Source organism: Phascolarctos cinereus, unplaced genomic scaffold (genome assembly GCF_003287225.1).
Source record: "Phascolarctos cinereus isolate Bilbo 61053 unplaced genomic scaffold, phaCin_HiC Scaffold_5;HRSCAF=322, whole genome shotgun sequence".
In the NCBI taxonomy this organism is placed as follows: Eukaryota; Metazoa; Chordata; class Mammalia; order Diprotodontia; family Phascolarctidae; genus Phascolarctos; species Phascolarctos cinereus.
Window position 1 is genome coordinate 383079554 of NW_027555958.1, and position 104096 is coordinate 383183649.

Consider the following 104096-nt stretch of genomic DNA (forward strand, 5'->3'; position numbering starts at 1 on the left):
TTGCCCAAGAATACACTACTAGTAAGTCAGATGGAAGACCAGAAAGCAGTTCTTGACTTCTTGTCCAGAGAACTTTCCGTTTTAGTATCTGACCTCTCGTGCCTCTTTTACTTCTAAAGGGAATGGATTATCTTTTCTTTCTTTTTTTTTTTGGCACTTGGGGTTAAGTGACTTGCCCAGGGTCACACAGCTAGTAAGTGTCAAGTGTTTGGTCTGAGGCTGGATTTGAACTCAGGTACTCCTGACTTCAGGGCCTGTGCTCTATCCTCTGCACCACCTAGCTGCCCCCAGGAATGGATTATCTTTTCTACTTTCTTTCTTTGTAACTATAGATAGGGAGTATTATTACTTAAATTTACATAAAAGAAACTGAAATTCAGATAGAATGCCTTCCCTAAGTCCCATGGTAGTCATTGGGTAAGGAATAGAATTTTGGCTTTTGGCTTTCTTACTCAATATGCTTCCTGCTAGGCTCAGTGCTCTGTGTGTATACATGTCTGCTTAGAGGTGATATTTGTTTTAGATTTTGGCTTAAGACAGTTTTTCATATGTGTGTCACTCTTAAAAAAAATAGAATGAGATGATAATGTTAAGATACAACCATTTGCAAGCTACATCTAGAGAACACAGGCAAACATTTAAAATATTTAAGTGCCGTGATAAAGTTGAATGAAGAGTTAAAGAACAATGAAATGTTTTGTTTTTATTTTGTATGATGGATGCTCAAACTGATATTTACAATGTTGAAGTGTCAGCTACTTTATTTTTATAAATGTAGTGTTTTGTAACTTTATAATGATATCATTTTAGGCTGATACCATGTTAAAGATGGGCTTTCAACAGCAAGTCCTTGACATTTTGGAAAACACTCCTCCCGATCGTCAAACTGTTTTGGTTTCTGCCACAATTCCAGCAAGCATAGAACGTCTGGCAAGCCAGCTTCTACATGATCCTGTGAGAATTATCATTGGAGAAAAAAATCTGCCTTGTCCCAATGTCCGCCAGATTATTTTGTGGGTAGAAGAACCTTCCAAAAAGAAAAAGTTATTTGAGATCTTAAATGTGAGTAGAGAAATATGCGTTTACATTTAAAGTCTGGCAGATAATGGGAACATTTTTGTCTCCCAGTTTTTACAGTAATGATTTTAGGTGGAATTGGTATGAAAATTTGACACATTTGATTGAACCTCTACTTTTTTCCTACCTTTTTCTGAAAGTCATAAGAAAATTACATTTTTAGAGTTGAAATTTAAAATTTAAATTCTTTCCCCCTTAATTTTCTAGAATTTGCATGTAGAAAAATCTTTACACTTAAGATCATTGGATCATAGATTTAGAGCTGGGACCTTAGAGAACTTAGAAGGACCTTACAGGCCACTGAGTCAAATCCCTCATTTTACTGGTGAAGAAATTGAGGCTGAGGCTGGTTAAGTTATTTGCCCTCGGTCCCAGGTGCTAGTGAGTGTATAAGGAAGGATTCCAAGTCATGTGTTTCTGACTCTAAGGTCAGCACTCTGTCCTCTGTGCCATGTAATCTGTTTGCATGTATGTGGACACTGGCTAATTTTTTAAAGTTCTAAATAACTAGAGTACTTTATTTATATGTGATACTTATCTCTCTGCAGGAAGTGTTTAAAGTGTGCTCATTGTCCCTAATGGCTTATGATTTGTTTTCAATACATTGATGCTGGGGTATAAAAGTGCAGGGTAGGGAGAGAGAGAGAGAGAGAGAGAGAGAGAGAGAGAGAGAGAGAGAGAGAGAGAGAGAGAGAGAGAGAGAAGATTTTTGCATTTTTTTCTTAATGACTAATGATAAAGTTTGGCTTTTTTTTAATGAATGGGACCCTCAAGAAAGAGGTTTACCCTAATGAAAGGAGTGTCTTCTCTAAAATAACCTCCCAAGTATATTTAACCTCACTCATCTGGAGTTAAAAAGGAGAAAATTTATTTTTAGGATTTAAATTAAAAATGAATATTTTAATATTCTTTTTTAAAAAATGTCTTAATTTTTTTCTCTATTACATATAAAAACCTATTTTTAACATTCATTTTTTATAATTTTTGAGTTCTGGATTCCCTCCCTTCCTTCCTTGCCTTGAGAAGACAAACACTTTGATATAGATTATACATGTACAGTCATGCAAAACATATTTCCTTGGTTAGTCATGTTGTAAAAGAGAACATAGACCAAAAAAAGTCAAGAAAAATGAAGAAATTTTTAAAAAAAGCATGCTTCAATCTGCATTCAGACTTCATCAATTTTTTCTCTGGAGGTAGTTAGCATTTTTCATCATAAGTCCTTTAGAAGTGTCTTATAAAATTTTAATGTTCTATTAACCTTAAGGGAGTAAGGAGTATATGGGTCTTTCCCTAGTTCTGTCTTCTGAGAAGAGGAAAAAAATTGGGTTGTGGACACTTGGGAGAATATTTTAAGCAAGATGGAACAAACCACTTTTTATCTCATATCAGTTTTAATAGCTGTTTAGCCAGTTTGCTAAATGTAGTGTAGAAGCATTATCTGCCATAGGCTGTGTAATATGAATTACCTAAAATAGTTTTTTCAAATGACTTTTTTTTTTCCAGGATGAGAAACTCTTTAAGCCTCCAGTGCTAGTGTTCGTGGACTGTAAACTAGGAGCAGACCTTTTGAGTGATGCAATTCATAAAATCACTGGGTTGCAAAGCATATCTATGCATTCAGATAAGACACAAGTAGAAAGAACAAGGATATTGCAGGTTTGACTCTCCTGTTATGTATGTTACTTCCAAACAAAACCAAACACAGTTTCCCATTTTCACTTATGTGTTACTACCCAGTTCTTACATGTCTTACTGTTACCCTAAGACTTTAAATGAAGTTTATTTTCATCTTTGAAGTAGAAGTCAAATCCTTGTAAGTTTAAATTCCATTCATTCTGAAATTGTCATTATTTGGGCAGAAGTTTCACTAAATTAGTTAATAGTATTAGCAAGATTACTGGAGATTATGGGGATTTTTAAGTTACTTGAAAGAACAGATTTTTAAAAAAATTTAGAATTGTGTGTTTATTCAAATAAATCCCAGTTCCCATAGTTTGCCAACCCCTGGTCTAAGTTGTCAGTATTCTTTTAATCCTGACTGCCACACACAGTGTTACCTGTGGTCCCCATGACTGCTTAGAATCTCTAGTTTTATTTGTACTTAGAGCTAGCATTCAGGTGTAGCACTTTATATTTGGGAATACATGGAAAAGTTGCAAAAAAAAATGACAGTGTCTTAGGTTTACAGCTATAAAACCGCTAGTACATAGATCAGTTGAAATGGATTAAAAAGAACTAGTCGGTTTGTACTGATTTGATCTCTTTCTCTCTCTCTCTCTCTCTTTCTCTCTCTCTCTCTCTCTCTCTCTCTCTCTCTCTCTCTCTTTCTCATTGTAATCTATATTTAATTCAACAAACATTTATTAAATGCATGGCATTGTGCTGGGTACTAAAGTGACTAAGACAAAAATGAAAGAGTCCTCCATCTAGGAATTTAAATTCTACTGGTTCTATCACTTTCTAATCTTTCCACTTTCCACCGTCAACTTCTGTTCCTCACCCCCAAAATGTTGCTTTCCTAGAAAGGAAGATGGGTTTGGATTGGTTAGTTACTGAAATAGACATAGTATTTGAAGGACTATAGGTAAGTCTTACCCATGAAGAGCATATATATTTGAAAGGATAGCTCCTTTCTTTTAGAATAACACTGTGTGGGAATCTCCTGACTTTTTCCCAACTCTTTGTTCAAAGTGTTACCAAAGATAACATTAGCAAATCATTGCAAAGATCCTTGAGTCACATATGTGAAAATCCTTTAATTAAGCTCTTTACTCATCATAGACTTGGTTATACTTTGAGTCAAATTATGCCCCCATGACCATCATGAGATAATACATCCTTATAATATGGAAGCAAATCATTTCATTTTCTCTGATCTTCATGTTCTTATGTTTTAGAAATGAGGGGGCTGGACCAAATTCTAAGTTACCTGTCTTTTGTATGTTATTCTTGCTTTGAATCATAATGAGGTTCATCTCTACCTCCCTCCCCCCCAACAGTGGAAACATGTAAGCCTATTTACTGTGAAGCAAAGAAGTTTACAATATATAGGTATTAGGCTTGGTGCCAAGTGATCAACAGTATGACCCTTGCCCTCAAGAAGTTTGCAGTCAATTTGGGGAGATAAGACATATATACATACAACTTTTCTTGTTGTCCAGTCATTTCAGTCATGCCCTACTGTTTGTGACCCCACTTGGCGTTTTCTTGGCCAAGATACTGGAATGGTTTGCCATTTCTAGTTCATTTTGCAGGTGAGGAAAGTGAGGCAAACAGGGTCACGTGACTTGTCCAGGTTCACACAGCTAGTAATTGTCAAGAGGCAGGATTTCAACTCTAAGCCTAGCACTCTATCTTCTCCATCACTTATCTGCCCACGTGGCACTAAATCAAATAAGTACCTGGAAAGGTTTAGACAAATGCTGGAAGAAATCTGAGGAACTAAGGAAGAAGCATTGTGATAGAGTAGGAAAAGCACTGCATTTATAGTCCAAGGACCCACATTCAAATTCTGACTGATTCTTACTACTTGCATGACATTGAGCAAGGTATTTAATCTCTCTTGTCCTCAGCTTTGTAAAATGAGGGGGTTATCATAGAATCTCAGAGCTGTAAGAACAATCTATACAGGCTAGAAAACCTCTCAGGTCATTTTAAGCTCTTGCTGCAATACTATGAAACAAATTCTGGTGGGGGAATATCATGGAAGGCTTCATGGAGGAGATGATATATGAGCTAATTCTTCAAATATAGGTAGAATTCTAGAGACTGTGTAATTCTTCATATAGAAGCTTCTATTTTAATTACTGCCGCAAAACGTGTATTACTTTTTTGACAGGGATTATTTCAAGGAGATTATGAAGTTGTAGTAAGCACTGGAGTCCTGGGACGAGGACTAGACTTGCTCAATGTCAGATTGGTGGTCAATTTTGATATGCCTTCTAGTATGGATGAATACGTACATCAGGTAAAAAAGGTTTTCTGTGGTATCCCAAACCTCCATTTGGGAATTATTTTTAGGCTCCCTTTTAAAATATGCTGCTCTATTGGTTCTGTGAGCCCATGGATACAAGTCTTCCCTCTAATCTCCAGTAGAGATTACCATTTAAATTAATACATTTGTGCCCAGCAAAGCAGAACCCTTTAGAATCTTTCTGTTTGGTGTAAGTCTTGCCTTTATCCATTTATACTCAACCTTGAGTTCTAACATAAAAAGGACTTTTCCCTTCTCACAAAAGCCTTCTGCTCACTTCCTTGCCCAGTGTGTGCTGAAATTAGAATGAAATTAGTTATGAATAACTCTTTTTGCCTGTTGTCTTCACCTGCTAAGATAGAGGATGGGACACTTAGGGGTCTGGGCTGTGTGCCAAGGCCATCTACTCTGCAGCTATAGATATGTTCAATTTGGCAGCTGCTTATGGCTTTCAGAGCCTATTCCCTGGTACTGGTTTGCTGGGATGAGCCACTGTCAAATATTCTCACCCTGCCATGTGTCTCTGCTGGAGAGAAGGGTTTATCTGGTTTTCAGATGTGCAACTCTGGAAATCACCTGAGAAATGAGAGCTGCACAGGTGTACCGCTCAGACTGAGCAGTAACTTCCAAGTTCGGTTTCCAGAGCTAGGGATAGGAGCCCTGGAGTTTAACATCTGAGTTTGGCCTGGTTATCCCACCAGTTGCTTGGGATCTATTTTTAGGTACCTATGGGAATTGGAAACATAGTTATCAAGACTGTATATTTATATGATAAAATCTTTTTTTTTTTGAGGTGGTCCACGAAAGTGAATTTTCTGGACAACCAAAACTTGCCCACTTTGCCACTGAAACGTTCTTTTAATTTTACCATTTTGAGGGAAATCTTTCTAAAAGGAGTTGCTATTTTCCTGCTGCTTTAATCTGTGTACACTGAACGTATAAGTGTAGATCAGTAGAGATCATTTGATCCAATATGTTCATTCTGTAGATAGGAAACTAAAGTCCAGAAATGTTAATGACTTATACAGGGCTTACCCAAGCAAAAGTGGGACTACAACCCAAATCATTTGACTCTTACCCCAGTGCCTTACGCACTAGATTGTACTGACAAATCTGGATTGACTTTATTAGCATCAATTATTGTGCTGGGTTGTAATGCATCCGTGTTGTTGAGGAATGCACAACTTTTAGCTCATCACTAAAGGGCTCCAACCATTCTACCTAGTTTTATGTATGCTTCTTAATTTTCTTTTTCTCCTTCCTCATTGCCAGCTGCCTTTTCTGGTTGCTCTCAGTATGCCTGACTCTTGTAACCCACTGCTGCTGCCATTCAGATTTTGCTGTGGGCTAGAACATGGGGCCGGTTATTATTGTGTGACAATGAGAGTCTCTTCTACCAAGTTTTTGCAAGTTATTTTGGCTGCTTTGGAGGGGTGCGTTGAGCAGAGTGAAGTGTTTTTTAATTTCCAGATTTGTAGATGTTTTTCCAGAGGGTTATGGATAAGAGTCCTGGAAGTTTGACTTGGATAAGTGAGGGATAGTACCGTGTATCAGTCAGCAACCCAAATTAGTATGAGGCCTGCCTGAAACAAATGGGTTTAATCTTAAAGAAACTAGTTTATAATTAATTTTAAAAAAATGTTTAGGGGAAGGAATATTTTATGTAGGAAGTGTTGGGCTAGAAATTGGGAGTCCTGTGTTCTAGTTGTTATTCTTCCAGTTACTTGCTCTGTGACTTTCCACATGTCACTTCATGTGAGGTGGCTGGGGTAGAAAAGATGCCTAAGGACCTTTTTAGTTCTCTAGCATTATTTTGTGCATTAGTGTAATTCTTTAAAATGTTATCACTTATAAATATTGGGTGTAGTAACATTAGTAAATATGGAATGTGTGGTAAAATACTTCTGTCAGACTGATAAATATTGTGAATCTATCTAAGGATTATACTTTTTTTTTCTTTTTGGGGGGCTAGGCAGTGAGGTTAAGTGACTTGTGCAGGGTCACACAGCTAGTAAATGTCAAGTGTTTGGTCTGAGGCCAGATTTGAACTCAGGTCCTCCTGACTCCAGGGCCAGTGCTCTATCCACTGCGCCATCTAGCTGCCCCAGGATTGTACTTTAAAAAAAAAATAACCCTTGATTTTCATTAGTGTGACCACTCTTTGGACAGATGTAGATTGCAGCTTCCTCATACCTTGGTAGATGGTTCTGTTTGCTACTAGAACCAAAAATAATGTCCTTCAGTAGTCCTTGAAACTAGTTAGACTGATCCTTGGGGGACAGACACATTGTCCATTTCCAGGCTTAAACGTGAAATCTTAATCCATTAAGGACCTGTCAGAGCTTGCTTTTGACTAGTTCAGAGCTTAAAAACCCTGAGGTCCTCTCCATGCCATGATGAAGGATCTGAGCAGTAAGTAAGTAGAGGATGTTGTTTGTCAACCAGTGTGAATATATCATGGACCAAATGTGGAAACATGCCCATTTGTAGATGAGGAGGTTTAGTTATACTGGCAGACAGACATCCTGGCTTCGAGAATGTTGATGAATTGGTTGAGGCAAGTAGCAATTATTTCCCACTTGAGAATAAATAGTTTGGGTTCATTTTGCTTAGCTTAAGTTAGAGAAAATTTGATGTTTGCATTAACATCAACTGTTTTTCAAAGTACAGTGGCACTGTAGTTAATTTCAAATTATTTTAAAAGGCTCTACCCAAACTTAGACAACCAATCTAAACTTTAACAGATTTCTGGAAATGGACTATAAAATGAATCTCTGAATAATTATAATAGAAATCAGTCATGTTTGCCCAGGTCTTTCTCTGGGTAGTCTTTCAAGGTCCACTTTTGGGGAAGGAGGAAGACCAAACTTGTGATTTCATTGGTGTTAGGCACTTTGAATGAGGAAATCAACTCCCTTCCAGCCCTCAGAGAAATTCTTACTGAATCCATAAGTTCAGTTGTTTGTATGGGAATTCATCATGATATTCCATGAGAGTTTATTGTTTTCAGGTGCCATTGATGAAATAGCTTTAGTGTCACATTTCAGATGGGACTAATATTCTAAAACTGGTAGATAATCCCTCATTTAGCTAAAGATTATAGCCTGAGTTCTTTAAAAAGTAATTTCTGTTCTTAAGGTCTGATGATAGGAAAGCTAATATTAGTAAAGATTATTAAAATTATGTGTCTTCCCTTTTCTTTCCACTTGAATAGAGGCTAAGATTTTAAATGATCCTTTGAATTTCATTTACAGGTTGGAAGAGCAGGAAGATTAGGTCACAGTGGAACTGCAATTACTTTCATCAATAACAACACAAAGAAGCTTTTTTTGGATATTGTGAAGAGAGTCAAACCAACAGGATCCATTCTTCCTCCTCAGTTACTAAACTCCCCTTATCTCCATGAACAGAAGAGAAAAGAACAGCAAAGAGTTAACCAGGCACAGAACACCGTAGTAACTGGTGATAATCTTATGGACATTATTAAAAAACATGATAAAAGTCATTCTCAGAAGTAACTAATTGTGCCACTTTGGATAATCTTGTCATTGTGCAATAGCAGTGAAATTCTGAAAATTACTGTCGTTTAGTGTCTGAATAAACAGAGCATATTTGTAAGGTGTAGGGATGATTTTTGTTATTGTTGAATATGTCAGACTTGGACAGCAGAAGTTGTGTGTGGCTTCTTTTCCTTCATATGCTTGCTAAAGATTGCCATTCTGTCTATAATGAGTGAGATAAAGGATCTGTTTTTGTGCTGTGTACAGAATTATTTTCAGATTAAAAATCTTTTTGCATTACAGAAGACCCAGGTTGTTTTCTTTCCCCTTCAGTCCAGTAAACATGCTTTGTCTACTGTTTCTAGGAAGAAATGTTCAGGGATTATTTTGTATTTATGCCACATATTGCATTGCCAACTGACAACTTTACCTATACAACGTAAAAAAGTATTTCAATGCTTCTGTACTTTGTTTTTTAAAATATAATTTGAAAAAATTTTTAAGTATACTTTTATAGCGGGAGGGGGCAAAATGGTAGGTTAGAGGCAGGAACCCAACTGAACTCTCTCAACATTCTTGTTCAGATGACTTTAAAATAATGCCTAACATCAAATTTTGGCATACCAGAGCCAACAAAAGGTCAGGGTGAGAAAGTTTTCCAGGGACAGCTAGGTGGCACAGTGGATAGAGCTCAGGCCCTGGAGTCAGGAGGACCTGAGTTCAAATGTGGCCTCAAACACTTGACATTTACTAGTTGTGTGACCCTGGGCAAGTCACTTAACCCCAACTGCCTCACCAAAAAGAAAAAACAAAAGAAAATACAGTGTTGGTTCCCAGCATGACCCAAAAGCAAGTATAGAGTATTTAGCATGGGATAATGCGAAATCACTTATACTCCTATTCTCTTTCTCCCATCTGGCTTATACTAACTTATATTCATGTTGACAAAGCTGATTGAGTTTTTCCATTAGGGAGATTAGCCCCAGACATACCATGCTGCTACAACTCACTTCAGTAGTGCTGGGGGTGGTCCTGGTATAGGGAAAGCTACAGAATTACTACTTGCACTTTCGCTCCTGAGACCCCACCATTGTGCTTTCCATGACACAAATCAGTCACAATGACACCATTTGTTCTTAAACATGAAATACTAAATGAGAAGGTAAAAGCAAGAATAATTATGACATGTAATGAATAGAAGGCAAAAGAAGAAACAACAAACACTTAATAGTCTACTTATAAACCGAAGTCACATTTTTCCATCTATGCACACAGTGTCAGGAAAGCAGAATGAGGGAATCCAAGCACAAATCTGTAGAACCTTATCAGTGATGTATATAAGTGTGGAAACTCATATCCCCAGGCATACTCATAACTCTAGACTCCAGACCTGACTGCCTGTAGTCTCTTTAGAGAATAGTCTGAAACATATGTTACTTCTTCCTCCTAGGATCTTATCCAGTCTCCTTCCTGATGGACAAAGCTGTTTCTCTGCTACTCTTGGGCCAATGAAACAGTATTAAGCTCTTCTAGCCAACAGCAGCATTGAGTCTTGGGTGTGCATAGCTTTCAAGCTCTGCTCTTTTGTCTAGGCTCTATGGCAACATTATATCCTTTCTGCAAAAAGCAGTTCTCTTTTAATACTAGCATCTGCAAAGCTATTGCCCTCTTCCTTTCTATAGGCTTTGAGGGGTTTTCCCCTTTTGAGCCATAGAGGGACGTAGAGATAAATAGATAAGTCTTTGAGGATTTCCCCTCTTTCTGTAGATGACTCTAGAGAGCAAGGCAGCCCCTTCCCCAGGCAGCTCTCCACTGACAGCAGACGATTCTCTTTTCCTCCAATCAACTCTCAAACAGCAGACCTTTCTGAGTTAAGAAATGAAAAATCAATATTTCGGTCACATACAACACAAATCATCCATATAACAATAGTCCCATAGTCCCAAAATAATTCTTTGATTCAAAGGATCCCAGAAATGAACTCCAAAGTATTGAAAACATATTCAAATGAGCTAATGGACAAAATGCAGTATGGCCATCTTTAACATGTCACTATTTTGGCTTCTGAGCTGCTTTCACTTGGATCCTCTTGGTACTTTTTCATTTGAGGAGCAATTTTTTTCTCAGATCCTTAGAACTGTTTGTGTTTCTCCTCGAGCTGTTTTCCTGTTTCACACAAAATGTGTCACTTCAGCAAATAAAATGCCCACATAAGAAAGAAGCAGTACCTTACACCCATTTTCCACTGTTTCTGATACAGTAAGTCACAGTGGGAGCTAGGAAGCAGTGTGTTACCATGGATTCAAAAAAGGGCCTTTGTGCCCTGATGGAATGAAGAACTAAATTACATTGTATACAGCCAGTATTTAGGAGAGACCTGAAATCCAGAAGAGTAATATAACTACAGTAACACTGCAGTTATCTGGCTATCAGATATAGCTGGCACCTTAACCCACTGGAACACATACAGCCTAGAAGTTAAAAAAAAAACAACAAAAAACCAGCCAAACACTGAAGGTAACCACTCAACAAATATTTCTTAGTGCAACATTTCAACAAATAAAATTGAAATACACAGATTAAAAAAGATACAATGGTAATTGGCCTACTCACTGACCCTGAGGAGTTTTCTCACTGTCTCATGATAAATGTCAAAGCCAAGAGCTGTAAGCACCAAAGCTACTTTTCTTGAGTCAGCAGAAGAACAGAGTTATGGGGGTGGGGTGGAGGGATAAGGAGGGGAAGACAGCAAATGGAAGAAACAAAAGAATAGTTAGCAACATGATAAGAAGGAGTAGCTGGAATGCTTAGAAGCTGACCTTGGCAAGGTGGAGAGAAATGATAGCAGAGAATAGGGACAGCCACAAGGGAAGAAAAAGAAGAGACCATTAGCCAGACAGTAGAATACACTGGGAGCATTCTATGTAGAGACAAGCAGCTCTATGTAGCTCAGTAGCTACTGAAGGAAGGATTCACTCTATTATAATACAATAAAATTTAATTAGGTTATTCAGAATGGACTCCATTCTGAATACAGAACAGTAATGGCTTATGCTATTACATTAAATTAGTACCAAAGAGCATTAGATTTGGAGTCAGACCCTACATTCAAAACTCTACTCTGATACCACTTGTGTGACCTTGGCTAAGTCACCTCACCTCTTCATGATTAAGTTTCCTCATCTGTAAAATGAGATTATTGGATCAGATAATCTCTAAAGTGCCTTCCAACTCTATATCCTATGAGAGTGTTTCAATTATAGCTATAGGTAAAATTATGTATGTTCCTTACTTAAGTCAAAGAATGGTATAATGCATATCCACATAGTATAATGCTCACTCATATATGCAGAAAGATTTCCATCAAAAATTGTTCAAATATATCAACAGTTCAACAAGTCAAATTAAATCAAGTAAACAAATGTTTATTACATACCAACGATGCACCAAGCACTGTGCTAAATGTTAGGAATACAAAGAAATGCAAGAAAAAAAGTCTTCTCTACTCTCAAGAAGATCACAGTATAACTGGGGAGACAACCAGGAGGCAACTATGGAAAAACAAGCTATAGAAAGGATAAATTAGAGATGGTCTCATGGGGGAGGCATTATCATTAAAGGGAATTGGGAAAGGATTCTTGCAAAAGGTAAAATTTTAGCTGAGACTTTGGAAGTCAGACAAGCCAATAGGTGGAGATAAGGAAGGAGAGAATTCCAGGCATGGGGTAAGGTTAGCGAAAATGCAAAATCAAGAAATAGAAGCATCCTACATGAGGAATAGCAATGAGGTTGCAATTTTTTTTAAAAAAAATTAGTTCTTAAGGAGCTGAGTGGTAGAAATTTTGCTTATCCAGGAAACCCATTCTGGAATATTCATTAAGACAGAAATTACAATATATAGTAACCTCTCAGCTGACAGAGTAGGAAAATGGTATATTCTGACTATTAGGTTTTCCATTTAATAATGTTAATCGTGCTTACACTTGTAGTTGCTGAAGTATTTCATGACAAAAAAAAGAGATTTTAAGCAATAATTGTTTAGTAGTTCAGAAGATGGAAATATTTCTACAAATTTAACCTCCTCATTCTCAATCTTCGCACTTTCAAGCAATAAGTTAGCTTTTTTTATTTCAAAAAGGGGGATGGAGGGGAATAACATTTCCCAATGACTTGTTTTTGCAACTTTGAGGTAGTATTTCTATAAATTTATATTTTAAACTCTGGCAACATTCTCTATTAGCAGTAGTTTTGGTATTTGAGTATTATTGTTGTAATAGCTAGAATTAATATCAAGTTTAGAAAGCCTCTGGTCCTCTGGATAGTATGTATGAATTTAAGGAAAATATTCCATCTTCTGAAAAATTTCCAATTGCCAAAAATTGACTTCTTCTTGGACAACATACAACAAATTCATTATATATTTTAAAACAAAAATATCAGGGCTAATAAATGGATTAGATGTATGCCAAATAGTGTGTTTATAAATAATCTGTGGTTTCAATAATATGCAAAATTCTAAACTGCTGGGAAAAAATTTTATTTCTCTTGACACTTTGCAGCAAAGTTGATCTCTTGACACTATCTGTTCTTTCTTCTCTTTCTTATCAATAACAGCTTACGTGCATGCTACTATCTTTCCCATTGTCATATGTAAACTGGAAATTGTATTACATCAGATCAAAATTGGATACTTTTAAAAATTTGTAAAATAGAGTTTCCCTGCATTCCAAGTCCTCTTATTTTGTTTTATTTAGTTGAAACCCAATTTGTACCAGGACTGTATTCAAAGTTTTTTCAGCACACTAGAGCTACACTCAGGGAGATGCGCATTTGTCAGAATGTTTGCCACTGTCTCAGAGCATGTCCTGTGTGATGTCCAAATACAAGAGGGTCCTATAGATGCTAATGTCTTTCAGACATTACTATTTATGGATGAAATTGTGTTGACTACATCAAGCCCCAGATTATTACAGAAATGAATGTTTCTTCCTTTAAATTCCTTATTACTCAAAAGAGATCAGCCTAATAATAAACAAATGATTATTTTAAAGAATTAAAATATTAAAGATTAAAATTCAATTAAAATTAAGAATGCCTATGATCCTAACTATAATGGATTTGGATGGTTAGTCTATGAAGCTGTTGTATCTATACACATATCTGGGCAGGTACTATAGATGGAACATGATTTGGGTCCAGGATTTAGAAGGAAAAAAATCAGGCTGGATCACATTAAAGAAATTATGCAGCGCTTTTAATGTTCCTGAGCTGCTTCCTAGTGCAGAGATTCATCTTTTTTTTTTAACACAAATTTTCTCTCTGTTGGTGTATGGTTATGAAGCCAAAAATATTATAATTTCTGAAGATTCAAAACTGCAGAGAACTTAAAAGGTAATAAAGAGAAAGATGAGAGAGAGGGGAAGGTAAGGTACAAATAGGTTGCAGCATGTTTCCAATGTGAGGCTTGGTCTGGCCTGGTCTGGGAATAGTGTTCTTTGTGAGTTCTTTTCCACTCATTCACTTATCAAGAGAGAAGTAATTCTAAACCTGGAGATCCTCCAGGGTATGAGCTCTGGAGGGATGGTAGCCTAGAGGGTTCAGCAGCAGGCAGATGGCAAGAGGATGCCTACAAGATACCTAATTCAAAATGCCTAGTAGGCATTGGTGACACAGACTTGAACTCAGTAGAGAGATCAGGGCTGAATGCATAGCTCTGGGAGTTACCAGTATAGGCATGTTAATTAAATTCTTGGGGTGGGCATGGAGGAGGCGTGATAAAGAGTATATAGGAAGAGAAGAGAAGAGAATCCAGGACAGGGCCTTAGGCTGTACCCAAAACTAGACAATAAGACCTGGATAATCAATCATCTAGCAAAGGAGACAGAGTGGTCAGAAAAGCAGGAGACCTGAGAGAGAGCAGTGTCACATCAAACCCAGAGAGAAGAAAAAGTATCCAAAAAAGGAAAGGTAGTCAATGCTATCGTCTGCTACAGAAAAGCCAAGAAGGAAAAGGGCTGAGAAAAGGTCATTGGATTTGGCACTTAAAAGATCACTGTTAACTATTAATTACTTATAAGGTAGGAGACCTAGTTACCAGGCCCTTGTGATGAGGGTAATCACCTCACAAGAAAGAGATTAAAAAATTACTTTGTGAGTCTATGATGAACAAAATAGGAACATAATTGTCTTAAAATAGTCTAGTAGCTGCAGGGTGAAATTTAACAAGGGCAATTAAGTTCAATTTTAGCCTTGATTAGTAGCTCTGGAAAATGCAATGTGACATAGAAGAGGTCCTTGAAGGGAGGCCTGCGGGTGTCATGGTGTCCCAGGAGCTCCCTGGGCCTGGCCCCGACACAGAAGAGAGAAGCTAGGGAGGCCGAGGACCCACGGATGTGGTGTGGACTTGACTCTGGAGGAGTAGGGGGTGGCTGAACCCTTCCCAGAAGGAGGTGATATTGAAATACTACAGAAACCTGGTCTCCCTGGAAATATCCTATGAGCTCCCTCTTTCCTGACAATGCCCAGCTCATGGGCCTGGGGATTGTAGAGAGGACCAGTGACCCTCTCATGGTGCATTTTGCTTTCCCAGTTCTGCCTTCGGACTTACCAAGAGGAGGTGGCTCTAAAGAGGAGGTCATGGCTCCTGGGGCCTCCCAGGAATCAGTGACATTCAGAGATGTGATTATGGACTTCAGCCCCGAGCAGTGGAGGCAGCTGGGCCCTTCTGAGAAGATGCTGTACAAGGAGGTGATGCTGGAGAACTACAAGAACCTTGTCTGCTGGTACTTGCAGCTTCCAAACCACATGTGATCTGCCAACTGGAATGAGAAGCACTATCGATACCAGGGAAAGACATTGCCTAAAGAAGCAGCTGTCTGGGTGAGGCAGCTTGGGCCTTGCAGGCCACTAGTGGCTCATTGAATCATTCAGATTGGAAAACTGAGCATGAAAACAAGGAGTCATCCCCCAAATTGGGGATTTCAATGGCAGACTCTTCCCAGGAAAGACTTTCAAGAGATGATCCCTTTGTTGCCACATTGGGAGTAGTACAAGAATGGTATGCCCAGTTAGAGAGGCAACCAAGTAATGAGAAGAAATGTGCTCAACAAGTAAGAATCACACAAAGGAAACCTTCCCATAAGCCAAGAGACAATGAATATAACAAATATGTTGGAATCAGCAATGTGATCTTTGTTCCATCAGAAAGAGGAGGAAAGAGTATTGAGAAGAGTGTTACACACAGAAAGTACTTCAGAATGTATTCAGACCTAAGGATAAGTAGTGGAACATGCTCCAAAAAGATATTTTCTAAGTATGGTGAATATAGGCAATCCTTTAGGTGTAATTCAGCCCATAGAATATGTGCTAGAGAGAAACATGCATATAATGATTGTGGAAAAACTTCTAGGTTGACATCAATACTTATTCAACATCAGAGAATTCATACTGGAAAGAAAACTTATGAATGTCATATATGTGGGAAGGGATTTAGTCAGAGGTCAGGACTTACTGAACATCAGAAAATTCATACTGGTAATGTAATACAGAACATTATTTTGCCATTTAGGTAGTAGGGCCCTTTAAGCCATGGAAAGCAAAAGTTGGTGCTTAATCTTGCCCCAGATCTCTTTCCTCCTAAATCTAAACAATAGTGAAATGTACTCTTGCATAGCTCAGCATAGCCCCGTACCTCCAACGCAAATGGATAAGAAAGCTTGCAATATAATTGCTTTAGATAATTATGTTTATACCAGAGACCAGGACACCTGGTCTGGTTTGTGTGATCTCTGATCCGTAATAATAGGGTGCTTGGGTGCTTGTGCTTGTACTTGTGCCCCAATTTCTCCCTAGTCTCAGAAACACTGTCTCTGACAACCATTCCCCAGCCCAAGGACACTGTGCCTAGCAGTTATTCATTCAAGACCCTTATCTCTCTCCCTGGTACAGCTACACAGAGCTGGGCTGCTCAGGCCCCAGCCCTCAGATCATGTCTCTGGAAGCCTCCCAATTCCTCAGTAAGTTCCTGTGTTGTGAGAAAGCTTTCCCTTGTTGCAGAGCATTCTCTCATCAAGACAGAGGGAGAGGGGTGTCCTTGACCAGCCCAAGAACTCTTCCTCTTGCCAGACTTCAAAGATCCATCCCCCTCCCTGTCCTATATACTCTCTGTACTTTCCCATCCATAGCCCCCAAAGACACCTGCATCTTTGGATTACCTCATCAGTGTTCCTAGCATTTCTTTCCCGTGCTCTTTTCTATATAAACCCTAGCTCGACCCCTGATGGGGGCTGCTTGATTTGGATGTGCATACCCTGGCAGCTACGTGCTAATAAATCCACATCTTAAATTATGTCTGGGTTTCACTCGCTGATTTCTCGGTACAACAGTAAGAAACCTCATGAATGTAATATATGTGGGAAGGGCTCCAGTCTGAGATCAGGACTTACTCAACGTCACCCAGCTCATACTGGAGAAAAATCTTATGAATGTAACGTACGTGGAGAGATCTGACTGAGAACACAACTTACTCAGCATCAGAAAATCCATATTAGAGAAAAACCTTATGAATGTAATGAATGTGGGAAGGGCTTCAGTCAGAGATCAGAACTTACTCAACATCAGATAATTCATACTAGAGAAAGATATTATAAATAAGATACATGTAAAAAAGGCCTTCCACTGTAGGAAGGAACTTATCCTACATCAGACAATTCATAGTGGAGAGGAACATTATAAATGCAATGAATGTGGGAAGGCCTTCTGCTGGAGGAGAGGACTTACTCTGCATCAGAGAAGTCATGGTGGTGAGAAACCTTATGAATGTAATGAATGTGGGAAGGCCTTCCACTGGAGGAGAGGACTTGCTGTTCATCAGAGAATTCATGTTGGTGAAAAACATGACATAGGAGAGAATTTTCAGACCTTGGAGTCAGGAGGACCTGGGTTTAAGTGTTTCCTCTAATATGTGGCTATAGGCAGGTCACTTAATCTCTAATTCCCTCAGTATAGTTACCAATTTACAGCAGTAGTTTACTTACCTAGGACAGGACTAATAAGAGTCCCTAACATCAGTGAAATTACAGCTCTGAACCAGAAAAGACAAAAAAAAAAAAGGTAGACATACTTGCCCTGAACATACCTGCCTCATTTCAGTGCCTTTGCTGTTTGGTTCCCCTCTGAAGGCAAGGACTACATCATATGTTTCTTTTTAACCTGCCCATAGTGCCTAGTACAGTGCTAGGGACACAGTAAAGCGTTCTTGAATGGATGCCAAAGGAGAGACACTGGCATCTAATTATGCGGCCAAGTCTTTAAGGGGAGATGGCCAAAACACCCAATTTCGCCATAAACTTATTCATGTCAGACTGTTGATCAGTGGTATGCTGCCCCTGGTGCTTTTTGGAAATCTTCAGCTTTCATGAAGTTATGTGATCTTCAGTTTCTTTGGCCTATTCTGAAGTACTTGTTTACCAAATCTAGTATACTTTTTCCACCGGAAAGATAATTTTCCCCTGTGATTCGTTGTTATTGTTGTTGTTGAATTTAGTTTCCCATATGGACCATTCCTTGCTGCTCTTCACTTCGGTCCTATCTTCCAGAATCCCTTCTCTCAATTGTGCAAAAGATGTCAGCTTTTCTCTGCCAACGTGAAGTGAAATCCTTGCCTGGGTGATTTCAACTGACAGGACGCTACAGTCAAGGACACTCTAATTTGTACTCTGTATTGATTTTTTTTTACACAGCTTTAGGAAAATTAAGGAGCCTTTTGGCATGTATATGTTTCCTTATTTTTCTTAAATTGAATTACTATTCATTTCTTAGCAGCTGTTCAGGGGAATGTTGGGAAATGATTTGGAAACTTGAAAAGGAATAAATTCTTAGACTTAGAGGTTCTCTCATGGCATGTGTAGGATGGGAATTAACTGCTAGTGGTTAATATTTACATTAGAGTTAATGACAAACTTGTAGAACAGCAGCTTACAATACCGTGCAACAAATTGTTAGAATTAAGCTAACATATGTCAGGCATAAAAACCCCAAAACAAAACAGGAAGTTTCCAGTTGGGATAACTACCAATAATAATTTTTTTAAAAAAAGCTTTCTGTTAAAAAAAAAGCAAATATTACAGAATCCCAGGTTCAGACTTGGACATTCGAGCAAAAAGCCTGTAAAAAAAAAGTTTCCAAGTTCCCAGGCTGCAAAGATTTTATGAGTAAAAGTTGAATTTATTCTAATCTGTAATTACAAGGATAAATTTTGTAGCCTTTTGCCTTCTGATCTTCATTCATCCTTTTTTCATTCATTCAAATATTTAGTTAACACTACCTAGATTTATAGCACTATGCTAAGGGATGTGGGGAATATAAAGTAATATGTACGTACTCTAAGGATCCTGCTGTCAGGGAACTTAGATTTTCAGTGAGAAGATGAGACATTTTGGGGCTGATATTGCTTGTATTCTTTCATTTCTTTTTCCCTCCCTGAGTAATCTTTAATATAGTATACTTAATTTAATTTGATACATATTTTTATTTAATATACACATTTTAAATGTTTTATAGATGCTTTTTTTAAACATCACCATGACTTCCCAACTGTCTCCCCAACAGAACCTCTGTTTGTAACAATGAAGTACAGTTAAGAAAATAAACTGACCATATTTGAGAATGGATACCTCATTTCACAATACATTGACCATATCTGAGAATAGATGCCTCATTCCACAACCTTAATCTCCCACGTCTCTACTGTGAAGAGAGAGGTATGTTTCATTACTAGGTTAAAACTGTGAGGGCTCTATTATACAGTGTATTTGAAGGCTGGGAAGATACCAAAGCCACGGACAAATTTGGACCTTGGTATAGCCCACTTAAACTCTGAGACTCATCTACTGCTCCAACTGACAGGTCATGATTCCAGAGCCAGTCTGGCTGTATCTCCTTGAGAGGAAGTCCTGAAGAATCAGGGGTGCTGTTCTAATGCCATGGGCTTGAATACTTACCTTTGTGCTTCTTCCAAAGACTATCAGCTGTGAATCATTTAGTGAGCCAGCCTTAAGTAGTACATTTTATTTTTATTTTTTAGAAAAAAGTATTTCCTAAGATAATAATATTGAGAATAGTTGGTACAAAACATATCCCCAGAAGCCTATGGTACACTCTCCCTTAAGGACATACATAGTTTGGGAGAAAGTGGGCTCAAGGTTATTGATCAGATAGGGCCAATAGGAGTCCCTATTGGTATCTCACCATTTCTTGGTTGCTAGGAGTCTTTTTCTTCCATTCTTGGGAGTGCTTAGGCATAGTGTAGTCTCTTTACTAGACTTCTTGTAGAATCATGAGTCTAGTCTGTCCTTGGTTCCCAATGATGCAGACACTTTCACCAACTGATCCAGGGGATATCTATCAGATCCAGATGATCCATTTAGGACACAAGTGGGAATATGGGAACTATTGTCCCTGAGGAAAGGTGCTATGACACCAATAGATTAGAGGTCCAACATCCTCTAACCCCTCTGAGACTGGCAAGGTCCTTCTCTAGTCAAAGGGGGAGAAAGGGAAGGAAACCTGATCAAGACCTCTCTTTGTCCATAAGAAATTCATTCTTGGGAGTTCAGCAAGAACTCCAAATGTATTGCAATGTATAAAATTCCATTCCTTTTAATCTCCTTTGCTAATTTATAGACAAATGAATGGTGGCCAAATTTACTTAGCTGATAACTCAATCTATATGATTCTTGTGCAAAGCTTCATGTGTCAAAGGCTTTTTTAGCACTAGTCGTGATTGACTGATCAAGACATGTTCTTAGCTATTTAAAGTATCAAAGCTAAAATGGGGGAGGGTAATTTCAACCCAATCCTTATGTTAATACCAAAAAGTGACCAAGAGAAGTTCAATAACTACTGACCTATATGTCTAGTCTCCCAACTATATAAAATCTTTATGAGGGTCATCTATTTGTGAATTGAGGACATCCTTTTTTTTTTTTTGCTAGGCAATGGGGTTAAGTGACTTACCCAGGGTCACACAGCTAGCAAAATTTTTTTAATGTGTCTGAGGCTGGATTTGAACTCAGGTCCTCCTGAATCCAGGGCCGGTGTTTTATCTGCTGCTCCACCTCACTGCCCCCAATTGAGGATGTCCTTGATGAGGGTCATCTGTACACAAATTAAGGGCATCCTTAACAAGGGTATTAGTAGAGAACCAGCAGACTTTTGAAAGTGATAATCAAATTTGGAATTCAAAATTTTAAAAATGGATGTTAAAAATCGCTTTTACATGTGATTAGGGAAAAATAAAATACTAAAAAAAAGAAACATGGAGTTAACATAAAAAAAGAAAATGATAATCAACAATGGGCCACATCTTGACCATCTCACTGAAAGATGTAGAGCATACAAGATCCTATTGTGCTAATTTTTTATTATAAAAAATTGATTCTGTATCACAAAATACCAGCTCATAGGCTCTTTTAGAACAAGATGTCTCCCATCCACATATGAAGCTCAGTCAGGATTCCTTGAAAGATAATACAACAGAAATAATTTTCTTCAATGACTATGATAATAAATGTGAGGCTAGGCAAAAAACAGGTAATCATATGCTCAACAGAGGTATTCAGGACTATGATGGAAGAAACACAACATCAAGTCCAGGTCAAGGAAGGATTTCCTATGGGTGACGAGGTCTTGCAATTGCTCCTTCGTGCAGATGACATTGTGTGATTGTATTGTTTGTTTCAAGCCCCAAGACATAGCACAGTCTCCTGGAAGAAATCTATAATCACTCAGAGGAGCTTGAACTGTCCATCCACACAAGAAAGACCAAATGGATAAAGAATTTCTATTACCCTGCTATATGCATCAGCCTAAAACAGCTTATAGAGTTTGTTCAGTCATGTACCTGAGACAGATAATACATATGAACAATGAGGTGGGCCCATAGTTGGAAAGGATGAGGAGATCACCCTGGATTGCTTTTGGAAAAATGTAAAGAACTTTCATTGACCCTGAGTTTTCCATGAAAGTAAAGGCACTTCGTTTCAATAATAACATTCTATTGGTGTTGCCGTTTGGCAACAAGATGAGCAACATCACTACCTCCAAAGAACTAACCCCTGTATCATGTTGAGAAAGGTGGAAGAAGACCTTTAGGATGCTCGGTGGACCCTTTGCTGTGGACTTTTGGGAGAACACAGACAAAAGTCAAATAGAATAAGCAAGAATGAATGGATTGCCAGTTTTAGAGGAAATTTCTAAAATGATGAGATCACAGATCCATTTCTTTATTGCTACTAAGAAAAAGGGATGATGTGAATATTTGGTATATGTGGGATTTAGTTTTATTTTCCATGGAAAGGCTGGGAGTGATAGAGAGAGATCAAGATGCCAAAAGGTATCAGTAATATCAATCTTGATGGGCAATTAGACCCTTTGATTGCCTCTAGGTGGCATTTATTGATTTTCCCTCATTCTTTGTTTGGTTAATAAGGATGCTTTTCTCTCTGATGGATAATCTCTATAATCTAGTAGCTGCTCATACCCATTCACATATGGACAGTTAAAACAGAAAAAGTATGGAGAGTGCCTGGCACTATTAATTGCTCTAGCAATAACTATGAAAATTCCTTTGACTATCTCTTCCTCTAGTTCCTTACCACATTAAAGGAAGGTACAGGGGGATCAAAAGTCAAAGGAGCCAGTTCTAGGTATCATGTGATCCCAAATTGTGAGCTAAGTCTTTTTTTCTTTGGCAATCTCCCACTTCCTCTTTCAGCATCCTTCTTCTCCTCTTGTGAGGCTCCCAGCTTCATTCCCAGAGGTTCAGTGTACTCAGTCTACATCTAACTACTTACCTCTCCTCTCAGGCCTTCTTTGCTAGAGAAGTGTTCCAACTCAATACAGGGTCTGGCTCATAGTAGGTGCTTAATAAATTCTTGTTGACTTGACTTCTGGATTTCCCCACCACCAAAACCTGCTGATTTAATGTCTCCCCTTCAAGATCTGACAAAAATAATTCACACTAAGGTATTATTGGTGGATAATGATAATTATTTTGCTCCTCCCAAGAGATATTTACCTTTTAGTAGAGGATTATGTTATTTGCTAAAGATGGAATTTTAGGTATCATTAATAGACAGATATGGGAATTTGGCAGGAGTAGGCTGGTGTTTCCTGGAAGATCCTAAATGATAATATATAAATGGCTACCCACTCATCCCAAGAATAAGCCTGGTCCTACTGACATATCAAAATATAGGCAATGAATCTTGCAATATACATAAACTACTTGATAGAGATATTAATGCAGAGGAGTACAAGAACAACAGACTGTTGTAGCTGGAAGATACTCAAAGATGACTTAGTCCACTGTTTATCAACCAAAATTATATCATGCCTCCATAAAATATCTGAATTTTCAACTATGGGATACTCCACCTTGTGGAAGCTGTTGGCAGGTCAGGCGTCAGGGGTGAGAGGCCAAGAATCAGATATTGAGGTACATGCCCACACGTGCACACCACACACACACACACACACTTTTTCCTCTACTAAGGGAGGGACTGCTTTATTATTGCCTTTCTCTCTCCAGTGTCCAGCCTAGTGCCTAGTCCATAATAGCCTTTAATAAATGTTTGTTGATTGATTAATTTCAACATTTATGTCTGACTTGGGCCCTTTACCTTATAACCTGAGGTTGAACCTACCCATTCTATCCAGGGCCTGGTACAACTACATCACCTTAATTACAACCCCCGAACCTTTTATAAAAAGGGAGAATTGGGCACGGTGTGTACTTGGATAAGAAGGTAAGTTTACAGATGATACAGTAAAGGAGTATCAGTTGTTACATTCCAGGAATGTACCAGATTACTAAAGATTCTAACAGCTTAGGGAAATGGGCAGAAAAGAGGCTAATGAAATTCAGTGCCATGAAACATAAGGTTATGCATCTAAGGACAACCCATAATAAATTTAAATGCAGGCTTAAGAGAATAGAGCTGTAGAAACTAATGAGGAAAGAGACTTAGGGCTAGTTAAGTTAACAATACCATAAAGGGTTTTGCTGTAAACAGGGGAATTCATTATAAAGTAAAGAAGATAATGATTGAACTCTGCAAATTGGCTTCTCATATCTCTTTTGGAGTCTTGCTGGCAACTCTAGGCATCTACTTTGAAAATAAGTCCTGTGTTAAAAAAGGACACAGGCGGAGGGGAGAAGAATAGAGTTATTTAGGGGATAGAATGAGAATGAAAGTTATTTTGGATATTGGATTCTTACATGATCTTCATGAACTAAATACTGAAAGCAATATCTTCCAAACATTGGCTCAAAAAATGCTAATACCTGTTAAGGTACTTTGGAGTCCTATACTACCCCCCCCATCCCTTTCTCTGTATAGTCTTTGGGTGTTGAATCAAATATAGAAGATGAGTGTGGCAGAATGGAGAATAGAAAAGTCAAAAATTTGACTGTTGGCTAACCGTTAATCATGTTGCTAATAAGATTGTCAATTACAAAGTATCGATCTGAAACTTGATGGAGAATACGAAGCAGTCAGGTAGAAGTGAGGTCCAGCAAGTAGAAGTTAATTGTACTAGTTCATAGCCATGCCAAAGATGGAGGGGTAGGATGGTATTCAGCATCCCCAAGGCTAGAAGTCTATAATTTCCAGGAGAGGAGAAACATTAGGGGAAGGCCAAGGCTTCTTGAAGCTACAAGTAGATGGAGACAGCAGTGTGTTAAGTATCATGGCCAAAGAAAGCAGGGGCTGCTCTGTCTTAGGTTGAAATAAGATCCCACACTTCCTAATTGTCTTAACTAATTAAATTAAATTAACTAATAAGATGAAATTTAATTGAAATAAATGCAGTCTTGTGCTTTTAAAAAAATCAACTTTACAAGTACAAGATAGGAAAGGCACAGCTAGATAATAGCTTGTCTGAAATGGGACTGGGGGTTTTAGTGGACTGCAAGCTCAGTCTGAGCCAATAGGGTGATAACAGTAGCTAAAAGAGCTAATGAAGACATTGGTTTTGTTGAGAGAAGCATAGGGTCCAAGACAAGGAAGGTGATAGTCCTGTTCTTCTGTGCCCTAGACAAACTACATGTAGAGAATTGTGTTCAGTTCCAGGTACTGCATCTTAAGGAGGACATTGATAAGCTTTAGAGTGTGAGGAAGAGTACAATCAGGACGGTGAAGGGCCTCAAGAGCACGCACATGAGGATCAGTTGAAGGACTTAGAGATTTTTAAGCTATAGAAGGAAAGACAATGGGAACAAGATGTAATTCTTCCTCCCAGGACCCATGCTTGGAGGTTGGATCCCCTGCTAGGGATGTGAGAAAGCTAGCTCAAATTGCTTGTGAGAGCCAATTGTTAAATTCTCAGTGTATTTGCACCTCAGAAATTGGCAAATGCTTCAAATCAGGGCTTGATTTACCGTTTTGTTGTTGATTGCCTGGATTTCAGAAATTGATGGAAAAAAATTAATATATAATAATGCAATGTTAACCACCACCAAAGTCATTATTATTTTATAATATTTAATACAAGTTAATAATGCAAAATTAAACTTTAAAATATCATAAATACTTTTTTCAGAAAACTGGTTGTTAAATATTTACCAGCACACCTCTGGGTATAACAATTTTGTGTTCTAGGTACTCTCTTCTAAACTATACCTCATGAGCCCCCACCAGCACACTCCCTTTTAGTAGTCAGCCAGTTGACACAATTAGTTCAAAGCAAAGGCATTTACTGAAATAGCACAGTAAGCACTGAAGCCACACAAGATTCCTCCCATAAATCTGGAGCACACTCTTCCACATATATAAGTAGCATCTGTTGGAAGACTGGAAACATATATAGAATGTACTAACAGGGAAGCACATATATAGGGAACATATGTGAACAAGATAACTTATACCTGTAGTCCCCACAGGGCCCAGATGCCTTTTTTTTTTTCATGTGGTGTCTTTACCTTACTCTGGCTGAGCTTCTTAGGTCTGCTCTTTTCCATAGCTCAACTCAACTCCACGGTTAGAATGTCTCAGCCTGCTCTTTCCTATTGCTATATCTCCAACTTGTTGAGTTCCTTCAGTAATTTATCTAATCCACCACCACTGCTGATAGAATTGGGCAAGATAATCCCCTTCCCACTTCCACCACTTTGTTCAGGAAGAAGCTTGAAGTAAAAAGTGAAAAGTAATTCTCTCTCAAGAGCTAGGTTCTTTCTCCATACCTGACTCTCTTCTAGACTGCCAGAGATGATTCCTCAACTGACAAAGCTTCTTCTATCTCTACCAATTATAGAGCTGGTAAGTTCATCATGGCTGATCCTTTAGCCATCCAGTGCCTAGCTACCCTATAATTCCATTGTTTGATGGAGGAATCACTTCATATCTTCTTCACTTACAAGCTAGGAATGAGTGGGCCACTCACAGTTTTATACTCTTTAGAATCTCCAAATAGGCCACTTCCCTATGAGCCATTTAGTTGTCTCAAACTCTTTACAATTTTTGAATACAACTACTCATTGTCTCTGAAACTTGAGGCATTCTACAACCTGGAGTAGTTTGATTTTGGTCCCCTAATCTAACTCCAAAGATATCTGCATCCAAGTGTTTCGAGGGCTATCTTATAGAAAAAGGATTAAACTTGTTCTACTTGACCTTGGAAAGCAGAACTGGGGCAAATTTAGGTTTTGCCTAAGAGACAGATTGGGGTGTTAGAAACACCTGAGTTAAAGTCTTTCTTCCAAAGGAGCTGTATGACCAGAAGCAAGTCACTTAAATTGTTAATGCCTTAGGCATCTCTAAGACTATTTTACAGATTAATTCCTGTTCTGCTTCAATTGAATATTTTCACACAGGAGGGAAGATACCCTTCTAATTAGGCCTATCCAAAAATGGAATCAACTTTTTTAGGCATTAATGACTTCCTTACCCTGGGTGTCTTTATGTACGTTGTATAGAAGATTCTAGTTTAGGCACAGGTTCTAAACTGCCTCTGCAGTTCCTTCTGTAAGTCTCATATGACTGGCTCAATTACATTCTAGGACCAAGTTCCTAATATCTCACTGCTGGATCACTATATTAAATAACAAAACAAAACTATTATGACTCTTTTTTTTAATTTATTTTTTTATTTTTTGGCTAGGCAATGGGGTTAAATGACTTGCCCAGGGTCACACAGCTAGTAAGTGTTATGTGTCTGAGGCTGGATTTGAACTCAGCTCCTGAATCCAAGGCCAGTGCTCTATCCACTGTGCCACCTAGCTGCCCCAAAACTATTACGACTCTTGAAGAATAAAACTAATATTCTTTACATTGCATCCCTTCAAGTTTAATAGCCTGGCAGTTCACCGCTACTTTCCTAGCAATGTCTTTGTTGATCAAACTTTACAAACCTAATCAATGCCAGTCAGCTAGAGATTTTGGCACAATGAACACTTTTACAGGAGAAATTAAAAAAGACAGATGTGAGGAATAACTATGTAGTAATGTCCCACCTGGTTCGGTTCTATCTGTGGCTCGGTCTGATAAATTAAATTAAACTCATGAATTCTACAGAAGCCTTCAATTCATATCTTGTGAAAACAAAATTCAACACAGAAAAAAGAAAGAAGGGTGTCATTTATCTATCTTTTTATACTAGTTGAATGTGAAATGTTGATCTAAACAGAACAATAGCTAGTTTGTTGTATACTAGACTGTTCTTACTCTTAGGATCTGAGTGAAAAATATAGAATTGTTTCTAGTGGTGGTTTTTTCCCCCCTTACTGAGTCAGAGTACAGATTGTGGGCTAAATTGCAAAAAGAGAAAAAAAAAGGCTTATGTAAACTAGTTTGGACATGTGTATGGGTGTGGAATTATTCATGAATCTTATAAGGTTAGAGAAACACTCCTTTTTCCCTCTGGAAAGACTGAGTCTATGGCTGTTTTTTGTAATCTAAGGAGCTTTTTATTTGGCAGCTGCATTTCTACAACCCTAGGCATTATTGAGTAAAGGCAAATAAGAAGATCTAGTCTTTTTTATGAAAACTTGGTCCTTGGAAAATGTATAAACTGTAAAATCAGTATATAGACACCTAAAATATGTCAGCTGAGAAATTTGAAATTAAAATACAGAAAACTTGACTCATTGTCCTGTAAAAATACTGGGATTTATCATAGAGTAGCTACATATAAATATCTGTGTAATAGAGGACTGGCCAATTATGATTCTGTCTTTAGGATATACACAGATTCACCCTTCCTGGAAAGCATACCAAGAATGTGGAATATTCTCTGCCTGATTTCAGTCCAACATATGGAGGTTGGTAAAACTCTTTCTGACTATGACGGACTGAGGGATTGATGCTTATGCTTTTCTGGTTGGCTTTGGAAAAGAAGAACTAATAATGGAGCTGGAATGTAGCCCTTTATGTACGTCATTTGGCACTTTGGAGTAGGATGATTCCTGTGAGCCACTGGGTTGAAAAAGGTCAATAGGCCCTATCTCTTGCCCTGTCACCTCAGAACATGTGGTGTTTGTGTCCTTCGTCTTTTTGCATGTATTCTTTCCTGATCCTACATACAGGGACTGAGTGTGTGAAGGGGGGACAGAGTATCCTCGGTTTGTGGGTTTTTTTTCATATTTCTCTCTGTTACACTTTCTCAGCAAATATGCCCTTGTAACTACTTAATTGATATTGGGGAACACAGTGAGCTCATAAATAATTGTATTAGAAACCTCATCCCCTATAGGGTTAACCCTAGAACTCTAAAGAAAGAAGTAGTCAGCTGCTTTCTGGAGATACAACCTGCCAAGGTGAGTGGAGTTTGGGAGAGTGAGCTCAGTATAGGTGCTATTTTTGCAATAAAGTGATGAAAAAATTATCAAGTGGTCAAGAGGGCCTGAAGAATATCCTTTCTAAATATTACTTAGATAAAACTTGCAAACACTTTTTCTATACTTGTTTAAAATTATGTAATTCTCTAGCGTAGGAGACAATGAAGTGCTGTGGAAAGCCTACTGGGCTAGCAACCAAGAGAACTAGGTTCTAGGTCCAGCACTTCCCCTAACTTCCTACATGAATGTGGGAAAGTCATTTAATATTTCTAGATCTATATTTCCTCATCTTTAAGATAAGGGGCTTATGTTAGATGATTTCTAAGGTTCTATCTTTTTCTGACATTTTGTGATTCCATGAAAAACTATTAATTTTTAATGAGTATCAACTTAAAAGACATATAATAACTGTCTTCAAATATGTGAAGGACTCTACCATGTGAAAGATAGAGTAGTCTTACTTTTCTCGGCCCCAGAGACAAATCTAGGAACATTAAGTGGAAGTTTCTGAGAAGCAGATTTTGGTTCCATAAAAGAAAAAAAAACTTTAGCCGTTAGAACTCTCCAAAAGTAGAATTGATTGGCTCAGGAATAATGGATTTCTTGTCTCAGAGGAATTCAAGTGGAGGCTGGATGACCTCTTATCAAGATGTATTAGAGGGAATTCTTGCTTCAGGTATGGAGTTGGGCTCCCTTATACCTTTGAGACTCTCTAATTATATAAATAAAGCTGATTTATATTTTCCATACTGTAATGGATCTGATGTGCAATTCTCCACATGTGATCATAGAAAAAGTTATATACACTCACCTTCTCCACTTCCTTTCATTCACTTCTCAGCAGAAACTTGTGTAGACATATGGGCTTGACATGGTGACCACTTCTCTTCCTGGAGATTCTCTTCTCTGGGTTTCTATGACACTACAATTTCCTAGTTCTCCTCAACATTATACTCTTCTTTGCATCATTTATATGATTTCCCTTCTTTTCTCAACCTCCTCCCCCCAACCCCAACTGTGGGCATATCTTCAGGCTCCATTTCGGGCCCCATTCTCTTCTCTCTATGCACTCTCATCCTTATCAGCTCCCACAGTTTTAATGATCATCTTGAATCTAATGCCTCTCAGGTCTATATAACCACCCTCAGGCTTTTTCCTGAACTTCAGGCCTGCATCAACAACTGCCTACCGGACATTTCTAGCTGAACGTCTCCCAAATACCTCAAACTCAATATGTCTAAAAGGGAATTCGTTATCTTCCACTCCAAATCCACTGTCCTTCCACACTTAATTATTTCTGTCAAGAGCACCTCTATCCTGCTAGTTTCTCGGGTTATTATCCTTGAATTCTCACTCTTCCTCACTCCATTGCCAAATTATTGCCATTTACATCTCACAACATGTCATCCATCCCTTTTCATTACTTCTACAGCCAACTTCTTGGTTTGTATCCTTATCACCTCTTGCCTAGACTACTGCAAAAGCCTCCTAATTGCTCTCCCTACCTTAAGTCTCCCCTAACACCAATCCATTGAGTTACAAGGGGCCTTTGGTGTAGGGTAGTCAGAAGAGTAAGGCATCCAGGGGTGCAGTGGATAGAGAACTGAACAGGAAGTCAGGAAGATGCATCTTCCTGAGTTCAGATCTGGCCTCAGACACTAGCTGTGTGACCCTGTTCAAGTCACTTTGTCTCAGTTTCTCATCTGAACTAGAAAAGGAAATGGCAAACTACTCCAGTATCTTTGCCTAGAAAACCTTAAATGGTATCATGAAGAGTTGGACATGATTGAAATGACTGATAAGTCAGAACAATAAGTCAGAAGAGCATCTGAGAAGGGGGTCACAGTCGACTTATTCTAATCACCAGAAATGCCTCTAGCTGTTGGCAAGGTGTTAGGGGAATGTTGTGGCTGTCGATCACATAGAGATCTATGGAAGGAGAGATATAATCTGACAACCTTCAGGAAGGCTCAGATCAGTCTTCAAGGTAGATAGATAGATAGATAGACAGATAGATAGGCAGACAGATACATGCAGAATATATAGTTTATACACATAAAAAAGGTAAGACAGTTCCTGCTCTCAAGGAGCTTACATTCTAATGGGGGAGACTTTACACACACTTTTCAGCTACAAGTCAGATGGAAAGGTCCCAAGGTTCTTAAGGTGTAGCAACAAAGGAGATGGTAATAATATCTGTTCTTTAATGATATTGTCACTGATAAAAATCACATCAGTTTCTGATGTTGAACTATTTGACAGCGCCAAGGACTTTGGTGCCAAGAATTTACCTTGGGTCTTCAGTAACTCTGAGTGTAGCACCTGTAGGAGCAGTTGTCAGGATGCATGCTTCCCCAAGATGATGGCTACAGGCCCTAAGCTGGAAGCATTGTTCTTTATTCCTAAGGTTCTTGGGTTCACGGTTGTGAGCTATCTCTACCAGGTCTGGGAGGAGATGGTGGCCATGGTGGTGGTATTTGCTTAACTTGCCTGGAGCATTCTGCCTCCTGTCTTTTCTTCAGGGTGCATTGCTGCATCAGGTAGGACAGCTTGCCTGGCCCGTAGTTGGCATTTGGCGTGATTGCTGGCCCCTTCTCCGCAGGAGTTACTACTTGATGATGGTTGTAATAGCCCGACTGGTAGTAGGACCAGAGGCCTGGGAGGTGCTGCTGCTCCCAGGATTCTAGTGCCTATCTGCCTATTTGTGACAGTTGATCAGCAGTTGTTACTGTAGCGGTGAAAGGGAGTGAGTAATAAGTGTGGGTGTGTGTTTAAAAGCACCCTTTAACCTAATGGGAACATAGATTTAGAGCTGAAACCTTAGAGGAGAAGCCTCAGAGGTTACCCAGAACAACCTCCTTACTTAATAGATGAGGAAGATTGTCACTTACCCAAGGTTCTCCCAGCTCGTCAAAAAGCATTTATTAAATGGCTACTATGACAGGCACTATGCTACGGGGTAAAGGTACAAAGGACAAAAAGACAGTTCCTATCCTTGAGAAGCTCCCAGTCTAAAAAGGAAGACAACATGTAAATAACTATGCATAAACAAGTGGATACAGGATATATAGGAAATAATCAACAGAAGGAAGGCACTAGCCTTAAGAAGGCTCCCTACAATAAGTAGTAGAGCTGGGATACAACACTCTTGTTTTTGCTGCTTCTGAATCTGTGCCTCTTTCCACTTCAGACAGAATGTATATGGACAGGTAATCCATCCTGTATCTCCCACACCTAGACAAACAAGAATTCTAATACCAAACAATCTGTATGGGACAACAATGCATTTTGCTTAACTCTTTTTATTTACTATTTCCCAGAGATGTGAAGTATTCAAGAGTTATTAAAATAACCTTGTGATGTTGATTTTCCTGGGGGAAAAAAAAGCATTAAGCCCATAACATATATATTTTTTAAAAAAGTAAATGGCAATAGATTTTTAAATGAAAAACAGACCACTCCTTGACGATGATGTATTTAAAGTTTTCAGGATCCATTATTTTGTCAAAAAATGAATGAAATATACAGGAAGATGTTCTGGGAGGCTTTTTACCTATGAGCTTGAACTTTAATATTTTCTTTCAATTTGTCTCCCTCTACTGGATATTTTTAAACACTTGTTTTATAGCCTGAATTATAGTCATGCTGATTATTTGGGGTATGTTTTAGAATTCCTAGATATTCAAGCCATTTTTCAGAGATTCATTAGTCCAATCCCTCATGTTACAGAGGAGGAAATTGAGGCCCAAAGAAGTTGAGGTGACTTCTCCAAGGTCACACAGCTAGTAAGTGGTAGAGCCCCAAGAGTGAAACTCTATGTGTTCAGTACTTAGCAACATGTTGCCCATGGCATACCTGTTATGATGCTCTTCTCAGACACAAGCCTTGACAACAGGGTAGGAGTTAGGGAGAGACCCCGCCTACTTAACAAGGTGCTATTTCCATCTTATACTGCTACCAAGAATAATAAACAATAGCCAACATTTATACAGCACTTTTAAAGTTTACAAAGTGCCTTTTTATAAGTTACCTAATTTGATCCTCACAACAACTCAGTGAGATTGATGTTATTATTATCCCCATTTTACAGATTAAGAAACTGAGGCTGAGGGATGTTAGGTGATTTGCCCAGGGTCACTCAGCTAGGCAAGTGGAACAAAGCCCCAAGATTTGAACTCAGTGTGTTCACTGCTTAGCAACATGTTCCCCACTCCTGAGTCTACTGTGCTACCCAGCTGACTTAACTGCCTCTAAGAACTGCGGGAAGATGTCTTTGCAGCCAGGTCAGACTTACTGATAGGAGGTGGGTAGACCCCCATGCCATACAAACCAGCATATATGTGCCAGTCGAAAGGAGTAGGGGTGATGAAGCTAGTTCATAGAATGATAGGTTTATATTTAGAAGTACATGGCATTTAGTTCAACAGCCTTCTAATGAAGCCCAGAGAGGTGATATGATTTGCCCATGGTCATCTAGCTAGCCAGAAGCAGAGCCTGTATTTGAACCTCGGACCATCTGCCTTCAAATCCAGTACTGTGTCCATCATACTGTGATTCCCTGGGCAGCATCTCTGCACCACATGGAACTAGAGTGAGCTTGATCACAATTGTTGTTGCTGCCCCCTGGCCCTCACAGTTGCCCTTGCAGGCAAGCCCCATGAGCCCTATTTAAGAGGTTAAGGTGAGGAAATGTGAGAAAGAAGATAATAGGAAAGAAGAAGATAGAAAAAGATAAAGAAGGAGAGACAATTGGTAAAAAAAAAGTTTATTTTCTATAAATTGGTGGAATAGATTTAGGAAGAAAAAAACCCCAAACATTTATCAAGCTTTGGCTAAATATGTACCTGGTACTGGACTAAACACATTACAAATATTATCTCATTTGATCTTTACAACAGCCTTACAAGGTAGGTGCTGTTATTATCCCCTTTTCTACACGCGTGGAAACTGAGACAGACAGAGGTTAAGTGATTGCCAGTGTCACACGGCTACCTGAAGATAGATTTAAATTCAGGTCTTCCTGTCTCCAAGCCCAATGCTCTATCCACTGAGCAACCCAGCTGCCTGAAAAATGCATCTCTGGGAAAAAAAAGTGACTGGGAAATATCTTCAACTGATTCCCAACTTAAATGAAGGCTTTTGTTCTGCTAGCTACACTAAGAGGGAAAGAAAATATGGATGATTCAATGCAAGCTACAATCAGCAAAAAAAATTCATGGGCATAGCACATAGTGACATGGGAATTACATGGGATCAGCAATAGCTTTCATAGTTTCAGTTTGTGACAGCAATGATCATGTGTGTGATTCTATTGACACTAGGTTGACTCAGAATATCTGACTGTAAATAGATGAAGCTGGACTGAGCTGGTTTACCTGCCTTCATTTAGATGTCTATAGTTGAGTGCTGGATTTCATGCCACAGATATGTGGCCCTAATTTCTGTGATGTATTTAATTCTATGGATATTACTCTAAGGAAAGGTGCAAAAGTTACAGCTCTTGGGGGCAGCTGGGTGGCTCAGCAGATAGAATACCAGCCCTGGAGTCAGGAGGACCTGAGTTCAAATGTGGCCTCAGATACTTACTAGCTAGCTATATGACCCTGGGCAGGTTATGTAACCCCCATTGCCTCCAAAATTAAAAAATAAAGCCTATGGAAGTGAATGTTGAAAACTAAAATTAAATAAAATTTAAAAGCTACAGCTCTTAAGGAACACATTTCAATGACTATTAGAGATATTTGAGAGAGTGGTGATGTGGACCCTAGTTACTGATGAGAAACCCTGGTTATTTTTCTACTCTGAGCCTTAGTTATCTTATCTATGAAATGGAGACAATTGTGGGAATAATGTTTGCAGCATGATAACAAGGAAGGGAAGAAGCATTTCAAGGATCCTTTAAGCACAATGAAATGGGGTCATTCTCACCAAAATGCAAAGGAAAATGAGGCTAAACATGAAAAATGCCAAGAATGGACAAACTGTCACTATAAAACAGCTTAATCCAGAGGAAATAAACAAATACTCTATTGTACCACAAAGCTGCCTCTATAATATTGGCTAGGATTTATATAATACTTTCAAGTTTACAAAGCATCTTTGCAAATATGATCTCATTTTATTCTTATCACAATCCTGAGTCAGGTGCTATTATTACCCCCATTTTATAGATGTAGAAACTGAGGTGAACAAAAGTTCAATGACTTGCCCAGAGTCGCACAGCCAGTAAGTATCAGAAGAAGGATTTGAATTCAGGTCTTCCTGACTACCACTCTGTCCACTATGCTACCTAGCTGCCTCATGGGAAGCATAGCATACCAGCACAGTGGTGTGGAAATAGCAGTGGACTTAGGGAGACATCTAACTTTAAATTCTATTTCTAACACTTTAATAACTGTATGACCGAAATTACTTTTCCTTTCTAAGCCTCAGTTACCTCATCCATAAGATGTGGACAATCACAGGAATGACATTTGTAGCATGATAGTAGGGAAGGGAATAAACATTTATATAGCACCTACTACGTGCCAGACACTGTACTAAGTGCTTTGCAATTATTATTTCATTTGATCCTCACAACAACCCTGTGAGGCAGGTGCTATTATGATCCCCATTTTACAGATAACGAAACTGAGGTAGACAGAGGTTAAGTGACTTACCCAGGGTCACACAGCTAGTAAGTATTTGAGGTCACATTTGAACTCAGGTGTTCCTGACCCTGTCCACTGCACCAACTAGCTGCCTCTGTGACTAGAGAGAAGTCCTGCCTCTAATACATACTGGCTGTGTAACCCTAGGAAAGTCACTCAACCTTAGTGTCCCTAGTTCTTTCTCTAAGACTACAAGTTGCAAAGCAAGTGTAGAGGTATACAGTTGTACTGGCAGAGTGAGTATCCTCCTTGGGAGTTCCCTTTAAACACTGAAGTTGCAGGTATAATTAAAAAACAAATTAACAAACAAACTCAACACCTATCTAACAGGATTGTTGTGAGGAAATGATCTGTAAACTGTGCAATGCCATCTAAAGAAGAGGGTAGATGTTAATATCATTATAAAAGCTAAACATGCTATGTGCTGCTGATGAGTGTATGATTTAAGATGAGAATGGTATCAGAGTCCTTAAGGAAGGAACCCTTATCTCCACAAAGTATAAATCTTCCAGGTTATTTTCCCCCAATATTCATTCAAAACGCAGACCCCGAAATGTCACTTGATTGAAATCATATACTGAACAGTAAGGGCTGAGGTCAGTACTACTGACCCTTAGATAGCTAATAATTCAACCAGTACCAAATCTACATCTAGTCTTCATCTCTTCACCTTGTCCAGGACGATAGCATGAACAACTTTAACAAATGAATTGTTAAAACCTAGTTAAACTGAATGTAGTCCCAAAGACCATTGATATGCAACTCTCATTTGTAGAGATGACTGCCTGGTTCTCGCTTAGTTTCTCTCCAGACCTTCTTTGAGCTCAAGAATCTTCTTTGAGTTCTCTTCAATCTTTCAAGTCTGGCTTTCAGCTTCAAGTGGGAAGATGGAAGAGGCCAAGCTCATTTCAGATTACTGAAAGAAAATACTGTGGGAAGACATTAGAAGAATTGACATTCTCCATCATATCCCTATCCCCAGATTGCTATACTAGAGATTTTGGGGAACTACCCCTTGGGTGAGATGTGGGACCCTTTCTCTCGGTTGAACTGAATTGCTTCACTCCCAATGGTGAGTTCCTTCACTCTCGATTGCCTGGTATAAATTCTCCTACGTATACTATCTCTGATTTCTGTTTTGATAAGATTTAGATCAATATGTGTCCTGACTAATTGCTATATGCGTTTATTGTGGGGCAGGTGTTTGGTGGGAAGGGAGTCAAGCCTTGGATAGAAAGCTTGGGGTCCTCCTTCCCTCCAAAGTTGAAAGTGATCAGACGTTAGACTGAACCTGATCACATCTTCTAAACTAGCTATATTTAAGCTAACAGATAGATATAATCCTAGTCTAGTACCCTCTCTCTCTGAGAAGAGTAGAATGCCCTCTGGCCCCCCCAACTTCTTGCTTCCCCTTCTGGCAGGAATTCAAGTCTCCCTTGGAGAAGAGCCAGGGAAGAAGAAATTAAGGATGTCTATTCTGTCTTCCTTTGAGCCACACATGTGGGGGAAGTACCTTCACTATACATGGAGCCTCATATATAATAGCATTCTTTAATCTAGTGACTGTCAAAAAGAGAGAGTATTAAACCTATGCCAGTTTGACTATGTCTTAAAAATAGAATTAAAAAAATAAAAAATAAAAAAATAGAATTAATATAAATTTTCAATTTTACAGGGCTTCATCAAAGACCAGATGACTACCTGTTGGAAGCATTGCAGAGGGGATTAGGTAAAGGTATTTGGTACACCTTTCAATTCTGAGCTTCAGTGAAACCTCATTCTTCTGATTCCAATTATGGTGTTCTTTCTTCTATATCATGTTGCCTCCTCATAAAGCACAGCAAAAAACTCTTTAAAGTAATGCTTGTGTCAAAATCTTTCTTACAACCTAAAGAGCCCAGTATACTTGGGGGATTTCCCACTTTTCTGACTTCTTTGTCCCACTCAGAAAATCTGGGAAATTCTTTGTAGGATACCACCCAGTGTGGTGTTACCAACTCAACTTCTAAACATGCAACTAAAAAAACAAAAACAAAAACAAAAACAAAACCCTTAGGGGCATCTAGGTGGTGCAGTGGATAGAGCACTAGCCTGCAAGTCAGGAGGACCTGAGTTCAAATGTGGCCTCAGACCAAACACTTGACACTTATTAGCTGTGTGACCCTGGGCAAGTCACTCAACCCCAATTGCCTAAAAAACAAACAAAAACCCCTCAAATAAATCTTACTGACAGTTTAAAAAAATTGAAACTTAGAGCAGAGTTCATGGAAAATAAGGTTACCCTCCAATGAATAACCACCTCCCCAGAGACCTATACAGAACCTCAGTCACTTATACTATTAGACTCCCAGCAAGGTTTGCCTTCTACATTTCCTCAGTTGGTGACTCCTCTAGTAATATTGAGTAGTATCCAGCAAAAGGTTCAAAGACACTTAGTATGATAGTTCTTCTGTGGACCTTGTTCTATTAGTTGGACTAAAGGATGCACACCAGGATATCCTGATCTTGACATGAGACATAATTCTGCCTATCCCATTACTTCTATACACAAGAGACTTTCAATCTAAAGTTACTGCTTCCTGTTATATGTTTCCTCTTGAGCTCTGACCTCACAGCAATTTTTCCAGGAATCAGGAATACACTGCCTTTTTCAACTTCTAATGAGTCACCTATAACGGGTTCGTAAGCCTAGTGTCTTCTTCAGTGCAGGGATGCCTCTTTCCCCACACACCCCTCAAGTCTAGGACTTTGCCAAGTACCACAACTTCTCCTTTATTGTCTCAAGTGTCTGGGGTCAGTTAACTGGCTGGGTTGCTATGTACCACAACTGGTGAAAGAGGTAGTAGGGGAATTCTTCCCTGCTGGAAACATAGAAGGCAAGGGGGAATAAAAGTCTTTGCAATGATCATGAGAAGTGACTATCTCAAGGGCTTGTTTAATATCATAATAGGCTAGCATATAGACAGGTGTTATCATTGTTCCACAGGGTTTTCATGGTATTTTATAACATGTATAACACCAGTCAGTTCTCAAATTCCAATTATGTATACAAGTTGTCCCCAAAATCAAAAGGAACTATTTTAGGAATCTCTGTATTCTCAGGTTAGAAGATTTAGGGTAGAGTAAGTAGGGGAACAGTGATGGAGAAAGGGCATTCTGGTTAGGTGGGCTGAGTAAAGGCTCAGACCCACGGAAAGGCAAGGAACCCACCGGTTGGGTGAAAGATTTGGTTCCATCATTTAAGGGTATGAGTGTCAGTCAACAAGCATTTAGGAAGCTCTTATTGTGTGCCAGCAGTAACAACGACCAGATATAGCCTAACCGTCTTAAATATAACTTTTCCGGGATATTGTCGCTTTGGGCGTGGGGGTGGGCAGGGGTAGCCATCAACTTGAATTACCGCCCAGCCTGAGCTTCAGAGTTCGGACTTCCCTTGACGTTTTATTCTGCTTTTTTTCTTTTTCCTCTTTTGAACAGGCTCTTATTCGCAACAAAGTCCACCACAGGGTCACCCCGGGGCTACTTCTGGCCTAGCTCAGTGAATTGTCCCAGGCGAGACCCTCGACGCCGGCTAGTAATTATCCACCTCCCCTCTTCCTCCCCAGGGAGTGAGGCTGACGTAAGAGGATTCACGCGGCCAGGAGGGAAGAGGTGGGCGGTACCCAGCGTTGCCAGGAAACCGGGAGGGGAAACGTCCGCTCTGCGCTCTCTTCTGCCCGCTCGCGCCCAGAAGCCTCTATTCCGGAAGCCCGGATGGGTGGAGCGGACACACTGCCACACTCGAGCAAACCCAAACAAACTATGGTTTCTTCCGGCAGAGGGCGGGGCGAAGCGAGACGCGGCGTCTGACTTGCGCTTCTGGCAGCCAATCAGCAGGCTGGGCGCTCATTCAAATTCTGGCCCTGCGCGGGGACCAGGTTCGGGGTGTAGGTGAGTGTTGCTGCTGCGGGGAGCTCGGCGGTCCTGGGTTCGGGTTGAGGGGAAGGGGGCAAGCGGGTGGAAGACAGCGGCGGGAGGGGTTTATGAGAGCAGCCGACCAAGGGCCGGAGAGTGGAGGCCTTCCACCTTCATGGCTTACTTCAGCCGTCCCCACCTCCACGTCAGGGAGGGAGGGAAGCGGCTGCGCGGCCCCGTGATGCCTGAGCACGCGCTAGGAACGGTGGGGGAGGGGAGGGAGTGCTGTCTGTCACGCCGGGTGGGCAATGATAATTTACCCATCAGGCCCTGCGGGATTGGTCCCCTGTGGGGAGGAGGGGAGGGATGGAGAAGTGTTGGGGTGTGGTTTCCTCCTGCTCCGCGTGCTAGGGTTTTCCATCCACCCTCTAATAATCATATTTTCGGCTTTTACCTTACCGAGCTGTCACAGAAACAGAAAGATCTAGCTTCTAAAGTTATCCCAGACAGTCAATGTAGAAGATGACTGTTTAACCCTTGGCAAAATATATATCTATATCTATATATATATGTATCTATATATCTATATCTATATCTATATCTATATCTATATCTATATCTATATCTATCAATCAGTCTCGGCCTCAGTTTCCTCATCTGTAAAATGGGGATAATAACATTTGTAGCCCTTACATCACAGAGTTGCCAGCACCAAAAAGATTATTATAAGGGCTTTGAAAACCTTAATGCACTGGGTAAAGGTCGGCTTACACCTCTTTTAATACTAAGTTGCAGAGCAGGTGAGGATTTGTATTGTTTGAGGAAGTTTCTTTATGGGAAGTTCTCACCAATGAAATTGCTGTTCATGTCCCCCAAAAGAATTATTAGAAAGTAGGGTCACAATTTGAACTGGAAGGGACCTAGAAGATCACTTCGTCTGAGTCTTTAGAGTTAGGAGGCTTTCTAGAATTCTTCCACATACCTTTTTTTTTAAAGTTATTTTTAAAATTTTCTGCAGTTTTTCCAGTAACTTGTAGTGTACTTAATAGGTTGGTTTGATTACAGGATAAGCCATTTTTATAATAATGTTCATACATACAAGAGTTCTAAAAAGTGCATTCGTAAGAGTGCTTAACTCTTTCATAGAACTTTTATATCTTTCATTTTATCTTCACAACAGCCACTCTATGAGGCAAGTGGGACAGGTGTTACCATTTTAGAGATCAGAAAACTAAAGCAGAGGGATGTTAAAATAACTTCTCTAGGTCAGTCTAATGAGCTTATAGCAGGACTGGAGTTGAACGCAAGTTTCTTCCTCCCAGCATAATGGCCTTTCCACAACACCAGGTTGCCATAGTTTTCTTATTTTAGCTTTGCTTGTTGTTTGTGTTGCGGTCTGAGAGGATGAGACTCCTCAAAGACCAGAGTACGGGATGGAGTTGTCTGGAATGAATTCACAGATTCAAGCATTCTTTGAGTCAAGTTGGCAAAGCTTATTCTTATGCTTTTCAGCGGGTAAGGATTCTTAAGGAACCTGTGGAGAGACTGAGAATGGTGCTGGGGTTTATATGGAAAAGGGCATGGGAAAGGAATTCCAGGGATACTAATTAGGTAATCTAAAGGTCCAGGTGTCTTTGGGAGCTATAGGGAGTATTCTAGATAGGGATGGAGATGTTGGAGGATCTTGGGAATCTGGTGGGAGGAAAAGTCCCTGGGCCAGCCAGGGACAAAAACTCCTTGGACCAGACAAGACACCCATCTCTCTCTGTCCTGATTAGCAATGAGGAAAAGTTTTCTCAAAAGACAGGAGCTTACTAAGGAACTGGGAGGCTTCCAGAGACATAATCTTAGGGCTTGGGCAGCCTAGCACTCTCTCATCCAGCTTTGTGTAAGCTGGGGTGGGGGGGACCTGCCAGGGATAGTGTTTCTGAGGCCAGGGAGAAATTGGGGTCCCAGTACAGGCACTCAAGCACCCCATCATTTGTCTAGTTGGTCTTCTTGTCTGATATTAAACTGTAAATTCCTAGAAGGGAGATTGCTATTTTCTGGTTATTTAACATTGCAAAAATTGCAAGCAGTGAACTCTTAATACTTATTGACCGTGCCATTTGTCTTTTGCTGTAGTCATCAGACATCACATTTAATTTTCTTGTACTTATGTCGTATCTCATTTTGGTTATAAGTTCTTTGAGGTTATGCAAGGTGTATCATAATCTTTGTATCTTTCAAAATACAATGCCTATCGAAAATGTTCAATACTTGTATAAATGGCATTGATAAAGGAGTAACTTTTAAGGAAGGACAGTTTAGAAGTCTATTTTTCTTCCAAAGGACCAGTTTACATGGTGACCAAACTAATGTATGATCTCTGATGCTTAAATAAGTTATCTTCTCCTTTTAATTATACCAAAAATCCAACAAAAGATAGGAAGAAAGCGTACTAGTATAGTAGCAGTTTTGAGCATAATCTTTGTAGACCTGCATTTAATCTGAAATATTTAGTGAAGATGATAAATCCATTACATTTTCTAATAAGTAAACATAAGCCACATGAATATTGGACTAATTCTTTAATTTTTTTTCAGTTAAAGCTTTCCCTCCTGCCTGTTCAACTCTATTCCTTTGTGACTTCATAAGAATATAATTGTTTAAATGGCCCATTTGTACTTCCATCTTCTTTCCTTCCCTTTCCCTAAAACTTCTTTCACAAAGCCTACCCTTCCCATTGCTTTTCAGAACTTGAGGGACAAAGAAGGTGAAGGACAGAGTCCTCTAACATCCACAGATATTGATGTATTACCCTTTAATAACAGGAACTGGTCACAGAACTCAATTGATCCTCAACTGGACAAAGATTTTAAGCATCATATATGTGCAAAGTACTGCAATAGGGATACAAATACATTTAACTTATAATACTAGATCCTAAATAGAATATTTCATTGGATCTGAGTTTATTATTTTTGTACTCTAACTCCTTCTATACTTCACTCTGTGTGATATTTATACATATCCATCCATAAATTTTGTATGGAAGAACGACTCAGTGTGCTGAGGGCCTTTCTGTAGGTCTTATAATATTACTTGAGTATCACTGTCTTTCATAGATTTTTAATCTGTTTTCCCTTGTTGATGCTACCTACCAGCTCATCTTTTCTAGCCGAACAGTCCTCTGATTCTCTTTCATGCCGTTTGTTGTATGCAATTCATCTTTGGTAATATATTATAGTCCATTCACATTATGCACATCATTATTGCCTTTTAGGTGACCTTTAATTTTGATTCTTTGGAGATTGTGTTATTCCATGATTCATAGCTATCTAGCAGTACTGAAAGAATTATGATATTAAAAGATTTGTTTTAGGGAAAAGCTTAGAGTTGGTATAATCACTGCACAACTTCCCCAAAATGATCTCTTTTGTTTTCTTCCTCTGTTTAATTTCAGGTTCAGTTCATTGTCTGTCTATATATTCTGCTTATTGAAGATGTATATATTAATGGAATGGTTATATGGGCTGTCCATTCAACTCTGTGTCATCATCTGAACAACAGGTATACTTCATTCACTTGTATTTTTCTGTGTAGATAGGCTGAACACTCAAGTGATTATGAATCTCATTTAGAAGGCTCTACAGTGTTTTTGGGCTCAATACCATCAGCACAATGTTATCTACAAATAAGAACATTGTAGTACGTCACTATCTATAGGTAATCCATCTTCCCTTTGGACTTTTCACTGAACATTTTTCCTTTGGCAAGTATATGACTCTGTTTATGCCTCTGTTGACAAGATAAAAGGATTGTCAAATAAAGTTTTCTTTGATGTGTCTTTCAAGAAGTCTTGTGTGATTTAAATATTCAAGAGAGATGCCTTGTTGATGGGAATCTTTAAGTTTGTATTTTGTCCTACCAAATCAAGAGCTTGTTCAAAGTCAACAAACAATAACCACAGTGGGAACTTGTATTTGTTAATACCTTCAGTCATTTGTGATACTGTAAAGATGTGATCTTTTGTAGGATATTATTATTTGCTAAAGTCCACCCATCCCTTTCTCATATAAGTAGCGTCCTACTAATATATGTAGTATGGTTTCCATAAGTAGTAGGTTTCTTAATACCCAAAAATGTTTTCTAAGTTATAAATGTTTCTTTTGAGCTTGTCTGAAATTTAATTTTTTTCTTCTTTGTATTTGACAGATTTTAAAAAGATGTCATTAAGAAAAGACCAGAAGTTAAATGCATACTCAAAGATTTTAAATTCCACAGCTTGAGTCCTTTTTTAAAGACTTCTTGTGATTAATATGTCAATGTACAATACAACTTTTATGCAAAATTGCAATGATACCCTTGGTTTATCTTCACAAAATAACTCATCACTTACTGCCCTTACCCAAGGCAGCAGACTTAAGCACCATATGAAATCAGAGATGCCAGAGTGTGAAAATGATCCATTATTAAAAACTCTAAGTAAAATCAAAGAAGTAAATCGAACCTATGTTATTTCAGCCTGTAAAAATGTACAAGACTCACCCCTCACACCTAACTTGGAGGGCAGGTTGGCACTCCAAAGAAGAACTAGAAAAATTCAAGAACCACCTTTGCTTGGTAGTCAGCCACAGGAAGAAACAAGAAGACAACTTACGGTGCGGTGTTGTATGACAACAGACTCTCTGGAAAGGGGTGAGACAAATAAAAATGTTCCAGTTGGAATCTATAGTAAGAAGGCTGCTTTGGAACAGAGTAATAAAAATGTAAAGACAATAAACACTGATAAACACTCTTTTGTTAAATCTGTTTCACCTGTAGTTGAAGATGTAAAACAAAGAAAAACAACTATTGATGAAAAGTACAAAGAAAAATGTTCAGCTCTCAGTGCAGAAAATGGAAACCTTTTACATGATAGGTGTTCTGTTTTTCAAGCAATTGAGTCACGAAGTCAGAATGAAGTTGGTAGATTGGGACACTCAACAATAACGAAGCCTATTCGGAACACATCAGATATAAAGATAATTACAACAGGAAATTTAAGTAATACAGGTGTTGGAAAGGAAACAATGAAAAATTTAAATAATAAATTTGGAAATGTGGAAAAACCAAGAACACCCAGACGATGGATTATGGAAGAAAACAAATTTACACCAAAAAGTAGTACTCCTCAGGAGAGAATGACAGCTTTGTCAGTTCCAAAAAATAGGACATGCCTTCAAATTATGCAAAAACAAAAAAGTATACCTAGTTCTTTTCTTGAAAATAAAAGGGAAAGATCACAAGAAAATACCTTATTGAGAGAAGAAACTATAGTTCAGAACACGTATAGACAATCAAATCATTTGAAGGTAGAGAATAGTCAAGTGACAGTGGCTATACGAGTGAGACCCTTCAGCAGCAGGTATGTACATATTTTGACATCAAAATCCAAAATACTTATAACAAATGCATTTATATTTCATCTGTTTTTGACAAGTAAAAATAAATCCCATTTTTAAAGCAATTTAAGTGTAACAAAGTACTTACTTTTACAACAGCTCCTTGGGTGGAAATGGAAGTATTATGGTTTCTATTTTACAGATGTGGCCCTCTAGGTCCTCAGAGTCTGCAGGTTCCCCACCCCTGCCTTAATCCCTTTCTTTGCCTGCCAAAAGCACTTTAGTATCTAAGACAAACATAAATGGGTCTTGGAACCTAGAAGGACCTTGAGTTTCAGTGTCTGCTACAATACTTAGTAGTTGGGTACCCCAGGGGCAAGTCACTCAACCACTCAGCACCTCAATTTCCACAAATATTTTCTCACAGATGCTTGGTTGTTTGATTTGTAGTCTGGAGAACTGTGTTCTGGTTGAACAGTAACCCTGTAATCATGAATAAATCCCTGAGCCTCATCTATAAATATTAGAAAATTGGAATTTAAACAAAGAATGTAAGGTCTTTGAGTAAAGGGACTGTTACATTGTTGTCTTTGTACCACCACAGAGGTTGGCACAGTGCCTGGTACATAGTAGGTGCTTAATAAATGCTTGTGATTGATTACATATGTAAGAAATTTTTCTGAAGAAAATGCTTTCTGAATATTTATGTGCTGCATGTGTTAAAGTATTCAGAATAATGGAGAAATAATATACCTTTGGGAACTAGTCTTGTATTAGAAATTGTTAGCTAGTAACTACTTTAGTTCAGTTGTTTCAGTTTTATTGGACTCTTCCTGACCCCATTTGGGATTTTTTGGGCAAGGATACTGGAGTAATTTGCCATTTCCTTCTCTAGCTCATTTTACAGATGAGGGAACTAAGGCAAACCAGGTTAAATAACTTGCCCAGAGGCACACAGCTAGTCAGTGTCTGAGGCTAGATTTGAACTCATGAAGATGAGTCTTCCTGACTCCAGGCCTGGCACTCTATGCACTGTGCCAACTGCTTTAATATTATATTTAAAGTAACCCTTAAATCAGGGGTGGGGAAACTTTTCATGTTGGAAGACTGTATTAGTGTTTAGCTGTAATCAAATAAGGCCACATTAAAGAAACTTCAACTAGATATATTTATAAATGTACATTATTTTGTAAAATCTACTATATACTTAATATTTTCAAAAAATGAAAACTATATGTTAATTTTAAAGTTAACTAGCATTTTAATTATTTTGTTGTGTCTGCTTTTTGTTGGAAAGCATTTGAATATTTGGTTGCAGCATGGAGGTCCACAGTTTCAGTTGGTCCTCTAGATGGGTAGCAGTCATTTGTGACCTTAAAGGAGTCTTGTTTTGGGTAAGGTAGGAGAATGTAGATTTGCAGCCATAAGTGCTTGAAAAGCAAGAAAGCATTTTTTGGTCATGATGTTGAAGGCATGAGTATTCTACTGCATTTTTTCATATTTCAGTTGGATCTTTCTTATCATCAAACAGTGACTTTAAAATGTCATCTACTGAGAGCTCAGTCAATTCCATCTGTAAGTTCTTTATGTGCCTTGGTGATATCAACTAGGTGAGGCTGAAATGTAATTTCAGTGTGATGTCATGATTCTCAAAGTCAGTGAACCTTTCATTATATTCTCCAATTAATAGGTCTATAATAGCTGCATATTCTTCAAATGATTTGCATATGCCATCCTGCTTATTGATGACCTTTGCTAACTAGGGAAAATGTTCATCTAAAATTTCCTTTTGAAAGATAGCTTTTTTTTAAAATGCTTGGATTTTTTTTTTGCCCCGTATCATATATAGACTTAGTTTTATCTTCCAAAGAAGTATTTAAGTTGTTTTGATTTGACATGATATCACACAGAAATGCAGCATTCCTATAGAAATCTTCTTTCAATAATTCACATTGCTGATTTTGTTCTTCATAAAATTTAACTATCTGTTTTCGCAAAGATAAAATTTTGGGTAATACTTGCCCCTGTGATATTCAATGCACTTTAAAATGACATGGCAAATCTACACTGAATACCTCATCGTTCAACTTTAGCATATTACAAAACTGATGATGCCATGTTGCATTTGCATGAATACAGTTAACAATACTTATAACTTGTTGCAAAGTGTCACTTAAAAAAGTAGCTTTAGCACAAAGATTTTGCTGATGCAAGATATAGTGAAAATAAATGAGAGCATCTGGATCTGTTAATACTTTTTTTTATCTGTGCAAATAAACCCTTCATGTTTTCCTGTCATGGAAAGTGTACCATCTGTACATATACTTGCTGAATTTACCAAATTCAGTCCAGCTCACGACATTTATCTTGAAAGTTGAAGATATCTATTCCCCATGTTCTGTTCGCAAGAGTGCCCAAAGCGAGTTACTCTTCATAGTAAAGAAAATCTTCTGTTATGACCCAAATGAAGTATAAAACTTGCACCGAGTCAGTAGTATCAGTTGATTCATACAAAGTGATTTATCTATCTATCTATCTATTTATTTTTGGATAGGCATTGGGGTTAAGTGACTTGCCCAGGGCCACACGGCTAGTAAGTGTTATGTGTCTGAGGCCGGATTTGAATTCAAGTCCTCATGAATCCAGGGCTAGTGCTCTATCTACTGCACCGCCTAGCTGCCCCCACGCAAAGCGATTTAATAATTTATTTTCCTTTTGAAGTATTGCATGAAGTTGTTCTTCTAAGTTGAAGGCTAATTCATGCTGCCAATCAGTTATTATCCTTGAAAGAAACAGTTGTTTGTATTATTGGAGTCTAAGCATCCTACGACTTTGACATTGAAGTCTTTCACAATTTCTACATCACTGAATGGCTTCCCTTTTTTTCCTGAGTATATAAGCTACTTTATAAGTTGCTCCAGTGGCATTATTTCCAGGTCTTATTGCTGCTTGAAAAAATTGTCTTGCTTTTGCTTTTGATCTTTTAATTTCTGCAATGCAACCTTTCATGCCTCTCTAATTTAAAATATTTGTGGTCCTTATGAGTGTTTTAATGCTGATGAGCATTAAATTTCTTTAATGTTGATATTACAGTATCACAAAACAAGCAAATCATCTTATCTTTAGCAGAAACAAAATAATATTGCAATTCCCAATCCTCATTAAAAAATCTGTTTTCGTTCTTCAGTGTTCTCTTGGTGGTCTTTGACATGATGGGCTATTAAGCAGACAGAATTAAAAAATAATGTTGAGCTGTGCAGCTATTCACAAATTCCACTTCAAACAGAAACACAGTGCACCATTGTCAAAAGCTAATAACAGACTGGTATACTCAACCCTCATAAACTCTCATCAACCAGCCTTATGCAGTAGTAGCTCCAGTCAGATGTGGGAAGTTAGAATTAAATAATGAGCATAGCAACCATCCATTTAGCCCTATGGCTTACTAATGTTCTAATTGTGCTGGTCAATCTGGGAGGATTATTTTGTTGAAACTTATTTTATTCTTTGGTATTTTAAATATGTTAATTTTAAAAAGAAAATAAAAATATAAAAGATGAACAAAGATGTATTAATAAAAAATAAAAGGATTTGTTCTGTAAAATTTGGATTCAATCAAAAGGCTACACTTAAGGACCTAAAAGGCCACAGGTTCCCCACCCCTATCTTAAATACTTTGTCTATGGGACCTTGTTAGTAAGGTCAGAAGTTAACTGAATTCAATATATTTGATGTTTTCAAGCTGTCAGTGTAATGGACTCAAGACTTTTTAGCATTTGTAAAAAAAAATTACTCAAATGATTTAAATTGTGTATATTTGTAATTTTATGAAGTTAACATTAACAGTGAAAGTACCAGAAAAATGTTTCAAAATTGTTGCAGCAGTATTGGTAAACTGTGGATTATCTCTTTATTACCCTGGAAATAGGGTAATTGAAGTTTGATATCTTAGAATCATAGATCATTAGAGTTGGAAGGGAGTCTAGAACTTAGACTAACCTAGTCTAGAGCATAGTCTAATCCTAAATTCAGTCCTACTATGTGTAAGTGTAAACATATATTTAGAAGATACCTTAGATGTCTTCTAGCTCCCCTCCTGTCCCATTTTACAGATAAGGGCTCCAGTCCTTAAATTTCTAGTTGCCTACTGGACATTTTGAACTGGCTATCCTGGAGATACATGAAATCTCAGCAACCAGGGGTGGGACACCTGCAGCCTCCAGGCCATAGATTCCCTACCCCTGAAACTGAACTCATTAACTTTCCCCCCAAACCCTCCCCTCTTTTAAACTTCCCTATTACTGTAAAGGGGCAGCTAGTTGGCACAGTGACTAAAGTGCCAGGCCTGGAGTCAAGAAGACCTGAGTTCAAATATGGCCTCAGACACTAAGCTGTGTGACCCTGGGCAATTCACTCAAGTCTCAATGCCCTGGACTGAGACTATAAATTGCTCAGGTGTGATTTGCATCGGTAGAAGAAGGCTCCTCATTGACAGCTCCCTATGCTAATAATATCACAGATCTATTAAAAAGAAAAATATCACAGCAAGCATTGCATTTAGTATTTATTCTTTGTCTTTAAGAAATAGATAATCCTTTCCCTGTTAATCTCAAGGGGCAAACTAATTAGACTAGGAGCAATAAACTTGTAAACTCAAATAGATCCAGTAATTTATAGTAAGGTCATTTTTCAAATTAAAATATTGATTAAAATGCATTTAGGATGGTAGAAAAAGTTGCTGGCAAAGTAGTGAAGAAACTTAAGGCCTTGGAGTAGATATTGATAATAATGGGGAAAAAATACAATATTCAAGTGTTTGCCTTTAATACTATGAGACAACATATGTTTAAATAGACTATATTTGATAGATTATCCATGAGTTTTTTGGAAAGAATTGAAATTTACAGATACACATATACACAGACACACACAGAGTACTGTCACTTTATAACATTTACTACAGACAGGAATTCAGTATATGGTAGGTCCATACTGAACTTCATTCTGAGGGTGTTAGTTATTAAAGTACCAAAAAGACTTTATCCATTGAGGTTTCTATATAGATACATGTCATCCAAGCTATATTATAATTGATGGGAGATGTGACTTTTTTTTTCCTACTGAAAAGAGGTAAGAGTTAGACTTAAGGAAATAATAGGTAGGTAAACATTTTCGTGTCTTTTCTCCATATAAAATTCAGCTATATATTTTTCTAGTTATATTTTCTTTTTTTCCCCTTTATTAATTTATTTTGATATATCAACAATCACTTCCATATGCTTTTGAGTTTAAAATTTTTCTCCCCCTTCCTCCTCACCACCCTCCCCAAGACGGCACACCATCTGATATAGGCTATACATTTACATTCCTATTAAGCATATTTTCCCAGTTATATTTTCAAAAGTAGAAGTTATCCTATGAAAGACAGTCATGTTTCAAATAATTATAAGGTCTTGATTTTATACCAGACAAAAAGAAGAAACACATTAATTGTAATTTTTTTCCTCTTTTATTTCTTTTTAAAGAGAGAAAACTGAAAAAGCATCTCAGGTAGTTTTCATGAATGGCCAAGAGACAACTGTGCAACATCCTGACATGAAACAAACTTATAATTTTGTTTATGATTTTTCATTCTGGTCTTTTGACAAATGTCATTCTAACTATGCAAGCCAGATGACAGTCTATGAGACATTAGCGGTGCCACTCCTGGAAAGAGCCTTTGAAGGATATAACACTTGTCTCTTTGCTTATGGACAGACCGGCTCTGGAAAATCATATACGTAAGTTTTATTGTATGTGCAATTGTCTAGACGCTTGTTAAACTTTTGAATTATGTATTTATTAAACCTTAAATAAATAAACTTATGGCAGAATTGCCACAGAGTTAGGGCACATGTTGGGAATGGGGAGTACTCTATTGCCACTTATCTTTTATCTTACTTCAGAATTCTTACCACTCAAACTAGAATAAGTTTCTATTGGACATTCAGTTTTTCCTCTAATGGCTTTAAATGTTTTAAGGATATAGTCAAGATAACATAACATAACATAACATAACATAACATAACATAACATAACATAACATAATACAATGTCTGATTTTGATTTATCATGGCCAAAGAAACTAGAAAGTAGTTTTTTTTTTAAGTTATAGTCTTTCCTTATTATATAATATTTTCTTTCTAGCATGATGGGATTTGGTGAAGAACTGGGGATAATTCCCAGATTTTGTGAAGATCTCTTTTCTCAAGTAGCCAAAAAAGAAACACAAGAGGTATGACCTTGGAGTATTTGTGTGCTATATGTTTATTCTGGAGAAGTGGACTAGAAAGCTTATTAATTAAAACAAATTGAGGTAGTAAATAAAATGTTATAAGGGGACAGATTTTATTTCAAATTCTTTCTTTATTGTTACATTTTGTGTGTGTGTGTGTGTGTGTGTGTATTTTGGGGGCAAAATTGAAATTGGGGAACCTGTCTGTCCCTAGCAGTAAATCATGATGATTGGCTTATCTGTCTTGTCTTTGCAACTTCCCTGGTATTTGTGGCATATGTATGATGATTAAGACCTTTAGTTACTCTGATCTACTGTGTATGTTCACCATAGCTGGGAAGAGAAAGGGGAGAAGGGAATAAGCATTTATATAAGTGCCTACTATGTGCCGGCCACTATGCTGAGTGTTTTTTACAAATATTATCTAATTTAATTTTCACAACGATCCTGTAAAGTAAGTGCTGTTATTAGCCCGATTTTGTAGTTGAGTAAACTGAGACAAACTGAACTTGTCCAGGGTCACACAGCTAGTAAATGTCTGAGGTCAGATTTGTATTCATGTCTTCCTTACTGCAGGCCCAGTGGTGTATCCACTGAACCAACTACTGCCTCATAGACAAGTAGAGACCTGTAGAGGTGACTAACGATCATATTCTCTGTCTTCTGTATCAAAAAATAAAAATATTTTTGTGACATCTATTGTGAGCTAATCCTATATAAAGTAAGATACATTCCCTTGAATGCTCTCTAAGCCCCAAGGACCATGTCAGCAATTTGAGTAAGCTACTAAAAATGATATTGAGTGGATAAAGCACTAGCCCTGAAGTCAGGAGGACCTGAGTTCAAATCCGGCCTCAGACCAAACACTTGACACTAGCTGTGTGACCCTGGGCAAGTCACTTAACCCCAATTGCCTAAAAAAAAAAATGATATTGGTACTCACTTTGGTGGTTGCCTAGATCAGTGGTGTCAAACTCAAGTAGAAATGGATCCCTGTGGGCTGTGTACTGACTAAGAAAGCCACAGATTAACACCTATTTTTATTGTATTTTCATTTGTTTTGTGAAACATTTTCCAATTACATGTTGGTAAGACTTAGGCTGCACTCAAGAGTTTTGGGTTTTTTTGTGTGTGTGTTTTTTTTTTAGGCAATTGGGGTTAAGTGACTTGCCCAGGGTCACACAACTAGTAAGTGTGTCAAGTGTTTGGTCTGAGGTCACATTTGAACTCGGGTACTCCTGACTTCAGGGCTAGTGCTCTATCCACTGCGCCACCTAGCTGCCTCGTGCACTCAAGAGTTTTGAGGCTGAGTTTGACACCTCTGACTTAGATGTATGACTTTTTAAATATAATGTTTTGAGAATAAAAATAAATGAACTCTTAGCCAGTGTTATTACATACTATTATTCTTTATTTTCAATATATAGTTATATAATGCACAATTAATCTTCATTTTGTGAGGAAAACCCTATTTTATAGGAAAAGTACAAAAGAAGAAAAAATGTACATTCTCCTAGTACCTCTTGTACCATAATTAAATCAGCTTCTTCCACATGAACTACCAAGTCTCTTTGAAGATGTCTGGAGATTTGTATCTCTACCAGTAGCACTTATCCAAGGCAGGACTGCTACTGCTAGTTGCTTGTTGCCTGTCTTCTAGTTTTCTGGGCAAGAGCCATCTCCTTGATGATGGGGCTCAGACCTAGCTGCTTCAGCTGTTAATATACATTACCTCATAAATGTGATGGAGTAAAACTCTTGTTTACCTGTACATTCAGGGAACTTAGCCCGAATCAAACAGGGAGAAAAAGGTGTTTTATAGACCTTATTCATCCCATGATTGCTTTCTTTTCCAATCAAGAGAAAGTGGCGACTAAATAGAAACATAATTTTGTGCAAGGATCATTGATTTCTCATGTGTCCTAGTTTCTTGTAACTCAGAAATATATGCCTGAAAACTCCACCTTTCCTTTTGCTGCTTATATGCTTGCTGTTTGTGTAATTTACTAAAAAACTTAGGAAATTTGCTGCTGGGAAATCAAACTAACTTCTTACTGAAAAGTACCTATTCATCTGTTTTTCAAATAGATAGGTAGAGATATAGATACACACACATATATGTCTCTCCTTTATATTATGTATTTGTGTGTATATGTACACATATATGATATACATACATATATACACATACACATGTGTGTGTGTGTGTGTATGTGTATGTGTGTAGTGTATAACTACAGATAGGTGAAACATTTGGGCAACTAGGTGGTGCAGTGGATAGAGCACAGGGCCTGGAGTCAGGAGGACTGGAGTTCAAATTATGGCCTCAGACACTTACTAGCTGTGTGACCCTGGACAAGTCACTTAACCCTGTTTGCCTCAGTTTCCTCATCTGCAAAATGAGCTTGAGAAGGAAATGGCAAACCACTCTAATATCTTTGCCAAGAAAATCATAAATGGAGTCATGAAGAGTTGGACACTACTGAAAAGACTGAATAACAATGACAACAACAACAATAAGGTGAAGAAGCGTTTATCAATCACTTACCACGTGCCAGGCATTGTGCTAGCTCCTAGGAATAAAAACGACAATGAAAAATGCCTGTCCTTAGGAAACTTACATTCTATAGGAAGAAACAGTACACACATAAGTATATAAAAAATGAATACAATGTCATTTGGTGGGGAGACACTAGCAGTTGGGGTAGAGGATCAAGAAAGGCCTCATGTAGGAGAGGGATTTTGAGCTGAGTTTTGATGGAAACCAGGAATTCCAATAGGAATGAGAAGGGCAGCAAATTCTAGTGGCATTGCAGGGGGAGAAGGGCCTATGCAATGACAAAAAAGATGGGAAATGGAGTGTCATGTGTAAAGACAAGAAGAAGGCCCATTTAACTGGACTGATGAGTAGATAAAAAAGAAGTCCAACTAATTTTTTAAACAGTTAACAGTGGTGTTGTTTTCTTCACAGGTTCAGTATAGGCATATTGTGCTTCAAGCATATTTCTGTCATTAGCTTAACAATCAAATCTAGTGGTATTTTCTCAATTTTAGTTCCACAATTAATCTGTAGTATTTAACACTTGCCTATTCTCCTCCCTTCCCCACCCCCACCCCAAGTGTTCTAAACTATCCTGGTTCTTCTCTTACCACTTTGATCACTTTCTAGTATCTTGTGATGCTTTCCAATTTTTTTTCTGACTCAGTGTACATTCTTTCTGCTGATTGTAGCTCTAGAAATTTCCCAAGGCTCAGTTCTTGACTCTTTTCACATTATAGCCTCTTCCTTGAAAAATTAATGTATTATTTTTTAAAAAATAAGTTTTTATTAATATCTTCTGTTTCTTACATCACCATAATATCCCATGTATTTCTCCTGTCATCCCACCCCCACCCCCTTGAGAGTCATCCCATATGACAAATAGTATTTAAGGAGATAATAGTATTTAAGGAGATGGCTGTTGCCTGGAAAACTAGGAAAAAGGAGGAAGAGGAAAAAGAGAAAGTCAGTACAACTGAATGATATATTTAAAAAGTCCAAAAACATGTAATGTGTAAAACCTGTGAACCTTCCATCTCCACCCACCAGGGGTGGATTTGAGGGTATCTTCTCATACTTCTTCATTCAAGTCCCACTTGATCTTTATAATTTTGTTATGTTTACTTTTGATTTTTTTGATGTGTCATCATTCTTTCTGTTTACACTGTTATAATTACTGTGTTAAAAAAAACCTAATGTATTCTTAAAGTTGTAATCATCACATGTATGTGAATAGTGGACAAATCTGTGCCTTTACCTCTAGCCTCCCTTCCAGCCCATATTGTTACCTGTTGATTGGTCATTTCTATTCTATTTGAATGTCCTGTCATCACCAGAAGATCCTAAATTTGACTCTTTCATTTAAAGAGTTTCCATGCTCTGGCAGTCGTTCCTTGAAATATCTTTTAAATGGTTTCCTTCCCATCCAGTTCTATTGCTGCCAACCAAGAGTAGGACTTCACTATCTCCTCTGTTTATCACTATAGTAGCCTCCTAACTGTCTCCCTGCCACCATTTTTTTCCCTAAGCCATCCTGCATTTCATGGCCAGTTTAGTCTTCCTGAAATCCAATTCCACTTGGTGGATGAATACTGGTAGGAACATCATATATAGTTAGATATTGATCACAAACACCAGTAAACACTGTCTTCCACTCTTTCTTCCCCTCATGTCTTGCCTTCCAGTTGTTTTTAAGAATCTTTAAGGGTATATTTTCATTTTACTTGTTTCTCTTTGTACTAGGTCTCCTTTCACCTTGAAATGAGTTTCTTTGAAATCTACAATGAAAAAATTCATGATCTACTTGTTTGTAAAGCTGAAAGTGGACAGAAAAAGCAACCTGTAAGATTTCAAAATTCTATTCTGCTTGCTTGTTTTAAATTTATGATATGTGAATACATGGTTTCAGTTTTTGAAGATGCTGTAGATGGAATGTATGTGAACTACAGTTACTATATTGTTCTTACCATTAATCAATAATGGTATGAACAATAAAAATTGAATCACTTGTTAAGATACTCATTTTAATTTTAATCTAGTGCTCAGTTAAAAAAAAAGCCACTGAGCTTTCCCCCTAAAAGTTTAACTGATCTATAACTAATGTATAATTAAAAAGCACTAAAAGTATTCTTGGTATATTTTTAAGGTGTAACTTTTAAAAAGATTATTAATTCCATGTTTGTCTTGTGGATATCCTTTTCATGTAAAATTCTCTTTTAATATAAGTGCATATTTTCTCTTACATAAAAATGATATAGTTTAAAAGCTGGAAGGGACCACAGAAGACTCATTTTACAGATGAGGAAAATTGAATTCTAGAGAGGTTAATATATTTGTCCAGTTATGTTGTGGCATAAAAACAAATTGAATATATGTTTTATATATATATATATATATATGAAGTGTTATGTTTGTGTATGTATACGCACATATATGTTTTTCATTTAGCAGTTTATTTTCTTTTTTTTGTCTTTTAATTGATAACTTTTTGTTGATATATCATTCATTTCCAAATTCATTTCCTTTTATCCCCTAATAAAGATGAAGAAAGAAAAGAAAAAAGTTTAATAAAACCAACTGATATGTTAACTGCTTCTGACAATGAATGCAAAATGCATACTTATTGTCCCTTTAGCAGTTTGTTTCTAAACGTCATTTACATGGTTTTACTTTTCTGTTTTCTTATATTGACTGTAGACAGACTTTAAAATGTGCTGCATTCAAACTATGAAATTAGGGGGGGTCATAATACATAATAGTATACTGAAATTACCTAAATCTTTTTGTTCCAAAGTTCTTACTAGTTTTTCTGTTTCTGTGCAAAGTTCTATAGTAGCTACTGTTAGAACTTAGTCAGGGGTGGGGAACCTGTGGCCTCGAGGCCACATGTGGCCTTCTAGGTCCTTGGGTATGGTCTTTTGACTGAGTCGAAGTTTTACAGAACACATCCTTCTATTAAGGGGATTTGTTCTGTAAAGTTTGGATTCAGTCAAAGGGCTGCACTTGAGGACCTAGAGGGCTACATTTGGCCTCGAGGCTGCAGGTTCCCCACCTCTGAATTAATTCACGGTTTTTTGGAAATGCATAAGTACTTTTGCTTAAAATAAAAATTATGTCTTATAGGTTTACTGAATTTCACATATTCTAAAAAAAATCTGTTAGTGTTTGGACAGTCATCCTTCTGCTTTGCAAATTATTAATTTTGAGAATGTTTTGTTATTTCCGAGTAAAAAAAAAAGGCTGATTTTTTTTTTTGCTCTAAATTCAGAAAGTAGAAAAATGATGCTTGTAAGTTGTGTTTTACATTATTTATGTTACTTAACTAATGCTAATATTAATTTTTACCAGCTCAGAGTAAGAGAGCACCCAGTTTCTGGACCCTATGTAGAAGCTCTGTCAGTGTAAGTTTTGAATGGGATTAGGGAAAAATGGGACTGAATGTGTTTTTAATACTGTCTTACGTCTGTAGATGCAGCCTTTTAGAGTAAATGTTGTCCACTTAATTTAGTAGATATCTTCACTGTGAATAGCATTGAGCTTTGTGCTGGGAGAAATATATTAGAAAAATGAAGTGACAGGATCTCTGTTCTCATGAAACTTACACTTTAATATAGGATTAATATTGGAGGGAAGAATTAAAGATAGCACTAACATTTCTAACATGAAAGACTGGTGTACTCTTGGCAGAAATAGTGCAGGATAAGCAGATTTTACACATATGGAATTTGAAATGCTTATACTACGGACACTCAGCTCTAAGTTCCTAACCACTTACCCAGGTCAGAAACTCTGGACCACCATTCCTTTTCTACAACACCTATACTTATCTTTCTAATACTTCCTTCTCTTGTAAGCTGTATCATAAAACTTCCTAAGAGCAGTGACCATGTCTTTCTTTTTGTATCCTCCATAGTACCTGGCATAAAGATTCCCACAGTTAGCACATATTAAATCTTTTCTGATTAACCAATTTTCCTAGCTCTCCCTTTTTTCGCCTTCCAACCTCCCATTACTTCTACTGAGGAACTTGTGTCATTTCTGCTAGGAGATGTGGGGAAAAGGATCTGAACTAAATTAAATGATTTTTGACTCTTAGCCTTTTATCCTGTGTTTCTTCAAGGAGGAGAGCAAAATTACTTTTTAAGAGATTAGAACAATTGACAAGCCCAGAATTGTTCTGAAATCAGATAAACATGTACATAGAATTTAGCTTTACAGTTATAGAGTTGGATATTATAGTATTAAGTTTCTTCATTATATTAAGTGAATATTCATTTTCTCTAAGATTGAGTTATCACTTTATTTCCTGTCATATGCAAATAATTTGTTTCTGCCAAATAGGAAATGACATCAAATAAAGAATGTGTGAATTATTGCAGTCATATGTTTGAAGATAGCTACAATATATTTGAAATATATTTTCATGTTTTATGAAAAAAATTAGAATTATCTTTAGTGAGATCTGTTTTTCCTTTCTGTTTTAAAAAAAAATAGGAATGTTGTGAGTTCCTACACTGATGTCCAGGTAAGATCTAATATCTGTTTTATTTAAAAACTTCCTGTTTGCAAAGATGATTATTGCTTATAAAAATGTTGTTCCTGTATACTTTTTCTCCTTAACTACCAGTGGTCAGTTTTGTGATTATTTTTTGGTGGATTGTCTTTGTTTTGTAGATAGAAATATATTGCTCCTCATATAAAAAAATGCATCTTTTATATCAACCCAGGAAACTAGAATTGTTTTTTTAAGGTATAGTATTATTATCCAGTTGAGATTTGAGAGAAAAAATAGGAAAGGGAGACTAAAAACTGATTAAAATATCTCAATTCTGCTAATAACTCACTTCCTTATAAGTACTTTAAAGGGTGTAAAGGACTCTCTTCACAACAGCCCTCTGAGAAAGATAGTACAAGTATTATTTCCACATAAAGTGTAGGAACGGGCTCTGAGAGATTACAAGATTGGCCTGTGGCCACATATCTGAGTAGTAGGGTGATTCAGACCTAGGTCTTCAAATTCTAAAAGTTGTAGTCTCTTCACTATGCCATGAGACTGACCTTACCTATAGTCTGTCATTTTTCTCCCCTTCTTCTTTTTAAAATTTAATTTAATTTTAATTTTTTAATTAGAGCTGGCTTGAATTGGGAAATAAGCAAAGAGCAACTGCTGCTACTGGTATGAATGACAAAAGTTCCCGTTCACATTCGGTTTTTACATTGGTGATGACCCAAACAAAGGTACTTTTTGATAATTGGTTTTTGTATGTATCAACAGTGAGATTGAAGCTTATGTTTTTCTCTTATATACTATAGTGGATAACGTAAAGGAGGCAGAGTTAGTAGTATATGACCAAAAGGGTCATTCTGTCAATATAGCTAACAGTTTGTAATGCTTTTTAAAGCAATAAATTCATTCTTTTTCTTTCATTGTTTTTTCTTTTACTTATAAAGCCCAATTCTATTTTTATTTTGTTTCATGAATAGAGAGTGTGAATGTTTTATTGCATGATAAAATTGCCACATCACAAAAAAATGTGAATGAATGATTTTGAAAATAAAGATTTAGCAATGTTGTATAATGATTTTCCTTTTGAAGATTTTTATGCCTTAGGATAACTGACTCTGATTTTAGAGCACTGCTTTTTACTATCTTTTTACTACAGACAGAATTTGTGGAAGGAGGAGGAACATGATCACAGGATCATTAGTCGCATAAATCTAATTGATTTGGCAGGCAGTGAGCGCTGCTCGGCGATTCAAACTAGTGGGGAGAGGCTAAAGGTGAGTGTTCTCCATGTTACATTTTGATGAAACTTATGTTAAAGAATGTTGCATTTGGAGGAGACCACAAGATTTTCAAATGGTAATCATTTTAATTTGCATTTTATGGGAATATACTTCTGTGGTATGATGTAGGCTGTGGTCTTAGGTTGTTTTTAATTATATAACTCCTTTTCCAAAGTAATATCTTTGTAGACTTTTGAAGCATAGATGAAGTGGCAGTTATATAGTAGAAGAGAAATTTTATTTAGTTAACCAATATAAAAAATTTATTTTAGGGACCCAGATGAGGTGACATTATTGTGACATGTCAGTTACTTTTTTCTGCTCTTTTTTAATTTAGGAAGGTGTGAGTATTAACAAGTCACTCTTGACTTTGGGAAAGGTTATTTCTGCTCTCTCTGAGCAAGCAAACCGAAAAAGAGTTTTTATTCCTTATCGTGAATCTGTTCTTACATGGTGAGTATATTTTGAAGTACAAATTATTATTATATAAAATAACTCATTGATTGAGGAGGGAAATAGTATATATATTCTCATAATGGCCATTCATATTCTGTAAGTTACCTTTTAAAATCTTATTTTCTTCAGCAGTAAGATAACATGCACTACATGTGTTCATGTGCTATCATAGTGATTATTAATATATGTCTATCTCTTAGTTCAGACATACAATATTTAGACTATTCCCTAAGCACTTGGAAGAAAGGCTGTTTTTCCACTTTACAGAGATGTGACTTTGCAATTGATGTTTTATAGTGGAGTTCCAGTTGGTAACTGGAAGCCTATAGGGAATAACCCGACTTTCATGGATTTTGAAATTTACTGAAAGAAATAATATTCATTATACATCAATAAAAGAAAAAAAATGTTATGCTATCTTAGATCTGATTCTCACCAACTTGTTGCCAGCGTGGAAATGATGAGAACCTTACTGGGAGAGGAAGGGTGATTAGTTCACCTTAGAATTTGTAATAGTGAGAGAGAAAAAGCCATGTATATAGTCAGAAATGGATTCCAGCTTTTAGGAGGCCAGATTTCAGAGGGTTCAAAGAAAGCACAGTATTCCATGGGCTAAAACTTTATAGAGGAAATTGGTCCAGGAGGAGTGAGATGAAATTCTAAATACACAAAGATAAGCAATCCTAGTAAGGAGAAAAAAGGAGAAATAGCTAAAGATACTGGATAAATATACAGGGAATTTATCAACTAACTTAATTTTTAGAAAAGCATGTATGGAAGTTAGAAGCAAAGACAAGTAACAAGATGAATACAGAAATGTGGGCGATTCCTGTTAGAATAGCATCAGGAGTGCTAGAATGAGATGAAGCTGGGGATGAAAGCTATGACAACGAAGATGTGGGGTTTTGTTGATGCTGTTTTTACTCTATTGTGGGAAAAGGTGATTCAGAGAAGGGATGGGATTCATATACAGGGTGAGTGGGATGATAACTTACACTTAGAAGGCAGAGCCCCTTAGATCTTATTTTCCTTTTGTTTTCTGTGCCAAGAGAAGTGAATTTTAGACTGGAAAAGAATAGAACAAAATGATGAAAAGATGGAGTAATGTTGGCTAAATAATAGTGTAGATATATAATTTCAGAACTGTTTGGCTGGGACCAGAAAGTAATTGTTAATGGTTAGATGTCAGCATGGTAAGAAGTATCTAGTGGAGCGCCCTAGGGATCAGTGTTTGGCCTTGGCCTCTACCTTTTGGCATTTTTATCAGAAACCTGAAGAAACATAGATGGCTTGCTCATTATATTTGAAGATCACACAAAGCTGGGAGGGATACCTAGCATTAGATGACAGAATTAGGATATATTTTTAAAAGATCTTGACCATCTAGATTAGGCTTACATGGTACACCACCCACGGGCCATATGTTGTGCAGACCTGATCTAGATCATTGGGCTCAGTTGAATAATAGGGATATTATTTTGGGTTTGAGAAATCAACTTCATAAGTTTAAGAGGGAGGAAGTATAGTGAGGAATAGGTCCATTTGAAAAATATCTGGGGATTTTGGTGGACTTTAATTTTAGTATGTGTTCTATTGTGATATGATAACCTTAAATGCTCAGGCAGTCTTAGAATACATTAAAAAAAAAACAAGCCTAGTATCTAGGACTTCCAGTGCCATGCTTTCATGAAAGCAAAGGCCCATCTTTTAATATTTCTATTAAAAGTTCAGTCATTCTTGCTATATGGAAGCAAGATGTGAAATTCAACAGTCTTCGAAGAATTAAACATAAATGTCACACTGAGGCAGTGGAAAAATACATGGTGGGCATAAGCAGGCTATAATATATTAACTAGTGAGAATTTTGGAAAAAGAACAGAAGTAAAATATGTTATCAAGGAATTTTTATATAGGAAGAAAAGCGGGCCATGGTGAAAGTGAGGGGTGATTGATACAGCTAGAGTACTCTGTTGGTACCCCTGCAATGTCCAGGAGAATGGGGAAGGACTTTCAGCATGTAAGATGGTGGTTTTTTTTTATGATGAACTTATAGAAACACATGGACAAGAGTTATACAAGATGGTCAGGAATGGATAGGTTATGGTCTTTATCATGGGAGGGAACTTCTGAATCAATATGATTATTGATCCATTTGAGTATTTTGAATGCAGTACTAGAGAGATGATAATACTTCTGTACTCTGTCATGGTCAGATCACAAGTAGAGTTTTAAGTTTCGTTCTAGGTACTACATTTTAGATAAATGAGAGAGCACCCAGAGGAGGGCGACCTTTAGGGTGGAGAGGTGAAAAATTGTGCCATAGGAAGCTGGAGAAAGTGCACTGGAGGAGAGATAACTTAGGTAGCTTCATGAAAGCTACTTAGGCAGCTCATGAAAATTCCCTTCAAAAGGGCTATCACAGGGAAGAGAGTAGATGTGTTCTGTTTGGTTCCAGAGGGCAAAATTAAGATTACTGAAAGGAAGTTTTAGGTAGAAGCTATTCTAAGATTTTTGTAAAGAAAATCTTTTTGATGAGATCTACCCAAAAGGGAAAAGGCCTGCTTCAGCAGTAACAGGTTCCCTCTCATTGGAAGTCTTTCAGCAAAAGCTAGATGACTTATTTGTTGATTATATTGTAGAGGGAATTCTTGGTTAGGTATGTGTTAGGTACTAGGTGGCCTCTGAGATCCTTTTCCATTCTGAGATTCTCTGATTTTTTTCATTCTGTTCTTTTCAGCTCTGGTTCATTTTTTCCTTCCCCACAAGTACTTTTTTTTTGTACTAGACATTCAATAAATACTTTTTTGAATTAAGGGAATAATCTGACTTGTAAGATGTTTCATTTGTTAGATATATTGAAATTTTTTGGCTTAGAAAATTTTCAATAAAAGCAAATTTAATGTCATTTCTACTACTAGGGAATCTCAGGCCCTCTCATTGTTATTCTAGAAATTTTTTCTTACAAAGCTGACGTCTTTCTTGGAATATAGATGAAGTTTCAACTGGTTAATTCATTTAATACAATTTTTGCAAAAATTTGTTTTATATCAGCTGTTGTATAAGAAATTTGCATTTTTTAATGTTGCAAAGCCCCTCAAGTGGGAATCAACTTCACATTGCTAATTAGGCTAGTTAACATGTTTAATTTAAGAATATATAATATATAATATATAATTTAATGCACTGTAATATCATTTTATTTAATCAGATCATATGAATGATGATTTTAGATCTGTCATATGATTGATGTCTTAAAAGGAATTAATAGTGTGAAATTTAGACATGCGCAATATTTAAATCTATAGGAAACTGTTTTTTCCTTATATTTCTTAAAAGCTCAATTCAGAAAGGGAAAAAAGTCCTTTCATCTACGTAAGGAGTCAAAAGGAAGCAGTGTATAAGTTCTTGCTCAGCATAGATCAAGCCCTTTTAGATAATGGGGATATTGTTTATAAACTGATAACCAAGAGCTGGAATGAACTAAGACTACTTGTTTATGATATAGCTTTAGTGCAGAGTATAAGTTAACACCCCACCTCTCATCAGGGCATATAATAATCAAGTAGATGCTAATTAATATCTTTTAAAATTTTGCCTTAAAATACTTCTTTGTGATAAAAACTAAAAATTGGCTAATAGTTTTTTCATGAACTTCTTACATAAATTACATATTCTCAAAACCCTTAAAATGGCATTTAATCTGTGATAAGAGTATATGTTATATTAGTTTAATTTTATGATATTAGAAAATTACTGGTACTAAGTTCTTGTTAGAGTAAAGACTATTTTTTTTTCTTAAAGGTTGTTAAAAGAAAGCTTAGGTGGAAATTCAAAAACTGCAATGATTGCTACAATTAGCCCTGCTGCTAGTAACGTAGAAGAAACGTTAAGCACACTTCGGTATGCTAAGCAAGCCCGTCTGATAATCAACATTGCCAAAGTAAATGAAGATGTGAATGCCAAATTAATTAGAGGTGAATAACATTTTTCTATCAACATATTTATTTTGTTGTGTGTAATAGATGTAATGGTAGCCTAATAAATGATTTCAAAACTGAAGTTGGTGCATTATAAAAATGTCCATGTCCTTTTTCTCAGTTCCTGATTTTAACAGCATTCCAGTGTGATCGAGGGAGAATGATAAAGGGAGGGATATAGAGGAAGAATAAAGACCCTAAGCAAGACAAACTAGGAATGAAGAGTCCAAGGATGGCAGTAGTGAAGAGGAGTCCAAGAAAAGTCCAGTCAGGAAATGCTGGGAATTTTAATCCACTTACCTGTCATTTTCAAGGAACTCTTTATTCTTGCTGCATATTTCTGTGTTCCAAACTACAAAAATTCCCATTCTTGCCCACTGACCCAACCTTTTCTTGGACTCTTTTTCACTACTGCCATCCCTGGGTTCTTAATTCCTACTTTACCTTGTTTAGGTAAGTGACTTAGAAACAACTTAGATTTGAATTTTTATCATTGGCTTTTCTAAGTTAATTTCTTCTAATAACTTATTAATTCTCATTCATATCTTGACTTATGTATTCTACAAATAACAAAGCCTTTCCTTGTTGAATAATCCTTTTTGGAAATGGGACAATTATTTATGTTACATGTGGATCCATCATCTTCCCCATCTCCTGCTCTCATTGCTCACAGTTTCATATAGCAGTTGATCTAGGAAAAACCAAGAATTGTAAAGTTCTTATTCCACAACACAGACCTTCCCTACCTAGCTACCTCTGTGTTTCATGTAATGAGGACAAATGATAGTCCTCATTAAAATAAATCTTTTATATCTTGGAAATCTCTGGAGAAATATTTCTGGACAGAAAGATAATTATCATAGATTATTTTCTTGAATTGCTATTTTAGGAACAATTATCAGAGGTTAGTTAAGAACTTGAATATTCATAATTATTTGGAATTCTCAGCAAATGTCTAAGATACGGAGTGAGATATCTATCTGGAGGTATTTTGTAAACTACATACTTAGTATGTAGGTATTTAAAATATTTGTTATTCAGTTTCTTTTATACAGCAGTAGTATACTATCTTGTTTCTTTGATTTGTCATCTAGGGAAGGGACAGACTTCTTTTTGTTAATATGGAAACACTTTTAAGTTCATTCTAAACATACGTTTATGTCATTAAAAATTAAGATAAAATACATTTTTTTCCTAAGTCAAGAGTGCTCTAAGTACCACAAAAAAAGATTTAAAAGTACAAATGAAGAGTTACACCATCAGATATGCCATGTATTAATTATATTTGCATGTTTCTTTTGGGAAAAATATTTAGAACTAAAAGCAGAAATTGAAAAGATGAAAGCCACTCAGCGAAACACTCGGAATATTGACCCTGAACGATACAGACGCTGTCAGCAAGAAATAACTTCCTTAAGAATGAAACTTCATCAACAAGAAAAGGATATAGCAGAAATGCAAAGGTAATTATTTTAAACTTTAAATGTATGTACTGTTAGGAATCTTAGAATTAGTGGGGAGTTTTTCCCAGGTACCAAGTACATTCCCCTGCTTTCAAAAAATTGGGCTTAATCTGTTCTGTTTTGAAATAGTTTCAGAATAAAAAATGCCTTAAGTTCCCTGGGTAATTGATTCAAGTATTTAGTACCTCTTATGGTCAGGATGTTCTTTCTTATGTGTCATAATGTGGACCTCAATTAATTTCTTTCTGGAAAGGGCATGGAGAGAAAAACTTGAACAAGCAGAAAAAAGAAAGCTTCAAGAAACGAAGGAGTTGCAGGTATTACTTTATTCTAAGACAAAAAAATAGTTGTTGTTGAGATAGGAAGGATGATAAGCCTCTAGCCAGTGCTCTCCAGAAGTACATAAGTTAGTTGTCAAAATAAGGCACAATAAAAATAACTAACAAATCTATCTATAAAGTAAGTGGCACAAACAAATGCTTCATGAGTTTTAAGGAGGAAGAGATCAATTCTATTTAAGTTAACTACCCCCAGGGAAGGATTCATGGAGAAAGTAAGATTTGAGCTGGACCTTAAAATTTGGGTGGGATTTTGCTAGTAAGAGAGTGAGGAGAATACTTGAAGAGGGGAAAAAAGGTACAGCCTTTTGGTTGGTGGATACTTTGGCTGAGGGTTCATGTTGGGCAGTAGTAGGAGATAAAATTGGAAAGGTAGGTGGGAGCCAAATTATTTATTTAAAAGCTTAAACATTAAATCCCACTTTAAATAATGGGCTTAAGGATTTTGGCTTATTCTGTAGACACTGAAGGTTTGTGAGTTGCAAGGGCACCAGGATTATCTCAGAGCTGTGAATTAGGAAAATTAACCAGTCAGAAGTTTACAAGATGGTTTTGGAGGGGTGAAAGATTGAAAGCTGGAAGGCCAGCCAGTAAAGTGGCTATTAGGATAGTCTAGGCATGAAAGAATTTGGTATGTGGAGTATAGATGTAGGATTTGGCATAGTGCTAGGAGAAGAACTTTAGGGTTCTTTAAAATGGGTGACCAGGGTAATGATGGTGCCATTAAGACTAATGGGGGGTAGGGCAGCTAGGTGGTACAGCGTATAGAGCACCAGTCCTGAACTCAGGGGGACCTGAGTTCAAATCTGGCCTTAGACCAAATACTTGACACTTACTAGCTGTGTGACCCTGGCAAGTCACTTAACCCCAATTGCTTAAAAATAAAAAAAAGGTTTGCTTAAAAAAAAGAGTAATGGGGGGAAAAGAAATGTAGAAGTAAAGAGGAGATTATAGATTATGCTTTTATTCTATTTTGAAGTTTCATGCTGAATGTTAGTACTCATATTATGTTTCTTAATCAACAAACATTTTGAAGTGCATACGGTGTACCAGCAACTGTGCTTAGGAGGCAAAGATTAAAAATGAAACAGCACTCGCTTTGAGGGCAAGGACTCTCAGGAGAGACAACATGTATATAAATAAGTATATGCAAAGTAAGTATAGGGGCCAGGGCACTCGCTGCTGGGAGAATTAGGAAAGGCTTCATGTAGACGTAGATTCTTGAATAGACTTTTGAAGGAGAGGCAGAGGCAAAATTGGAATACATTTCAGGTATAGGGTACAAAGGGACAAAGATTGAAGATGAAGAGTCATGTATGAGGAATAGCAAGAAGGTCAGTTTGGTTGGACCATAGATATGGAAAGGTGGGTAATGTATGCTAAGATTAGAAAGGGTTTTAAAAACAAAATAGGAACTTATTTTTGATCCTAGTGGCAATAGGGAGCTAATGGAGAATATTGAGTAGGGTAGTGACATGGACAGACCAGTATTTTAGGAAATCACTTTGGCATCTGTGTGGAAGATAGACTGGAGTGCAGAGGGGCTTGAGGCAGAAAGGCCAGTTAGGAGGTTATTGAAATAGTGTAGGCAGGAGATTACGAGGGCCTGAACAAAGGTAGTGGCTGTGTGCTGAAGAGAAAGGCATGTATTTGAGAGATTCTATGGGGAGTAGGCATGAAAAAAATTGGCAGCTAATTGGCTCTTGGTCAGGCATCAAGTTGAACAGGAAGATTCTGAACCTGGATGATTAGAAATATGGTGGTGCCTTTGATAGAAATAGAGAAGTTTGAGATAAAGGTAGGTTTTGGGGGAAAGATGGTGAGTTCCATCTTGAACTTGTGGAGTTTGAGATATCTGATAGGCAGTTGGGAACATGTGACTGCAGCTCAAAAGGTAGAATTTTCATTTTAAACAAGTAGAAATATTGTTGCATCTAATTAAGTTCATTTTGTTTTTTAATGAATTTAACTAGAAAGCAGGAATTACATTCAAAATGGATAACCGTTTACCAAACCTTGTCAATCTCAATGAAGATCCACAACTATCAGAGATGTTACTCTATATGATAAAAGAAGGAAAAACCACTGTTGGAAAGTATAAACCCAACTCAGGTCATGATATTCAGTTATCAGGGGTGTTAATTGCTGATGATCACTGGTAAGTTATTTCACAAAAACAGTGTCTTTAAAAAAAATTTTAACTGTTGAGACTTGTTTTAAAAACTTACAGAATAGTTATAGTTTAAAATGTTTACACCTTCATACACACACACTCACTCACTACATCTATCCAATTTTTCATCTTTTGTTCTCTTGGGAATCCCTACATGACTTTTGAGGGTATATGATAGGATAGCTAATTCATCAGAGACAGTTTTCAGCTGTCCTTCCTTTTTTTCAGTACTGTTTAGCATCCTCTAGAGTACTATGTTATATATGTGAATAGTACAAATTCATGCATGTTTTGCAAAGGATGTTACAATGATATTCTAAGAAAATATATCCTTTAAATAAAAGGAAATAAACTTGTTTCTTGAAATTTCCAGACCTGTTTTTAAGATGATATCATGCCAAAAAGATGGGATGACTATCTCCACATCCTTATAGTCTTTTACCACATTTGGGTCATCTTCAAGTTCATCTTCCTGCTCGTTCATCTCTCTTTGATCTTCATCGGGGTCGTTTTCATCATCATCTGCTTTTTGTACATATCTCCTCAGTGCATGTGGGGATGGGGGGCCCTCAGCTGCATCTTTAGGCCTGACCCATCTCAACCTGTCCCATCACCATGACCCTTTCCTCTTCCTTGCCAGCACTGTGCAACTTAGTTTATTTTGAAAATATATATACCAAAGGAATTAATTAAAAGAAAGTACAGTTAACTTTGTGAATTTTTATATTTATGTTGAAAATTTATGTTGGTCCTAGTGAAAATGTTTTGGAATGTCAATAATGAGTCCTGCCGTAAGCCCTATAGTTTTCTAATTTTCTAATGACAGAATTGTTTCTTATATATAGTTTTCTTAACTTGTTCAAATTCTTTTCTTGCTTGTGATGATTAAAAATGTTTCTAATATAACAAGACAATGTTTAAAGAATTTCTTCATGCAAATATACATTGACTATGACATTATTTTAAAGTTTAAAGTTTTAAACATAAACTTTAATTCCACAAGGAGAAGCCTAATTACAATAGTCAATTTTCTTTTCTCTTTTGTGTGTCTTACACTTGTAATAATTTTGCTTTTTATTTTAATAGTATTATTGAAAATTTTGGTGGAACAGTCAGTATTATTCCACTAGGAGATGCAAAAACATATGTAAATGGAAAACATATTTCAGAATCCACAATTCTGCATCATGTAAGTTAATTGATATAAAAATTATATATTTTTAAAAATGTTTGAAATCAATATTATGTCTAAAAAAGTTAACATTGCAGTTAAATTTTTAATAAACTGTATAATTGTTATACATGATTTACCCTCCCTCATTTTTTTTTTTTGAATGAGGCAGTTGGGGTGTAAGTGACTTGCCCAGAGTCACACAGCTGGTGAGTGGTATGTGTCTGAGGCTGGATTTGAACTGAGGTCCTCCTGACTCCAGGGCTGGTGCTCCATCCACTGTGCCACCTAGCTGTCCCTCTCCCTCGTTTTGCTAAGTTGATCTTTTCGCTCTTCTTAATTACCCCAACATTCAAATAACCTCATTTAATAAATATATGCCTTTTTTTTTCCCTAAAGGGTGATCGTGTCATTCTTGGTGGAGATCATTATTTTAGATTTAATCATCCAGTAGAAGTACAGAAAGGAAAAATATCATTTTGTGGGTCTGTTCTTACAAATGATGGTCCAAAAGACTTTGAGTTTGCAAAAAATGAATTGCTTATGGCTCAGAGATCACAGTAAGTATTTCTCTTGATAGTATTAGGTGTCAAATTCTGTATGCACAGGAGTAAACAGTAGCTATATGGTGATACATCCTGCAACCATCTAGTATTCAGTTTTTTTCTGCTAGTTAGTAAGGACATAGTTTTTCCCCAGACTTAAAAATAGGTTTACCTCTGCATGTGCATTTTTCTGGTTTCTTGCTTATCCCTTCTTACAGTAATAGAAATAGCAGCAGCTGCCAAAAAGAATTAGTCCTTAGCAGATTGGATTAGGATATTTTAGATAGATAAATAAGATACTATAGTGACATTATATACACACTTTGTCACATCTCTGGTTTAAAGTAAACTTATCCTACTATCCATGATGCTCTTTAACAAAGTCTGATACTGTTTTTGCCTCTGTCCACTGGCCTCCTTATTCTTTAATTTCTTTGCTTTGCCTTTACTAAAACCTGAAGAAGAAAGAAGAAAGCCTATTTTTTCACTCACAGGCAAGAAAGCACATTCTAAGTCCTTTAAAATTGTTTTGTAATACAGTTTCATCTGTCAAGCCAAATTATAACAGGTAACTTGAAATATAATGAATTTGAGGGTTATAATAGCCCTATCATCATTTAAATTTTGTTACAGTTCAGAATTTTATTTTCTTAAGTTATAAACAAAAGTTGACTTTGATGTTATTGATTTTCATGTGGAATTTTTGTTGTAACCATCATCAATTTTTTTTTTGGTAAAATATCTTTGTATTAAGGAATGTGAACAAATTTCCTCTGGGCATAAAATTGCATTTTTATATAATAAATACAAAGTTGTCATAGTTAAAGTTTTTAGATAAAAATAATTCTTCAATAGGAAACATTTGACCATGGTTTGGAACTATTTCTTGGCAAACAGAAATGTTAGAAAATGAATACTATAGATTTCTTGCCACTTTACAGACTTGAAGCAGAAATAGAAGAGGCACGGTTAAAAGCTAAGGAAGAAATGATGCAAGGAATCCAGATTGCAAAAGAAATGGCTCAGCAAGAGCTGTCTTCTCAAAGAGCTACTTATGAAAGTAAAATAAAAGCCCTGGAAACAGAACTGGTAAAAAGCAGCATTAGTTTACTTTTAGTGTTTATCAGAACCTCATACTGATGATGTGAATGTGGGTGCAGGGGACCCTGAGTGAATAATGGGTGTGTAGGGTGAGGAGTTTTACACCTATATTCCCTCTGCTGAAGGAAGAATGGTAGCCCAGAAAATCATTGCTGTGGGTAGAAGAAAAAATGCAAAGAAAATATGTATAATCTAAGATTTGTAGCTATAGTTATGTTGGTAGCTAAAATCTGGCACCCCAATTCTCTGAGATTCCAAAGATTTTTCTTGAAGGGGAAGATCCTAAAAGTTAAAAGCACTGAAACTTATTTCTAGTTATTTATCCAATTTTTATTATAAGTTGTGTTGGTATGGTAACTTTCCCATTAGTAAACACAAGTCTTTTATGCATTGACTAAGGTTTTGATTTTAGTTGGAAACTTTGATCTACTTGGAAGCTGAGGCCACTGAGGTTAAATACTTTACTCTAAGTCTCTGAGCTAGGATTTGGACTCATGTCATCCACCTTCTTAACCCATGAACCTTCTGCTAGACCTGGACCCTTGCTTTGAAGATGATATTCATTGTGTTCTGTTGTGTTGTTGTTCTTTATAAGAAAGAAGAATCTGAGAGGAAGAAAATGGAGGAAATAAATAACCAGAAGGCTAATGACAAAATACAAGAATTAGAAAAAGCAAAACAGCATCTTGAACAGAAAGTCTATGTTAATAAGAAGCGATTAGAAATGGAGACTTTGGCTACGAAACAGGTAATCTCTAGTCCATAACTAGTTTGTTTGATCAGTCATAAGGAAAGCACTAGCCCTTTTTTTCTGCTCTTGGGATCTTGATGTTTTTGAAAGGTTTGCAAGGAGGTGTAAAAATAAAGTACACAAGTGAGAAAGTGCCTTCTTGTCAGGCCAGAGTTGTTCTGGTAGGTGCCTTCTTTCTCCCATTGTTTACTTAGATTTGAGAGCCAGAAGAACAGAGTCATTAGGGATAGCTCCACACCTGCATGATTTCATACCTCCTTCTTATACCATTTCTCATTCTCATCTAGATTTAGTAGGTCTCTTCCTTCCCTTTACCCCCATCTTTATTTCTGATTGGAATGTTTAAGGTATAGATCAGTAGGTAAGGTTTAGCTAGATAGACTGACTACTGTGCAATTCTTCTCTTTTTCTGTCTTTTTTTATTCCCCTCTTCAAAGCAGAAAGCAGCACAGATTGCTTCCTAATACTAAGCATAGTTAAACTACATGACAAAGATTCCAAATTACCTAAATAACTAAGGAATATTGTGCCTTTTACAGATAGTGCCTTCTTTTGCTACCAATCTCTAAAATACTAATCATTTGGTGAAAACCTTAATAATACTAGATTACCTTCTAATAGAGAAGTGTGAAGTCATATCTGTCTGTCTTCAAAATTTCTTTTGTGACAGATTAGAATTTTTTCATGTTGTCAGTCAATAAGCATTTGTTAAACAGTTACTATATACAAAGCACTGTGCCAAGCATTGGGGATACAAAGAAAAAGTAAAAACAGTTCTTACCCTCATGGCAAGGAGATTGTATTCTTATGTGGAGACACCACATACATCAGCAAGATATATTCAGGCTGTATGGAATAGAGCTGTAAAGTAGCAGCTGGGTTGGCTAGAAAGGCCTTCTGGAGGAGAGAGTGCTTGAGATAAGTCTTAAAGAAAACTTAGAGCATTCTGTGAGATAGAGTTTAAAAGGGAGAGCTTTCTAGGCATGGGAGAGAGCCCATATAAAAGTACTGAAGCAGACAAGGGAGTGTTGTGTGTGAAGAATAGCAAAGAGGCCTGTGTGAATAGACCAGAAAGCGTGTGGAGGGGAGTAAAGTCATTTATTTAAAACTTGAAAAATAGGAAGAGGCTAGGTTGTAAAGAGCTTTAAATGCCAAATAGAAAAGTTTATATTTGATTCCAGAGGAAATAAGGAGCCATTAGAATTTGTGTGAGAGGAGTAGGGGAGGTGACATGGTTAGGTATTTGCTTTAGGAAGATCACTTTGGTGGCTGTGAGGAAGATGGATTGAAATGGGATAGACTTGAAGCTGAGAGTCTAATTCATAGTCTAGGTGAGAGGTGATTAGGGCCTAGTCTGAACTAGAGTGGTGGCAATATGAGTGGAGAGAAATGGACATATGCAAGAGATCTTCTCAAAATAATCTCTGAAATGAAACCTTTTTCTTGATCACTAATGCTTCTGATCATATGTTTGTGAGCAGATTTTTTACTTTCCATCAAAATTTTTAGATGGAAAAAGTTAAACTTATGCCGTAAAAACAACTTTAATGCATTTGTTATGAAGCAAAAACATAGGCAATTTGTTACAATTTTATAATTAATTAATTAAATTAATATGCTACAAAGCAAAGGTTAGTCATAAATATAAGTGTTATCATTGTATTTGTGTGTATGTATATATATATATATATATATTTTTTTTTTTTTTTGTTCTATCTCTTGGATGGGTCTATACAAATGGATGTTATTTAGGCCTTAGAAGATCATACTGTTCGGCATGCAAAGATTCTTGAAGCTTTGGAGGCTGAGAAGCAGAAGATTGTTAAAGAAGTACAGATTCTACAACAAAATCTGAGTAACAAGGACAAAATGTTAACAAGTGAGTGATGGAGAATGTTGGTATGTATCTTAATGTAAAGCCATGCATATTACCTTATAAAAATGAGTATATATGTAAGTCAGTGTGCAAATGCCTAGGATACAGAATTTTTCTTTAAAAAAAGCCTCTTTGCCTACAAGCTGTTCATGTTCTACTGGGGAACTGACCTTTACATAGATAAATAAAGTTTGGGATCTAGATACATCTGTTCTTTAGCCATACATCTTATCATCTACACTATAAAGTTAAGAAGAGAAGCAATGTCCATAATGGATAGAGTATTGAACTCAGAATAGGAAAGATTTGTATTTTAATTCAGCTTCTGAAACATACTAGCTGTGTGACTGAGCAAATCGCTTAACTGCTGTTAGCCTCGGTTTCCTCATCTTTAAAATAGGGATAATACTTGTAGTACCCAACTGGGTTATGAGACTCAAGTGAAATAATGCATATAAAATACTTTAATGTGCAATGTTATATAAATGTCAGTTATTACTAGTAAGTACCTCAAAATTCTAGTAACTTTTTAGAAATTTGGCTGTTCTTAGAGAAGCATATTTACTTATTCTTGCTTAGTTTATTATTTATGTTTTGCATTAGTCCAGCCTAATTGGAATTTCATGAAGCTCTCAGTGATGATCCAAGAAGCCAACACCATTAGCAACAAATTAAGAAAGTGTTATGTTTTTTGTAGGTGAGTGATATATTTGTTGACTATAAAATGCCTTTTATCCTCGTCAAGGCTCCTTCCAATTTTCAACTTTAATTGTGTTTTCTACAATTATCTGGAGATTCCTAACATTTTAATGTATAGGAACTATGCCAAAACTTTGTGGAGACTATAACCCCAGATGCCACTATGCATTGATAGTTGGCAAAGTATTTTTGTGTTTAATGAGGAACAGCAGAAAAGCTGTCCACAGTGATCTAGAGGAGATTTGGTTCATGAACTTGCTTTGCATTGTTGGTCAGGCAAGAAAAGTTACCAGTGCTAAGCTCTTGAAATCTCTGAAATATCTTTGCAAGCATTTTGTTCCCAAGGTTTGTGTTAAAAACAATTGTTCTAAACAAAACTGATTACTATATAATTATAATAACCAATCTTGGCCCCAGAGAAGAGTTGAAAAAGTGTTCTTCCCTCTCTTCATTACAGGGGCTGGTGTGGGGACTCCAAATGTGCATATGCTATGAGGCATTGTTGACATGTGTATTAGTTTTGCTGAACTGCTTTTTAAATCTTTGTTATAGGCAATGGCTTACTAGACAGAGGAGAAAGGAGGAGGGATATATCCAGAAATCAATGTAATATAAAATATTAGGCTCTGATAAAAATTTTTTTAAAGAATTATTTTTATTTCATTTTTTAATCATTCATAGGAAAACCTAAAAATAGATAGTGTATTGATTCATAAAAAAAGTAAGTCCTATGGTGGGTATGAACAAGCTGCAACATATAACCAATGAGGGGCTCTGAGGTAGAATAGGAGTAAAGGATGTCAAAAAAAGTACAATAGGAAGATAAGACAGGCTGCTCACATGGGTGAAGACAAGTGTTGACAGGCAGACAGCATTCCACTGGTTCCGTCATGATGTAGGGAGAAAGTGAGGAAGGTTCCCCATCAGATTGGGTGGATCTTTTAGGTAAAATTGTTGAACATGGATAAGAGGTGCATTGATGGATTGTAGTCTTCGGTGTTGGAGGAAGCTTCCAAATTGGCAGGATCATAGATCTGTTAGAGTAATCAAGTATGAATCTAAAAAATTAATTCATATCTTCTCATAATTAAAATAGGATGTTTTCTTTATTGAGATGTTTTTTGAATCAGCAGTTTATGCAGTATTGCAGACTTTTCTTTACATAATTCATATTAAGTATTTTTTTTGCTACTATATAAATGTTTAATTACAGAAGAATTTTTGTCAGAATTTTATTGTCTTGTTCTAGTTAAGGAAATGTTCCCTGAAGTATTGTGTTTTTTAAAGGTGCTTTATTATTATTTTTCTTCATTCAGGCATGATATATCAAGCCAAAGAAATAGTACTGAGCCTTCTGTTCAGGTCCAGGTTCGTAATGTTCAGCTGGGAATCTCAACTTTCTGGAGCCTGGAGAAGTTTGAATCTAAACTTGCAGCAATGAAAGAACTCTATGAGGTATGGAATTTTAATAAAATCTTTTGTTTGGAAAAAAGTTTAATATCAAGTAATTTAGTTATTTTATACTTGGAAAGGGAGGAAAATACTTAGTCTGATTTTACTTGTTATATAACCTTTTATAACTCATAAAAATGCCAAAGCTACTAACAGCATATTTTGTAGGATTGGGATTTTGGTTAAGGGATGGATGGAATTAGATATAACAAACATTTATTAAACATTTACTACATACCAGGCACCATGCTAAACACTGGGAATACAAATACAAGCAATTAAGGCCTTGCCTTCAAGGAGCTCACATTCTAATGGGGAAAAATGACAGATAAAGGAGAGCCAAAAAGGGAGATGAGGTGGAGTAGTGTCACAACGAAGAGATGGTTAGGAAGTTATGTGGAGGCCTGGTTCAGATGACAGAAGGCAAAAGCTTAGTGTCTCAGGGGCAATGGCAGGAGAATGAAGGTGATGACCAGAAAGCAGGAAATGTTCTATGGAAAAGATCAGGAGGAAAAATTAAGGGAGAAAAACTAACCAGAATAAATTGTTTTTTTCTTAGAGTCATAGTAGCATTAAGGGTGAAGATATCTTTTATGATCCAGAAGATGAATGGGAACCTGATTTAGCAAATACAGCAGTTTCTTCATTTTCTAGAAGAAGGTAAATACTATATTTTTCTCCCCCATACACAGAACGTTCTTTTGTTTTAAAGGAACTTTTTTTTACATGCTATCTGGTCATATTTCATGAGGAATATTATAAAACTAATCAAATTACAGTACTTAATTTTTATTTATTTTATTGTTAGGCAATGGGGTTAAGTGTGTTTATAAAACACAATTCCTTGCCTGAGGTGATAAGAGAAAAAAATCTAATAAGTTCTGGTATAATTCAAGTTGTCATATGGAAGAGAGATTGAATTTATTCCTCTGGGCCCAAGAGGATAGAGCTAGAAACATTCAGCGGGAGTTGCAGATATGCAGATTTGATCTTGATATGAGGGAAGGCATCTTGACAATTAGAAAATGTCTAAAAAATACCCAAGGCTGCCTCTGGGGGTAGTGGATTTCCTATTGCTAGAGATCTTCAGGCAGAGGCTGGAAGACCAAATGTCCTAGATAGTCTTAGATTAGATCTTATCTCTGTGGGCCTTTTGAGCTGTGAGATTCAGTAGGTGCAAACCCCTTACCAGAGTTACCCAGCATCAACTTCTGTTTCATGGCCACAGACTACACCTATGAACTGAGCTAATTATCTTCTAAACAAGTGTTGTTATCATAAAAATGATCATGAAAGAAGGTTTGGGGGCCCCTCATGACCTCTGGAATATTCACTCTTTAAGGGCTTCTCCTACAGAGGAAAGGATAACAGTCTCTGCTTTGATACAAATAGGTAGGTTTATTCAAGTTAATTTCTTTTGGCATCATCTGAAGTTGTAACTTTGGAGCTCTTTTTAGTGTCTTTAGCACTTTGCAGCCTCAGCTGTTTTTTTGTTTTTATTGATCTTTTGTTTGCACATTGCCTTCATTTCCCATGATATCCTTCCTCCATCCAGAGAGCAATTTCTTATAAGAATGTATAAAAAGGAAAGAAGAGGACAAAGCAACTCAGCAGAGCTAACTAGTACAGCCCTCACATCCTCAATATACGTAGGGTTCTACATCCATAGTCCACTACCCCTGTGAAGGAGAGGGGAAGCAGTTCTGTCTTTTATTTGAGGCCAGATATTGTCCTACTCATACCCCCTTTAGTTTCAGTTTTGTTGTTACTGTTCTTTCCATTCATATTGTAGTCGTTGTGTCTATTGTTTGATTCTGCTTATTTTATTTTTTGTCAATTCAGTCAACCAATCAACAAGCATTTATTAAGTGCCTGCTATGTGCCAGGCACTGTGCTAAGTTTTATTGATACAAATAGAAATACAATACAAATAGTCTAATGAGAGAAGACAGCACACAAAAGGAGGCTGAAAAGGGGGGAGGGCATGGCTGTCCTGGACCTCCTCCTTAACTGGAGGTTTTGGTGCTCATGGCTCTACCCTCCAGTTAGAGGGACAGAGGGCACTGATGAGGTGTGAGTACTAAGGCTTATTTGATCTTGCAGGATTATATTCATTATATCTTAGGAGGCAATAATATTCTATTACATTCGTGTATCACTGTGTATCCATTCCTTGGTTGATAGAAATCTCCTTTGTTTCTAGTTCTTCACTATTTTGCATTGTATTAGACTCATATCTTTGATATTTGGATCAAATCACTAGCAGTGGAATCTCTGAGTGAAAGCTAATGGACATTTAAGATTCTTTCTTAACATAGTTCCAAATTGTTTCCCAGAATAGTTGATCTGATTCATAGTTCTATCAAAATGTATTAGTGTCCCTGTCTCACAACCCCTCCAATGTTGATTATTCTCATCTTTTGTCATTTTTACCAATCTGCTTGATTTGATTTGCATTTTTCTTACTATTAGTGATTTTAGTGGTTTTTTTATATTGTTGTTAATATTTCATAATTCTTCTTTTGAGAATTAGTGAGCAGTTAGAGTGCATTCAATGTTAAAATTAACTCTCATTCTAAGCAATATATTGGCAGAAAGGAAAAAGAGTGAGTGTTTTCCTTTGCCTGTTGCTTTGGAATATCTATGTCTCTGTGCCTTTCTCCTTCAGTGAGTTGATAGGACCATACTTTAACTTACTCTATCTAAACAAAAAGTCACAGTCGCAAATGGAAGGAACTTTAGAAATCAAAGAGCCTAACCCATGTATTTGACAAATATGGAAACAGAGGCCCAAAGAGATAAACTGACATGCCCAAATGTAAGGTAGCTAAGTCTAAATATTTCTCTATCAAGTGATAAAGAACATAGAGATCTAAAAACATTATCTTTCTGGTTTTTTCCATATCTCAATCTGTTATCTTTTATTAGAAGGAATAGGAAAAATCAAATTCTTAAGAGCTCATTTTGGTATATAATATAATAATATTACATCTTTAAAACAGGAAAATGGTTTTTGTTCAAATACTAGTCTATTAAAATTATATTTATACTAAAAATAAACTCCTTGTCAAGTTTCTTTCAAATTTTTTTTTACTTAACTACAGGTAGAATTTATGTTTAACTGTCAACAGTGTGTATCAAATTTACAGTCAGCTGAACCAGACTGCTTTATTGCAGAACAACAGTATCTCACCCCAGGTAGCAGTGCTATCATTAAGAGTCTGTCAGGTTTCCATTATCTGCCAACATTCCTCAAGTTTGCAGTTCAGTTATAAACATTGACATGAAGCTAAAACTTCTTAGATTGAAATCTTTCATGTCTTCATAGATAAAGTTAAGGCCCCAAATCAATTATTATTACTATTTTTACAAATATGGTACTTTTAAATTATTCAGGTGTTCAAAAGCATTCTACTAAAAAAAAATACCCAATTTAGAAGTTCTAGGATATAAAATATATTTGATTCTTCTAATAAGATTTTAAGCTTGTTTTCCAATTCATTAACAGGAAAATAAGACCTAGGCATCACTTAAGAATTACTCCCTCTACTGGTATAGGCTCAAAATTAGAGGCTTTGTAGTCTTTTTATTTTATTTTATTTATATTCTATATATATCTTCAATTAAAATGGAAGAAAACAAACTCAAAAAGCCAAGGACCAGAGTCATATGACCTCTCCCCTTACACCATTGTCTCTCATCGAAAGCTATGAGCAAAGAAGTCCAGCCAAGAGCAGGGCAGCCTGAGAGAAAATTGCCCCAGATCATTTAAGAGCTCATTCATGATTTTTCATAGTAATTTTAGTAGACTGGAGGGGTCAGAAGCCAGATTACAAGAGGCAGGTAGCATGGAAGTGGAAGTATTCATTTTAAAATACTTTTCCTAAGAATTTAGCAGATCATCTATTGCAGAGCCAACATAAATGATTTAGGGGGTTATTTGATATTCTAGCCTATCTACTTCTCCCCTTCATTAGTAGATATAATGTAGAATTAACTATTGAAATTTTCTTCTTCTTTTTCTTCTTGTTTTACATAATGGAGATTTGATGAAATGAGACGTCCAAATTCATTTGGAAAAAGTGATGATTTATAAGAATATAACATGTAATAATAGCTCCTTGTGGCCTTTCTTTTTTGTAGGAGCAGGAGTTTGATGAAGAATAGGAGAATTTCTGGATGTTTACAAGATATAATAGTCCATCCAGTTCAGAATCTGAATTCTTCACGTTCATCAGGTATTTTTTCTACCAAATTAATTTGCATTTCAGAGCACTTTATTAATACGATTAAATTATGTGGGAAAAAATTTGCAAATGTTATACATTGTATTAATCTGAGTAAATATTTGTGTGTGGATTTGATAACTTGACCATGTGTTTCAGTAGGAGGAAATTAAATGCAATACATTTTTAAAAATTCATTTACATGTAATTAAAATGAATACATAATATAATAACTATTATAAGAAAAATAAAAGTGAACATAAAGGAAAATAGTTACCATTATTTATAGAGTAATGAAAGTTATTTGGAGTCCTATAAAAGTTAAGAGAATGAAGAAAATACAGGTCTAATCTTATTAAATACAGGTAAAAACAGACTCTCAAATGTTTCTAAAATCTTAAAAGACATTACTGTTTCCCTCTATAAAGTGATCTGTAAGGGGAGCTAAATTGACAACTTGATTGGCTTATCTCATATACACTTGCTTACAATATAAAAGCATGCATATATATATATATATATATATATATTATATATACTAATTTAGCTGTCATTATCAGAAAATTATCATCAAAAAATAAAGTTATTTCACATAACTGCTTACATTACAAGCTTGAGAACTTTTTTCAAATTATAACTATTTTTTGATGGAAATTTCTCTAAAATATATTACATATTTCCTTGCATCCTTAACCAAAAAATACTTTAATTGAAAATGAATCTCTGATCATTTTGATGTGGGCATTCCCTCCATTGGTACGAATCTCTACCCATTCAGATCATTTTTAGTTTTTATTTCTACCCTGTGTTTTAGTGGCCTTCCTCTTCAGGCCCAGGCCTTTTTACTTTTTGAGGATACTAGTGGAACATTGAGCTTTCCATCTGCTAACCTTTATTCAGGCTTCATGACTGACATACTTCCTTTCCAATCATAGATTTCCTTGTGATATCCCTGATAATACTTCTTTCACATAGGTCATCACTAGAAATAGGCTTCAGTCTACTTGTACTTGTTTTTCCTTGGGTCACCCAGAACTTTAATTCTTTATGAGTTTTGTCATAGTCTGGATAATAAATATTTTTCATCATTTTAGTTTTTCCTGTATAGATTGTTGGGCCAATCTTTAGAATATTCATCAGTTTCTTTCAGGAGAACCGATAAGGTTCTGAGCTTTACTGGAATCAGAAATATATCATCTGCAAATAGTAACAGCTGCAGGATCTTACCACCTGTAGGGAATCTCTCCTCTGTTTGATTCTTGTGTAATATATCCTCAGTATCACTTGCAAATACTTTTGGCAAGCATGCACTTCCCTATTTTCACCTTTGCTTGATATTTATAATCAATTATTTCTGTGGTTGCTTTTGTCAAGGAATTGTGTGTGATCTTCATGTATGCATGAGGTACTCCTCGTTGGAGTAGATACTCCAAGACTCTTAATGCTCTATTGTATGAAAAGCTTTTTTAAAAAAAATAATCAATAAACAGTAAGCACAGTGGGGTTTTGTATTCTCTGCAGTTTTTAGTCAGCTGTAATGATATGGATTATGGACTACAAGAGAAAATTATCTGTGAATGTCTGCCTGTTTTTATTGAGGGAAGTGTTCATGCTTTATGGATATGAGGCTTCTGAGTATTCTATACGCCTTTGGCTTCCTTAATTTCTCAAACCTGAGCCATATTCTCAAACATTTGTCACTACCCTCCCCTGTGCTAGCCTTTGCCTTGATGTCCCTGTGTATCAAAGTGTGTGTTGATTTGATCTGGGGCATCTTGTGAAGGTCTTCAGAGAATTTCTCTACTTTTTCATCCTATGTAATGTATGTTGATGCATGAACTGCAATTATCATGACTACTACATGGTAGGATGACACAGTGTCTTATGAAATGAAGTTACTCTTATCTTTGGGTGTATAATGAAATCAGCTCCTTAGTTTGCTTCTCCAAGGAGAATCCATGAGTTATCCTCCCGTTTGTGTACAATTTCCTTTTGTCTTTTGGTTTCATTTACTTTGAAATTATCAATATTGATGTTGTTTAATTCTTCTAGTAATATGTTTTTTTTGGTCTTTGAACAAAGAGTTTCACATTTAGACTATCTACAGTTAATGTTTATTTGAGTCTTAGCATCATCCTTTTCTATTACCATCACTGTGGGAGCAGCAGACCACCAGAACTGAGGGCTCTTTTAATTTTTTCCTTGATTCATTGATTGTTGTAGCCTCCTGGTGATGGACTTTACCATTCTCAGCTAAGTTGGCATCCAGATACTATACTTAGTCTATTCCTGAGACTGCACCCAAAGCTTTTTAAGTTTGACAGAAAACATTCTAATAAATACGCAGCGGGGAAGAGAATACACTTTTATTTAGTGCCTGTGCCAGGCACTGTGCTGCGTGCTTTACAAATGTTATCTGATTTTATCCTCACAACAGCCCTGTGAGGTAAGTGCTATTATCCCCATTTTTCAGTTGAGAAAACAGGCAGAGTTTAAGTGACTTGTCCAGTGTCACTCAGCTAGTAAGTATCTGAGGCTAGGTTTGAACTCAGATCTTTCTGACTGATGCTACTAGGCCCCATTGCTTTACTCACTGGGCCCCTTAAGTGCCTCCTGAGGCACGACATGAGGCTTCTGAGTAATCTGTAAGTCTTTGGCCTCTCTAATTTCTCAAACTTAAGTCATGTTATCAAATATTTTTTATCATCCTCCGCTGAGTTCGCTGGCATAATCTTTGAGAATGCAGTGTCTCTTCCACACTGGTATGAAGCATTGAAGTAGGACCTTAGGCAGACTAATGAGCATAATTTAACCTTTTCTTGATGACCTGTTGTCTTCACTAGGAACATCTGTTGTTATGCTTTGCAATAATACAATTCTGTGCTTCTCAGTTTTTCTTTTTTCTCTCTTTACATCAGGCTACCAGCTGTCACTTTTGCTTTCATTGTGTTCTAGTCCTGTGAACTGGAACATCAGATAACTTCAAGTTGTTAGTAAGAATTGTATGTGAAATAAGAATCAGTAAGAGAGATTAGAAGAAAAGTTCAGTAGCATTAGTGAAAATGTTTATGAAGCTGCTACTTCAAGGCTGTTTTTATTTTACTTCCAATCACTGTAGTATAGCATTGAGGTTGCTAAAAAGTCTGACCTTTGGATAAATGGCTTACATATGGGCTTAGTTATTATCAGTCTGTTCTTGTAGCTATGGAAGGAACCAGTATAAAATATATCTAGTCGTATTATAGTCAGCTCTGTTAGTAACTGATTTTGTGGCGTGTATTTTATTCTTGCCTTGTTTTCTGCTTTCTTTCCTGTGTATTTGTTAGTACCTTATTAGGCATTTAGGGAATGGTAAGTTGTGCTAAAATTTCTGATAAGAGAGGAGAGGAAGCTAATTTAGTTTGGTTAAAATGAGGTTTGCTGCTCATCTATGGTTTTCATTTATTGGGGATTATTCTTATTGCTATAGAGGAATTTAATCTATTATTACAAGTAAATGTATTTATTGTAGTTGCTTATTCCAGTGTATAACTTTAGTCATTTTAGCTTCAGCTTGTGGAAAAAGAACATAAGGAAGCTAGGTGGTAATGATAAAAAAATTATATTGGGTTGGTTCTGTGAAGTATTAGTGAAGTAATTTAATAATAATAATAAGTAATAATACTTAGATTATTCCTTCAAAGGATAGATTTGTTTCAAATTTGAGTACTGGGTACAACAGCTGTCTTTTTGTTAATTATTTTCTATTTATGTAGGTTTAATGGAGAAATCAAACAACATTTATTCAAACTCAACAGAATCTTTCTTGCCTGGAATTTGCAAGGAATTGATTGGTTCATCATTAGATTTCCTTAGTCAAAGTGATGATGAGGAAAAGACTATGGCAGACAGCTTAATTACCAGTTTTCTTAATATTCATTCTTGTATGACTGCCATTTCCAAAGCTTATGAACAACAAGATGAAGAAAGTCAAGATAACTGTGAGTGCCACCTTAGCTTTTTAACAATTACTTTCTACATTTTTGCTCTGATTTGAATTATTGTTTGTCATAGTGATTATGGATTGTTTTTGTCAATATTAAAATGTACTGAAGTTGTTCAGAATAAAGTCTTCTTTTATTGGGAGATTGTTTCTGATCACTGTTCTACTTTTTTGTAGTTTTTTCTACTGATCGAGCAATCCAGGCATTTTGTATTCAGATGACATCTGCTTTTGAGCAACTTGTTGTTCTAACCAGACATTGGCTTGATGATTTTCCACAGTCTACTTCAAGACCTGATGATGACTTGACACAAGAAGTTAAAAAATTGGGAGGGTACTTACAATTGTTTTTGCAGGTAAGTTCATCTGAATTTGTCCCGACATCAAACTGTCTTTGAAATTTTGACATACAGGCACTTTAGAAACTCTTCTTGAGGAACCAAAATCATTTGATCTCAAAAAAGACTTTAAGGTAAATGGGCAAACTTGTCCTAATCAGTGGATTCTCCTCTATTTTAGTACTTGAAATAGCTAAAATGGCATCAAAGAAATTTTTTTGTTCTATTCTTCCGCATTCCGCAAAGTTTCTTTAAAGAAGTGGTGGTGGGGACTATGGACATATTAACTTGGGACAGCTTTATATATAACAATAGATAGACTTCATGATAAAAAGTTATAAAACAGTAGAACAAATCCTGATTCCTTCTTCAGCATTGAACAAACATTTATTACTGGTCAGATTCCATTACATCCAACTCTAAGAGATGTTTCAAATTATTATTATACTTTAATTTTCTTGTACTGAATATTTCTTGAAATAAATTGGCCACTGCCTGTGGCTTGGAAATCATTTTTTTAGATATAAATTAGAATTTGGAGAGGGGGAGAAAAATTTAAAACTCAAAAGTTTATGAAAATGATTGTTGACAAATCAAAATAAATTAATAAATTAGAATTTGATTTATATATTTTACCTTGTTTGATATATGTGCTGTATAAAAAGTTCAAATAGTTATGTTTAATATGTTTATTTGTATTTTTGTTTTTCGTGATTTACAACTAAGATTTCATATTCCTTAAAATTTATGAAAAATTGCTACATATAGCTTTGCTTTATTGGAAGAGGCTTTCTTTGAAGGGTGAGTCTAACATAAGACTGTTTTTGAGTTAAATTCCATGCAACAAGGTAATTAGCATAATTAGTATATAGGGCCTGGGCTCTCTTCAGATGTAGTAAAAATGTTATGTATTTGTGCTTTGACTAGTTAAAATATTTAGTAGTAAGTAGACAAGTTGCCTACCCAACAATTTTACTTGTAACAGATGTATGAGATGCAGTATGGGGTAGAGGAAAGAACATGAGATAGGCCAAGAGGACATGTGACACAGGAAGGAAAGCAGTCAGGAGAGAAGCTGAACAAACCCGGGCTCTCACCCCGCTATCTGCCTGTGCACGAGAGCAGCTCCTTTGCAGCCTCACCCTTCCAGAAAGCATTTGAGTGCCCTCAAATACAATGCTTTTCAGCCACTGCATTGTGCAGGAGACGGTTTTTATCCTTTAGGTTGCTTACGGTGTGGTAAAGTGGTTAGCATATTCTACCCAGCTGGCATATATTTCATATTCTGTCAATTTGCTACAAAAGAGGTCATGGCTGGCATTCTGAGGTAGCATTCTAAAATAAGGGTTTGCTTTTAACCCTTGGGGAATGCCAGCAGATGAAATCAGTGGCAAATATGAAGAGCTTTTCTTGTTATTGTTGTTAGGATGCCCTGACAGTGTCAACAGAACACATATGGGTATACATTTGTACATTTGTTTATGTATATATAAATATTTATGCATTAATACTTAAGGAAGCTGGAATTTTACTAGTGTGCATGGAGAGAGCCATCTTGATGTAGTGGATAAGGAGCTGGCCTCTTACGAAGACCTGGTTTCAGATCCCCATTTTGGCCCATACTGGCTATGAGACTTTGGACAAGCCCCTCACAGTGGCATCTAGCTAACCTAAGTTACAAAGCAGGTCTGGATGGGGTTGGGCAGTTGCCTATACTAATGAAATCAAGTCCAAACTGAAACAAGAAAAAATTTTTTAAACGTGGATACTAGCAATCACACTTCTATAAAATGGACAGACTGAGAATTGCAGTGGTTGAAAATTTTAGAGCCCTTCTGCCAACCTGGTGATGAGCCTTTCTGAATTCAACTGGGTTTATACTTAAATAGTAATGATATAGTTAGTCACTAGACCCTTCCTTGAATCCTATCCAATCTTGTAGGACCTTTCAGAGCTTCTTTTTCACTGGCATTTCCTTTGAGAATGTAGCTTCAAGAACCCAACCTCACCTTCATGCCATAATGGGCCATTAGGGTAGACCTTAAATGAAGGTATGTAATTATAGGTATACATAAATATTTTCTTAGTTTTGTAATGAGCTGTCCTTGAAATCATAAACTCTAGGAACCTAGTTTATCTTCATTTTATTTTTTTATAGACCTATAATAGGGAGCTGCCAATGAGGAATGTCTTGCACCAATGCAGACTGGCAACTGCTTTATGGTCTTAGAGAGTTGTCTGGGATGTTGATAGGTTAAATGAATGTAATAGAATCAACATTTACTAAGTACTTACTATGTACTTAAGCACTGTGCTAAACTCTTTACAAATATTATCTCATTTGACCCTCACAACATCCCTGTGAGGTAGGTGCTATTATTATCCCCACTTTGCTGTTGAGAAAACTGAGGGGGGCAGCTAGGTGATGCAGTAGATAGAGCACCGGCCCTGGATTCAGGAGGACCTGAGTTTAAATCCGGCCTCAGACACATGACACTTACTAGCTAGCTGTGTGACCCTGGGCAAGTCACTTAACCCGCTTGCCTAGCCAAAAAAAAAAGAAAAGAGAAAACTGAGGCAGTTAAGTTTGTTAAGTGACTTGCCTAGTCACACAGTCAGTATGTAGCAAAAGTAGGACTTGAACCCAGATCTTCCTTACTCCAAAGTGAGTCATCTATTTCATGTTGTCTTTCATATGTTTATTATTAAAAAACATAGAAACAGAGAAATAGGATAAGTGGCTTTTTTTAAACAGAAGAAAATTCAAATTGTAAAATTCTATACATATGTGTAGTTTTTTAGATCTGAAAGTTGTTAGGGGCAGCTAGGTGGCATGGGGACTAGAATACCAGGCCTGAAGTCAGGAAAACCTGAGTTCAAATCCGGCCTCAGATCCTTACTAGCTGTGTGACCCTAGGCAAGTCACTTAACCCTCAGTTTTCTCATCTGTAAAATGATCTGGAGAAGGCAATGGCAAACCACTCTAGTATCTTTGCCAAGAAAACCCCAAATGGGGTTACAGACAATTAGACACGACTGACATAACTGAACAACGACAACAAATGGTCATTGTACCATTGTCTGTCAAATTCATTTTCTTCAATTCTGTTGTCACTGCTTTCTCATCTCTAATGTTCAGAATCTATAAAGCTGATCTATGTTAATGTTTCAGGGGTGCTGTTCAGATATTTCCTCAATGGTGAATGAGGTTCAAAAGAAAATTATTGAAACCATGCTACGGGCATTAAAATATGTGGGGCAGTTAGCAGTTCTTAAAGGAGCCAAATTGCATCTTTCAGAAAACAATAGGGATGAAGTGGTGAATCTTCAGGTAAAGTAGCTTATATTAATTTTTAAGACATATACGTGGGAGGATGTAAGAGGGTTACTACTGTAATGAGTTTTGTTAGTTGATGACAAGTTCTTTTTACCTTTCTAGAAAAGATATAGTATGTAAATTTTAAAAGTTTAGCTGTAAGACTTTAAAATACTTTAAAATCTTTATGTATAACTCGCTCTTTAGAATATTCACCATATTAATTCACTGTATGATTTTGAAAAAGTCACTTTATCTCTGTATCCCGGTTAGCTTTAATGATCTACCATCAGGAATGTAATCAAGAGTAGCCAATTAATGAATGAAAAGTAATTTACAGTATTGAAGTGTCAACGCTGTATTCATTTACTTTGATTATTCATTTCATTCAAAATATAGCATTATATTGGAAGATTAAGACCATGTTAATATTATGTAAATTCAAAACTATTAAATTCTAAACTGTTTTGAATAATCCTGATTTTTTCTTTTTATAACCTATAAACCTGTTGTTTATTATTTTTGGTATGATTTTTATCTTTCTTTTTTAAGGCAGGCAGATATTGTTGCCTTTTTGAAAACTTAATAGGTTTTATATTAGAAACAACTAGAAGATAATAAATTAGGCCCTATTACTACTCTCGTAAAGATTAATCATTTGTTTCAAAGATGATAATCTACCTTCTATTTTAATTAAAATCATTAGTCATTAGTAAATGATAGTAAGAGTCAGTGTGTCATAGTGAACGTTGGAGTCAGAAAGACTTTCTCTGATATATGTGTGATCATAGTCAAGTCACTTAACCTCTTAGGGCAACAGGCAATTTTCATCCAACTCTGAATTTTTGATGAGTTGTTGATCAGCATTGGTGGGAGGAGCTTCCACATTTAAATCTCCTCATAGCAATTGAATCACAGGTTCTTCCCCCTTTCCCCCCAAGAAGGACTAAGTTTAAATTTTTATAAATATATTTGAATTGATACAGGCTCTCTGTGAGCAAGAATGCAGATTTAATGGGTTTTTTTCTATTTGTCATCAAAGCATAAGACTCTATTTAAACTAATAAATAATTCTTCTCAGTAGAAGTACAATTAAACTCAAAATCAAGGATTTGCTAATTACAAATATTGTAGGACATTGGTCACTTATTCTTTAGCTTAATGACTGTCTTGTTATTTTATCATTACCTATCTAATGATTATAAAATACATTATGGTCCTTAAAAGTATCTGTAAATTCCAATGAAACCATTCTATAATAATTTAAAAAAAATATAAAATAGTATTTGATTTTTAATGAATAAATTTTTAGGAGGATTTCATAAATGCCATTTGTGATGGAGTGAGGTTTGGTATGAACATTCTTTTGGATTCTGGACTTGAGAAAATGAGGCAGCTTCAGCACGAACTTGAACTCTTAGGACAATGCCCACAAAATAAGGTAAGATGAAAGAAAATTTTTACTGATTATAAAGTTGTAATAAAAGCCAAGTAGAGTGTCCTATACAGAAAGTTCTTGATTATGTAAATTTATATTAGGAAAATTCGACATCCTGGCAGGCTGCAGACCAGCTGGGACTGCGGTGATGGCAGCAGCAGAAGGTGCCAGTGCAGCCTCTTACCAGGGGTCTTATGCTCCAGTCCCTGAAGCCCCTCTGGCTGCCTCAGCAGAGTCCAGAAGAGGACAGGGCCAGAGGAGAGGGCAGTGGGAAGTCTGCAGAACAGTTAAGCAAGAACTGGCTGTAATCACAAATTTGATAGTTAACAGTGAGAATAATTTATTCCTTTAGAAATGTGTACAGTTGGATTATTTTCTTGCAGAAGACACTGATTAATTGTAGAGTTTCTACATTTTTTTAAGGTGTGATTTTAGAAGGCCAATATTATTGCTGTCACAGTAGCATTTTGTCCTGCAACTTTAGTTGTAGCTCTCTCCTCCTTTCTGTAATCATTCTGCTGGATTTTGTTATGTCCTTTCTTAGTAATGTGGACACAACTTCTGGAATTGAAATGTAGCAGTGCCACCTAGTGCCCATTTTGTGGCTGCTCTTTTTGTTTTGTTTTTTTCTACCTTGTCTGATCAAAAAAGTACTACAAGTGGTACTGGACAAAAATAATTTTAAGCAGTTTTCAAAAGATATGCTAGTATGGTAAAACAGAAAGGCTTTTAAATGAAAACTAACATAAGAATAATAATATTATCCTAGCAATAATTTGTCGACAGATAGTCTAGGCAGTAGCAGTTAGGAAAATATAGGTCAGATCTAGTGATGAAAAATTTCAGTGTAGCATCCTAATGCTTTCATTTTTCTTGTAATGAGTGAATCTATTTAAAAGCATCCCTTCTCAGACCTGTTAAAACTCATGGTATTCAAATACCTCCTACATTGTTAACTCTTCACTTGACACATTATAGGGGAACATAAGTTTATTAGGCCTTTGTTTTTTGTGACAAGTTTATATGAATGCTTTATTATATAGATATTTGTTAATTGATTGAACTATGAGAATAGAAATACATTTCATTATTATAACATTTTGATTTTTCTGGAAACTCCATTTTTAAAGATTGGCTGTAGTATCTCAACTCATGAATCAGCAAATCTTTAATGAGTGCCTTTAATTGGCACATTTTTTCATTATATCATGATAGATCATTCTCCAAATAAAGTCCTATCCTGAAGCTTTCTCACAGTTTAGAGATAACTTTTAAAGATAATTTGTCTAAGCTAGACCTTACACAAAACCACATAGTCCATTGCTAGGCCCATACTCCACATTTTTCTAGCTTAGCAGTACTTTCCAGAATTTATGCTCCTCTGCTCTACAGTCTTTGAGAATACAATCTACACTATGATGAAACATTAGAATAGGACTTTAGTGGAAGGTGCCTTTCGTATATTAGGCACAGACAAAATATATTCGAATGAATTAAATGACATAAATATTTTATTTTCACATTTGTAGCAAAAATGACCTTTCTGTATTTTAAATGTTACTCAACAGTATTGGTAAATTCATTTAGTTGTTACTTGATTATGTTATATAATAATTATAACATTTTAATAAGCTACTTATACTTCATCAGATTTGTGAGCTCATAAATGTTTGTACTCCTTCCATCAATACAGATCACAACCAACCTACACTTTATCCTGTGTGATTATTTTCCTCATCTTTCCATAGATTTTCATAGAGGATCTGCCCAACAGGTTGGAGACTTTCTGCTGTATTTCAGGCTCCCTCTTTTTCCCTTCTCCACCTCTCAAAACTCATTGACATTATCTCCCATTCTCTCCTTGATTACTTAATCAATATTTGTTAAGTGCCTACTATATGCCAGGTACTGTGCAAAACTCTATAAAGACATAGGCCTTTCTTCAACAAAGCCAGCCCTTCTACATGAACCTTGACTCATTTCCTTCCTGCCTTCTACAGGACAGTCATCTCTTCTTGTCTTTCTGATCTTCAGTCTCTCCTTTTGTGTTGGTTCATTCCCTGTTGCCTACAAACATGTCCAGGTGTCTCTCATTGTTAAAAAAAAAAAAAGACCTTAATACGACCCTACCAGATATTCAAACTGATATCCTATAAATCTTCTCCATGTCACATCTGAATTCTTAGAAAAAGCTGTCTGTATCCATTGTCTTCACTTTCCTCTCAGTCACTTTTCAATCTTTTGAATTCTGTCTTCTCACCTTTTCCCCTGAGCTGAAACTGCTCTCCAGATGTTCCTAACGATCTCTTACTTGCCACATGAGACGGCCTTTTTTCCAATTCTCGTTCTTCCTGATTTCTCTGCAGCGTTTGGTACCATTGGATTACTTTCTCTTTCTGAGTACTCTTTTCCTCTGAATGTTTATGACACGGTTGTCTCTTGGGTTCTTCTCCTACTCGTCTCATTACTCCTCATTCTCTTTGCTGGATCATCACGCATATCACACACTCTAATATTAGCGTTCTCTTCTCTTATCAGCCTTGTTCTCCCCCTCCCAGCCCGCTGCTCGCTCCAGTTCTCTCCCTCTCCTCACCTTCTCTACCCCATCTCTGTGCCCTTGACTCCTAGTGCTCTCTATAGTCTTTTTGTTGTTAGGTCGTTTTTCAGTTGTGTCTAATTCTTTGTGACCTCATTTGGGGTTTTCTTGGCAAAAATACTGGAATGGTTTGCCATTCCTTCTATAGTCTAAGTCCAGAGCTTCCTATTGAATATTTGCAACTGAATGTCTTATAGGCACTCACCCTGCCCCAAACGTGCTATTTCTCTCCTTCCTCCTCTCCCCGCCAGTTCCTCTTCTGACCTTGCCTATTGTGGTCAAAGGCACTACCCTTGTCCCAGTTATTCAGGCTTGCTATCTCAGTGTTATGCTGTAATCTTCATTCTCCCTGACCCCACATATCCAGTCACTTACCAAGTATTGATGCTGTTTCCACATCTCTTTCATATGTTCCCTTATTTCCATTCACATAGTCACCGCTCTAGTTCAGGCCCTCATCATCTGTTGCCTGTGTTATTGCAATAGTCTCTTAAGGAGTCTCTTTCCCTTAAATCTCTCTTCTCCTGGCTGTTCTCCACATAGCTGCCAAAGTGACATTCCTAAAGCTTAGGTCTGAGCTTAACACTCCCTTAGTGTCTTCCTCTTCCTCCAGAATCATATACTAATTCCATTGTTTACCATTTAAGGTCCTCACACCTGACACTTTATGTCTTGCTTTTGTGTGAGCTGTGCTCTGTGCTCCCTTTTCTCCTCCATTTCTTAGACTTCCTAGTTTTCTTCAAAGTACAAGTGGTCATCAGTCTGCGCTTCAATGCACTGATGACAGAAAATCCATTCCCTTTCCAGGCAGCCTGTTTCACTTTTGGACAAGTATAATTGTTAGGAAATTTTTCCTTGAATTAACCCCAATTCTGCCTCTCTGTAGCTTCTGCCTGTTGCTCCTAGTTCTGCCCTTTGGGCCCAAGCGGAACAAGTCTCTTACTTCCCTGTTTTATACTTCCAAACCCTTCTACATCATTCCCCATTCTTTCCTCCTTTGCTATAGTCACTTATAAAGAACTGGCCCTTCTTGTCAAGGCTAGTGCCTCTCCTTGAGTGCTTGGTAACATCCCCTCTGGCTCCTAGAGGAAGCAGCTCTTTGGATCATCCCCTTCTTTCTTGTCTTCAGTTTTTCCTTATCTAATGGCACCTTTCCTATTGCCTACAAACGTGCCCCAGTTTCCCAGCCTTAAATGTTTGTACTAGACTCTGCGTTCCCCTTACGCTATGTACACTACTAGCGAATCATACATGTTGAAAACATGTGGCCCAAGGATGAATTCTTGATTCTTGTTTACTGGAAGGCCTTAGTCTCTAGCAAGCATGTTTTCTGGTACAAGAGGTCATGTTGTGCTCTTTGAAGACTCTTTGTCTCTCAGCTATCTTTCTTTAGTGTGTCTCTCTCTGTTCACAAGTATAGCCTCTCCTTTCTTGGGTGACTTGTACTCCAGAATGTTTCTCTCAGTCTTAGCTAGATACCTCCCCTGGGTGTGCCTGAGCCTGGAGTCCTCCACTGCTGACCTGGCCTGAACAACTGCTGATATTTCTCCCATTATTTAAGCCCTAGGTGTGTGATTTGCTTGTTTGGTTAGTTAATCTGTTGCCTTGACCCAATTAAAGGGGAATTTGTACCTGATAAAGAGGTATATATAGACAATATATAGACTATCCTGTTTATACATTTTTTTTAAACCTCTTCACTTGTGTTGTTTGAGGCTGAGGTAATGTCTATAGCGTTTTCCTAATCTGTCACTCCAGTAACCCCATTGAAAGAAGAAGTCATCACTGTCCTTTCTAGGTATTAACAAACTATCCCTTTAATAATGTGTTCTAGACAAATAGTGTCTAGACAAATAGCCAGATCCAGAATAAGAAAGAACTGGATTCAAGTCATTCCTCTCCTTTCCCTGTGCCCCACCCCCAAGTTTAATTGGCTATATGACCCTAGGCAAGTTATCTAACTTCTCAGTGCCCAGGGCAGTGCTTTAACACCGTAAGTTGTACAACAGTTGATGATTTGTATTGGTATGTGAAACTAGCCCCTGGGAATTGCTTATAATAATAACTATCATTTATATAGTATCAGGCACTATACTAAGCCCTTTGTGATTATTATCTCATTCAGTCTTCACAACAACCCTGAGAAGTAGGTGCTATTATTATCCTCATTTTACAAATAAGGAAACTAAGGCAAACAGGTTAAGTGACTTACTCAGTGTCACACAACTGGTAAGTATCTGAGGCCAGGTTTGAACTCAGGTCTTTCTGACTCTCCGGGCCCAGAACTTTATCTACTGTGCCATTTAACTGCCTCTGCATATATTGATGATATCATAGGTATGGACTAATAACAATAATACCGTCTAAAATTTTGCCTGGATTCAAAATTAAGCTCATTGACTTATTTATAGATTGTAGATTTTACACTCTCATCCTTTTTGAGCATCAGGTCATAACTTGTCTTTCTTCAGTCTGGTGACCCCTCTCCTTTCTATTCTGTGCTGACATTGACTCAGCAATCACACCTGCAGATTCTTTCAGTGCTCTGGGATATAATTCATCTGGATTAGGTTACCAGAACTCATCAAGGGGAGCTGGCTGTTCCTCACCTCTTTTGGGCTTCATCTCCTATTAACCTTTTTAATTTTGTTCTTTCCAGTTTAAAGATCTTTGTTCTTAAAAGGGAGAACAGAAGAAAAGAGTAGAATGGTTCTGTATTCTCTCCATTGGCCATTGTCACATCTCAGTTGCTTCATATAGGTGTTCTGTCCCTTCTTTGTTTCTACATGAAGCTCTTTTTTATTATTTTTTATGATCAGCAGCCCAAGCTGTTTCTGAGCTTTAGGGCTTCTGACCCTGTCCTGGTAGGATTATGTCACGTTTCGTCTTCTTTCACTTGTCCTTATTCTCATCTGTTCATTTCTTTTTAAAATCCAAGTTGGTCAGTGAATTACCTGTGCATCTACTTCAGTCTCTTTAGACAGAGTCCCTTTTCTTTCTCGTTAAAATTGTTTTTTGTTTTATTTTCTGAATTTCTTTCTTAAGAATTTGCCATCTCTCTTGAGTTGATTTCCCCTGCAGACTTTTTACCATAAAGTCAGACTGATTCTTTTTCCTGAATTTTCTAGAGTCTCTCCAAAAAATCTAGACTATGTCTCTCATATACATAGTCAAGTCAAGAAGCATTCAGGTGCTTACTGTGTGCCTGGCATTGTGGTGTCAGTGTCAGAGGGGAGAAGTGAGCATATATGAGAAATATTGCAAAGGTGGAATTGACAGGACTTGGCAATGGATGGAATATGGGAAGTGAGAGAGAGTGAGGAGTTGGAGATGACACCTAGGTTGTGAGCTTGGGTGACTGGAAGAATGATGGTACTCTCAACAGTAGCAGGGAAGTTTGAAAAAGGGAAGAATTTGAGAAAGAAGGTAATGGCTTCTCTCTCCTTCTGTATTACATATTCTAAGTTAGTATAGTCACTTCCCTCCTTACCTACTGTTCCCCCCCTACACACACACACACACACACACACACGCACACCCCATCATTCTCTTTCAACAACTAAAGTTCTTCCTTCATGGTCAGAATCAGCTTCAAAATAGCGATTTACTTTATCACTTTCATTACCTTTTGAAGGATAACCAAGAATTACTTAACTACTTAGCTTTTGCAGAAAAAGAACTTCAACAAATATTTGTTTAACTCAGATATTCCATCACTGTTATGTAGGGTGTCCTGGAAGTCATAGCCATGGACTGAACTAAAACTTTTGGAACACCTGGTTCTCCACATATTCTGTAGTATACTCCCACAACTGTATCACTGTCGTTTCCCCCTCTATTATTTTTTTTTACCTATTTTTAGCATATTTCCTTCTTCTGTTAGTGAGTTTTCTCACAAAATTATCAATGCTTACTATATATTGTTTCTTCAGCCTACCTCTTTATCCATTTTTTCCTTTTGAATAAGGGATACACTTCCAGAGCCATATTCCAGGCATAAGCCCCATTCCATCAAATCTTACTGATGGCTACGTGTTCAAATTTGCCTCTTTGCATTAGGATTTCTAATTTTGACCATGTTTACAATTAATAAAGGACACAGGTTCACATACTAGAAGTTAAAAGATGAGTAGATACTTAAAACTAATATTTACATTGGTTCCCCCAAGATATTAAAGAACCAGAGGAAGGTCTTCAGTTTTTTTAGTGAATCCTTTATGGAGGATTCAGTGAAGAATGTAGAAAGAATTGCATGAATGGAGAGAAAGGATGGATGGAAAAGTTGTGATCTGCATCAAAAGAGTTGTGCCCCATACTGAGATCCTAGATTTATTAAATCATCAAAGCATTGACATCATATTGAATATGATTCAGAATGAATAGCCCATTTATTGGGATTTGGGAGTCTTTTCATTATGCAGTGATTTTGGTTGCAGCAATAGTTGTAACGGTATTGGTCTTGTTCAGTCTATCTATCTTTCTTGCCTAGTTTGTGTTATGTTTGGAGGCAGTGTCTGAACTAGATGATCTAGAATAAAATGATAAAATAATGGAGTTTTAGAGGTGGAAAGGACTTTGGAGATCATCTAGCTCAGATGTGTCAAATTCTTTGACCACTGGCTGAGTAGAGGGGGAACCAGATTAAAATATAATTGATAAATGTTTCCCAAAATAAATACAAATACAATACAAAACAAATGATAGCATTTTGTGGTTTTCTAAGTCAATATGCAGGCCACAAAGATCCCTTTCTGTTGGAGTTAGATACCACTAATTTAGCCTAATCCACTATTATTATGGATTGAGGAAACTGAAGCCCAGGAAAAGTGAGGTGCTTTATGCAAGGTCATACAACATTCGAGAACCAGGACTGGAACCGAGATATCCTGATTTCCTGGCTAATGGGTTTTGTTTTATTTTTATCACACCAACATCACCTCCTTCCAGGTAAAGAATCTGTGATTATGTAGTTTTTGTCATTTCTATATCTAAATACTACAATTCCTTTATAGGTTATAGAAAAGATGAAAACTAATGCTGTGGCATTGATCAGATCCTTTGGAAATACCATTACTGATTGGAAAAAGGTAAGAGAAACTTTAAATTTTTCTCAATCAATACTGTAATTTATTTTAGTTGATTTTCTTTTTTATTTAATTGAAGCATAATTTTTTAACTTTCCTGAATTATTTCTGTTCAACAGTTTTAAATACATAGCATGAATCTTAGAAGGGATATCAGTCAAGGATAATAATTTCCTACCTGTGTAGAGTGTTTCAGTCAGCTTTTTCTGCAAAGAAATCATAGGATAAAAAAGGGAGTTGTGAATAATGTAGGTATATAAAGAGCATAAGTGAATTAGGAAAACCATTAAATTCTTTTTTAAATTCTTAAATTTCATAAACAAAGATGAAAAAACATAAATTGATTGTGGAGTGATATATTAATGAGAAGATTGTAGATTGACACTCAATATTTTAAACAACACATATGTATTAACAATGGGACTTACAGGTGCCATCAGGATATGTGTTTAAAGAAAAACTATATATACTATATATATATATATATATATATATATATGTATTATTATATATACTATTTAATCTGTTGAAAGCAGATTAAAATAAAAGATTTAATATAAATGGCTATTCCTTAAAGCCATAGAACAGGAAAGCAGTGGTAAAAATAGGACTGTTAGCAGTTAGGATGGAAATGTAATCTACCCTGGGTACTTCTGGGAAAGGGAAGAGAATTTAGGGCTTGAGTGTGGGCATAGATTGGAGTACTTCTTGACCTGGAAGCAAGAGCTCTCACCCTGTGACCCAGAAAATATAAATCTGTCTCCAGTCATGTAGTTAGCTAGACTTCTTTTCCATTTGGACTCATTTCTTGGAATTATTCTTGAGTATAAGAATAAGTACCTACACCTATAATAGTTCTTCAAGGATTTGTGATTTTGCTTCCTACTAGACAGCAGGTGGTGCAGTAGATAGAGCACCATGCCTGATGTCAGGAAAACCTAAGTTCAAATATGAACTCAGATGCCTACTAGCTGCATGGCCCTGGGCAAGTCACTTCACCTCCATCTGCCTCAGTTTCCTCATCTATAAAATGGGGATAATAATAGCACCTACCTCCCGGTTATTAATCTTTTCTGGGCTTCTACTTCCTTCTCTGTCAAGTGATGGGGTTGGATTGGTCAATCTTTAAGGTCCCTACTAGCTCCAATATTGTGTTTCTCTGTAAATGTACAAGGGAAGTTTATATTAAATTGACCTATCAATGTTAAATTTTTATGAAGATCAGAAGACCTCAGTTCATTTATATTGGTTTAGTAGGCGTCTTACAAGTGTCATCTTATAATAATAAAGATTTTCCTTGCCAAGTCAGATAGCAAAGTTATCCTTCTACTACCTCAGCATTCTTCCACTATCCCTTCTCCATTTTTTCATTAAAGACAACTTTTTTGTTACAGAATAATATAAAACAGCTTAAGTTAAATTTTAAGAGGGAATTCTTATTTCATTTGAAGCATAGCTTTATAATTTTATCTTGACATTTCTTAACATTCAAAGTATTGTTGCACAATTTGATTTCAAAACTACTTAACAGTGATACGATTATAGTCCTTGAAAGTCATTTTGATAAAGTTTTACTGCTTTGTCATTCTACTGCATATTTTCAATAAACTTTGCTTTATAAATACAGAAGGATTTTAGAGTTCAAGTTAAAGAAGAGGAGTCAGTATATCAAGATGTGAAGAAGCTAATTAATCTTGCTACAGAATTCTTGAAGTTGAAGCATTGCTTAGAGCAAATTAGTCAAATTGTTATTTCTACATTGAAAGGTATTTACCCCAAATGAGATTCATTGTTTTAATCAAAACATCTTATTGTAAGCGCACTTGTCTTCCACTTTCATTAATCCTTTCAGTAGTAGCTGACTCTTGCTTACCTTCATCAACTTTAATTTCAAGTATAGTTACTGACATAATTGACATAATATTAATTGATACCCATTTCCACTTCAACTTTTAATTTATTTAGCACCTGCTACTCATCTCCCTTATCCTCAAAAAACCTGGAATTAACTCTGCAGTATCTTCATGCTTTTGTTCTACTTCACTTCTGAAAAAATAGGGGAAAGTGTGGCCTCCGCTTCCTTAGTATGCATTCTTTCCTCAATTCATTGCACTCTGGCTTTTTAAGTCTACCATTTTATTAATATTGTTTCTAATGGTTACTAGTAGATTCTTAAAATGCTAAATCTGTTAGTTTTGGTTGTTTTTTTTTTCCAGCCTTCTTCCTGCTTGACTTTTTTGGCAGCATTTAATGCTGTTGACAACTCATTTTCCTGCATCTTTTCTCCTTAATTGATATCTGTGACAGCACTCTCCTGATTTTCTCCTACCTATCTGACTGTTTCCTTTTTTCCTCCTCTGGTTTATAAGCCTCTTTCACTTCTTAGGCTTCCCCTGAGCTGAGACCTTAGCCCTCTTCCCTATAGTTTCTTCCTTTAAAATGTCATGCACTCTCATAAGTTTAAATTTTACCTCTCTGCAGATGAATCCCAAATGTATACGTGTAGTCATACAACTCCTAACTAGGCATGTCTCTCTGGATGTCCCACCAGTACCTCAAATTCCAAATGCCCAAAACAACTAAATTTCTCTCCTCCTGAACCTATCCCTCCTCTTAACTTCCCTTTTTCTGTTGATGGTACTAACATCCTTCCAGTCACCCAAGCTCCTGACCTCAATATTCTCTGTGATTTTTCTTTTCCCCTCATCTTCTATATCCAGTCAGTTACCAGTTCCACTTCCATTTCTTTACTCATGTTGTCATACCAGTTTAGACTTTCACCTCTCACTTGGTCTGTCATAATGTTCTAATTGGTCTTCTTGCCTCCAGTCTGTTTCTTCTCTAGTAATCTTCCCTAATGCAAAAGCATGATAATGTCTCTCCCCTGCTTAGCAATCTTCAGTGGTTTACTGATGTCTAGAGCAGAAATGTCCCCCACACACATAGCTGCGACCTCATGCAGCCCACAATATGGCTAACTGCCACTAGACCCATATTACAGATTACAATTGAGAAGTATTTAGCAAAATAAATAAAAATACAATAAAATGTACATAATGTTAATATATAGTTTTCTAAGTTAATATGCACCTATAGAGTTCCTTATGTACAGTTTAGTGGCCTCATTTTTATTTGAACCTGACACCACTGGTCTGTAGGATAAAATACAAACTCTTCATCCTGATAGTTGAAACCTCCATGATATGACTTTAGTCTACATTCCCAGCCATATTTGCCATTATTCCCCTTTACGTACTCAGCATTCCAGTCAAACTAGACTACTAGTCTGGTGTCAACCTGACACCTCTCACCTCTGTGCATTCATTCAAGCTATCCTTCAATACCTGGAATATACTCTGTCTTCCTTCCTGCCTTTCAGAATCTTTTTCTTCCTTCAATGTTCAGCTCAAGTGTTATCTACACCTTGAAGTACAGGAGTGATATGAACTAAGTCTGGGTATTAGTTGTGATATTTAATGATTTCTATTCAGATAATAAAAGCCCATATAATTAAAGGTGGCTATGGAGTGACTTGTACTGCAGAGACAAAGATTTACTAGTTAGCAAGAAATAGTCTTTGCTAACTAATAAATATTTAATAAATAATTCCTTGTTAACTAATAAAACTGATAACAAGGACCATTCCTTCCTATCATTTTTAAATGTCTTGATGCACTCACCTTATATTTAACCTAAAAAAATCATTGCTATTATATAAATATTAGAAATGTCTAAGAAACTTAAGAATTAATTAGTTTGCTTTTTTTCCTACATAGGATTAGGATCCTGTGGTGATGTTATTCTGCTCAAGAGTTGTGTTGAAAATATTTGCAACTTGTCCAGGCATTTTAATGATAACTTCAGTCTGTTTACATCACTTTCTGATTCAACGAATACCTATGATGATAGAATATCTGATGTTGCCTCCAGGGGATTACAGTCTCTGGCGAAATCATTTCTCTTGGATTTTGAATCTGAAGAAAGACTTGACTTGTTAAAACCCAAGGAAATATCTAAACAGAATAGTGAGGATGAAGAAAAACATAAACTAATAGGAGCTGAATCTATTAGGAGTAAAGTTGTACCAAAACATGTCTATAAACTCCAGACTCCATCTTCTGCTCTTTGCACAGGGGAACTTTCACCCAATACTATCCAGTGGGTATAAACTCATGTGTGTATATATTTTGTGACTACCCAAGAATGAAAAAGAACTTGATAAACTACTTCGTTAATGTAGGAGGAAGTTTTGCATAAGAAAAAAAAGCTCAGTACCTCACAGAAGTTCATAATGTATCAGTTAACATTATGTTGGGTCTGAAGAACACCTTTACCATATGAAAGTAAAGTATTATGGAATCTTTATTTTAAAAGAAATAAATATCTGTATGTGACACCCACAAAGTCACTTGACAATTTTCTCCTTGATGATAAATCGTTAGGCACATCTAAGATAACCTATTAAACAAGCCCTTGGTTAATTGTGAGTTCTTGCAAAATCCCCAAATATTATGACAAAATGGAACAAGGAATCCAAGACCAAATGCATGGTCGTGTCTTTAGCCTCTGATGGAAGTACATTGCTTTGAGGTGTTAGGAGTTTGAGGTTTTGATACTAGCTGTTAACTGAAATACCTATTCACTGATTTATTAGCTATATTTACTGATTCTTTAAAGGTTGGAAATATGAGCAGTTGGTGAAATGTGTATGTATATCTTGTCTTTTCAGCTAAGAAGGGTTTGTGAAAACTTGACAATAACAGGAATATGCCTTTTAAGGGGGTGGCTAATGAGAACTTAGCTCTGGTAATTTAAATTGCATTGTAGCTATTATTCTTCTTGAGGACTTGCATCAATAGAATACTCAGGAGCTTTCCTAATTTTCCCTAGCTGTAAGGACATTTATCAAAATATATGTATTTTATGTTCTCACTTTGTTATATACTAATGATTTCCTCCTAGTCCTTACTAAAAGTGTCAGTGTTTAGGTAAGCAGTAGGAATGAATTTTCTGTCATATTTGCTTTTTAAAATGTGTGTGCACCTATGCAGTATTTATAGGATCTTATGAATGAAGATAATGTCTGAATTTTAATGCAAGTAAGAAAAGATAGAATATATTTGTGCATACATTTGTAGGACCCTTTATCTTAGTGTATCATCGTCTTACATTTTCTCTTGATGACTTTAAAGCAGCTATAGGGTCAGAAGTTAAACTCTAGATACCATTTTCTGAAAATTTGGGAGGGAATGTCCAATTCTTTAAATCATCAATGTTTATAATTGGTATTGAGTCTCATTTTCTTATCCTGGAGAATGATAACAAATGAGTCTTTGTTTCCTTAAACAGTGATTTAGTTAACTGAAGAAAATCACCTTTCCACCTAAATATCCAAATCTACATTCTAATAGGAGGGACATTTTCTCTCCTTTTTAGTAGATCTTTTATACCTAATTAAAAATTGCATCCTGATGCCACAATCTGAGCCTGCTACTGAAAGAACCTACGGAATCAAAGGTAGGACTTTTTACTGGTGGCACAATTGTTTCATTATGGATTAAAAGAAGAATTTGTAGTTGGACAGAAACTGAAGCCCTTGAGACACTTGGGCATGGGAACAAGAAGGTCATTTAATTGTCGGATCTTATGTAAAAGATAAAATTAAATGTCTTTGAACTGCTTGAAAAATGTAGGTAATTTGTGGTTCTGTGTGGTTGGGCTGAAGATACCATTTTCATGATATTGAACAGTTCCTGGAAAGCAATTCTTTTAAACAACACAAGCACTTTGCCTTTTTTTTATATCCTGGTATGACACATTACTTGTCTTGCAGAAATTGGCTATTTGGTATAATGCATGTATCTGATAATTGCTTTATTAATGGGAGACTTCCAACGAGCTTCTGCCATTATACCTTAGTCATTACATGATATGAATGTTATTTTCAACATGTGCCAAATTGAATTGGCTTTGTTGCATTTGAGCTGTATTTTTTTTTCTAAACCTTAATATGATATTTTTTATAAATGCTTTATATTGTAATTTCACCTTCCAAGTTTTTCAGAAGTCTGGATATTTTTGCATGCTTTATTTTTTGCTTAGAAGTAGCACACATTTAGTGTGCCTCTTAAAATATCAGCATAGTAATTTACTATTTCATATGACCTCTCTAAGGCAGGTTTTGTCTTCACATTCATTATTTTAATCTTTATCTCATCTTGTCTAAACCCAGGATTATATCAGTTAGAACTTTTTAAAGGCTTTGTAAATTTTTTGTATGTATTTATATTCTCAAATAATTGTCCCTGTATTTGAATGGGTTTTGAAATGTGTATTTTGCTATTCGGAATCATGTGTGTAATTGTAAAATATTGTAACCAAAATGTTATTAATAAATCTTGTCTGGATCAGAAATGTCACTATATTGTTTTTCTATTTTATTGATGTCCGTTTAGCCCTTTCCCTAATTCATGAAAATCATTTTGATTATTTTGCTGTAATAAAATTGACTCTTCTAAACATGCATATACATTCTAATGAGAGAGATGACACATGCATAAATGGGTACACACAATATAGAGAGTAGATGGAAGGAAGCCTTAAAAGGGAAGGCACTAGTAGCTGGAAGGACTGAGAAAGGCCTCCTGGAGGAGGTGATGCATAAGCTGAGTCTCAACAGAAGCCAGGGATTCCACAAGGTGAAAGTTAGAAGGAAAAACAATTTAGGCATGGGAGGTAGCTAGTGAAAAGTGTAAGAGATGGAGTGAGCGTTGTATGTTAGGAAGTAAGCAGTAAAAAGGCCAATTGTGGAGAGGGGAGTAATGTGTTAAAAGACTGGAAAAGTTTGAAGGAGAACCAGGTTTTGAAGAGCTTTAAGTGCCAAACAGATCTCAGAAGTAAAATGAAGCCACTGAAGTTTATTTAGGGCTTGGGGAGAGCATGACATAGCCCTGAACTGTAGGAAAATCACTTGGGCAGTTATGTGAAGAATGGATTAGAATGAGGAAGAGCCTTGAGGTAGGCAGTCCAGTTAGAAATCTGTTGCAATTGTCCAGATGAGAAGAGATAAAGGTCTGAACTAGGGTATGAATGAAGAGAATAGAATGTATGTGAGAAATAGCGTTGAGAAAAATTATGAGATTTGGTAATTGATTGAATATATGGAGTGAGAGGGGAATCTCAGATAACACTGAGGTTGCAAACTTGCGTCACTAGAAGGATAGTAGTGCCCTTGATAGTGGTAGGGAAGTTCAGGAGAAGGGTGAGTAGATTTGGAGGGAAAGATAATGAGGTCCATTTTGGACATTCTTAGTTTGAGATTCCTATGGATCATATAGTTGGTGAGGTAGGTCAGGAGCTGAGGAAAAAGACTAGGATTGAATAAGTACATTTTGGAATCATCTGTATAGAGGTGATAATTGAACCCGTGAGAGCTGATATCTTCGCATGAGAATAGAGAGAGAAAAAGAAAAGGGCCTAGGACAGAGCCTTGGGATACACCCACAGTTAGTGGGCTTCACATCATATCAATAAACGTTTATTAAGTGCCAACTATGTGCCAGGTATTGTGCTAAGCTTTTGAGGATACAATACAAAAAAGTCCCTGCCCTCAAAGAGCTTACAATCTAGTGGAGAAGGCAACACATCAAAGAAAACTGAAAGGAGGTAGGATGGGGAAGGTACCTGGGGACTGAAAGTCAGGTCCAAATTAAGTGCAGCTAGATGTGAAATGAGATGTCTGAAATGCCACATTTACCTTCCCTCCTTAAATGGAGAATTAGGAACTCATGGTTCCACCCTCCAATCAGAGGCAGAGGGTATCAGTGAGGTGTGAGTACCAAGGCTGATGCAATCTTATAAGATGGTGAGATTTCCCAATGATGAGTTTACTGGGGACTAAGGTAGAGAAGTCAAATCCAAAGTGAATGCAGCCAGAGAAATGGAAGTGGACATGAAAGAAAATGCAGCAAAGGAAATTTTGAAGGGCCGCATCTGGATGATGTCACAAGGATGTGAAGTGGTATATAATTACAATGGAATACTATTGTGCTATAAGAAATGACTAGCAGGATGGCTTCAGAAAAACCTGGGAAGACTTATATGAACTGATGCAAAGTGAAGTGAGCAGAACCAGGAAAACATTGTACACAGTAAAGGCAATATTTTATGATCAACTGTGGATGGCGTGGCTATTCTGATCAATACAATGATCCAAGA

The 104096-nt window shown here is 36.6% G+C and overlaps 2 protein-coding genes across 5 annotated transcripts in view; both read left to right on the forward strand.

Annotated features, from left to right (window-relative positions):
- DDX59 (DEAD-box helicase 59) overlaps positions 1-9051 on the forward strand; it is a 21420-nt gene extending 12369 nt beyond the window's left edge. For 2 of the 4 annotated variants that reach the window (XM_021003165.2, XM_021003164.2), the window contains exons 5-8: positions 811-1062; positions 2584-2736; positions 4919-5047; positions 8308-9051. In XM_021003165.2, the coding sequence (XP_020858824.1) occupies positions 811-1062; positions 2584-2736; positions 4919-5047; positions 8308-8571 (798 nt within the window). In that variant the 3' untranslated portion in view covers positions 8572-9051. The remainder of the gene's footprint in view (positions 1-810; positions 1063-2583; positions 2737-4918; positions 5048-8307) is intronic. The other 2 variants (XM_078156438.1, XM_021003166.2) reach the window with 2 other exon arrangements.
- A 29616-nt stretch (positions 9052-38667) lies between these two features.
- On the forward strand, positions 38668-102298 carry KIF14 (kinesin family member 14). Its single transcript, XM_021003182.2, is given in 32 exon segments — positions 38668-38967; positions 42377-42483; positions 43129-44320; positions 49823-50077; positions 50484-50571; positions 54854-54952; positions 56459-56511; positions 57605-57635; positions 58241-58348; positions 58774-58788; positions 58790-58891; positions 59235-59350; positions 63155-63327; positions 64646-64793; positions 65047-65110; positions 67105-67289; positions 68391-68493; positions 68875-69035; positions 69962-70109; positions 70717-70869; positions 72625-72751; positions 73352-73445; positions 74764-74902; positions 75459-75559; positions 79043-79137; positions 82881-83105; positions 83285-83463; positions 86618-86776; positions 88074-88202; positions 95808-95882; positions 97507-97645; positions 99656-102298. Coding segments are annotated over 30 exon segments (4944 nt in total). The 5' UTR covers positions 38668-38967; positions 42377-42483; positions 43129-43232; the 3' UTR covers positions 100048-102298.
- Positions 102299-104096: the final 1798 nt, after the last annotated feature.